Source organism: Lathamus discolor, chromosome 5 (assembly GCF_037157495.1).
Source record: "Lathamus discolor isolate bLatDis1 chromosome 5, bLatDis1.hap1, whole genome shotgun sequence".
NCBI classification, from domain to species: domain Eukaryota; kingdom Metazoa; phylum Chordata; class Aves; order Psittaciformes; family Psittacidae; genus Lathamus; species Lathamus discolor.
In genome coordinates, this window is record NC_088888.1 from 86,627,263 (window position 1) to 86,771,441 (window position 144,179).

The 144,179-nt window shown below is 38.3% G+C and overlaps 1 protein-coding gene across 1 annotated transcript; it reads right to left on the reverse strand.

Annotated features, from left to right (window-relative positions):
• Positions 1–10,687: 10,687 nt before the first annotated feature.
• Positions 10,688–61,066, reverse strand: FAM83B (family with sequence similarity 83 member B). The gene is made up of 5 exons (XM_065679167.1): positions 60,971–61,066; positions 55,942–56,445; positions 23,387–23,551; positions 15,916–16,040; positions 10,688–13,762 (listed from the first exon to the last, which is right to left on the reverse strand). The coding sequence occupies exons 2-5, from the start codon at positions 56,383–56,385 to the stop codon at positions 11,404–11,406; spliced, it is 3,093 nt and encodes a 1,030-aa protein (XP_065535239.1). The 5' UTR covers positions 56,386–56,445; positions 60,971–61,066; the 3' UTR covers positions 10,688–11,403.
• Positions 61,067–144,179: the final 83,113 nt, after the last annotated feature.

The window sequence follows — 144,179 nt, forward strand, 5'->3', positions numbered from 1 at the left end:
GGCTGGTGTTGAGGTGTTGTATTCTTTCCTCTTGTTATTTCCTTTACCATTATTATTATTGGTGGTAGCAGTAGTGGTTTGTGTTATACCTTAGTTACTAAACTGTTCTTATCTCAACCCATGGGAGTTGCATTCTTTCGATTCTCCTCTCCATCCCTCCAGGAGTAGAGGGAGGGCAAGAAGGGGGAGAGTGAGTGAACGAGTTTTGTGGTTGGGTTTAAACCATGATGCCAACCTAACCCAAAAAATCCTGTCAGTGATTTTGAAAATGGGGCTTCAATTTCCAGATCCCTCCCATGATTTTTAATGTTTTACTTCAAAACTGAGCATGACAGATTTATAATATCTGGTATTGTTTATTTCTTTTTGTTGCTACCAGGTCAGTACAAACAGGTATGTGTCAGACCTTATGCAAGTATATATCCCAGTGTAATGCTCACTCTTTTTGATGAGGTTTAATAGCGCTTGCTCAAGGAAATGCAAATGAAGTAAATGTTGATTGAATTCAAACTGTCAACTGTCAGCTTCCTTTACCATTAATCTCTCAAGGTCATGAGATTAACATTGTTATAAATAATTGATCTGAAAATAATTCAAACAGATTATTGGCTTGTGAACTGAATAAAATATTGCCTGTCAGCCCAAAGATTATAGAGTGTAAAGTTATATCTACTGAGAAAGTTGTCTCTTTTGAATTGTAGATCATTGTTGAATATATTTGGTGTCTTTTCAGCTGATCAAGCTGGAAAATAACTGTGTGGGTACGTATATATGTGTATATATATATATAACCTTCAAAATCACAACTCTGTAACAAGTGACACTACTCAGGAAAAGTGTATTTCAGTATAGATTATGCTTTACAAATCCCACAGAGTGGTGAATGAAATAATGTGATAAATGGGGGTTTAAACCTAAGTCTGTGAAAAGTGGGTTTGAAAACCAGCGTAAGAGGTGCAGGTTGAGCTCACAGGTTTTCAGTGGAGAGCTAAAACCAATATGTAGTGCAGAAGCCCTGCTAATAAAAAAAGTATGAACACATGAGATGCAAAGGTCCTCTGGCTTACTCTCATTTTCATTGCTTTTTGCTCTCTGGCCACGTCGGTGGTGTGGGTGGAAAAAAAAAAAAGGGCCGAGATGCTCCAGGCAAAACTTTCATTCTCTTTATAATCTCCTGAAGGTTTAATATGTTATTGTTCAGGCAGTTTTATTACTTTAGGTCTGCACAGTGTGTGCGAGAAAACCATACGGAAATTAAGTTTTAAAAAAGCTAGTTTGTGGAACATCCATTCTTGAAATCTGCAGAGAGAGGCACGGCTTATGAATTCCCAGCAAGTGAGAACACTCTTTTAGATCCATGATTTGTGACCCTGTCTTTCCCCGAACACTTTAAGTATCAAAGGAAGATGGCACAGTCCCTTGGTCAATAGCAGAGAGGCTCTGCTATGTTACTTGGCTGGGAAGAAATTGTGTGCAGTAATGTTTCTTCAGGATATTCCCACCACTACTAAGAGTTTGCAGTGCAAGGACCATGTAAGCCAGAGATGGATGTCAGTGAAATAACTAAAACCCAGCAGTTTATCTATTTAAGTGTCAAGTAACCAGTGACAGGTGCTGTCTTCCTAAAGCTTCTTTATTTGTGACATGAGAATAAAATCTGCTGACAACCAAGCTTCTGATCTTCCCAGATCTTTTTTCCTCCAGCTCTTGTGTGCTCTTCCTCAAACCCATGCTCTGTTCAGCAGAGGAACAGAGGATATGAATCTTAAGGTGTGCACAACACCTTCACAGCACTTCTCTGTCTGACAGACTTATCAGTGTGAGAATTAGTATATGACAATTGCCTGCTTCCCTATGGCCTATATTGATCACTCTAACGCTTTTAATTAGGGAAACCATCATGAAGAGTTTTTAAGAGCATTCCGACCCAAAGTCCTCGCTGCCTCATTGACTTGTCTGCTTACAGGCTGAGTCTTCTGCATCACTTGGATAAAAACACCCATAAACTTCAACAAGCTGTAAGGGCCAGCTCTCTGTCCCACCTTAGAAAGAACTGAGATATATTTATTTTCAGGAGCAAGTAGAACAGAATAATTGTGAAGACTTTGTTCTGGTGGGTTTGATACCGGCCATTTCACACAAAGAGTAATGGTTAACTTTTTTAAGTGTTGACTACTTAGGGCATATGTGTACTTTCCTGTCAGAAATCCTGAACTCATGCAATCATGTCTTGCCCTCTTTTGGCTATAGGTGTAGCTGCTTACTCAAGCCAATTGATATGTCCATAAAATGAAAAGGTTCACATTTTTTTAATACTGACCCAGTGATGCTGAAATGATGCAGGCAGTTACTGGCAGGGTAAGTTTAGATTTGACCTAAGTGAGGAAAAGAGGAAAAAAGGAAAAGAGAGAGGAATTACAATGACTTCTGTGTGTGAGAACTGAAAAAAGGCTTTAGCTCAATTAAACAAGATGAATTTTACTTATATTACTATGTAAGTAGAAGTTCCTGTAGAAGTAGGAGCCTTGGTATTATGCCTACAGGTATGTGCACGTACCTGTATGCATACAAAACCCCAGCCATAAAAGTGTTCATATGTGGCAACTGTGCAACCACCCCACTGTTCTATAACCTTTGTCTTTTGCACTTTCCACTTCCCCTCTTAATTTCCTCCCTCCAGTGAGTTTAAATATAGACTATGAGCTCTTCAGGAAGGCTACTATGTTTCCTACTGTTTTTTCAAAGGCACTGAGCAAATATTCAGGGCTCAAAATCAATTTCACATGAGCCATTTAGTAGTAGCATGCACTCATGCATGGAATTGTCTGAAGTAAATTCTCGCAAGCAAATGATGGATGTGAGTTGTTCAATAGTGTTTCCAAGGCAAGAGGCAGGTAAACATTTCTGAAGGATGTTTCATGTAAATAGGAAAGGAAATTAAGGTGGATATGGAAGGAGGAAACAACTTTGTTAGCAAGGCAGAATTAACAGGAAGGCAAACAAATCCAGTATGTCAGAGCAAGGAAGTGATGTAAAGCTCTGAAAGTAAACATTGGATGCTAACAAAGTGGATCTTACCCTGATTAATTTCTCATCCAGCTTATTGTTACCTATATGTTATTCCATAAATTTTACATTTAAGTGCTGTTGGCTTTGGTCCTTTCTCTCTTTGTGTGAACTCCTGGTCCTGTAGAAGGTGCAGCACTTCTGCAAACAGTGATGCTCCCACAAAGCAGCTTTGAGACTTCAGTTTACTACATTTCACTCAAGATTTCTGATGTCAGTGTTTTGTACAAAGGTGGTTTTGAAATGAGAAATATTAGTAACAGTACGAACACAAGAACACAGAAATAAACTAAGCTTTAACTAAAACATTTTTATTGGTAAAAAAACCCCAAAAGTAATAAATTATTTCAAGACACTTTTTTGGTTTGTATCTCTGCGTACACGGTATATCCATAACATAGCCGCTATGTAATCCAGGAATTCCATCTTTTAAAAAAGGATTTACATACCAAGTAACAATTTTAAATTAAAACAACGCAGTCTTTTACATCTGAAAGTTCTGAAACCAACTTGATGGAATTCCCCTTTTTTCCCCCTCCTGAAATTTCCCAGTAATACCCATTCTGGGTCTTGTGTGTTTTTATCACTCCTCACGCTTGTTTTGCGTCATCTAGATCGGTTTCATCAAAGAGCACCTGATTATCACTATTATTCCTGCAGTGTTGGTGTACCAGATTTCAACTGACAAAAAGTACATTATGAATGTTCACTTACAACTTTATCTTTTGATTTTACTCGCTCACTTTTCTGTACGTGGAAATATATGCAAATGCCATTTTGTTTTGTCTGGTTTTTTTTAGTAATTCAAACTCAGTTCCATCTCCGCTTTTGAAATCTTAGGGATTACCAAGGATCCAGAGACCCTGCACTAAGGAAGACTGGTCTTCTATTATTATTCTGAAACCAGAATAAAGATATTTTAACACCTGCATATGCAGCATTTGGAAGAAACATACCAGACATGATGTCAAAATGTGATGTTGCCATGGGTCAAAATTAGACATGACCCAAAGAAAACAATGAATTTATATAGTCATCAGTTTTCCAAAATACATCAGCAAGGACTACACCGAGACATTTTTTACATCAAAATCTAACAAAACATGTATGCTTGTTCTTATGCTTTACCCTGTGACAGTTTATTTTAAAAAGCTAAGCGTGTGTTTAATGTTATTGGATCAGTCCTTCAGAGCTTGGAAAGCTGTAGACATTCAGTCTGAATTTTGAGCACGTTGACTGCTACATGAAGCAGGAATAGACAATGTACAATGGACATGTAAGAGTCCTGTGTTTGAATGTTAGTGAGTTGCACTCATTCCCCAAAACCAGTAAAATGTTGCCACTGGTGCTTAGTCTTTAAAATATGTCTACTTCAGCTGTCATAAATTTTTTCTGGTTTGGAAAGAAGCTTTTTTTTTTTTCCCCAACTGTATTTACATATGGAAGCAATACTATAAAAATAAACATGTATCATGGTCTTTGCATCAGAAATTATTTTTCTCTCTACCTTCTGCACTTATTCATTGTATTTTTAGTTAGTGTAACAACACATGGTGGGAGAAAGACGCAGAGTCTTCATAGCGGCTTCTTCTGAAGGGATGCCCAATGATTTTTAGTAAACCAGATTCTTTTCCAGAAAGACATACAGATATTTTGAAAAAATATGCAAAAAAGAGAGTGTATGGCTTTTGGAAGAAGGGGCAGGCAACTCAGGAGAACTACAAGGATTTCATGAGCTTATGAAGGAAGAAAATTAGAAGGGCTAAAGCCCAACTAGAACTTAATTTGGATACTACCATAACAGACAATAAAAAATGTTTCTGTAAATACATCAGCAACAAAAGGGGGGCTAAGGAGAATCACCATCGTTCATTGAATGCAGAAGGAAACATATTGACAAACAATGACGAAAAGACTGAGGTACTTAATGCCTTTGATGCCTCAGGATTTAGTAGCAAGACCAGTCGTTCTCTGTGTACCAGCCCCCTGAACTGCATGCCCAGAACAGGAAGCAGAATGAACCCCCAATCCAAGGGGAAACAGTCAGCAATCTGCTACCACTTAGACACACACACAAGTGTCTGTGGCCAGATGGGATCCATCCAAGGGTACTGAGGGAGCTGGTGGAAGGGCTCACTGAGCCACTTTCAAACATTTACCAGCAGTCCTGGCTAACTGGGGATGTTACAGCTGACTGGAGATTAACAGATGTGATGCCCATCTACAACAAGGGCCAGAAAGAGCATCTAGGGAACTACAGGCCTGTCAGCCTGACCTTGGTGCTATGGAAGGTTATGGAGCAAATCACCTTGAGTGCCATCACATACAGGACAACCAGGGGTCAGGCCCAGTCAGCATGGGTTTATGAAAGGCGGGTCCTGCTTGACAAACCTAATCTCCTTCTGTGACAAGATGGCCCACTTAGTTGATGAGGGAAAGGCTGTGCAAGTTGTCTACCTAGACTTTAGTAAAGTCTTTGGCACAATTTCCTACAACATTGCTCTGTACAAGCTGGCTTGGATGGGTGTACTCTTTGCTGGCCAAGGCCTAAGAGTGAATGGAGTTAAATCCAGTTGGCAACTGGTCACAAATGGTGTTCCCTAAGACTCAGTATTGGTGAAAGTTCTGTTCAATATCTTTATCAAAGATCTGGATGAGGGGATTGAGTGCACCGTCAGTAAGTTTGCAGATGACAGTTGGCTGGAAGTGTTGACCTGCTTGAGGGTAGGAAGGCTCTACAGAGGGATCTGGACAGGCTGGATCAATGGGCTGAGGCCAGTTGTATGAGTTTCAACAAGAAGAAGTGCCAGGTCCTGCATTTGGGTGACAACAACCTCATGCAATACTACAAGCTTGAGACAGAGTGGCTGTAAAGCTGCATGGCAGAAAAGGACCTGGAGGTGTTGGTGGACAGTGGGTTTATAATAAGCCAGCTTGTGTCCAGGGAGCCCAGAAAGCCAGTACCATCCTGGCTTGTATCAGGAATAGTGTGGCCAGCAGGGCCAGGGAAGTGATCATCTTGTACTTTGCACTGGTGAGACCGCACCTCAAATCCTTTGTTTGGTTCTGGGCCCCTCTGTAAGAAAGACATTGAGGTGCTGGTGAGTGTCCAAAGAAAAGTGCAACAAAGCTGGTGAAGGTTCTGGAGCACAAGTCTGATGAAGAACAGCTGATGGACCTGGGGTTGCTTAGTCTGGAGAAGGCTTGGGAGAGACCTTATCACTCTCTACAGCTACCTGAAAGGAGGTTGTAGTGAGGCGGGCATCGGTCTCTTCTCCCAAGTGACAGGACAAGGGGTAACGGCCTCAAGCTGTGCCAAGTGAGGTTTAGATTGGGTATTAGGAAAAATTTCTTCACGAAGAGGGTGATCAGGCATTGGAACAGGCTGACCAGAGCAGTGGTGGAATCACATCCCTGGAAGTATTAAAAAACCATGTAGATGGGGCCCTCAGTGACATGCTTTAGTGGACTTGACAGTGCTAGGTCTACAGTTGGACTTGATCATAAAGGTCTTTTTCAACCTAGTTGATTGTATGATTCTATGATTTGCAAGATATGAAAAGAATTGATCTGGGAATCCAGCTCCCTATATCCCCTAGCTTTTCAGAAATCGGACTTGACCACATTTTAAAATGTTACATATATAAAAACTGTTTGAAATACTGACCGGGGCGGAATGTGTGTGGGTCGGTTGGGGATGGGACCATTCTAAACTAGAACGAAGCTAAAGGGATTAAATCTTCACTAGTCAGTGTTACTAAAGCAGAAATCTGTACTGCTAGCTTTGCCTAACAGCAAATCAGCTCTGTTCTGAGCTGTCCAAGAGCAAATGTTTTTTTCCATCCTGTTTCTCAACAGAGAAAAGACTACTCAGAACATCCAAAATGTATTTGGCACCTTGTCAAAATGTGAAAAAATGGAGATCTAACTGTAACTCTTAGTTTTGAATTGAAAATGACGAAAAATTTCAGAACTTACAGAAAGGTACCAAGATATCTTTAGCACCTGTATGAAATAAAGAATGAAATGGCAAGATGGCTTTTTGAGCATTGCAGTCTCCTCTCTTGTCACCGCAGTGCTAATGCAATATGTACTTATGCAAGTGAAGACAAAACTGGAGTAACACGTTTCAGTTACCCCTGAACTACTGCACCTTTATATTGCTCAAAATCTCCTGACCTAAAGAAACCAAACTATAAATCCTGAGTACTGTACTGTGCAGTACAATATTGATACAGGGGATCAATTACAAAAAGTACCACAGTAACCTTACTGATCTCTCTGTCCTACACACCTGCAAAGCTACTTGTTGGTTGCACAGCTTATCCCACGTAATGCTACAAATGAAAAAAAAAAAAGGTATAATTATCGTACAGCTTAGTGGAGCCATTTTAAATTTTATTTTTACATTGTCTTGCAACAGATTTTAGTATTCTTTTTCTTGTGTCTTCTTTTATAAACACATTTCCTAATACATTTCAAAAAGCTGAAAAATGATCAAACTTTTTTTCTCTGAACAGTAATTTTTCACCTATTGATGCACAAACATCTATTGCCTGGTTAGCTTTTTGTTTGTCACAAATTCTACCACCCTCATGTATTAGGCAGCTGAAAATTAAATATAATTTTTTTAATTCTTAGCCTTTTTTTACATCTACTTCATGTTTGTTAGCATGAATAAAAAGTGCAGTGCAAGCTCATTAAGAAGAGAACAACTGACATTTTGCAATCTGAGACTGCTTATTACAAGGCTAAAGAAATGAAGCAATTTATTCACTGGGTATTAAGATCATAAGTAGGAGTAGTTTATTTATAATGTGAATTGAATGGGTGCTGTATGTATCACCTGTCTGCTCTGCACTCCACTGCCAGTGGTGCAGTACTGCATAACTCTGATCAGACTTTGCATGACCACCCTCCTAGAGCTATTATGGTCCTAATGGAGTTTTATTTAATGTGGAAATGACATGTCATTTTTTACAGGTTTCACAACTGCCAAGACATTTGGCCAAATGACCGTCATGCATGGCAACAGCTGTTACTCCACAGCCTTACAAAACTGGGAGTGCATTGGGTGTGTGCGGGGTGTAACAAACCTTCAATGCACACAGCACATTTAGGACACATTGAATGAAATGCATTCCCTTGGAAAAGCAGAAACATCAAGGCAAGCTTTGGGAAAAAGAAGTTCAAAAATATAAACTCTATTTTTCCCTCCAGAAATGTGCATATCTTTTTTCATTGCTGATGCAGGTATCTTCCCTCTGCCTCATACTTTTCTACTTTGTGAACAGCTGGGTTCCCACAGAAACATGAGGCAAATCAGAGAGGGCTGGATGAGCACTGATTTCCCACCTTTAACACACAAATCTGGAGGGAGCAAACTAGCACTTGGTCCTTGTACCACCTGTGGAGCTCCCCAGTATTCTCCCCACCCCCAGAACTACATCTGCAGTCAGGGCACTAGGCTGCTCTTCCCATGGTGTCAGAGTCTCTTGCTCCCCAGGCAGCACTGGGTCTTAGAACATTGCTAAAATAGTGGCGTCAGTACATTAAGTGCCTGATCCTGTTTCTACTGAGCTCCGTGCTGGCCTTTTGCATTCATTTAAATTAACCTTGGATCAGGCCTTAATGTAGCAACATTCCTATGTGGGATCTCTAGGAGAGATCTGAAAATAAAAATAAATAAAAAAAACCCCAACCTATTTCTACTGTGATTTTTTTTTCATTATTAAGTCTATGAGCAGGCTCTTCACTGAAGGCCCTTAATCTCCTGGGTACAAAATAGGTACAAAATAGCAGTATATACCTATAAACCTAGATGACTTGGTAAATTTAAATACCTGACTTCTCAAGTCTCTTTAATTAGCAATCTACTTGAAAAATAGAGTACGATATTTCCAAATTGTATTACAACAGGTTTCCCAAAGTTTATTACAAAACAGAAAGCATTATCTCTTCAAAACTTTCCTCAAGACCATTGTTCTTCTCTTTCATTTCCTTCCCAAATATAGCAGTGCCTACAAGCGTATGCCAGAGCTTGTGAGAGTTATGAGGGAAAACTAAAGATCCTCCTAAAACCTACCCCCACCATTTTTAGCACCACCTGCGTCTTGATTACGTCCCTTTGCTGCACTGTTAATTTAGGCACTATCCTGGATAACTGTTTGCCATGTTAAAAAATATTAAAGAGTTACAAAAAGTACTGTACTGCATTGCTGTTGGCTGTGGAAGCATGTTGTGCCTATATTGAAACTTTGTCTGGAGTACTAAGAAGACACTCCTTGCTTTGGGTCTGAAAAAGCTCCCTTTGTTGGGACAGAATATTTCAGTATAAATGTTCATTTGGGAAAAATGCCAACTACAGCATTTCAGCAAGGAGTGAACAAAGTCACCAGTGTTCAAGAAATTCGTAACATCTCTTCTGTGGTCACAGGTAAAGGGGAGATACAAACTTTCAGCAGAAGATTGAGATGCAAGACTGTTACTCTCATAAATAAAAATCATCCCTACAGTGAAACAGTTACTGCTATGATGCATCAGCCTAATAAGGTTGCCTGAGAAACAGTTTGACTAAAAAGCTGGCACTGCTTCACTGAAATCACTGACAGTTAACTAAGGCAAGCTCACAGGAGCCAGGACAGACTCTCAGTGAAATTTCCATATAAAATCTCTTCCCAGGGCCACAGGCAGAAGAGACAAATGAGCTAGCTGGTGCATGAAATGCATTTTTGTTTCTAAAGGATAAAGCCAAGACCTTCCTAGTGGGACTTCTCCATAGAGGAGGATCTTTCATATCTAAAGGTGAAGGGGTCTCCTAAAACATGCTCCTTCAACACAAAGACCCTGTATAAGAATTATAAACTTTCAACAACGAATTTTCCAAAATCTCTGAATTTGGAACAAAACTGTCACAGAACATCTTGCAGCTAAATCATTATGGTATTCTAAGAGGCAAACTCCACAGTCAGGAGGGTGTGATCCAGCTGGATGTTCTAGCTGCACACTGCAGATGAGAAGTGGATGTCATGCTGCTGCCCAAACACATCACCCTGCTGGTGTTTCCTGGAAGCACTAACCTGGCATAGTCACTTAATATCATATTTTATGATTGAGAGGCTCGGATGAATAAAAATGTGTCCCTTAGACTGCAGCTGGGTGCTAAATACCTCCACTGAGGTTAACACTTGCTACTATGACCCTTTACTACTTTCTTTGGCTTAGGAGAGGTGCTTTATTGTTTGATGTGGTGACTTTTCCTAAACTCATTTTTATATGCTTAACTGCTCCTGGCCTTGTAATATTCATCATGACATAAGGCAGCATTGTAGAATTAAGCTTGCAATCTCCCTCATATGCCTAATCTAAGTACTTGCAACATTGTTAGAAAAACAGGTTATTAAAGCCAAAGTTGCAAATATATCTGGCAACTTGTGAGATTGTTGCATGTGAAACTCAAAAACTTACCTGAGAAATGGAAGTCCATAGACATTTTTTTTGAAACACCAAACAGACATATGTAACAAAAAGCTATTTTTAGAATACATTACAGAATACTGGCATGTTATAAAAATGTAATTAACCCACTGAAATTGAAACTAAGTTACATTCAAGGCACCTGATTTATAAATAGGTTTTTTAATGTTCATTCTACATTCACAGTAGTTTAACCATGTAAACAAGTCTGTGAAAGCTCAGATTAAGGTCACTTTCAGATCTATGTGCCAAATAGTTCAGAAAAATATCATATTACATTGCAAAACTCAATAAAATAAGACAGGTTCATCTGCCGCCCAAACGATTCAATAGATGTTAAGGGGTACATTTTTAACCAGATGAAGCCTAAAAGAGGTTTTAAAAAAATTAAAGATAAGTAACATGCAATGCATTAACATTTGACTATCACTTGAAAGTCTACGTACATGCTGAAAAAATGCAAGCCACTATTCCTAGTGCGATTCTAATTTTAAAGGGCAAATCTTTGGAAACAGTGTTACTGGAAGTTTAAAAATATCCTCCATCTTTTTTTCCCCCACACTTGATCTTACAATACTCTAGTATATACTTTCTCCACAAGGAAAATGTATAAAATTAATCTTACAATATAAACACTATAAACAACTCCCTTGAGACATCTTCTGGAGTCAGAATTCCTGTAAAGATTTAAGTATAACAATTCTAGGATAATTATGTGAAAATATGTACATTCATTCCAATGTCCTAGACCCAAGAAGAAACCCAAGTAAGCTCTACAAAAGTTGCCCATCAGTCTTGTCCAGTTAAGATTATATACAGCTTTGCTACTCTTGCTGTATTTCAACATAATCAACAAAAGTTTTACTTGTTTTTGTGTAGGAAATTCCCAAACTTTTGCATAAATCCTCTCAGCTTATTTTCATTAGGCTGCAACGGATGATAAGCAGTTGAGTTGTAGCTGACCATGTGATTACTCCTGCCGTAATTATTCCCTAAGGTCTTGCTTTTGATATCTGAGAGATGTAAACTACTGTTGGGTACATTTCCTGCAGGCTGGCTAGAATTTTCCAACTTACAGAATGGCTCAAAGCGACTATAAACACGCCTTTCACTCAAACGAGATCTTAGCTCCTCTTGGCATTTTGAGCTTGCCAGCTGTGGTGTCACTGAACTTGCTCTTTGAAGAGCAGAAACAGGGGCACTTTCAGGAGTAGTATTTGTGGTGATTTCTTTTACATCTTGATACTGAATCTGTTCTGTATTAAATCTTGGGGTAGATGGATCTCCTGCAGTTTCTATGAACTTACTTTCAAGGGGGCACAAGAGAGGACACTTTTTATTGCTTTCATCAGATGGAGGTTTTTGAGGTTTTGGTGACTTTGGAGACTTTGGAGACTTTGTTGGGCTCCCGGTAACATCTTCTTTACTTCTGTTCAAGCTACCTTGAGAATTTGATGATGTGTTTCTCTTTCTCCTTGGGGAAGAATCTGTCTTATTCTCAGACATCTTTGGTTTTTGATTCTCTTCTTCAGAAACCAATGTATCAGAACTACTACACATTCTATAAAATGCAGGACCTTTGTTTTTTGACAAGTTTTCTTTCTTGTCTGGTGTGAGATTAAGAAGTGACCGCAATTTCTGGGATCCTTTCTTTAGAAAACTTGGGGAACTCTTGCTTTCTTTCTTTGATGTGCAGTCCTTACTAGACTCCTCTTTGCTAGGTTCAGTGAGAGCAGCCATAGAGATTGCCTTGCTAGCAGTTGGGGTCTTTAGCTCTTCTTTGAGGTTCTTTTCCTCCTGTGGCAAGTGGTTTGTCACACTGTGCAAACTTTTAGCACTCTTCAGCATGTCTTCTGGAAGCTTTGGACTAACTGGCTGCTTAAGTCTATGTCTAGTTAATGTGCTGTAAACATAATTGGATGCATGTTTGTTTGCACCAGGGTCTAACATGGACTTTGAATTAAACATGGGAAAACTTCTCCGTTTCAGAATATTTTCATTTTGAAGGTTCTTCAAGTTTTCTGCATGTTTGTCTGCACCCAGTGCAGTGTACAAGTAGACAGATGAGTCACCTGTTGCATTTGAATTTACACTAGGTTTCATATTCTCTGCAATATGAATTCTGGGGGGTGTTGGTGTATCTGATTTAGGTGGGATGTTTGTGCTAGGCTCTTCTAAAATATTATCTGTTCCATTTTCCACACTTGAAGCATGATTAGATGTCCCTTTAGGTGTTGCACTTCCCTCTGATCCAATTATAGTTGAATTTGAAGAACTTGCACAGCTGCTTACTTCCTGCTGCTCAGGTAAAGTTGGCTGAAATACCAATGATGATCGTAAGCGAGAATGAGAATACAGTGCATGAGCTTTAATATTTTCAGGTGTGTCATAGCTATCATATCTGTCACCCAAGGCCGACCCATTAGACTCTACTGGATAATCTGACTGATCATTCAAATATGACTTAATTCGCCAGTTACGTAGGAATGATTTTGTTGTGTGTTCGAGGGTTGGCATCCTTTGCTGCAGATGGCGGATATGGTTATCTGTCCCATTAAAAGACCTCCGTACAATTGAGTTTCTTTCTGCAAGATTTACCTTTGGTCGTGAAAACTGATCAGCAAAACTTTGCTGGGGTGTATTGTAGTTATTTGTATACCCTCCTCGTAATGAAGAAACAATACTAAGGCTATCAGATGCCATTTTCCAAGTATTTGATGGATTGTTGGCTCTATTAATAGCTCTGTTGAGCAATAGGTAAGGTGTTCTTTCTGGTTTCTCCCCAGCATAACTGTGTCTCTTCCAGTGCTCATTTTTTTCACTAGGTTGATATTGCTGGATTGGATTTTGCATATTGAAACCTGGATGGAATGGCTGTTTATTATAGGATTGATTTCTCAAACCATATTTATCTATTTCATTTACTGCATATCTTCCACGAGTTTTCCAACAAACAGGATCTATCTTGTGAACTTTGTCTTGCCTACCAAAAAGGTTTCTTTGGCTAGAAACTGAAGCCAATGAAGACACTGAGTGTTGGTATGTATCATTATCCCAAAGTGTCCTGCGACTGTTTACCCGCACTAATTCTGGGGCAAATGAACTAGGAACAGAAGAACGGGCGTATAGTGTTCTGAATTCTTCATCAAAGGATTCAACCAGCTGTCCTGTGATAACCTGAACCATACTGAGGTTGGTTTTTTCAAATGACCACATAAAGCTGAAAGAAGAACAAATGATCATTAGAAACAGTTCTCTTGAACTAAAGTGTTACGCTGGTCCTTCTTGAGAAGAAAGCTTTCACTTCAGTGGAGGTATTCAGGCACCTAACTTTCACAAGACGTGGTTTTGTTCAAATAATTTCTAAATACATAAATAAATTGTGGTCATGATTCATGTCATTTGGACTTGGAAGGTCTAATTGAATACCAGTCAAATTCAGCTGGAGACTTTCCACTGCTTTCTGTGAGAGCGAAAATGAGTCTCTAACTACTTAATTGCCCTTAAAAAAGTGGATATTGCAAAAATGTATTCACAAATGTAGAACAGTGGAGTACAAATACCTAATGGAGCAAAATTACGTCTGCAAAAACTAAGCCCACTAGACCCACTGTGTTTACTCCTGAGTCAGAAAATGCTACTGTGTGATTTTGTTGTGAAAAAAACCCATTTGAAATTGAAATAATATCCAGAACTGCTTCAATAGCTCTGAATGTACTTCACTCTAAACACATTTTCAATAAGATGCACCTCAGAATTGTTAAGAAGTTTACATTTTTTACTATGCACACCAGATTGGCTATGACCATTTCTTTTAATTGCAATGATGATATTCTGATGAAGGAAATTTTCGTATTTTCTATTGTACTTAGAAAGGCTGAACACTCAAAGCTAAGTAGCTATAGCTACTTTACAGCTACAAAATGAGATAAAATAGACTAACATGTATATAAATGGTGTTTCAACAAGCCTAATATCATGGTGACAAAACCATAAAATTTTTATATTACAATGAAAAAATCCACCCTATTTTGCAATACTCTATGAAAAAAAAAGTGAAAAAAATTAAATCAATGATCTTGTTTTATTTGCATCTATCTTCTGGATGTTAGAAAATAGGTTTGTTGTATTCATGTAAATAGCTTGCTAAATTTATTTTGTTTTGTTAGTTTTGTATTTTTCAGGAAATAACGGTGTCCTGAGATCGAATCATGTTGCATAAGTTTTTTTATATTAATTTACACAATTAAGAATAATATACTTTGTAATATTTGAAAAAATCCCTAAACTTTAAACTGAGAGAGCAAGATTTCAGAAAGAGTCATCCTTCTTGTTATAATCACTATATTCTTTCAGAAAGCAAGTTTAATTGCTACAGAAACTGATGATTCCAGTCCCTGGGGTGGAGGTCTTAGCGTGATGTTATTTTTCAAAATGGAATGAGAAAAACTATCACATTTTCTACCACTGTGTGTGGATGTCAAAACAGGCAGACTCTCCCTGGACTCTTTTATACTCGTTCATTTATGAACTCGTCACTTAGCTCACTATCATTTATATACATCAGTTGGAATTTGGGGCTGGCTGAATCTCAGAGGAAATAAAAAGCCAGATTTTCAAAAGCTTACAGTAGTGGAAAACTGTGAAAGTCAGTGGCTGTGGATCTGGCACCAAGGCACTGCGCTAGCAGAAACTATTTCAGTAGGCCAGAGGAGAAAAGTGTAGCATGAAAAGAACGAAAATATTTAAGAACGTGTGAGATAAAACTGTCCCTGCTTTAACTTAGTTTTTTTTTCCAGCTCTGCAAAGCTGTAAGTTCTTCCAGCCTATGCTTTGCACACATACACTGGAAATAAAATGGAAAGTAGAATAAAGAAACTTAGCAAAATATAAAGAGAAACTATGTCAACTTAACTTTGGCAGTTCTGAATTTGACCATGATATACTACAGAGTGCCACAGAATAGGTCTATGTAAGCTTCAGAATATTATTATGAGGAGGAACTATCCAAGAAAGCTTATGAAATAATTTTGGCATCCATTTCCGCAGTGAATGTTAAACAAGAATAATTCAAACAATACAAGACAAAACAGGATTTTTCCCTCTTTTTAGCAAATCTCCAGCTATGGCAAAAGCTGTATCTTTCATTTCTTATTTGTGAAAAACTAACAGAGGATCTCAGAATTTGGCTCTGTGTTAGGCTAGTTAGTAATAAGTATCTATGATATCTTGTTAAATTGCAGAAAAGATAATTAAATTTGCCCACTGAGTTCTCTGGAAGAATATTCATAAATATTAGAAAAAAAAGAATTTGCAGTAGGAGAGGTACTGAGACAACAGATTTTCTGCGGACACCACAGTGACTGATCTTACCTGTAAGAACCATATATGACTTTCTTACAGTCAACAAGAATAAATTTTTGTTCCATTTTTCCATGGAATTTTGCTCCTGTTTTAGAATAGTAGTCTTGTCCTTTTACTGTCCGCACCCTCATGTTCTGAAAAAAGACAATTGAAATGCTTTAGTTGGTATTTATAGAAAAAAAAATCAAATTTATATTCAATGCAAAACAACCTACAGCATATATCTCATTTGGCTCTGGGATACAAAATGCTTCATAAGACATAAAAATAGTTTGGAATACAGCTGTGAATAATCACAGTATTTACTTCAGTTTCTAGCCTTGCAATACTTGTTCTAGCAATGTTAATATGTGGTAACTTACAAGTATTGCAGTGGGAGTGAAATCTGTAGTTTAGTACTGGCAGAGAGAGAACAGAATCTGTATGATTATTACATAGATTGTATATATGGAAATAGTGCAATATAAGGCTTGTGAATAGAGAGGCATGTTTTGCTTCATGGGACTGCTACAGTGACAGTTTGAAAATCACAGCAGGCACGTGCTCTGTAAAGGTCAAGGTAGATGGATTAGGGCTGTTCATGAAGCAAAATGGATTAGATTGTGTACAAGGTAAATTCAGCAAAAACCAGGAGAATAAATAAGGGAAAGGAAGAGAAGGGAAGGGAAAGGAATGGAAGGGATGGGGGAAGGGAAGGGGGAAGGGGAAAAGGGAGAGAAGGGAAGGGGATGGGGGAAGGGGAAGGGAAGGGGGAAGGGGGAGGAGGGAAGGGGAAAGGGGAAGGAAGGGAAGGGAGGGGAAAAGGGAGAGAAGGGAAGGGGATGGGGGAAGGGGAAGGGAAGGAGGAAGGGGGAGGAGGGAAGGGGGAAGGGGAGGGAAGGGATGGGAAGGGGGAAGGGAAGGGAAGGAAAGGAAAGGGAAGTGGGAAGGGGAAGTGGGAAGGGGAAAGGGGAAGGGGAGGGAAGGGGGAAGGGAAGGGAAGTGGGAAGGGGAAGGTGGAAGGGGAAAGAATGGAAGGGGAGGGAAGGGGGAAGGGGAAGTGGGAAGAGGAAAGAAGGGAAGGGGAAAGGGGAGGGAAAGGGGAAGGGTGAAGAGGGAAGGGGGAAGGGGAGGGAAGGGGGAAGAGGGAAGGGGAAAGGGGAGGGAAGGGGAAGGGTAAGGGAAAGGAAAAGAGGAAAAGGAAAAGGAAGGAGGAAGGAAAGGGGAAAGGGAAGGGGAAAGAGGAAGGAAAGGGGAAAAAGAAAGGATGAGTCTATTTCAGTCGGAAGGGATCCACAATGATAATGTAGTCCAACTGCCTGACCACTTCAGGGCTGACCAGAAGTTAAAGCATGTTATTCAGGGCATTGTCCAAACGCTTCTTAAACACTGACAGGCCTGGGGCATCTACCACCTCTCTAGGTAGGCCGTTCCAGCATGTGACCATGCTCTCAGTAAAGAAATGTTTCCTAATGTCCAGTCTAAACCTCCCACTGGCACAGATTTGAACCATTCCCACATGTCCTACCACTGGGTATCAAGGAGAAGGGCTCATAATCTCCCTTTCCACTTCCCCTTCTCAGGAGGCTGTGGAGACATTTAAGCTTACAAAAGTATTTAAGATTCCAGTCTGTAAAGTATGACTAAGTTTGCAATACAGTTAGATAAACCTTTAACATCTATGGGGGCATTTATGCATTTACCAAAAACATATGAAGTTCTAATAGACAGAGGTTGTGGAAATTTTAATCATAGTTGTCTACTAAGATCCAATGAACTGTATCTTTCCAAACAGAAAATTCCAAAAAATAGGAGAAAATCTCCAAGAGATGAAAGCATATTTCCGAATAACTCATGCTTTCTAAATCAGTATATATTTTCACTGTTGGTTTCTTAAAAACTTTTATGAAAAGAAAAATAAAATCAAAGAAGCAAGAGTTACACTTAAAAGCTGCTGACCTGGTGAATTACGGTTTAACTGAAGCTATCCAAGTTATTTAGATTTTATTTATTAGCTGAGTTTTTACACAGCATTTTTGTCAAACTGTGTTCAAACAAAAATGCAACTCACCTAAAAGGTACAAAGACAGTATTAAAAAATCAGTTTTGTGGACTCTTGTAAATATGGTAGAAACATGAAATTTCTCTCTTAAATAAATAAAAGAAGTAGTGTCTAAAAGTGCTCTAAAATTTTAAAAGGTAAAAATTTTAAAGTGAAAATACAAGTTGATGCTCATGTCTATTTTCAAAACAGCTAAAAACAAATCAGTGATAATAAGAACCCAGTTTCCATTACTGAATGGGAGCTTGACATAATTTTGCATCTCTACCTCCTAAGCACTTTTGACAATCTAGCACTGTCTTTCAAGTTTTCTGTACTTCAACTAGAAGTTTTCTTATCAATGAAAGTCAATTTTCCCACTCTTCCAGTCTGATTTTGTTGAACTTTGAATAAGCCAACCCCACTGAAGAAAAGTATTCTTTCTCCAGCAGCTACTGAAGCTTTAAGTAAAAGTAATCACGTAAAAAGCTTTTAGTTGTGTGGAGAACAGTGTGGAAAAAAGTAATTCCTGGAAAAGAAAAAAAGAAAAAACTGGAATTTACCCATTCTAAAGATTATCACAATAGTAAACCTTATGTACTATAAAATAAAATGTTGTGACTTAGTAATGAAATTTGCATTTACCTAATGACCGTTTTACTCAATTTTATATCCCATGTAATTATATTTGTATGTCAGATTTATATTTTACTATACTAAATTATATTTATGTCATTATAATTTGAAAAGGGTAACTTGAGAGGCAGCTCATACATTTTCAAATAACCATAACAAGCAATGCTGGCCTAAAGACATGACAGTTGAACACATCAAATCTTACTGAGATAAGGTCTGATAGGTATTGGACAGGATATCTCCTGGGAATCTGGAATGCTGGAGGCACAAACAAGGCTAATGGCTTGCAAATTACTATACTATATAAAAAAAAAGCTTTGCCTTAGGTACTCATAAGTTGAAATATAATTTCAAGTAGGCATATCTAAAAAATGCATAAAATTTACATTATATTCCTGGTTTTTAGAAAAATCATAGTCACTGCTTCCTCTTGTTCTCTTTTTTCTTTTCCTTCTCTTCAGTATTATTCCTCCCGCAGCTTTTTGTTCTTGCTTCCTTAATCCTATACTCATTCCCTGTCTTGGTAGGTCATCCACTAACAGACAGGAAAATTGCATTACAAAGGCATGTTCCAGTGATCATATTCCCTTTTTTTCACATCACACTTTCTTTTCCTCCACAGTTAATCCGGCATTCTTCACCTACTTCAAACCCTCTAATAAGGTGCTGGGGATGCATACCTTGAATCATTGCCCAAAATACAGACAACATCTAAGAATATATGGTAACAATGTGTTCCTTTTAGAATCATAAAATGGTTTGGGTTGGAAGGGACCTTTAAAGATTATCTAGTCCCACTCACCTTGCAATGAGCTCTGACACCTTCCACTAGACTAGGTTGCTACTACCTCCCTGGGTAACCTTTTGCAGTGCCTCACCACCCTCACAGTGAAGAATTTCTTCCAAATAGCAGATCTAAATCTCCCTTCTGTCAATTTAAAGCCATTCCCTCTTGTCCTGTCACTAGATGCCCTTGTAAAAAGCCTCTCCTCCAGCTTTCTTTTAGGCCCCCTTTAGGTATTAGAAGGCTGCTATAAGGTCTCCCCAGGACTTTCTCTACTTCAGGCTGAACACCACCAACTCTCTCAGCCTGTCTCTATAGGGGAGGTGCTCCAGCCCTCTGGACTCACTCCAACAGGTCCACTTCCTTCTTGAGTCAGGGGCTCACATGGAGGTTCTCATAAACCAACAGAAGCAGTTTGGTTAGAAGCAGTAAATATATACATACTGAACTGCAAGCCTCATTTAGTATGAAATGCTGTGTTTCATCCTGAGGCTATAGGACTACCCTGCTAATGGTAGCATGTCACTGATCATTGCATCATTGTGGGTAAAGCAGTAGCTCATTTATGAATCCTGAGAGGAAAACCCTGGCCAAACCAGAAACCAACAAACCCATGCATCATGAAGGAACCAAAGTAGTACAGAAGGTGTTGAATCAGAAAAGCTTTACAGAATCTCCTTATGAGTGCATGGCATGAGGAACATCTGCCATACTCCTGCAAGACTGAACCAAATCATGCCAGAGAAAAACAAGACCAATGCTGCTGGTGCTACATCTTGAGGAAAAGAAATAGATCCATGTATCTCTGTTCTTCTTTTGCTTTCACTAAACAGAAGGGAAAGACTGAAAGCCAAGAGCACAAAAAGTTGAAGATGTTTCTTTGTTTTTTGTGAACCTTGGGCTGACGGGGAAAAGGGAAAGGGGGAAATATTCTCCAGAGTACTGACTATTCCCTGATAGTCACCTGCAGTTTCTCTTCATCCTCAGTAAAGGCACAAAAGACTTACTGTGGTAGCAGTAAACTCAGATACAGGGAGCACGTGGATAAAAAGACCATCAATTTTAAGAGACTTATTACAAATTAACTGGAAACCCACCACACAACAGGCATACTGTTTAGCTCTTTGGGATATATTTTTCATGTTCTGATAAAACTTGTAGTATTCTAAGCAAACCTTGCAGAGTATTTTACACACCTTGCATTTTATTTCTCCTACCGTTACTAAACAGAAACATACAAAACATAATGTCACTGAAGAGGCCAAGTCCAAACTTCTCCAATCCACACTAATCCATATAAAATCTACTCGTATATATGTTAATTCTTTCAACCATAGTATAAACGCCTGTAGGTCTATAAAAGCATATTAAAAAGGCAACCTCAAATCCATCCAAAAGAAGTTAACCTTTTGAAACAGCTATAGACCCACATAATTGCACTGAAAAAGGCATTTTTTGAGCTATCCTTTAAAATGCATAGAATCATAGCATAGTTAGGGTTGGAAAGGACCTTAAGATCATCTAGTTCCAACCCCCTTGCCATAGGCAGGGACACCTCACACTAAGCCACGTCACCCAAGGCTCTGCTCAACCTGGCCTTGAACGCTGCCAGGGATGGAGCATTCACAACTTCCCTGGGCAACCATTCCAGTGCCTCACCACCCTCACAGTAAAGAACTTCCTCCTTATATCCAATCTGAACTTCCCCTGTTTAAGTTTTAACCCGTTACCCCTTGTCCTGTCACTACAGTCCCTGATGAAGAGTCCCTCCCCAGCATCCCTATAGGCCCCCTTCAGGTACCGGAAGGCTGCTAAGAGGTCTCCACGCAGCCTTCTCTTCTCAAGCCTGAACAGCCCCAACTTTCTCAGCCTATCTTCATACAGGAGGTGTTCCAGCCCCCTGATCACCCTCGTGGCCCTCCTCTGGACTTGTTCCAAGAGTTCCATGTCCTTTTTATGTTGAGGACACCAGAACTGCACACAATACTCCAAGTGAGGTCTCACGAGAGCAGAGTAGAGGGGCAGGATCACCTCCTTGGACCTGCTGGTCACGCTCCTTTTGATGCAGCCCAGGATACAGTTGGCTTTCTGGGCTGCGAGCGCACACTGAAGCTGCCTCATGTTCAGCTTCTCATTGACCAACACCCCCAAGTCCTTCTCCGCAGGGCTGCTCTTAATCTCTTCTTTGCCCAGTCTGTAGCTGTGCCTGGGATTGCTCCAACCCAGGTGTAGGACTTTGCACTTGTCATGGTTAAACTTCGTAAGGTTGGCATCAGCCCACCTCACAAGCGTGTCAAGGTCCCTCTGGATGGCATTCCTTCCCTCCAGCGTATCAACCAAACCACACAGCTTGGTGTCATTGGGAAACTTGCTGAGGGCGCACTCAATCCCACTGTCCATGTCACTGACAAAGATGTTGAACAAGACCGGTCCCAACACCGATCCCTGAGGGACGCCACTCATTACTGGTCTCCAGCTGGACACTGAGCCATTGACCACAACTCTTTGCATGTGGCCATCCAGCCAGTTCTTTATCCGTCAAGTGGTCCACCTATCAAATTGATATCTCTCCAATTTAGAGACAAGGATATCGTGTGGGACAGTGTCGAATGCTTTGCACAAGTCCAGGTAGATGATGTCAACTGCTCTACCCCTGTCCATGTTTCTAATTTCTTTTGGTTTAGGAGGGTAAAACTCCTGCCATAAAAAGGCATACAATTTTTGGCAATCTCTACAGCATAGCAGACTCAAGTATTCAGCACATGGTGGTATCTCATGTTCCAGAGTATGGAAATACTGCCAAATACTCACTTCACTAAGGCAATCTTGACCATCTGTTTACAGATCCACAACACGGTTTTAGTATTTTCTTTCAGAAAGTCCCCATAGCTCTGTGTATTAGGCTACCAGAGGGCAATCCCACACACATACACAAGAAACAAGAATGGAAATTGGTATGGGAATACTTTTAGGGACCTAAGTCAACATTCCAGAGCAAAAATTGGCATAAAATACAGGTTTGCTCAAAAATACTATCAAAACCCCTTCTTTATCTTCACTAATACACCACATCTCTCTCTGGTTTTTAGACCCGGCTCTTAAACTGGATGCTGCTAAGAGCTTTTATAACGTTTTTTTTCCTTTGTGTGAACATGACCTAACTAGCTACAAGAAACTGCAAACAGAACTATACAGAAATTCAGCCAAGGCGGCACTCATTGTTTTGCAAAACTCTGGCAGCATCTCTGGAATTTCTTCAGTGCTATCTATGGTACTGTAAATCTAGAAGTATTTATGAAGCATTTACTTTGGGTCAGTGCAGCTCATGGCTTGTATTCTAATCCCTGTTAAATATTACAGCAGTACAGGACATCTTGTGAAAAATGTAAGCGTTTAGTCTTCTCATTCTTAGAGGATAAAATGACATATTTCATGTATAAATGTAATACTCTCTAGTAACATGGTTTAGTGGTGGTCTTGGCAGTCCTGGGGTAATGGCTGGACTTGGTGACTTAAAGGTCATTTCCAACCTCGCTGATTCCATGATTCTACGATGTAGACAGACATGATATTATGGATTTTCAGGAAAACATAAATAAAATAGAATTGTTGGCCTTTTAAAGTACTTTAATACATAACAACTTAGAAGAAAAATATCATGAAGTCTGCAATTTATTAATTTACATAAGCTTTATGCCTCTATTTGCAATATACTTTAAGAGAAAGCAAAAAAAGCAGCTAGTTGTTCAAGCACAGTGTTCCTAAATACATAATTGAAAATTGCTTTATAAATAAGAAAAATAATGTAATTTGATCAAATATTTGTTTTGACTCATAAAAAAGACAAAAATCTTTCTAAAAACATTTGTAAAGAGAGTTCTTCTGAGAGCTTACCTAGTTATACCTTATCGTTAATTTGAAAAAGCCTATATTTGATAATCAGTTTTTGAATAACAGTCCCTGTTTAGTGGGTTGTATAGGAATAAGTAGTGAATATTCATGTACAGGAACATCATGTACAGGAACACAGGAAGCCTTACCCTGAGCCTCTGAACTTGACAGCCTTGTTTCTCCGTCATTTTCAGAAAGTGACTGAAGTTTGACTCATCAAGCAGGAGATACACCGCAATCCCTCTAGCAGATGCCTCCACAATTTCTCTAAAAATATCCACATCGGTAAACATATCCATAACAATGGCAATGACCTGAATAAAACAGAAATGACAGAAATTATTATATACGCACATACATAAAACTCTTCACTGAAGCTTGCATTGGGAAGCTAACACTAATATTTTTTACTCATCCAAAAAGTTGTAATATTTTCCATGTGGTGCCACTTAACCTAGGATGCTTTTCTAGACCATTGGATATTCTTTTTGAGAAGTCAGATGATGACGTGTGTGCCATTTGTCGCATGTACCAAAGCTGGGCAAAAAGTTACCTTGTGGGTATGTATAGCAATTGATTATATGAAGAAAATTCCTGAACCACAGCTCTCAGTGCAGCAGTGGAGACTGCAGCGTCAGTAAAATCACGAGTCTGTGCCATAAGTGAAATCACACCACTGATGTAGTCTGGTTGGTTTTAAAGGCAGGATGCAACAGGGATTGGTAGTGTCCAGTTCCATACCATCTCAGTGATACATATAACACCATGTCCCCCAAAAACTTGCACTGGCAAAGCAGTGGGAGTTCTGGAAGTCTCTTCAGCTATCTTTTGAAATTGTGGTGGTAGCTGTTAGTTTTTATCATTGGGATCATTGTTTATGTAATAATTTTCTTCCAATATACTGTATGACAGAATTGAAAAGCATACTTTGATAAATACATATAAAATAACTTTGGTTTTATAATGCTTCCAATTTAAATATCTGCCTTCAGTTAGTGTGCATTATACCTAGCAAGAATGTATGGAGTAATTCTAAAAGGAAAGCCAGTGGAAGAGAAAGGAAGGGGAAACAGCCATGTAAACACATAGTTAAAAAATAAACTATCAAAATATAACTGCACTGTTTGGTGTGAAAATGTTTTCAGATAACATTTTTGTTCAAGGGGCTTTTTCATCTTTCATCATCTTCTCTAAAGCTAGTGGCTCAAAGGCTTGAAGGAGTCAGTAAGCAGACATTGAAGAGCTGGAGGAGTTGACATCAGGACTCATACTCATTCAGCACTCTTACTGGGATGAAATTTTCTCAGCTGGTGAGAGCTTGAAGATTAGAGTGCTGAACACCAGCTACTGATACCTTTAAACCTGTGGGGATAAGGTATGTATTTCTGATTGGGAAAAACAATGTCTTGCTAATGGTATCTTGGAGATAATATACTGTTGACATTTTGGGGAAGCAATTTGGGAAGAACTAGTTTGAAGCATTAGAGGTGATAACAGAGGGAGAACAGGTATCTGTGTAACTTAAAAATAATATTCTTATCCACTACAGTGTCCACAAAAAGTTTCAATGAGATGTCTCAGTTGCAAATTCAAATCAGAGGATCATAGAACAGTTAGGGTTGGAAAGGCCTTAAGATCATCTAGTTCCAACCCCCTGCCATGGGCAAGGACACCACACACTAAACCATGTCACGAAAGACTCTGTTCAACCTGGCCTTGAACACTGTCAGGGATGGAGCATTTACAACATCCCTGGGCAGCTCATTCCAGTGCCTCACCACCCTCACAGTAAAGAACTTCCTCCTTGTATCTAATCTAAACTTCCGCTGTTTAAGTTTAAACCCATTACCCCTTGTCCTGTCACTACAGTCCCTGATGAAGAGTCCCTCCCCAGCATTCTTATAGGCCCCCTTTAGGTACTGGAAGGCTTCTATGAAGTCTCCATGCAGCGTCTCTTCTCCAGGCTGAACAGCCAAAATAAAGTCCTTAACAAATGTCAGAGCACACTTGATAGTGAGCTTTATCATTGCCAATAATCTTTAAACTATCTGTACCTTAATCATAATGGAGAAATTGTTAAGTTACAGTCACTCATCTTATTTCGGAATTGAAATATTTACCTCACTCATAAAATTTGTTAAATGCTGTTGTGTTGCACTCACCCAAGTAAAAGTTATGTCTCCTGTCAGAAGTTGGAATAGTTCAGTTGTTTTTGAATCCTACCTGCTTAGAACTAAAAAATCTCACTTGTGCCAAGCAGTAGAAATATTAATGAAAGCTGACATACATGAAATAAAAGTAAAATAACAATGTCATTAGGAAAGGTAAAAAGCTCCTGAAGTAGCATAAATGAAAGGATTAGGCCATATTGTAACAAGTCACCTGGCAAGAAAAAGGCTCTTTACAAATCCACAAGTCAGCGAATAACAGAATAGCATGAAATAATTGAGTTCTTGCAAAAATCTTAGGTAATATGCTCATGAAGCATGCCATTCATTTCATTGACTTTTTGAAAATAAAACCTAAATGTGATTTTTAACAGTGCAAATTATATTTCTTTATCTAAATTGGAAAGGAAAGACTGAAACCCTGTTGTGGTTTAAGCCCAACTGGTAACTCGGAACCACGCTGCCACTCACTCACTCCTCCCCGCTTCTTCCTCCCCCTGCTCCCCCAGGGATGGGGAGGAGAATCGAAAGAATGTAACTCCCACAGGTTGAGATAGGAACAGCCCAGTAACTATAACACAAATCACTACTGCTACCACCAATAATAGTAATGATAAGGGAAATAACAAGGGAAGAGAATACAACCTCTCACCACCCGCCGACCAACACCCAGCCCAACCTGAGCAGTGATCTAGCCCATCCAAGTAATTCTGCACAGTTTATACACTGGGCATGACGTGCTGTGGTATGGAATACCTCTTTGGCTAGTTTGGGTCAGGTGTCCTGTCTCTGCTTCCTCCCAGCTTCCCCTCCTCCCTGGCAGAGCATGAGACTCAAAAAGTCCTTGGTTAGAGTAAACATTACTGAGCAGCAACTAAAACCATCGGTGTTATCAGTGCTGTTCCCAGGCTGAAAGTCAAAAACACAGCATTGCACCAGCTACTAAGAAGGAGAAAAATGACTGCTACTGTTGAACCCACGACAAACCCACAAAAGTTTTATCCTGACTCTAAGGACACCATCACTTTCAGACTGCACCTTCTGCTTGGTCTTGTATCTGAAACACACAACATTAACTGAAGATGGCAATCCTATTTATTCATCTGTCTTGTTTCACTTATGTCTTAGCAGAAATCTGCCAAGACATATCAAGTGTTTTAGGTAAAAAGACCAAAGAAGCAAGTTTGTTCTCAAATACTTCTGTTTCATTACCAATGTCTCCCTCCTTCTGAACTCCCTAATTTCTTTTTAACCTTTCCTTTAGTTCATATCTCTTAGAAATATGTGCTCATTACAGTCCAGGGTCTATTTAAACACGAGAGAAATCTTGAATGGATTCATTAGCATTTGCTGGCATGAATACATGAAATATTCAGAATCAACAGTACAGCCTTCAAAAATCATTCTAGCATTTTCCTAGGGCAGATATCTAAAATGCTAACTTGTTTGCAGCATCTGTGGTTAGAAAAGACTAGAATACTGGAAATCCAAAGAAAAGGAAAAAACATGAATTAGTAACAAAACCTAAAAACCAACTAGACTGGCCATATCTATCTTTATGAAGAGTGAAGGAGAGAAATAAGTAAGAAAGCAGGCCAGTAAACTGGTGGCATAAGAAGGATGCATGAGCACTACTATGTAAATACCTTGCAACTTGCGAATGAACAGGAAGACTCTTCTGTCTTCACTAGCAGAATTCTTCTTAAATCATTTACCTCATTAATTTTGGAGTTAATTCTGCAAAGCATCAAAGTAGTCTTGCAAGAAATAGTAGGTTTCACTTCCAGAGTTGGAATAGGGATTATGTTTTGAAACCTAAGGCCTCCACTAGCTGAAAAATCCTCACCAAATTTAAGAACATGTACACAAAGCCACAGTTGTATCTGACAACCAACTGGACATCCATTTTTTCATTCCCTGGAAACCAAAGATGACTCTCGTTGTACTTCCTCATTAGCTTGCCCATTCATTCTTAGCAACAATCTATTAATCTAGTCAACATAAGTGTAATTAGACTCAATTGCTGGAGGAAGAAGAGTGCCAAATTTGAACCATTCATATGATATACATTCATTAGTAAAAAGTTATTTATAGTGATAAGATCACTTGTGTGTACTAATTTCTACAAATTAGTTTGATCACACACTATAGATTTTGATGCAGAGAGTGGATTCCATTAATGTCACAGAATATTCTGGCTTTTAAATGTATTAAACTTCCTTCAATATTTTTTTTCTTTTTTCTTGGGGGGAAGATGTGGGGTTGTGCAGAAAGGGTACATTTCCCCATGCATTTGACTACTTTGCAGAAGGGAGTATTGAGCTTGGGGAAGGAAAAAGCCAATATGATATTCAGGGTCGCAAGTTTTGATTACTTAAGGAAACCAAGACTAGGAAGTTACCTCAAAAGAGGTATTCTATAGTGTGTATCTACCTTTAATTAAAGATGTAGCAACAGCTGCAGGATTAGTTACTTGCTGCATCACTTTGGAAGAAAAGATTTCACTATTATGTTTTTTACATTTGTTTTTGCAATTGCAGACCTGATTTCTACCCTGATACTTACAAGAAGCCACATAACAGTGAAATCCAGGAGGAAAAAAAAATTATACAATTCAAATTTCAAAAAATAGGTCAGAAAAATACCCATTCCACAAATTCTGTTTCTTACGGCCATATGTCAAGACTATCTCCCAAGGTAGAATGCTCCAGTGTCATACAGTATAAACAGTATAAACTGCCATTTCCTTTCTGAAGCATATTTGTTTTTCAAAATGCAGAGGTCTTTTCAAAAGCAAGCACTAATGCTTCTACAGGGAATACAAAGCTCATCCAAACATGCAGGGGACACTGGACAGGTTTATCAGTTTTCTGCTGAAAGCAACCCGAACTCTGGAAGAACTTTCAAAACCTTGAGAAACTGATTATTACCCTGATCAAAATGACCCTCAGTTGGGAATAATTAAGCATTTTACACTTTCAGGGATGTGAAAACAGTTCATAAAGCAGATACTTGCTGTGTATAATATCATATAACACTGATAATTATGCACAGCAAGAGTTAACTACCACCACCAAATTTGGCATTAGATAGAACAGCACATTTCAGTGATCAACTGAAAGCAAAAACAGTGCAGAATTTCTTTTTTTATATATATACTAGTCTTCTTTCCCCAAAACTAAATTTAAATAACCTTAGATTGTCCCTACTAATCTTTTCATCTTATCTACCAATTCTTTTTTCAAAGCAATGAATGCTTTTTAAAGTTAAAATTTGGTTTCAAAGGCAGCCTTACAGAAGAAGAGAATCTGCTGAAGTCAATAAGCACAAAATTACTCCTAATAGAGCTGACAGACTTATCAATTTACATGAAGGCACCAGTAGAGCCATATTCTATTACTCTTACTACTATCCTGATACGAAGACTACAGTTTGCAATAGAAAAGTAAAGCGTCACACATTACTTTAACATTTTAAGTACAGGTAGAAAAAGTATAATTGTGTTGAATAGCACTACTTTTATGCAAATATTTTAAAACACTTATTTTTTCCAGTAAGTGGAGTTATTTAATTTGCACAGTATTAAGTGACCTAACATTTTAAAAATCGTTATCTCTAAACTATCAGATCATCATAATTTGAAGTTCTTTTCATTCTTTAAAAGTTTTTAATAATCTCCAAATTCAGGATGACTCATTCCTACCTAAAATACTAGTGACAAGATTCATGAAAGACAGACACACATATCTTGAAAGTTAAAATAAACAGCTATAGCTGAGATATCCTGCAAAACATGAAGATTCTTGCAAAACAGGAGCTTAAGTACACAGTAACATGACACCAGACTGGATACTATGAGACTGTAAATGGAGGCTGATGCTCAGTTCTGTTCATCTATCATATTACAGGGCCAATCATTGCTCACTAGTTTGGGCCCATTCACAGGCATTACATTTGTTTAAATGTTTCTCACCTTTAGAAATTAACTCTATTCAAAGGCTTATATAGAAGGAAGTTGCCAATCCCAACAGTACAAATGCATCTATCACTAAACATCTCCTGAGCATATCCAGAGGAGTGTGACCAAGATGCTCAGAGCTGGAGCACTTGCCCTGTGTAAAGTATGTGCAGGAGCTGAGTTAGTTCAGTCCAGAGCAGAGATAGGTTCAGGGAATCTTACAGCAGTACCCAGTGCTTTACAGGGAAGGTCTTGAGGAGACAAAGCCACTTTCTCATAGTGGTGGCAGGACAAGAGACAACAGTTAAACTGAAACAACAGCAGTTCTGACTGGATATAGGGAAAAACCCCTTATTCCCTCAAGAACAGCCCCGCAGTAGAGCAGGTTGTCCAGTCTCTATCCTTGGAGGTTTTCAAAACCCAACTGGATAAAGTCCTGAGCAACCTAGTCAGATACTATCAGTCACCCTGCTTTAAGCAGGAGGTTGGACTGGAGACCTCCTGAAGTCGCTTCCAACTGACCAAGTCTGCAATTCAGTGATTCAGACATCTTCACTCCCATTATTGTCAAAATCCAAGCAAATTTTGACATGTTTGGAAGTAATTATAAATTTTGCTCTGGGACTTAAAGAAAACAAAACAAAACAAAAAAGACTATAAATAAACAATACTAAGAAGGAAAGTTTTTCTTCTTTACTTCTTCCATTTTGGGTAAGAATTCTGGTAAGAAAAATCAATAGATTGTAACCTTCATAGCTCAGTTTTAGAACGTCAAAATCAACCCTTTCAATGGGTGTGTTCTGAAATTACGGCATAGAGGTAATGAAAGTACTTTATTGCTAGTGCTCTGTAAATCTATCTTGTGAATTACTGACAGTTTCATTAATCCCAATATCTTCACTTCTTTCACAGGACTAATTACAATTCTTTAAGGTATATCTTGCAGAATGTGTCATTTAACACCTCCTGTGTTATAAACAGTAAAAAGGAATTCTCTAATGCAGCTGCTTTCCTAGGTCACGCTTTACTAAAAAGACACGTACCATTATATCAATAACCTAGTAGGAAATAATGCTAAAGACCTATCCTACACTGCAAGAGTACTGATTTCTTGTAACCTATGTGAGGCTTACTTCGGGCATGCTGTGACAAATTTCCATATCACTGTGCAGTGCTTTTGAAAGCCACTACGCTTCCTCAACCTAAGATCGAAGCAGCACATTTCAGATAGAAATGTTAACTCTATTTTCGTTGACCTTCTCCCTGGCACTCCAGTCAAATTCCTTTCCACAGATATCTATTTTGCAGAGAATCTCCTTATGGCACATGCTTGGTGTTATCTGAATCTGGCCTTTCTCAGACAGCAGACATATCACAATGCTTGCAACAGCGCAGAAAGAAGACAGAGTACTGCATACCTTGCCGTTAGCAACAGGACACAGGCAGAAATTTGGCTGCGTGGGTTTAAGGCACCATAAAAGAAAGTGAGACAAATTTTGTGATCAATGCAGAGAGCCTTCCCACTAGTAAGCTACATTATACATCCCACAAATTATTATGGGTTTTTTTTTAATTATGTTATGCTTTTGTTTATGGTTCAGGGTCTTGATTCAGTTTATGCTTGCTGCAATTCCTATTAGCAGAATCCTAATAAATCATCTGATATCCTCACTGTTGCTAACATCAGAGTGCTTCTAAAATGGTAGTACAGTAATTTCATATTAATATTCAAAATTGAACACAGCCCTGAAATGCTTTGCATAACATATCCTTCCACTGCAAAACATACTTTGAAACCATTGTGATTTGCACCTGAATATCTCAGGTCACCTTTGGGTTGGCTGTTATTGCTGAGGTGTCCCATAGCAAATGTAGCAGATCTGAAGTCTTGAAACAAAGGACCAAAGAACAGTATAATGGCAGGAGGCCTCATCTGAAAAGAGAGCCTAGATACAGTAATAAAAATAATAATAAAACATTTGAGTGTGACCCATTCTTCTACAATTTCAGTGGCAATGTAATGGAACAAATACTGAGATGATTTATATCTATGCAACTGCCATGAAGTTAATGTCACTGCTTGTAGTATATTATCACCAAAATTCGCTCCCTGAGATCATATTTAATTTATTTAACAGGCTTCTAGATTCAGGGAGCAGTAGACCATAAGTATACAATGTACTCTGAAACACTGTCCCCACTATAGCACTCTTTAAAAGCAATTTAATTAAGTAAAGGGTGAAGTCTGGCACTTAACTATAACAGGCAGCTACCCTACCTCAGAACCACTGAGGTAGGGTTAGGATTAGGGTAACCCTAAGGTTTTTAGGTAAACTAAAATCCTAGAAATCTCCTGCAATACAATACGGGAAAAAACAAAGCAAACTATTCTCAGAAAATAATGAATGGAGGCAACCACATAAAGCACTATATAAATAGTTTAGCCATGTAGCGCACATGGCAAGGCCTTATCTGTCAAAAACATGCAAGAAAGATGTGTGGTAGGAGCTATCTGCAATAAAGAAAAATGTTCTGATATTAGCAGCAAAGAATGATATGGCAGTAAAAATAGGAGCTCTGAAGAAGGACATGATTTAACTTTGAAATACTAGGAAGATCAATTTTTTACAATGTACCATCTTCTAACAACTACCTCATGATTTTGCCTTTTGCTCAATTTGGCAGCTTTGGTGCAGTTTACCATGTTTCTGAAAAAGCAGATTAGAATATCAGGATTACCTCTTCTACAAACAAAACTAAAACCAACACAAAATAAAAGTTCTCTGAAGTGCAGATAAGATAAAAAGGATGTGGACCTGCTGAAGTGAGTCTAGAGGAGGGCCACAAAGATGCTCAGAGGGCTGGAGCACCTCTGCTATGAAGACAGGCTGAGAGAGTTGGGCTTGTTCAGTTTGGGAAAGAGAAGGCTCAGGGGAGACCATACAGCAGCCCTCCAGTGACTAAACGGGGCCTACAAGAATGCTGGTGAGGGACATTTTACAAGGGCATGGAGTGACAGGACAAGAGGGCATGGCTTTAAACTGGCAGAGGGGAGATTTAGATTAGATATTTGGAGGAAATTCTTCACTGCGAGGGTGGCGAGACATTGGAACAGGTTGCCCAGAAAAGTTGCGGATGCCCCATCCCTGGAAGTGTTCAAGGCCAGGCTGGATGGGGTTTTGAGCAACCTGGTCTACTGAAGGTGTCCCTATGGCAGAGAGATTGGAACTAAAGGATCTTTAAAGTACCTTTCAACCCAAACCATACTATGATTCTATGATTCTGTGATTACCTTTCAGAAAGCTACTGCACGCTGAGTTATCAAGTCATACATGAACCACCTTAAAATGATACCTTCCGTATTACATCTTCAAATTCACACAACTAAGAATTTTACAGGTGGCCATCTTGCAAAACATATGGGAGTGAGCTACATTAATTCTATAAATGTGATCTGTATCTACAGGTTTTGTAGTTGTTATTCTGGCTGAAGGATTAGTGAGAACTCATCTCAAACTGACTGAATTGCAGGAGACACCATCTCACTGTGGCTGGTAGCAGAAGCAATAATTCCTCTGAAGCTTACTTTTGCACATGCAGAATGAAGTTTAAGCATGTCATGGAGATGAGAGGAGTGAAGGGGATATTCTGGGGATTCTTTGTGGGGACTTTTCAAGAAGTGTTTATAAACCTAACCCTTGGAAGAAAGGATCTGCAAATAGACAGTTGCTGCCCAGCGACTGGCATATCACAAACAAGAAAAGATTTATCTAAATCTGCAAAGAACTGTCATGCAGGGTTAAAGCAACAAGCTTTCGGTGTTTAACACTTTGCTTTCTGCTTGTAATGCTCCCATCAATGACTACACCAGATCTGGTATTTAACAAGAAAGCTGTGTTCGGTCATTGCGAACAGAAACGAGCAGAAAATCCTTGGCATGATTGAGGGAACATTCTTGGGAGCTTATTCTGCCCTTTCTTCTCTTGCCACTGATGTCGTCGCTCTATTCTCAGTGCCATGTGGACTGCAGCTGGTTGGGTAGCAGGATTTTAATATTTGTATTTAGCTCTTCAGAATGCTCTTACTTAGCTGTTATTTTGGGAAGCTGCCAAGCTTTTCCTGAGAAAAGCAAATAGAAAGGAAATGCCAGGATTTCTGACAGCCTACGAATCAGCTATACCAAAATGGAAATTCATGGCAAAAATAAAAGGTACTTCTGTAGCCTCTGGCTTTCTGTATGATGAATTTCAAAGACTTGCTGCTTCACAAATGAATTTAAGTGTATTAACATCTTTAATATGTGGGTTCTCACTGGATCCCTTAATATTTAGCAAATATTCAGGCTACTTGACTTACTATTATGATGTTATACTTTCTATTTTAAATTTGTTTGTAAGTAGAAGTACTTATTTATTCATGTGTGCATTACTTAGTGACAGCCCAAAACCAAACAATGTACAACCATGTGATAAGCCTTAATTAGAATAGTAATTAGAAATAGTAATAGAAATAGTAATTAGAACTAAACTCTTAATAAACTTTTCTTCTTGATCGGCCATGCAGAACTGAAAACCTCATACAGCAACCTCAGAGACCAGTCTCAGTTTTGAGACTTCCTCCAAATAATTGGAGCACTAGCAAGAGGAGTAGATGCTGTTGGCTAGCTTCTACCTGGTCAAGGGAAGTATGAGTTGACCACTGTACAGTTAAGAACTCTCTCAATATTTGAAACTATGAAGGGCTGCCATAAATTGCCATACACTGTTAACGACATGGGAAAAGGCCACCTCAAACTATCAGGAGGGGGTAAGATGATGGGGTGGAAGAATGCAAAGGAATGAAGACATTACAAAAAATGTGCTAAAATTGTCCATTCCAATTGCTCCTGCTTACAAATATTCTTCATGCCAAGGTAAACTAGACTGGATGCCAACATTTTTGAGGGCTCTTTCCAAGATTTTCTTCAATAATTCTTAAAATAATTTGCTGCTTATTGAAGAATCAAAGTAAACATCCGACATTCTGACATTTCAGCTAACCTGGATAGCAATTCTTGAAAAAATTTTGGGGTTTTGCCACCTTTAAGAGTACATTTTTGGTGAGCTTTCTAAGACTGTGAATGGAATAAAGTTACACACTTCCTGAGAGTTTAGCTTACACATTGAAAAACACTAGGCAAGGTATAGAAACCCACAACATTAATGAACACTTACAAGCTGTAGCCTTTAAACTATAAAAACAAGCAACATTTCTTTAAAGTAGACAATTTTGTCAGCATTTGTTAATTAGACACTTGGAAACAATGAAAGATTCTCTTAGTCGAAGGCTGATTTATAGGAACATGAGATGATTCAGACCCCCTTTTCTAGACTGGGAAGAATCACTTTGCTTTTAAGTTTGCTTAGGCAAGAGCTGTGCACTGTCTGTCACCTTTGAGATCTTCATGGTAAACATGTTTCTGAACTGAAATGAAATGGGAAAAGCTGAATAGCTAATATTCATATTTTACAAATAAACAACATTTTTAAAATATCCTGCACATATTTCAATGTTGCTGCTAGTATATATCGTTCAGACACACACACAAAAAAATCCAATGAAACATAACTATATTGTTCAATTGTATAATACTGCCAGAAATCCCTTGCAGTTACTTACACAAATGGATATGTAGTACAGATACATTGAGCATGTAAGAAAAGAATCAAAAAAGAAAGGCAGGGACTTAAGAAAAAGGTGGAAACAGTGCTTCTGTAATACACCTTGTAATGGACGTAGATGAAAACAACTGTTTCAAAAGCGTGAAACATTTACTTTCTGCATTTCTAAGCACATGAAGATTTTGGTGGATCCAAGTCAGCACTCAAATCTGATGTGTTTGAGTTGCTTATGATTCAGAAAAATGGACTTTTGAATGCCTGTGTGCAGTATGTTGACCATAGTCCACAGGGATGACCTATCAATCATTTTTTGTATGTGGAAAAATAAAAACATGCTTTTGTGAAAGACTTGTAAGCCATGTACTGTTAAGTCCATGAGACTTATACCAGGGTGACCTTGCAGCTCGTAACAGAACTTAATTAGAAGATTATTGTTTTCTAACATAAATGACATTACATCCAAGAGAAAACAAATCTATTTTGGATGGCAAGGCCCAATTAAAAAAAAAAATAAATTAAATTGTCAGATTTCAAATTAGTGGAAGCCTACAGACCAATCTGCGTGACCTGATTATAAATACTGAGATGAGCCCTAATTATATGATTAATTGTTGGAGGTTACTTGTCAGCAAACACTCAAAACAACTTCATCTAAAAGCTAGATTTCATAATCCTAAGGAACGCCGCTAATGGAAGTGTCTCAGAGATAAATGTAGAAAAGAAGGAGAAATAAAAAAAAAATTGAAGTCCTTGCAGAAGACACTGTTAGATGTCCACAGAACCTCAACTGAGACTAGAACTGATTCTGGTTAAAAACCTCCCCTAGCTCAAAGTATTGTGAAACTAATACCAAAGTAGAAAAAGCAGATCTCAACAGAGGCTCCTGTTACCCTTTGGAAAGAAGTGGAATAAAGTCCTTGTCTTACAAGGTTAAGAAGGAACACTACACTCCATTGCAACAGAGTAATTTTTTTTACCCCAATTGCCATTAACAGACCTGGATCGTTTACACCCGAGACAGGAAAGGAATTCATTGCTTTGCTGTTGGTCATTTGTAATCAAACTTTCGAGTATCAGGGAAGTAACACGCCCAATATTAAAAAAAAAACATCTTGATGATCAAACTGGTTGGTCAGCTTTACTTCTGAAAAGAAAACCAACACGGACAATGAATACAGACATAAAGATTAATCATATATTCAGGGAAGGCAAGGAGGAAAAAAAAATCTTTTCAAATAAGGCTTATTTCATCCTTTTTTCATGATGAAAGCTTTTGTATTCAGCTTCATAGATGTGACGAAGAGTCGGTAATAGACACATGAAGTATACACATTTCAGGACTTGTTAACAGCTGTATGTTTAAAGCAATAATCCCGTGAAAACCTTCTGGTTGTGTGTGAGTATTTCTAGCAGCTTGTAGGACTCAACGATACTAAAGATTTTCATATTGCTGTTACAAAAGTGCAAGTAAAACCACTACAATTTACAGATTATTATGCCCTACTTGTGTTACCCTCCTCCCTCAATTCTCTTACTGCCTTCCATTCCTACTCCCTTCACTTTCTCCCTTCGTCACCTTAATTTTACTTCTCCCTTCCTGTCCCTCCCTCCCTATTTACATCAAGCTGTGTGGTTTGGTTGATATGCTAGAGGGAAGGAATGCCATCCAGAGGGACCTTGACACGCTTGTGAAGTGGGCTGATGCCAACCTTATGAAGTTCAACCATGTCAAATAGAAGGTCTTACACCTGGGTCGGAGCAATCCCAGGCACAGCTACAGGCTGGGCAAAGAGATTCAGAGCAGCGCTGCAGAGAAGGACTTGGGGGTGCTGGTCAGTGAGAAAATGAACATGAGCTGGCTTCAGTGTGCGCTCGCAGCCCAGAAAGCCAACCGTATCCGGGACTGCATCAAAAGGAGCGTGACCAGCAGGTCCAAGGAGGTGATCCTGCCCCTCTACTCTGCTCTCATGAGACCTCACTTGGAGTATTGTGTGCAGTTCTGGTGTCCTCAACATAAAAAGGACATGGAACTGTTGGAACAAGTCCAGAGGAGGGCCATGAGGATGATCAGGGGACTGGAACACCTCTCGTATGAAGACAGGCTTAGAAAGTTGGGGCTGTTCAGGCTTGAGAAGAGAAGGCTGCGCGGAGACCTCTTAGCAGCCTTCCAGTATCTGAAGGGGGCCTATAGGGATGCTGGAAGAAAGGACTCTTCACTAGGGATTGTAGTGATAGGACAAAGGGTAACAGGTTAAAACTTAAACAAGGGAAGTTCAGATTGGATATAAGGAGGAAGTTCTTTACTGTGAGGGTGGTGAGGCACTGGAATGGGTTGCCCAGGGAAGTTGTGAATTCTCCATCCCTGGCAGCGTTCAAGGCCAGGTTGAACAGAGCCTTGGGTGACGTGGCTTAGTGTGAGGTGTCCCTGCCTATGGCAGGGGGGTTGGAAATAGATGATCTTAAAGTCCTTTCCAACCCTAACTATTCTATGATTCTATGATTCTATTTCAAGTACTTCAAGCCAGTAAATTTGAGATTGGAAAAAAAAAACTGATTTTTGGATACTGAAAGTGGTCCTAAAATAGATTCCTACACATTTTATACAAACTTTATGTCACTTTTATTGCACATTTTGTGACTATATCATTACGATATTGACAATAAAGCTTTTGCTTCCTGCTACAAATGCTATTTACTTCACTGACACTAATTTCAAACCCTACAGATGCACTTATTCTGTTTAAGGAGCTCATTTCAAGCATCAATATGGTTAGGGTAAACCAGAAAAATACAGAATCCAGGCTGTTCAAATTTGTTGGTCACAGGTCAGTGACAGGTCAGTATGAAGGAAAGCCAACAATCTTCCTGCATAAATGAGAAGTTACCTCAGGGTTTAACTCTGAAAAATTCTCTGTTCTCCTTATATATATATCTTTAGCAATTTCCATTTTCAGCTACGTGACATAGTAAAATGCATTTGTAAGTAAAAAAACAGTGCCTAGACAAATACCACTAGAAACATCTAAATTGCTAAAAAAAGCATCAGCAATTATGTTAGATCAATACAATATATATTACAGACGTAGTCTGTACGGTACATAATTACATCTGCATGTCAGGTAAGCAACACAGCCAGATGATTTTAACTATTCTTTTTAACATGGTGCCACTTGAGCAGGAGCCTTCTCTGATGCTCAGGAGAAATGGATTGCATCACTTGCTTACAGAGCAGTTACAGTAAATGGTGCAACATGTTGCTAATGACTGTGTGCTGGCAGGCTGCATTTCAATTTCACCTATTTCAAAGACAGGTTGTGAAACTAATTAATTATTGTCTGCAAATCATGTTGAGAACCTCAGGTGAAATCCATTACCCTGGCATGCTAGATTATTTATGCAGATTAGATGAAAAAGGCAAAAAATAATTGTGGACTAGTCTGAAAGCATCAGCAGAATGTCCTAAAGATAAGAAAAGATTAATCTTGTTAATAAGTAATTATGTGCAGCTTTTCAGGAAGAAAGCAAATTCAAACTTTTCAAAATGCACATTACCATATGGAAGAAGATGTTTGAAATGGTAGGAAAGCAACTAAAAAAACCCTGCTCAAACCTCCTGTGAAGCAAACTGAAATGAAGCAGATAAGTAATTCCACAATTCCTGCAGACCCCCGAGAAGTGGATAGTGAATTGGAACTAAATAAGGTATTAAACAAAATTTAATTCCTGGATTAAGTGAAATATTTCAAATTTGAAAACATCTAAAAGCTTTCTAAGGGAAACTTGACAGTTCTTGTTCAAAGGTGAATCTTCCACAGATAGTGAGACATTTGAGGGAGTAGCAAGTCAATGCATAAGAAAGGAAATTAATAAAAACAAATTTTAAAAATGAAAGAAATATTTCCTTCCGATTTCTTTCTGCCAGACTTTTTGCAAAACTGATCTTTCAGTCTTTATGTAAGCTGAATTTTGAATAAACATTTTTGTCAGACAACAGCAAGCCATACAGCTTATGATCTTGGTGACATGTACTTTATTTTTTTTGTACGTGCAGTCAGCATCAACTTTCAGTGATCTGCTCATAGCTCCTCAATAAGGCCACAGGAGAAGTATTAATTCACCAGTTTAAATTTGATAACTGCAATTATGCAAAATCACAGGAAAGATTATTTGGTCTCTGTGATAAAGTCAGATCAAATAATTAAAATGCTTTATCTTTGATATCGACTAGTCTTTCCATTTAAATGTAAGCTTACTTTTACGGTTAAAAATTTAGTCAGTGTACTCATAGTATTTTCTTAAGTCCAAGTCCTAGGCCACTTCCAGGATGTATTTGGGAAGGAGGAGACAGCCGGGCTGCAGGATAGAGTTCTGCAATCCAGACTCCATTGTTTCAGTCATCAACAGGCACTGTCATCCCACACTCATGGTCTGTTCCTCTTATTTTTCTCATCCTCACAAGGATAATGTGAAGCACTCTTTCATGAATGAGTAAAATTAAGAGTTAGTCAAATAATGAGTTACTGGTGCGCAAGGAACTGAATTCTTTATACTCAATGGAGTTTTTGACAAATATGGCAAGTTAATACGGTTTTACTATCGGGTAGAAGAGAAACATGTTATCACAAGTCTTCCACTGTACAAATTCGTGTTTGTGAGATCATTCCCCTTCTACAAAATATTCCTCCTGACGTGCATTGCTTGCTGGTTCAAACACACCCCCACCACCCCCCCCCCCCCCCCCCCAGTTGGGTAATGATAATCAGAGATCTAATCATGAAGCATGCTGAACACCTGCAAGAAATGCAAACCTCCTGCTAGAGCAAGGGGGTTTCTTCCAAACCATCACAGCAGGCATCTGGACTTAAGAATGGGGGAAGAAGAAAATCAGTCTCAGAGCACCCATTGCAGCACTTCAGTAGCTTTCTTTGAGAAATTCACTGCCTGTTTGTGCCAGTGAGGTCCCTGAAGCCACAAAACATTTCCAGTGATGAACAGGTGTATACCTCGGGGGGTATATATGCTAGCAAATGTAAGGGATAAAGAGGATAATTCACTTGTTTTGCCATCGAAAACGTCTGTCTAATCAGAACGAACAAAAGGCAGAAACACCACTGACCAACCCACCCACGCATTAAGACACATTCTGTTGGAAAATATGCTCTTCTAAAATGTACCATGCATGCCAATAACTTAATATATCAGATGACTTGAGTTGCTTAAAATAAGGATGGAGATGAAAACCTGCAATACCTCTGTGGAGGAGAGGTGAACATTTTATTCCAAGAGCACTTTGGAAAATAACTGCTTTTTAATGCAAACTAGTGCCTTTCAAATAAGCATTTGTTCTTATGAAGTGCCTCTCTGATCTCAGGAAATATCTTCCCTTGAGTAACCTACATACTCCAAATTCAAGCCAATAAGGCTCTCTGTACCAGACTGCTATGGATCCTGTGCATGTGTGCATACATAGAAACCTTTACATTGTAGAAGACTGCACCACATGGAAACACACTGACTAAAAAGGAAATACTCTAATATTTGCCTCTTCATATAAAAAATTTCAAACCAGATTTGTATTGACAAAACTGTGGAAAAACCAGAACTTGTTTCAGATGTAATAACAGAACAGTTTTAGACCTTTTTTTTCTTCCTCACTTAAAAATGCATATATCTGTATCTTTTCTTCAGAATCTTCCCTTGTAATTCTGAACCTGCTCTCAGATGTCAGTACAGTCCGCACTCAGGAGAGAGATGAGGTGCAGCTGTCAGGAAGGAATTTTTCAGGGAATTTATAATTTTTGGTCATCTGTGACCAGTAGTTGTTAATTAAAAGATACTCCAGTCTCTTATCAATCACAAAACCCACAATATGCATCATCCTAATTGACACAGGAGCAATTTTTGCAATGAAACAAGAGTCAGGTATGCAACAGGTAAGACTTCCATGATAGTTATGTGGGTCACTGAGCATTCACTGAAACACATCCTAAATCAGAAACACTACTTTGAGTGAACAACAAAAAATACATCTCTTTTCTTGTTTCTCACAGCTGTATAGAGGAATACTGTGGAAAAAAGTAACAGTAGAACAATGGTAGATAATGGATAAGTGAACAACTCTGCTTTGTATTTGGATATGACTGAAACATTTCTGCTTGAACACTCTGAAGCAAGCAATCTCATGGAGAAGAACAAATACACAAAAGACTGATGTAAAATACAAAGTTTTAAACCTGAAAAGTTATATTCCAGCTTAAGCTCTCGAAACTGTGTTCACTACTTCTAGTACATGAGTACCCCAAACTTGTCTTCAGAAATCACTCAAAGCTAATATTCACATCTGTAGATGAGGAGCCTGTGTTCTACAATTTCCTACAATTTTCTGCAATTTCTATACAAGTCTTCCAAGTCCTAGACCAATACACCAATGCTTTTGATCACAAGACTTATATTGAGCAAAAATAAAAAGGTACAAATAATAGGGTTTTGTTTTTTTTTTTTGGGGGGGGGGGGATATAAAAGGTCTTTGAATCTACACAAAAGCATGGACCTAGAAAAACATATGAATCACTCTAAAACAGGATTTTAGCTAGTTCTAGAATATATTAGCATAGAAATATATTTTAAATAGACTAATGTTATTAATGGCCTTCCAAATCATCCATGGCATAAGTTAAAAATTCAAATCTATTGAAGTCTGCTACTTCTCTCTCATAAAAGACTCAGAAAAATTACCAGGAAAAAAAAGAAGACACTTTTAAAATTCATCTTAAATTACTTACAATAACACTTAAGTGCATAGAGAAAGCTTTTCATATGTAAAGCACAAGCCATTTCATAAATGTGGGAGTAACATTAATGCATCTATTTTTATCTGGGAAGCTGAAAATATATAGGGTGTGTGCATGCGTGTCACACCACTGTCCTGCGCAGGGACATCTGAGTCAGCCCATCACTAATTAGGTTTGTTACTGGAAACAGCCTGGTCACGCTAACGCAATGCTGTGGGAAGGTGAAAACGCCCTGATCCTTGTGAATGTCCTCACTGCACTTCACCATGCCATGCGAACAGATCCTCAGAGGCTAATGTCCTGCATTTACAGAGATGCTGAGTGTCCCAAAGTCCCTCTGAAAGCAATGCCCACAGCTACACAGCAGCCTGGGCCTCACCTCGCCCTCCAGTCCTGCATTTAAAATTCTCTGCACCTTCTATTTTGGCTGACTGTCATGTTGAGTGATGAGACAGACAAGCAGAAAGCTCAGGCGGGCTTGGTCCAGGCTTGCAAAATGGGTTTCTTCAAGCAAATTCCATCATTTAGAGAAAAGTGACTGTACAAAAAATATATCTGATCTCCTGAGCAATTATGAATTAGCTACCCAGGAGTGCTGACTGTAAGGCTACCACCCAAGTGGTTTAAGGACAGATTTATTCTTAGTATCAGCTCTTTGAAGATGCAACACTGTCAGGCTTGTGTCGGGCAGGGAGTCAGATTTCATTATCATAATGGTCCCTTCTGTGAAATCCATGAATCTCTGAGTCTTATCGATCCCTGCTGATATTGCAGTCTGGAAATGGCTGCAAAGAGAATAGGGAAGGCCTCAAAAATGGGTAACAAACTACAAGTTTTTAAAGCATACAAACATTGATTAGGGGTTCATGTTTACCCATCTCTTTTTCAAAACAAATTCCAATAAAATCAATAAGAAAATCATATCTGAAAAGAAAGCAATGGAAAGGACATGTGAACCTAGTACAAGAAGCAGCATATAATCAAGGAGAATACTGACTTATACAAAAATATCATATTCACTAAAATACCGCAATCACTACTAATCTTGGAGGAGATGATCGTGTCTCTATGAACAAGCTCAAAACTGAAGTTTTGCCACTCAGATTTTGAGGGCATAGGAAGTCTCACTGGACGCAGTGCAGAAGACTCATTCACTTTCAAAGCCCCAGGCATAAAGTACCCAAAAGCATGTGAAAGCATAACTCAGTGTACTTTTGTTGTAACTCTGCACTATAGGATTTAGAATCAATGGAAGACACTAATTCAGGGACAAAAAAGAAAAAGAAGTACTGGATTATTTTTAGTTTGTATGTTACAATGCTTCATATATTTTTTAAATTCTCCTCACTAGAGAAATACCTCAAAGACTGGTCAAAACAATTTCTTGCATAATTTCCACATTTCCAAACAGGAGAATACTTAGCGTAATAATCGGTAACACCCCCACTGTCAAGACAGTGATGTCTCCAATAGGCATCAATACAAATTTTTGCAGTTCTGTCACATATCAGGGATTTCTTCCTATACTTTGTGACACACTCAGACAAGACTGATGAAAGAATCTGTGCAAATTTGGATCTACTGAGCAAGAAAAAACTATGCTTAAATCTATGTCCATTTCTTTTTGCACACATTAATACTACAGATCCCCATACAAACTGTAAGAAAACAAGCAGCTTCAAGTAAATTCCATTTGGGTTTTTAAAGCTAGAAACTCTACTTGACCATCAAGGTGAACTGAAATGCAGTCATCGATATTACCATTGCTTCCTTAAAACAAGCAGAGAGATTTTTGTATCTGGATTTCAAATGCTACAGTGTTTTGTTTCTCATTCAGTACAGTATTTCCACAACAGATAACACTATATAGCTGTGCTGCTAGAAAGTTTGAGTCAATGGACTTTGCTGGAAATCCCCCAAATTCTTTAAACACCTAGCTTTTTGTGTTCTTTTTAAAATAAATACATTCTATGGAAAAAAAGTCTGTCAAAGATCACCTTCTAATGATGATTTTGAATACACTACTTATCTTAGTAATTTCAATGCCTTCACTTAAGTACTATTATTATATATTTCAGAAAGTAAATCTTTTCCCTTTTATATCTGTACTGTTGTCATGTGTAGTCTACTATCTTAAAAATACACAGCTGTGTTAAGAACTAAAGAGTAACATATTAAACTGAAACACTTTCTTCTTTTATTTATATCTCAAGAGGGACTACTTTACATAATTAAATGTAAAGAGTCATCTCCTCAGAAAGTATAAGCAATGTCTCTCCATAAAATTTAGCAGATTATGAAATTCTGATCTTTAGGATGTTTTGAAACACCACTAACAAAACTCAAAAAAAAGTATATGTACCAGTGTGCACACAATTTTGTATCAGCATAGTGCCACAACTGTCCATAAAAATATTTCTCAAGGTGCTTGCTTGTTTATTTCTTTGTTTAACTTAAGAATAGGCAGCACCTTACTTAAAACACAAAATCAGTGAACTATTTTGGACAGCTCTACCACAATAACTAAATTCCAGATGTTCACTTCTTAGTGTTTTTAAATTCATTGTGCTCTGTTGCTAACTTGCATAAAAAAGTGCACTTGCACTTTTAATATATACTTTGCAATAATTTCTAAAGCCGTAGAGTACAAACTGAGAAACTTCTCTTTGGAATTTTCCTTGCACTATATGTGAGCTCAATAAGCATGTGTAATGTGGCACAAGATAATGGAGCCTCTATCCCCAGTACACACTCTTATGGTTCGCTAGCGGAGGACTCAAGTCATTTTGGCTGAGGCCATTTATATTAAGTTAGAGGAAAAAAAGTTCTTTGACAGACATTCTATGCTGGCAAAAACTACTGCTATTTATCAGCGACACAATAAATTAGTCTGGCTCTTGAATTTCTTTCTAAGGGACCAGTCTGTCTTTTATAACATTTACAGGTGCGTCCATTCCTTTGGTTTGACGTCTGTGGGACCTGGGCCTGCTTGTGCATGCTGGGATGATTCCATCACCAGCATCAGGGGAAGGGAAAACCTTCCACCAGTTTCAATGCCCTGTTTGGGCTTCAGATACTCAAGTTATTCAACACATTTTCTACTTAGAATTAAAAAAAATTACATCAGTCTGCTTTGGACACATGCTTCCTTTTTTAGTTGCTGTCAGTGGATGCAATCAACTGAAGATAAATGCTCATTGTGTACTACAAGTGTACTGCGGCACAATTTAAGAGAGAGCAATTAAATATTTAAAATCAGATTCTTAATGATATGTGGTCATATACCTAGGCATCAATTCTGCATACACGTATGCTTGTTAAGCTAATGGAACCTCTTGTGTACACAAATTAAACTATTTAATTTCTGTTGGGATTAGGCATCTGATTTTGTCTGAAGAAGAAAAAAAGTATCTTCTTTGAGTGGGTATTGTATTTTTGTCTCTCTCTGACCTTTACTAAATACCTGAAAAAAATCTTTCCAAGTTTTATTAGATGTATTGTTTAACAAAATGAGATGAAACTCAATTGTGTATACAAGTCAATTTTGTTATTAAATAGCAGATTGTGATTTTTTATATGCAAACGGTCTATCCCTGGACTCCATCCTTGTTGCCAAAAACTTCAATTGAAAAATAAAACAGTGCAAATAAGACACTCTTATTCAGAAAATATATCCCCCTAATATTTAATCTGTGATATCTACAACTGATAATAAATGTCAGAAATCTGTCAATAAAATTGAGTGATTTAACTAGCAATTCAAAAGCTTTGCTGTACTTCTAACATCATGATGGTGTTTTACTACTTATAGGGAGAGACAGAGAATGGCAAAAGACTCAAACTCCTTACTGCAAGCACTCACTTCAGGTGTGCTGACTGGCATCCATCAAAGCACCCATGTTTCTCCACTGAACAAAGGAGGGTGCTCACATTCCCAGATGTCATGACTGGAACTGCATTCAGGAAAGATGCCCAACGTACCCAGAGCAAGTAGGATATGCTCACCTCTGGCTGAGTTGCACAATGAAATGAGAAAAGGCAGAGGAGCAGGGGTTATCAAAGGGGAAGAGCTGGAGTGGGGCTGAAGAGGGAGGTGAAGGAAAGAGGAATTGCAACCAAAAATGTATAGGTTTCCTATTGTACTGTAAGTATGATCACTTCAGAGGGTGAGAGCAGAAATGCTTGCATATTACAGACACTACACAGAGCTTCCACGTCTTCCTTCCTTCCATCTGATACCAGTCCTCATGGAGTTACTTCTGATCAGTGTACGACAGCACAGAACAGAACTCAGCTGAATCAAACATTCGTCCATCTCCGTTTGTCTTAAACTGTCCTTTTCTACATAATGTTCTAAGACTTAAGTAATACAAAGCTCCCAGCATTTTCACACTGGGTGCAGCCTCCAGACTGTTATGGTCCCCCAGGAGGTCTAAACAGCATTTAGTTGCTGCACTAGTTCCTAATAGGATGCCTTTCATCAACTGAAATGACTAACAGAGATCCCTGCTCCTCTGACATGCCTCTTCCCAAGCATGCCTCTTCCCAGCTCCCAAGAACAGCATATCTTTTCCATCCTTTTTATTCCTCCAAAAAGCACTCAGAGCCCTGGCTTCGCAAGGCTCTGACACTTACCCAGAAGAGCTTCCTGGGCTCTCAAGAGCTCATTGCAAAGACATTGTTTAACTACTCTGAACTTCAAGACAAAGTACTGAGCCTTTACTCGAGACAGAAATCCTGCAACAGGAGATTGCAATCCTGTATTGCAGCACTTCAGATCTGGACTGCACTTTTATCATTAAATTTCACTTATGCATAAAAAATCGCATCATCTGAATAATCAGATTTCTGGTACAAGTGGCTTATTGTCATTCAATAAGCCTAGAATTCATAAACAAAATAGATTATGGTATTACTGCAGTCATATAGCGCATCATAAAATCTACCACAAAATATAATAATATTATTGGTGATCATGTAGTATTAAAACATGAAATAAGGTAGTATCAAATAAATAAGCAAATAGAAGAATCAGTCAGAATTCCCAGTTTCATCTCTTCACTTAGTTTTGCTTTCAAAAGTATCTCCTTTGAGTAAAATAATATAGTTTTTGTTACATTTTAAAGCATCTTTCCATAGACTTATAATGCTACATACTATTGTAAGAACTGGATCCTTTGACGGTTGGTATTTTCAGGCCCATCCTCAGCAAAGTCAGATTACAGATCTCCATCAAACAGCTACTGTGCATATACCTGTCTATTATTTAAAAGAAACCTGCACCCCTGACAGTGACTTTTCAGGCAATTATTCTGTGCCTGTGTTAATCCACCATTAGGCAGTACCAAGAAATTATCAGAACAAGCAGATAGCTTCAGATATTTTCATGCTCTGTCATGCTGGATGGAGACCTTGTTGCTTTGACAAGCAGTATCCCCCTGGCATTTGAGCAAAATCAGATTTGCTGGCTGACACTGTCACCTCTGTTCGCTGCCTCTGATGTCTCTGATCAGGAGGTTACAGCTCATTGGCAGTGGATTCTGCACAGCTTAGAAATGGCTGCTGCTTGGTGGGCATTTCTTGAGAAAGGTCCCACAGAGAATCTGCAGGTGCTTGCTCTTCTGTGCTGGCTATTTCATCTCATTTTCATTATTATTCCTGGCTTACTGAACATCAAAAGCCTAGCAAGAAAATACTAACTACAGTACCTTCTGTGGGCTGATGCCACTCAGATTCACTTGAATTAGAAGGTGATGTCTAGTGCTTTCCCTAGTGCTTAAACCATAAAGGGAGTGCATTGAGCTGAAGTGCAGCCGGCTTGGCAAAGACTGCCTGCAGCTCCAGGAAACAGCATGAAAATAAGGCTGAGATGTTGAATCTGCTGTTTGAACTAAAGGCACGCCCATTTGGCTACTTGAATACACAATCCTGTGCTACTGTTCAAGCCCGATCGCTAGCGGATAAAGCAGATATCAAAGTTTTCTTTTCATCTCTAAGAGATATGGTGCATAACTTCTCATATTAACCTATCGCCCAGCTTCATCTCTTATAGCAGGCAGAAGTGAAAAGGCCTGAGGAGATTTGGTGCTGCAGTTAGCAAAAGCCCCTGGATAAAAGATGCGCCACAGTAGTTTTCTGAAAGCAGCTTTGTGCCCACGTGCCTTGCTGGCGAGAGGAGGGGCCACCACAGATCCTGGTTTTGAGGAATCTGTTCTGGTTCTCCTATGTCTTACATCTTCTGGACAGTCAGTACAAGCACTCCAGACCAAGAGATAACTGGTTAAGATAATCTGCTCTTAGCTAAGGTACGAGAACACTCTGTGTATGTCTTGAAGATACACCCTCTTTATCTGAAGATATGAAAGGACTTTATGGTCTTACAAATATTTTTGAAAAGTAAGCACTACAAAGCCACAGTTATATACTAACACAAACTTTTTTTGAAGTACTGATGTTCCTCAGAAATTAATTTTCCTAAGTGTACAACTACAATGTGTTTGGTTTTTTTTTCAGCAACTAAAACCACAGAGACAAGAAAATGAAAACTTGCTGTCTGGCCCCCACTTGCTCTGAGTACTCTTTGCTAACATAATACTCTCAGGCTTTAGGTTTATAATCTCTTTTTGAGTTGTCATACATATTCATTTAATGCTTTTGTGGCTCAGTATTCTCGTCTGTAAAACTGTACACACTTTGGTCATGTTCTTTGATGGCTAAGGATAAAGCAGAGCATATGAATTCTGAATCTACTGTTTATACTACAATAGTGGTTTGTCTGTACTGGCTGGCACCAATCAAGAAGATGAAGGCGCCAGTAAACTTTATAATATACAGTCATGCAGCAAAACATAATGATGTTTACAACTTTAAAAAACAAACATGCTGGATATGGCGAAAGTTATCAAGCAAAGGCAAGGAAGGCAGAGATGTCTAGTTTAGTTGCTTCCACTTCTATCTGTATAATGCAAATACTACTGTAAATTCAACTGGCTTACTGATCAGCGGACTGTTCACTGAACAATTATTACCTTTGTTGATCAAGCAAGTCATACCAGATCTTGCAATTACTTATTTTGAGCAGCTCTATTGATGTGAGTCATTTTATGGATGTCTGCAGATCACAGTATGAAATAGCAAGCTCAGTGCCAGTTACACCCTGTTACTGTTGTGATGGCCATTCTTTCCTCTTTAAAGAGTTAAAGTCCACTGAGGTCTTAGCCATGCTGACAGCATTTCTGAAAATGTGGATTTTTATTGTATAATATAGTATCTCTTTATTAGAAAATGGTTATAGACATACCTTATCACCAGTCTAAAAGGAAAGGCATGAAAAGTACCAATGACAAGGTCTGCACTTCTTTCAGAGAAGTAAATACCAAAATGTACTTTGACTCCTCTATCACCTGCACTGGAATAGCTGCAGTACTCCTTAGGGAAAACAGCACAGTGTTAAGCAAATTGTTTGAAATAATTACAAGTGAAGCAGATACTTGAAATCAGATCTGATATATGAGGAAACTTAATACACATAACTCAGTGGCATTCAGTCCTGCTTCTTCCAAACAGGAGAATGGGGAATTCTGAACTGTCAGCTCTCCTTGGATTTTTGTGCTTTTTGGTTTTGCTCCATGTCATCAGTTCTCCACTTTCCATGTAGTTTCTGCTGTACTGTATTACACAAATACTGCTGCAGCATTGCAAGTATCTGTATACCAAGCTATGCTCACTTAAAATTCTACTGCAGACAGTATAATACTTTAGTTTCCAAATTATGACACATAACAAATAAATTTAAAGTTTAAGATCCCCCAAAATGTGTCCCAACATCCCTCAAGGCATTGCTGGCTATGGTGCAAAGCTATTAGAGATCAAAAGTTATGCTAAATCTGCAAAAAATGAAAAAAGGCCTATGGCAATATGAATGTGAATTAAATCTATAGTTCTTCAGGCAAGATTGTTCCCTGGCTGAAAAAAAACTAGCAAAACTCAGATCTCTTGAGGATGGGTAATTCAGAAGAACAAAAACAGCACTTCAACATTATCAGGATTTTTGACAAGTGAGAAAAGGAGAGGGACAAAACCTAAATACACTGGACTGGGCACTGAAAGAAGAATTCTGCCTAGGAAAAAGTATTTTAAATTAACACTTTTGTATTTGTATCATATTTTGGCCTAGAATTGCTTCAGCATATTGTAGTACAAACTTGCTGTTTAATATGATAAAGAACATTTTAATCTACTGAATATGCAAAAAGCATAAATGACTTTTTAGCAGTTGTTTTGACTGACAGATTTATGTCAATGGTTTTAACGAAAAAATCTTGCTACAAAACATGCATGCTTACTTCTTACATATACTTGAATGAGACAGACACTTATAAATACAGCTGTCTGTAAGATCTAGTTTTTAATTTTCCCTATTCCACATTAAGGAGGCATGATATTTTGATAACACATTAGCACAGCTGTGAGATAACGGCCATACCTACAGATTAGTTAGTTATATATTCTAATACGAGTATGAAAGATGTCAAAATAGTTTTGCAAATATTTGACCTGATAGACCACCTGGTGGATACCACCACAAGTGATTAACAATTATTTTATCAGATTTCCACTCCCCAGGCTGGCCCTAGCCTCTGCTTGCTTTTCAGTTTTGGATCCTTCCTACCTAATGGAAGGGCTACCAGGAAAAATTGAAGGTTTCTGGTTTAGAGCAACTGCATGTAAAAAATGTATTTCACAGAAGTACCAGGCTTTCCAGACTATAAAACTGCTTATAGACATGTCCCATCAATGGCAGTCCTCTCTGTCTGCATTGTAAGTGCTCTGCGGTGACTGCTCTGGGACTACACTTACACAGAGGATGGCAGTGGGGAGAAGGGGACAGGCAAGTAAAATAGTGTGAAGACTCTGAAGGCAAATCCAAGCAGATGAATTACCTGAAATAATTACCTGTTGTGAGCAGATGACAGAATTGATACTGGGTCACACAATAATAGCATCAAGAGCAAGACACGTGTCCTCTTCCAATGCATGGCATGTGCCCTGCACAATTAGAAAAGCTGCAACATGACCTCACTGTAATAAATCTACTAAAAGCTAAAAATCCTGTTTCACCTGGAAACCATGTGGATGACTACTATGATGGTTTTCAATGAAGAGGAAGTCATTTAACAAAAGGTGAGTGGAAGTGAACGATGAATGGTGAACGATGAATGCACCCTTCAGCGGAGCAGCTGAACCAAAAAGCACTTCCTGAAATCCTCGTGAGGCAGAATATTTTGGCAGGGAAAATGTTGCCTATGTGGCTTCAGCTGGGAACTGAGTCTTTCTATACTTTATTCTCAGCTTAAAAAAGATATCCACTGTTTATCAGACACTCTACAGACAATGTAGAAAGCTTTTGAGTGGGATGACTATTGTATTTATCTATTCTCTCTCCCTGAATTCAGCAGATTGCTCTAGCTTTCACGAACAAACAAACAAAAAAATGTAGCCTCTCTCTCTCATCTGCTTGGACTGCTTCAATTAATGAGCTAAGACAAGCATTGCCACAACTATTATTGTTTCAGTCTGTGTTCAAATTATATTTAAAATAGTTGGCAAAGTATTGTTGGGAGAGTAAAAAAAGATTGCTCAACACACCCACGTTCTACAGATTTCCTTCTGTATAGAAACATCACTTTTCATATAGGCATGTAAAGAATTTTACCTTCTTTCACACTAGACTGCAGCTGGTGCTAATCATTATTATTACTGTATTAGATACATGAGCAATCAAGATCACTAGTGAATAATAATTCTTTTCTGAAATAACCTCTCACTTTTGCCTGAAACAAAACAAAATGGAAACAAGAAAAGCCCAATCTGTAATAAAATATTTTCATTTTTATATGACTGTAAAATTAGTCAACAAGTTATGTTTATTTGGCTAGGTCCACTGCTCTAGAAGACAACACAGGCATCAGATTTTGTACGTAACTCTCACAAGAATTCAAAGGAATGGTGGTGTGGGTCTAGCAAAACTTACTTTACAGTGTAAATTAATTCCATCCCAAGGGTCTAAGTTTCGCAGCCCTTTCTCATATTAAAAAGCCAACCATGAGTAATTCAGCAAAAACTGGTGGTTTGTTGGGTTTTTTTTTAATTATTATTTTTATTTATTTAATTTTCCAAAACAATAACATACTAACCATCTAAATTTCTACTTAGGCTTCTGAACAACTACTTTTTTAAGTCTTACAACTATTACAAATTTTATAAATACAGCTTTTAGACTGTTAGTCTATTTGAGTAAAATAAAATCAGTGGAAAGTATTGCATATTTATTGAATAGTATGCAGCTTCATACATTCCATCAGAAATCCCAAAAGTATGTCAGGGAAGTCTTTCAGTGATTTCTGGTTTGTGCTGAAAATCAGCAGTCCTTGGGTTGTCCAAACAACATGGTTCTTTAAAAAAAAGCTGTTTTAAATTCTCTCCAGGAAGAGATGATCCTTATTTGGATATCAATGTAAAAGACTCAGAGCTATGCATTCTCTCTAAAACTGTGTAGGAATGTCTCAGTGGTGGAGAGAGGAATGCAGTTAATGAAGTAAGAGAAAAACAGACTGCCAGAAGAACCCTTCAGTGCTCTGTCCTGTCTTTCCCTGTTGCCTCAACCTGTCAATCATGTCTGAGAAGACAGCACGAGCTGTTTCTTGCACACATGTACAAGCCTCATAACTAATGGTTTTGAGGCAACTCTTATGGAAAGTCACAGAGGAAGAGGACACTTCATTACTGAAGTCTCTTGTGTTACTTTATAGTAAGAGAAAGAAGTTCTGTGTTAACCTGACACAGATGAGTAATCATCTTGATACCATTTCCCAGATGAATAATCTTCTCAGAAAAAAAATGCTAAACATTATCAGCTGTGGTTCGGACAGCCCAGTCAGGATGAGTCAGTCTGTAGGAGCACCTCAAGCTTCAGAGAAGCCGGAAATCTGCCACTGATTAAAGGTAGAAGCCTCCTCCAAAACACACTAGAAATAAAGCTACCACCTTGTTTGCAAAAGCCTGTCCATCATTAAGGTCAGACAGCCCTTGCAGTGCTTTTTACCCACATGGTTATATCAGCACCTGAAAAAGACTCGTGTCTCGTTGACACAGTCATGCCAAACATCCTCCTTGTACGAACACAGGTTATATTGACAGAGGAGGGTGGCTGGCAAGCTGTATCATTTGGAGATGAGGTCTAGTTACACTGACAGTAAACCCATTTTGTTGACATGTTAGGTTTGACCTAAGGCACGCACTCTGCTACCACCACACCAATCCCACAGAAGTGCTGTAGTATATAGACTGCAATATAATGCCATCCTGTGTACAATACAGTTCTCCTGCTTTAATACAAGTTCAGAAACAAGTATGGACTCATCTTCTTAAAATGGTTAGCTCATTTTTCTAGGATTTAATAATACTGATCCTTTTCTGTGGAAACTCCTTATTATGTTGCCTGTACTTACCATGAAGGTGATCTGCATAATTTTTATGCAGATTATGTATTTAAGAAAAACGTAAGTGACAAGATTTTCTCATTACGCTTTTTCATAGTCACTGGTTTTAGTCTAGTATAGCATAGCCTTACAAATTATTTTCCTCTTTAGTCAGGAAAAAATCACTGTCAGCAAGTTGCTTAATGTTGTTTACAGCATCTCTTCTTAAGGTCAAAATTAACATATGTAATAATCATTTTAAGGAGTGACACTGTGATGCATCAAGCATGAAAGAGGTCAAGAGTAAGTCCACTAATCCTTATCCTTTTATATCTCCAAATACTCATATAGCATCTAGGTTTCAACTGGCTCAGCCTCCATGAATTTCTGGGCTAGTATATACAAAGAAATATATATATATCAAATGGGTTCCTTTATCGGGTGAACGAGTGCAGAAACACTTCGGAGGACCTTGTAGGAGCTGGTTTCCTACTGCACTGAGTGCTCAGGTAGCCCAGGGAAATCAGTGCCTGAACTTAAGCACTGAAGTTTGGTGCTTAGTTAGGTGGTAAGAATACACCCACCTCCAATAGTTTGTTTGTTTTCCCACAGAAGTTTGCTGAAATTCCCACAGATTTTGCTTAGAGATGTACTGGTTTAATGTGATTTGCTGAAAAACTTGTTTATTCTTTACAGGTTTCTGGTTTTCATGTGTAACCTTTTCCTGTGTCCTTTGAATATTCTCATAAGACCACACATCTCCACTACTACATAACAAAGAGGACTGTTTAATATGACTGTATTTTTATAAGTTGTTTAGCAAAGTATGTTAGCCTGTTTACAAAGTGTTTGCCTACTGTAAGCATGTTTTAAATACCTTACTTTACCTTAGAAGTCCTTTAAACTTTTCTATGCATCTGCAGACAGAACACTGTCTTTTAGATTTAATTGCTGTTTCCTGAAGCAACCAACACATACCACTGTATCAAAAGTGTTATGGTTGTTGCTGTTGAGGTTGTGCTGATCAACTAAACAAACTTTTCAGCTGCCAAATTTGACATTGACACATCCATAACATCCTCTTTATAACATACAAGCACTATAAACACACCAGAGAGTCAATATGCTATGTGCTCAACCTTTTTCCAAAGTTGGGAAAGAATCACACATAATTTTCCTCCACAGCTGCATTCAAAGGAGTCATGCTCCTTAAAATGGCATTTTACAAGGCAGCACCACCAGCTAAGACAGGTGTTGGAAAGGGAATGGATTGCATGCAGCTAGACAGCTAGGCACAAAAAGGAGGGCAACTAGTGGGAAACAGCCTTTCTTCATGGCATTTCAAGACCTTGTAGTAAATCTGAGCTAGTCTTCACAATAGAGCTAACCCTGTTTTTGTGGTTTCCCTTAAACTGGATACATTGGTAGCCAAGGAGCTGCAGTTCAAAAAGACCAGGGAGTGTCTTAGGCAAGTCAGGCTCCAGCCCTGCTATGTACAAAAGCAGAAAACATGGAATCTTCCTCTGAAAGGGACAAAGAGAGAGAGAAGTAACTAATTCTCCTCTTCCTTGAGCACACAGTCATTCTAGACTGTAAACTGCAGGATGAAAGGCCTAGTGATAACTCTATTATGGCAACAAATTATATGCTTTATCTAAATAGACAAGAGACATTGTAAAAAGACATTGTCCTTCCCTTCCCCACCCTTTTCAGTCCACTTCTATCGCGCACGTTTACACGTACGTTTCAGCCACTGAAGTGTTTATGGATGCACTCAAGCTAGAGCCTGTCCTACTGATTTAAAGCCCATAGAGTCACGCAGAACCCAATTTATTTCAGGGGAAAAAAAGGAGAGGGTCGGTACTTCCTATTAATACTTCTGAAACATTGTCACATCTGTTTAAAGAGCTAACATGGCCCAGAGACAAACAGATATACATGCTAATATATTTTTGCGTGTTTGGTTTCGGGTTTTTTTGCCTTTTAAATTGACACTGGAAAGCAAAAGGTGGTTTGTACATACCGCACCTTATTGCTAAGGTGTATGCTTAGAAACTCAAGGTTTCTAAGGTTAAGAAACTCAAGATGCAGTGACCCTAAATGTAGACAAGTACATTTGGAAAAGTGTCCACATTTCTTATAATTAGTCATTAGTCAGAAATGAAGGTAAGGTACACAAGCAGAATCTATTTCCTTGTTGCTTTTTTTTTTTTTTTTTTTTTCTGAGCCCTCTTTAATACCTTCTGACTGATTTCTGCAAGGAAAGTTCCCTATGATGCAAGAGAAACCTTAGGATATATCCTGAAGTTGGACAGAATTGTATCACTTGAGGTATATTCAACTAACATCAAAGAAAAACTGCGCTAATTATCTATGAATTTCTCATGGACTGGTCAGCATTACAGTAAAATAGAAATTATGCTTCATTAATCCCTCCCATTAATCCTTCATCCTTGAAAATTAGGTTAAAAACACTTGTGCATCTGGTATCAACAGACCCATCTCAGTATGCAAAAAACATTGTGTTTGAACTGTTAACAGTCAGATTGTTTTTTCTGAGGGAAAAAAAAAAAAAGCCTGTTGTAAAACACAACTAGATTATTATTGACACTTCCCTCCCTCCCCCAATAACATTTTTCATGTTTACCTTTCTTGCATCTCGTATCATCTTCCGAATAGTTTCCTTTATGGTGTAAGGCTGTGCTCGTGGTGGATGGAAAAGCAGATCAATATTTGTGCCACCAGAAATTCCAGGCATTAGGTAGGGCCAACCTAAGTCAAGATTTGGAGCTTCCACATCTGATTCAATGGGCCAGTAGGTTCCCGAGGAGGAGGTGTCATCAATAGCATGGTTAGAGGAATAAACTGTGTTTTGGGGAAGTTTGTGAACATTATTCAAAATATAATCGATTTCCTCATCTGCTAGGAACTCTGAGCATCTCTCTTTGGAAAGAAATTCTTTGTAGGCTTCCAAACCTCCTTCAATCAGAGCATCAATAGCTACCCGGTACCATTCCTTGTAATGAGGTTCAATATAGTTGTCTGCTCTGCATTCATCATGTAAGGATGACAGCAAAGATGAAGTTTCCATTTTCACATATATTTTGTATGAAGTCTCTTAAATATCCATTCATGAGCTGATTAAATATATCTGTAAAGAGAAAAAAGTAAGAAAACAGTCAGAATATTTGTAGAGATGTATGATGCACAGAGATACTATTCAAAACACTTTTCTGGTAATGTTGCTCCAAGTATTTCTAGCACCTTCCAAGAAATTTAAAATGTTTTGAAAAGGCTCAGGGATTAATATTGTCAAATGAATATTAAAGAGCTAGATAGATAAAGAGCTGCTTCTGCATAAGGCAAAACAAAACATAATTAAAAGTGATTTGACATTCTTACATTAAAAGCTACAGCAGAGCTCATAACACACTGAAGATCTGTACCACTAACACCAATACATACCTAATGCATGGTCCAATATGCTACCATAGGTTATGCTTCAAAACTCTTTATAACAACTGACAGAGTAGTGTTCATATAAACACTTCAGAAACCAATTACATTTCCTACTTTTTGGTGCATTACTTTTTTTCTGCAATGCATTCCTGTTTTCTGTTGTCCTTGAAACCACAGTCATTCAGGTCCTTCTCCTTATCATCTGTTCTCCCATGCTGATCTAATCCATTTGTTCCTCCCAAGCAGAACCAGCCTACCTCATTTCAGTGAGTTATGAGGAACTCCAGAAAGATTTATCCTCCCACATCTGGGATCAACCTCTGAATCAGCAATCTTATGTCTAGTTTCCACCCTGCTTATTCCTTCTGACAAAAGGAGCGGCTGCTTTAATCTTACCTTATTTCTTTTTTTCCAGAACATTAATAATAAGTAAATTGTCTACTGATGAACTTATAAATCCATTCTTACCATTTTTTTTTATTTCATTTAACAAGGGCTGATAGGGTCGGTTCTTGCTGCAACAATTTGTGAGTTAAGATACAGAGAGGACAAATGGCCAGCTTTTCTTCCTTCATGTTTGTGCAACCTCATGGGACTCATCTAACACCTAAACTACAATGAATTTCTGCACTGGACAGGTAAGCCACAAAAGAGCCCCACAAAGGCATGGGGGAGGAGGGGAGGCTTCATAAGCGTGGCATGTGCCTGGCCATGTACAATATAGAAAGATGATACACAGTAGTAGTGTTTAATCTTTCAGGACTAAAGCATGAAGTTTAGGAGATTGCAGAAGTAGGAAGGAAGTCCAACAAAGATAGAATAGTTACAAAAAGCATACATGACTTATGGCTTGAAAGTTAACACTGGGTTCCCCTACAAGCCTAGTTATTGGAATAGCAGTGTAATGGCAAGCAATAACCATTCAGAGTTCTGATTTAGTTTACTGGCATGTAAACACAACACAATTCTCTCTTCACATCAAGAACTTTCAGAAATTTTGTGAACAGTGCATTTGCTTTCCACTGTCTGCTAGGAACAGTTTAAATCTTCTTGAAAGGAAACACAAATTAGACACATTAACCTAAAGGAATGAAAATCAAAATCTCCATACACTACTGATAATTCAAAATTCAATTACATGTTCAATTAAACCAAGATTTCTGAGGAACTTGGAAACTCTGAGGTTAAAAAAAGACCAAGAAAGAAAAATCCAGATCTGAGGCTGGCATCAGCATGTCATATGAAATAAGTCCATTTGAATCCTGTCTCTCAGCCAAGTAGCAGGGTAGATCTTCCCAGATAGGACTGCTTTCGAGCCTGAGGGAAAGGAGTGTTTCTGGCTGCTTCCAGAGTACCTCTTTTGGCAAACTGGAAAGCAGAGAGCAAAACGGATCCAACTGCTCTCCCCTGGTTGAGAATTACATGTATTCCTGTGACAGATATTCAGGGCTTCATTCTACACTGCTCTCACAGGTAGATATAGAACATTATAAAATAAGGGTGATACCATTTTACTTTGGCCAGATGCAGATACAGCCTGTGGTGTAATACGACAGAGAACTGAGCACACAGTACAGACAAGACAGGCTGATGCAAAGGTCAAAGTCTCATAATGTTGTAAAATTAAAGCATTCATCAGTGTCCCAAAGAAGCCAATCATTTGGAACAGGTTTTCAAGACATTTTAGACAAAGAATGAAAGCCATCAAGACTAAAAATTCAGCTACTCAGGTGAGTTGTTCTGAAGAATCTGAACACTAACACAGGTGACTTTACTGAGAACCTAACAGACCCCTCTTATAGGGCCCTCCACGACAAGTAAGTCTCAAAACACTGTAGTAAAACAATCAATCTTACTGTGACATTTAAGACTAAATCTGATTTTACACAGGCAAATGGAAGATATTTCTAAAATTCTTACTACTTTGGAATTATGTTTCTAAAATAAGAATTCTGACACTGATCATATATATACAGTTGAGTAAGACTTAAGTGTTTACTTCAAAAACTTGTCTAAATTCCCTTTTTCTTCTCCTCACTCTCTCCTTTGAAAATAATATAAGGGAACAAGACTATACGTAATATGTAAAGTTGTGCAATATGAAGTATTGAATGTTATGAACAAATAAAAGGCAAAAAAAACCCCAAACAACTGCATGTGGCTCACATGTGGTTTTTGGTTGGTTTGGTTCTTTTGACTGTTTTTGTGCATTAGTATAGTATATTATTTGACATTTCATTGAAAACAATGAATTAATTAAATGTGGCACAGGTCGAATACAGTAACTTATGCTCAGGCTTATGCCGAAAGCAGGGTATAAATATACTGTAATCTTCAAAAGGTGAGACTTCTAGTGTAGTGTTCCAAACAAGAACAGTTATTTTGAAGTGAACATCTTTGATGTTGATCTTTGGATTTGTAAGTGCAGTTTACAAAAGAAGCTTCAAGCAGTGCACATTTATTTAAGAAAGTAAATGTAAAATCTTGTCAGCACAGAAATAAATCACAGAACAGATGAGATTCTAAGTCTGGTTTTTGTCATTAAGGACATCGGCATGCCATACATTCATAAGAAGAAACAAAAGAAAACTCCCAAATAAAAATGATGGCTTCAGGTATATTTAACAAAAGTTCTAGATGTCTTGACACAGGTATTTTCCTTCTTAGAAGGTAAGAGCTATTTTGTAGGAAATGTACCTATGGAACCAATACAATTTTGAACAGAGTGGCAGGGGTTTAGACAAAATTCTGAAATAAACATTTTGGTGTTTTCTTCAGCTTTGTATAATGATTCTGCATAATGAACTTGATTCTACTCCTGAGGTCAACAATTCTATAAGCAGAATGAGGTACATCTCTGGAGACTTCCAGAGCTTTATCAGGCTTCATATACACGATTACAAATTTTACCAGCATCAGGAAAGCTGCTGCTCATCCTCTGAGAAATAACTTTGGCCGTTAATCCCAGCCCAGAGTATCAATTATATTCTCTGCTTGGACTTAAAACTTTTTTACTGAGTGCTATTAAAGGGTTTAAATAGAATTTAAACTCCAGTGCAGCTGCTAAAACTGAATCTTCTGCTGCAGAACACAAATCCTGAATCCTGCACTGATGTGATCATCTTGTCTATTAACAATACCCTCAGACCTTTCCAGGGCGATTAGCAAGAACCCAGCAAGAAGAGAGCTTTTCTTTGAAAGAAAGGTCAATGTGCCTTTCTACAGCAAGATCCCAGCTTTCACAAAAGCAGCAGATGACAACTGCCCATGGAAGAAAATGATGCAACATTCTGTGGTGGTTCCAGGAGCACAGTCCTCCAGCCTAGAGCTAGAGACATGCAACTTCCCTGCCTTACTAATATTCACAGGATTTGAAAAATTTCCCATTCAGCAACTTTGGGCTCTAACCTCAGGCTCACACAGCCAGTCCTTGGCAAGGCCCTGGCCATGGTGCTCTCCTTGGGATATCCTAACTTTTCCAAAGGAAGCGTGATTCCTTTGACAGTTTCTGCATAAAGTTTCAAGTGGAAAGTTAAACCATGGGGACGTCTTGTCACAGTCCCTTTTCTCAGGCATGGCTTTCGGGGATATCCACCTGAGGAGCTCTGACCTGTGGCTCTGCTGAGGAGCCTTCCCACCGCTCAAGGGCCTCGTGTGACCGAACGAACAGGCGTTTTATGACAGCCGCCTACCACCAACCTTCGCATGAAGGAATTGTATCAAGAATAAATAATAATTACCTACAGTAAGCAGTGACGGGCAATTACTTCATTATAAACGGAATTACACTATTTTCCGTGGATGCAAAGGGCATCAGATTCAAGTGAAAAACAACGCCCCAAGCGCTCCTGCTTCTTTACTGTCCAGAAAGTTAACTTTCCGAGCACAGCGGCGGCAGCCGGCCCCGCGCTGCCTCCGCCGCACGCACGCCTCCCCCTCAGGACCGCCCGCCCGTGGTACCCCCGCCGGGCCCTTCCCCTTCCCCCGCCACCGCCCCACGCCGCTCGGCGCCGGCTCGCCTCAGGTGCCCGCGGCCGGAGCCGCGCCGCCGCCGCCGCCGCCTCGACTCCGCGATCCCCGCGCCCCTGCTTCAAAAGCCCCGCGGCGTGGAGCAGGCCCCCGGAGGGGCGGGGAGGAGGCGGGGGGGCGGCCGCCCCACAGCCCGCCTGCAGCCTGGTGAGCCCGTGCAGGGGGAGCCGGGGGGCAGGCCCACTTACCGCGCCGGTGCCCCGCCGTGGGGTCTCGCCTCCGGAACGCCGGGGCGGTTCGAGCCGGCTGCTGCGATCGCGGCGGCGGCGGCGAGTCAAGGCGGCGCTGGGCTCATCGCAGGTACTTCCCGTCGCTCTCAGGCGCGGTGGGTGTGGAAACCAGTTACAACATGTCAGGACGGTGTCGCACCAAACCCGCCGCCGCGGGAGCGGGGCAAGGGCTTGTCTGAACTGGGGAAGCCCGGCCCTCGCGCGGAGCGAAGGGCAGCGCCTTCCCAGCGCCGCGGCGGCACCCCCACCTCCCCCCCGCCCCATTCCACCCCATCCCATCCCATCCCATCCCATCCCATCCCATCCCATCCCATCCCATCCCGGCCCGTCCCATCCCGGCCCGTCCCTGCCCGCCGGGCCGGACGCGGGCGCCCGCGGTGCCGCGGGGCAGGGTCCGTCCCGGGCCGCGCACACGGGTAGCCCCGGAGGGACGCTGGGAGCGGGGTGCTTGTGTGCGTGGGGGGTAAAACTGAAACAAACGCTGGCTTGGATTACAAAATAAACCCGTCAGCCTGGAGTCACGGTTTCCAGGTTGACTCCCTGGGAGCAAGTCCCGGCAAGGGAGCGGTGCACATCTGAGACCTTTAAATCGGGTTATGTGGGTGAGCCCCCTTCCCACAGCGCAGTTGCTTTAAAATGGTCTTTTGCTCGTTTTTTCTCAGGTTGGAGAAACGAACCTGAAGGCAGAGCCCCCCATCCAGTCTGCGGTGCCAGCATCTTCTTCCTCAGCTGCCCAAAGGCTGGACATGCCAATTTGGCAATCATACATTGGGAAACCCTTGAGAGCCTTTCTGAAGCCGCTTCAAGAACACGGTCATCTTTGTAGTAGGATCATGCAAGTGCCGACACATCAGCATGTCACTTATATGCATGACTTAAGCACACCGAGGTGTAAGAACATGAGTTTTCTTTGTCATTTTAAATTAATGGCGACAGATGGAAACTTTTTATGGGTTTTGTCCATAACCTGTAGTGTTTTGTCACCCTGTAGTGAATAACTGCAGGCAGCTTTTTCACAAGCCATTTAAGAGAGTGCAGTGTAACCCTGACAATTACACTTTATTGGCAATAGTTCATCTGGTCTAGGTTTAAGCACAAACATTTTTTTCTAACCTTTTCTGCCCCATAGCAAGTGCAGCTTATATCGTATTCTGAAGGTAATAATGGTTCTACTGTGACTTTTTGAAGAGAATTCTTTGAGGGAAAAAAAAAGGATATCTATACAACAATATACTTATATAAATGTATAAACCTGGTAGCCACCAGGCAACACTTTTCCTGTACAGTTAATTCAGGTAGTGGAGTGCAAAAGAGGAAATAGTTGATGTCAGTATACTCACAGACTACCCTTTGCAGACCTAGGATCACCTGGTTTAAATGGTTAGACTCTTCTCACACCCAAAAAAGAATTTCCCTGGGTTTGATGAAACATGAAGAGGAAAAACTGCTGTAAAAACAAACACACTGTAAAAGTTTACTTAGTATTTTACGGTTGGCTAGAATGCAGCACTTTTTATTCCATAAAATGTGTGGTCCAAAAGGAGAATTGTGTTTCTGTGGAAACTTTGTCCATCAAGAGGTGGGGCCATGTAAATTTTTAGAAGAACAGATCTATTTTCTGTAATTATTTTTGAAAGGGCAGGAAGGTAGATGAATGATCACAAAAGCACTTTTAGCCGTGACTGAATCTGTTGGCCTTTCATTACATAAAATTTGCAAGTACTACTGCGTCTTTCTTTTAGAGAAGTCAGTGGTTGAGTACCAGCTTAGCACAAACAAAAAGCTATAATGAGATCAGTAATAGCTATCTAAATAAGGAAATCTTCATGGAAAAGGGACCTAGGGTTTTTTTGCTGCATTAGGATCTGTACAATAAGTTTTTTGATCTGTGCTTTTACAGTGCTCAGCTCAGTGGGAAACCAATCTAATGCTGAGATCTTCAGCAACACACATGCACACATGCAATAAAAATGAACAATACAGTATAAAACACCAACAATAATATTGATAGTAATAAGGCCCTATTATTGCTGTTGTTACTGAAGAGAACAATGCACTCTCTAAATAGCCAGTACACCATACCAACTTTAAAATTAATGGGTAAACAGAACGATGAGAAGAGATGTAGAAAACTTAAAAACAGATCTTTTTAAATACTGGAAAAGCACTTGCATAAAACATATAAAGAGGGGATGGCAAATGATGCTGGAGATTCTTCCACACAGTTGAGGGTTGCCTGAGTTTATCAACTGAAGCCCGCCAGTAGCTATACCAGACCAGACATTTCATAAAACCTAGCTTGGATAACTTGTGTTGGAAACCAGCTATCCGCAGCCATCTGCCAAAATAAAGAACATTTTTATTCAGCAGGTAATAAACTTCCAGGTCATAAACTTCCAGATCTTACAGCCACAGGAGGCAATGGAGGCAGATGGTATAAGCAAGCTCAACAAGCTGTAAAACAAAGTCTTAAACAATACATATAAAACTGGATTATAAAAGATTGAGGCAGGGATATGCTTTTCAGTATCCTTACTCCTAGAGTTGTGGAGCTGCAGCAGTTTGAGGGGAATGGACTGCAGAAACTGGCCAGGCTCTCATTTGCCTTAACAGCCTGTCCTTTTGCCATTGGAAGTGTAGCAGTGGGCAAGCCCAGCTGAAGCATCATATTGATTGGAATAGTTTTACTGGAATCCCACCGATTCATGAAGCCTCAAAACTACAGAAAAGAAAAAAAGAAGAAAGTTCTTATTCTAGACACAGCTTGTTCATGGGAAAGAAAGAATTAACTCTGTATGTTTGATACCACCATGTTGAGAATGTAATCAGGAAGAGCACTTACTGTCTTAAGTGACCTGAGTACTCAGATTATGGTGCTGTTGGATTGTCATCTCTGTGACTTCTATCAGCTCCCAGTTGTCAGTTCTGAGACTTTTTTTAGTATTGACTTTGCCATGTACAGGTCTAGCTGAATGCAAGCAGAACATGAAAGATTGTTATCACATATACAATGACACCAGTCCAGAAGTTTATGATATGAATAATTACTAAGGATAAATATTTATATGAATGATACTTATGTTCCTGCTACATGCTTACCAAGATTTAATTTAGATTCACTAAAGGGGACATTGATTTGGAAGAAGTGGCTGTTCATACAATTCATGACATCTATGAGTTGAGCTTTGTTAAATTTTGAACAGATGAAGAAAGAGTACAGTCCTGAAGATTCATACTATTTACAAATCAAAGGCCATCTCATCTAAAGTATTACTATAGAGATATCGCACAATGGTCAAAATTAGAGGAAATGTGCTATTTGCATTAATGGACATAAAAGAGCTGCACTGCATTTATATAAAGCTTAATGAGTACTGATTCAAAACCCCCACCTTTCATAAAGTAGCATAGAGAAAAATGACACAGACAAGTACAAATTAGTATGGAAAATCAGATGTCCTACTCCCCAGCTTTTCAAATTAAATAATCATAACCTTTTCTTTTCAGGGTATCATATTCTTAAATCAGGGATACATTAATTTGGTCATAATGACATAATCGAAACACTTGACAGTGTCCAAACACCAATTAGCTTACTGAGTACCCCACAGCTTCTATCCAGAAATGGCTAGTAGTTAAAATACGAAGAGTTAAAGTCAAGTTCTTTAACTGAGATAGGCTTCCTAACCCATATATGGTGGCCTGGGTATATATGCTATATACCGTATGGTAGATTTTTGTCCTAGGTCTGGTCCTGTCAAGGCCTTGTGCAGACCTACTGAAATGATTTCAGGAACTTCAGTTGTGAAGAGAATCTGAGTGTTGCCTTTAAGTAATTTATGGTAAGATATTAACAAAATTATGCGAAACATTTTTATTTTGCCACACAAGTAAATAAATAAAAATCCGCTGGTCTTTATCTTCTGCCATCAATATATATAGGTGAGAGTGTATCTCTGCTGTAAAACAGGTTTGAATACAGAGAAGGGAACTCCTCTGAGGTCTGCTGTAATATGAAGACAATACCTCTGGCTCAGAAGGCTCTGAGACAAGAAGTTCCTAACTGAAGAAGAGGGACAAAATATTTTCTGCCCTGTTCCTCTTCTTCTTTACCTCATGTCTTTATGCGCCGCTAGTCATTCGAGGGCTGATCAGGCACTACATAGACCTTTGTTCTGACTTCATGTAGCTGTTCTTGTATTCCTTCAGAGCATGCTAATGTATAAGAAAGGGGGAGGAGTAAGTTTTCTTGCTGCAGATTAACTTCCCTCTCTATGAGGCAGACAAGTAGCTCCCCTTGATCTTCTTACAGGCTTCCAGTCCTCTGTGCATGCCCTTTAACATGGTTCCACCTGTGCCCCTGGGGAAGGATGGCTGCACAGGTAGCAGCAAGCAGCCCAGTTTCTCTGTTTTCTTCATGGTTTGTCAAGTTTTTTAGTCACACAGTTAGGTAGCTTCTTCAGGGTTACCTAAATACTCATATACTCTAAGGTCTTTGGAGATTTTACATGTCCTTGTGATTCACGCTCTGTCTTAGAAATCTTTTTGCCCAGATGATATTCATGTAGTTGTTGTAATTTCCAAAATACTCTTGTCATACTCTTGGCTGACTCTTGTCATTATTTTTTCCTTTGTCACTTGCCTTTGCTTGAACATCCACTTTTGCCTCAGTTTGGAAATGGTAGTCATTGTACTACTACAAGCAGGTAGTAATAAAAAATTGATCAGAAAAGAAAAGAAAAAAAGCCCCGATAACATCCTTCTCTCCCCTTCCCCCCCTTTAGTTGGAAACCTCACATTTTGCTCTCTACCTGCTCGCTTTCCCAGAAAATGAAACTTTCTGAAGTATCTTTCTTACTGGGCTTAGCCTGTCCTTATCATCACATCTTCCCAAGAGCTGTTGCATTGCTGGGGTTTGAATGACAAAATCTTAACCATATATTTTGTGATCCAGATTTGGGGCTTAAGGCTTTAGAGATTAGGGATGAATACTCTTATCTCTAGAAGACAGGCATACTTTGGGGTAATGCAGAGATCAATACTGAAAATTTTATACTAATAGTATAAATTTATATTTACTTTTATTAATTATCTAATTATTTAATTTTTAGAAAAAAATACTATCTTTCTATATAAATTTTGTACTAAACCTACTTAGGTTTTTTATAGTATACATTTTTAATATTAGAGGAACTATTATATACAACTATGCATTGTGTATAAGCAAGAAATTATTAAAATCTAGCCTTAAACCTGGGTTGCCCAGTTGGACCAAAATCTTGAATAAATCAAAGTCCAGTCAGCTGTTGATATAGGAGTAATAGAAAGCACTTCTTCCTGTTTAAGCTGTTTGTACTCAGTGGAATGGCAAGCTGTCTACTGTTGTTTGACCTTAATGTTTTAATGAACTGTAGATCCAATTCCTGCCTTAGGCTATGGCCAGGAACCTGGAACAAGTACATGGAGTTTGTGCAGACTCTCACAACATAGCCATAAGGATCTTCTAGTCAAAAGGAGAATTCACAGCTCCCAGGTTGTTTCTCACTGAGAAAAAAGGTGAGACCTGTAAATAAATGCATCGAAAGAGAAAAATGAAACAGGGCTAGAGGGAACAAATTGTTGCTCAGTTCGCACATGGTTTATTTTCAAAGCTATAACCACTTTGAAAGGCCTGTGTTAGCACTGACAAGGACCCACTTTTGTCCTAATATTCAGCTTTCTGCTTGGAGGTGAGGTTGGCAAAAGGATGAAAGGTCCTTGTCTCCTTCCAGTCCCAGAAGTGCCTGAAGATAGTTTTCTTCCCAGGGCTGGTTACAGTGGATGCTTCAGTGGATCATTGGAGCCGTCAGTGTTACCCTAGTGGTCACTTGGGTACTTGTGGTCCTAATGAGCTTTATAAGCCCAAGCCCGTCTTTCTTTTAACCTTTTTCTAATGCTAAAATCTGGGAAGAATTAAAGGTTTCACAATGCTTTTGGGAGGTCTCTGGCCATCAGTAGTAATACTGGCAGAAGCAGAAGGGAAAATAAACCAGGGAATAGAGCAGCCTATATGAAATCGTAAAATCACATAAAAGTCTCAACAGCATAGAAAGTTGGTTATGTTAATGTTCCAAAGTATCAACATCATAAGTCTGAATGCAGCTGCTAGAAATGGCAGAATATTGTTTTCTGGGTAAATTCATAAACTGTCAATGAAGTTATAGCCAAGGAAGTTCTTATCAATGGTATAAGCAGCAAACAAGTTCTGAAAATATTCCATCCTCAGACAAGGTTTTCTTAACTGCCCACATACCTGTCCAGAAAACACAAATTCCCTATGATTAGGGACTGTTTATTGGCTGAATGATCCAAAGCAAATGCTGGAGTTCACACATGCTCTCAGCAAATAATATATGTGTAATATATGTGATAGTAAATTCCCATGAATTTATTGCTTTACGATCAGTGTGAAGTTGCTAATTTATATGTAAAATTAATGAAATAAACTTAATTAACTTTACATTCATAAAGTTGTCTTCAGAATTAATGCAGAAATAGTGTTAGTGTGACCATGATAAACTAAAGATATCGAGGATACAGATTTTTAAGTAATGTCTTTCATCATATTGGGTAATGCTGTGGTAAAAAGTAGACAATCTTATGGACACTGAAGCTTCTCCAACTGCTTCTGAAACAGATGGAGCAAACTTCAAAGCCAAGTACAAATTGTGAACAACTGCTCTGAGTTGAATTAGAGATGTTTAGATTGGATATAAGGAGGAAGTTCTTTACTGTAAGGGTGGTGAGGCACTGTAATGGATTGCCCAAGGAAGTTGTGAATTCTCCATCCCTGACAGTGTTCAAGGCCAGGTTGGATAGAGCCTTGGGTGAGATAGTTTACTGTGAGATGTCCCTGCCCATGGCAGGGGGGTTGGAACTAGATGATTTTAGCGTCTTTTCCAACCCTAACTGTTCTATGATTCTATGTTTCAAGTACAGAAGAGAAAGGACTAACAAATACAGAAGTTGCTACGCTAGGTCCATCTAATTCTGCATCATGTCTCTGATGGTAAGTGGTTAGAACTCAATATGTGGCCAGTTTTTTAGTCACCATCTTCAGCTGCCAGCTTTTTCAGAGAGGAATATATGAGTTGGGGATGATGGACAAAGTGCGCCGAAATCCCAAATGCAATTGAAATCCCAAGTGGAGAAATGTTTCAATATGCTTCAAGTTCGCTTGTTTCAATATGCTTCTAAAAACTCTTGCTGTGAAGTTGCAGGAGGAAGGAAATGCATTGTGATGGCACTTAGGCAGTGCTGTCCGTGACAATGAGACAACAGGGTGCAACAATCACAAATTGCAGCAAGGAAAATTCTGATTGGGCACCGGAAGAATTCCTCTCTGTGAGGGTGGTTAAGCACTGGGATGTGCTTCCCGGACAGCCTGTGGGATCCGCCTCCGTGGAGATTTTCAAAACATGACTGCGCAAGGCCTCAGCCATCCTCTTAAGTTTTCAGCTGGGCGCTCTTGAAGGAGGAGGTCGGAGTAGATGGCTTCCAGAAGCCATTTCCAACCTAATTTTTCCATGATATTGTGATTCTGTATTTATTCTCCTTCCTCTAACAGATGTAATTCTTACAGATTTGCTCCATACCTAGAATGGTAAAGTCCTAACCAGAGTTTTGCTAAAAGGCAGTTTTCTTTTATGATTCTGTGTTGTGTATTATAGTCCCAAGTCTTGAACTAAAATTACATGGTGATAATCAAAATTTTGTTTTCACAAGCTTTAGTGTTTTATATTATCAGCACGTAAGAACACTGTAGAAGTTACCTCTAGGAAACTAGGGGGTTTGCTAGTTCATAACAGAAGCAACTAAGAAATTGTGAGAAGTAATAGCTTGAGATTATGAAATAACATTATTACCTGATGGCGTCTACTAACATTATCAGCAATGGAATGGTGAAATTCTCTGATACTGAAATTGGCACTGGAGTTAAAACAGAAAGAGTAATGGAAACCATTCACTCCCAATGCTGGAGTCTTCAACTAGCTGTTAATATCCTTAAGGTCTGTCATGAAATCTGTGCAGAAATAGGTGTAATTTTTAAACATAAGCTTAGATCTGAAACCGTAATTCCATGATGCTATGTGGATTTCTTACGTACAGAGTATACACAATTATTGCTTATGAAACTGCAAGTCAAGCAAAATATACACTGTGAGATTTTAATGGTTGCTATTGGACCATCTCATGTCAGAGAGCCATTTTATGTCAGGTATTTGCAAACAAAACAGCTGAAAAATTTGTGTACTTTATCAATAACAGTTATATGGCTGCAAGAGATTATGTTGTGCATCAAACCTTGAAATAAAATTTGTGTACTTTATCAATAACAGTTATATGGCTGCAAGAGATTATGTTGTGCATCAAACCTTGAAATAATTCAACACTTTGAGTCCTCTGTGATATTTCCTGGTTAATCTGAAGCAGTCAAGTTCCTGAACAGTATCTTGGGCTTCATAAATTCAAGCGTTTATGGATTCTTTCCATTCCCTTCAGCTATCTAAAATGGAAAATTATTAATGTGTGTGACAAAGGCCCAAGAAGTGGATTTGAGCTATCATCTTACATTTACCAGTTATGAAACATCATGTGCTTCCAATTCATTTTGATCAGACAGATACATTAACATTTAAGTGGCAGTCCTAATCTGACTTGTACTTAATTAGTAAATGAATAAGGATGGTTCAACTGAATACAAAAAACTACATAGACTAAGGAGTAATTCAGTAAAAATAGCTGGCTGATGAATGTGGAAATTGGGAGTTTCACTTGCCAAGAATTAAACTTCTTTTAAAATAGAATAATTTATCTGGGGGAGAGAAAAATGTGTTTTGAAGCTAGAAAATATCGAAAGTTCAGTCATGCTGAACTATAAATGTACAGTGCTCTAGAATGAGTGAGACAATTATAAAAATATAGGACAGCATAAACACCTTCTCCAAATGAAGTAGATGCTATTCTTTAATTTTTTATTAAAGTGTAAGCAACTTCTGGATGAAGAAGCCAAAATTATTTCAACTTTAATAAGGGAGTTTGATGACTAACACAGGACCTGAGGCACCTGTTGAAAATTGCTCATCAAATAAGCCCTTCTCAACTGTTATTTAAAGTGACTCCACAGGGTCTTACTTTCCTATTTTAAAGCTTCAGGGTGCCGTGCGTGTCACCCAGTGCCTGTGTGTACACAGATTTTGGCCCCTTTGGGCACTTTTATACCTAACTCATGAGCCTGATCAACATCCAGAAGCTTTGAATTTCTTGTCTTGCATTCCATGTGATGATCAGATGAAAAGGTTTTAGGTACTTGGGCTCTTTGTTGGCTTTAGTCCTCTAAGCTATAGTTCAGGCTTTATTTACGGTGATTTACAGTGATTTGCAATGAAATGAAAGAAAATGCTCCCATTTTAATTTCCTTCAATCAGCTTTAGTTCAGGACCTTAAAAAAGAGCGCAAATCTCAGTAGAGATTTGCAGAGTGCATCAGAGAAGACAGGTACATAGACTGCAGTGAGTAAGGAAGGCTTCCGGTGACCTCAGAAACATGCACTACTGGTGACCTTCTGCATCATGAACCAATATGAAACATGTCCACACCCACAGGAAGAACAACAAATACAAGTTTATGTCCAGTTGTTATGTGTATCTTAGTAGTAAGAAGCAATAACAGAACAGTGGAATTGGAAGACAGGTAAACAACACTGCTTGGATTTGCTTAATAGCCTAAAAAAATTGCCATAATATGAAGCATTTAATTGCTATATTAGTCATAGCAGAAACAGGGTGGGTTTTTTTTGTGAAGGATGGTCAAAACAAATCATAGTCTGAATTTGGGACACTACTGCCTATGTGAAATCTAACACAAAGCGAGAGACAAAAGAATAAGAAATATCAATACAAGTAGCTGCAGATGTGATAAGAACAAAAGTGTTCCTTGAGGGCTGTTTTATAGGTAAATGACTTAATAGCCTCCAGTGTAATCTCCCTTATCCCCTAACTTGTACATTCATACTGTTGTAATATACCTTCTTAACAAAGTAGTTTTCACTGTCAGAATTTTGCTCTTTGTCATCAAATTCCTGATAAAGTCTGCTGTTCCTGGAAGAATGACATTTTAATTCTCTGTTCCCGATGTCCATTGTTTGTCCATTATTGTAGCATGACATTCCTCCACAGCCTAATAAAGTGTGAAAATGTACATAGCACTGAGGCTTCATACCTTGTCTGTAAGTTTTCATTTAATTTAGTTTCAGATTGGGCATTGCAGAAAGCCAGGTACAACATTGGTAATGTTTATGGTAAGAAGTGCTCGAGTGACTGTGTTTAACTGAATTCTTACTCTGTTGCCAGATAGATAGCAAATAGCACAGAGATTAGCATGTTGTCAACTGACACAGGAGCCACACTATCCCCAGAAGAAACCTTGAAAGATTTCTGAAAATAGCTGGTTGTAAGGGTGATCTTGGGGTTTGAGGCGGAAATGTGGAGATATGGAGAAGGTTGATTCGTACAATCCTGTATTAATTTAATCCTGTGTAGTGTAAAATTAAAGTTCAAAATCTGTGTTATAATTCATACGGCTATTGCCATCCATTTTATTAGCAAGTACATTCTGGACATTCATTAATTAAAATGCTGAGAAGTGCGTAGGAGTGACAGGCAACTTTGAGGACAGATGTCATAGTGGAACTGAGTAGGTTACTCCAGTAAATTACTGGCATCATAGTAAATGGAAGTAGAAATAATCCCTGCAGAGTTTAAAACATTCAGGATGGAGCTTAAAATACCCAGTTCAGCAAATTTAAGACAAAAATGGGGCGCATAGCATGTGTATTGAAAAGGAAGGAAAAAAACAGAAATCATATGACCATGGTGGTTTATTCCATAAGAAAAATTAATTCATTTATTCATTGAAATAAATGAGCACATATGTCCAGAAAATGCTGGTGCTCTTACTTGGAATGTAGTTATTTTTCAAGTTAAATTTAGTTATTGAGAGGAGAAACTAAGATTGTAATGCAAGAAAGATTGTACTGAATTAAGGTCAATATTTCTGTCTGTTTATACTGGAGAGCTTTATATTTCTGGTATTGTAACCTGATTGTAATGGAATTTCTGTGATAGTAAATGACATTTAGTGACAGTAAACACATTTAAGTCTTAATGCATATGTACTACAGTCTGCATTAAATACTCTTAAATACAGTGAAAACCATATTCTAATCAATACACATCTTATTTCTTATTCTTTACCATTTTATCTACCACCCCTCCAAGTTTTAGCTAAACCTTGCTGTTGATATATGAAGGAGCACATACAGTTGCTGTTGTTCCTTTTCCCTCAGAAGGAAAGGTGTTTACATTTTATACTACTTGATTTTGCAGGATTTTTCCCAGGAAGAGTTGGGGTAGTTACTGTTTTTACTATAAAATTGGAGGCTGAAGAGACATGCTTTGCATCTGAAATGCACATTGCTAAGCATGAAGTGGTTATTATTTTCTGTTCAAAATGATTTTACACTTCTTGGAATGACCTACAAAAAATTCATTCTCTTGTAGGCGCACTTTACCCTTAGGCGGAAAGCTGGACTGTTGAGCACATAAATTCGTAAGAGCATGGTACTGAAAAACAAATCTCATTTACAACTTTTTTATACCAATTGGATCTTTTGTGAGTGAAAGGTGTTACTGTAATAAAATGAGAGAATTCTGTTTTTCCATTAATTTAATTGATTCCACCTACTTCATTAATTATGTAATTTAATGAAATGTTAAATTTACGGATAAGGTTTCAGTAACAACAATGATAACAATAGATTATTTAATCATAATATAAAAATACTTACAAAGGGATCAGAAGCACACAGTAAAGATAAAAAGGACAATCAAATGAATTTTAATAACATTCTGTTTGAAAAACAGAACTTCAAAATTTTTAAGCTGCTTAACTAGTTTATGCAACAAACTCTAATATAATTAAAATAAAGTTGCCTACAGGGAGAAACCATACAAAAAGAGTGATAAGAATTGCAAAGTCAGGTCCTTAAAATGTGAGGAATGTAAAAATAAGGGTTTCCTGTGTGAATTTCATTCTGCCCTTTTTGTGTATACACATTATCAGACAGTTTTTAATTACATGATTGTATAGATTTGGGTTTTTTCCCTTTGGGGGAAATCCTTCAATAAAAGGGTAGTTACTCCATTTTTCTTCCTCCTTCAGTATTTGATATCAGATCATACTCAATTTCCAACAGGCAGATCCTGCATCAAATGTAAAATTATCAAATATCTTTGTGGAACATTGTGCTGTGCTCTTCAAAAAATTAGCTAATCTATGGTTCCCTACAAAATTAAATACCACTATTTTTCTTATTTTTTAATTGAGAAATTGAGACATGCAAAGATCAATGTCAGAATTGTCAAAAGCATTCCCTAATTCTGGATGCCAAACACGAGATGTCTCATGCTTCATTTTCAAAGCACATAATACTTTATCACACTTTTTTATCTTCAAAGCACAGCTTTAATCAACCTGAAGTTGATAAACTTTAGGAATAGTATTGTATCTGGTCTCAGTCTGGAGAGACCAAGATTGGATCTTTAGCAAATGGATTTATGGCTCTGTATGTGAGAGATGAGGTACACTGAGTGTCGTAAATACACCTTGCCAGAAGAGGAAAATGGTGCTTCAGTTCTATTCTGGGCTTTGGAAAGGAATGTGTGATCATTTAGAGCACACATTTGTTTGTATGGAGTGGATTATAGAGATGCTAAACTAATACCACTTCAGCTGAAATGTATGTCCACATGATGCTATACATATTAGGAAGTGCAAGTACAGTTCCCATACTATCAGATAAGTGGTATTTTTATATCAGCATGGTGACACACCTCTCATAAAAGCCTCAATTTTCACATGGATGGATTAGCTCACACACAGTAACTTAATTGCAATGGTTGCCTTGTTTTGGAGCCAGCTCATTTGTCTCACTCCGCTAACAGGGTAGGCTGCCCATAGAAATATCTGTGCCTGCTTTCCCTAGTGGTGACTGATGCCACTCTTGCTCCTCTTTTCTCCCAGCAGTGTGTCTGTAGTCCTGCCTCCTAGTTTTCCATCAGTCCCAGAACTGATGCCCATCTCTACCATGACAGGTGATCAGAGTCTCATCAACTTTATTTTCTTTCTGTGTGACTCATTCTGTTTCTGGTCTCAATTTTCTACTAGCGCTCAGTGGCACTTCTTGATCCACTCATGTGGAGCAATCAAGTCCACCCCTGTGTCCTCTCCACCTTCTCCCTCTTTCATCCTTTCCTGCCCATTTCTTCTGGCTGTAAACCAGTTCCTTCCCGCTGGTGTTCTGAAAGAACCCATGTACTTTTACTCACAACTTCCATTTGACCTTCCAGCTGGCCAGCTCTGTTTCCTTGCCTGAGCAGCCTGGACAGTGAGTCAGAAGCATGTGCTGATCTTGTCCTGACAATGTGCCCTATGTGGTAGAAAAACTTAAAGCATGAGTCCTTGAGAAGGAAGATAAGGTTATTGCATAAGGTGGAGTCCCACATAGGACATATGTAAGGAGCCTTACATGGGATGCATTTTCCATGATATTTTAGCATGTCTGCTGTCACTGAAATCTGTGAAATAAACTCTCCGACCAGAATGACAAAAGTTAGAAAGTCAACATTACTTTATTGCAGTACTGGGTGCACAGGGTATTGCTCGGCCTACCATGAACACTGAGAAGAGACAGTTTACAGCTTATATACCTTTATTATATATATATTCAGAACAATTTCACAAAATGCCCACCCAATTCTCATTACTCATTGCATATGATAACTTGGGAAGATGAGGCCATGGCGCAGGCTCTCTTTAGTCTTGCCAATTAAATACGTGCTTTTGCTTAAGTTTATGACCCTGAGAGGCTCCTTTAGCTGTTTTCTTTGCAACTGTTTCCCTGTGTCTTAGGCCTTATCTACAGAAGGAAGGCCCACATCAATTTGAAAGATGACATCTGGTCCTTTTGTTCCATGCCTTCCTTATCTTGAGAATCCTTGTAGCCTTGTCTATGACTATGGCTCTATACACAATAAAATCTTTGTTTAATTTAGTATCAATGCCATTGGCTTAAATTTTTCTTAAAATTTTTCATTCTTTCTATCCTTGAATGACAGCATTATGTTCTTACACAAAAGAATCTTCCTTTTATTTGTTTCTTCTCCATAATACCATTGACTACATGGTCCTATTGACTACTTTCCAGGACAGGGACTATACTGAAGCATGCCGCCTCAGGAAAAGAATTACAAAGAGCTTTGCTGCCCTCTTTTCAAAGATTGCTCTTCTCTGAGCCCATCCCTACATCCTTTTTTGGAATGTAGGTTGGTTTTCTTTGTGTGAAAAGCTGTCACTACTGCATGATGGTTGGGAAAGATTAAACCAAACTTTTCTTCACCGCTTTCCACATCTCAATTTAAGTTCTGTGCTCCTAAATTGGATCAATAATAGAGTAGTTCCGGGTATCTTAAAGTTAACTGCTGTGTTTGTTTGACCTAGTGTAGGCCACGTAAAGTTGGTTCCTGTCCCTAGCTCGCTGTCCTCTGTATGCAGATGTGCAGAAGGGAAGGGAGGAAAATCCACAAGGAAGGTGGGAGTGGTGCTTTTCCCCCAAACATCCTGTGGTATCTGTCCTTTTATATGTTTCCAAATAATGAGTTGCTAAACCTATGTGATAATATGCAATCAGCTTTCAGTGCACTCCTCCATAGAGTCTTATGGGATCACTTTAAATCATTACTATTATTCAGCGTGAAGGCAAACCCACTCTTAGAACTGGTAAGAAACAGTGATATTATTAGCATGCTCATATGTGAGCTGTTGCACAATAGGAAGGGTGGGTTTTTTTCTCTGCCACTGTTAAGGATTTGGCCAAGCTTGGTCCCAGCTCTAGTTCAGTGTCCAGTGCAGGGAGGGCTAATAAAAGGAAATGTCATACTACATGCTATAGACTTATTTCTTGTATCTTGTGTATAATACCTGCAGAATTTTGTGTGTTTAGTGACTGCTGCCCACTTAATCTTTTACAGCAATCAGAGCTACCTTCATGCTTTGCCAGGGTCGGAAACAGTACTTGTGTCCAGGATCTTGACAGGCAGGACATGCTGGCACTTGGAGTTCATTTCTGGAATACCAGATTGTTGGAACTTAGCAGTGGTCTGTTCTTAATCATTTTGCCAAACAATGTTAATTTGTAAACAAATTGGAATTGGGAAAATATTTAGAGCCACTGGAACCACTGCTGGAGATCTGGGTTGACTATTGCAATCCAAGCCTTTTGACAGGGCTAGTAAAATGATGAGGATTTAATTTCCATGTGAATGAATCCTTTTCCATGTCAGCTACTTTAAATCCCTGTACTTGTGTCTCATTTCTGAGATATACTGCGTCATGGGTTTATGTAATTAAAATAAGACTGTAGAGATTTGTAGATGTACAATTCCATTGCATTCTTAATGTGGTACCAGAAGGCTTATTTTGCCTCCCAACTGCCAAGCACAGGCTTGTAGAAGCATTTGATGTTGCCAACAGGTTGTGTCATTCCTCCATGTATTCCAGCTTTCTGCTTGGCTGCTTCAAGTAACATAATTCATCAATAGTAACTGATTATCTCCATCAATGAGTAAACTACTCTAAGCCTGTATGTAAGTGTCAGCAGATAACAGGGTACTATGTTCAGTCACAGACTTTGCCCATTGTCTGCACAGCCTTTTTCCTATTGTCAAGTGAACTCTTTGGGAATTCAGGAGTTTAGGAAAATTATTCAAAATCTCAGTGCACACAAAAAGGAGAGTGACCTTTTATCCCACTTCAGGCAGATACTTTGATTTACATCAAAACTGGCAAAAGCTAAAATAGGACTGCTATTAAAAAGAACTTCAAATATCATAGAAATGTTTTACATTTATTCAAAGACCTTTTGTGATGATTTAATAGTGTTGAGATGGTGATTAGTTAACAACTAATTTTGAAAATCTAAAATTTTGAGATCAAGTGATTGCTGTGACCTTTTTGTTTTCTCAGTTCTTACAAGATCACGAGGAAAGGAAAACATTATTAGCTGGCCAAGCAAGATGAACATTCTTACTACCTTCAAGTGAAGTCAACACGAATAAGGGCTGTTCTTAACAGTAGAGATTTGTGAAATTTTGTTCTTACTAACTGTGGTGGCATACTAATGAACGGATGCTAGTATTTGATAAATAGATCAAATCCTGTATGGAATTTAATGTAGATATTCACCATATGTCATCATCTGTCTTCTTGTAGCTGGCATTAAGACAAACTTCAAAACATTAATCTGACCAAATCAGTGCATTGTGTCCTGTGGCTGCCTGCCCATTTATCCTCTGCGGTGTGATTGTGTACCCCTGTGTGACCCAGGACGAGTCTGTCTTGTTCAGTATGTGGGAATGCACGTCTGATATTAAGAATGGTGAAATCACAACCTCACTTGTTCCCTGGGTTGTGGTCTCTTGTGTAAATACTGAGTAGGCTTAAAGTTTCCTTTGCTAATACTACAAACTAAGAAACAAGCTTAATTTAAACTGGAAGAAACATTTTCAAAGTAGCAGCATGTCTAAGCTCAAGGATATTTATCAAAGCTTTAAAGTATTTGAAGGGCAAATTGTACAAAGGTTGTTAGATTTTTGGGAAAGTTTTAGAACCATTTTTATAAGTTGTAATCAAAGTGATAAAAAGTGCCATTTTCTCACTCTCTGTACATCTCTTCCATCTAAAACATTTTTACTTCTCAGATCATATCAAAGTCAAATAGGTGACATGTCCAATGACAGTGAGAAGCTAGAAGACATTGTGTTTCAGTTTTAAATTAGCAGTAGTTTACGCAGTTTTCACTCTGTTGTATTAGGCTGAAAAAGTTGTTTGGATGTTGCTAATCCATTAAGAAATAAGCGTATTCTGCAAGTGAAATTTGTATGAAGTAAAGGGCAGGGAAACAATACTTCTGGCAGAAAAAGTTTTTCCCAGTTTACATTGCTGTTTGATAGAACTATGTAAAGTCGGCAGAAACAGCTGTTAGCATGGCTTTTCTCCGAAATCAGAAAACAGCTACCTACCATTTTTCTTGTGCTCTGAAGTGACCGTTCATGCTTACCAAGTTTGGTGCTTTCAGTAGTATGAAATAAGCTAGAAGAAAAATCTCTATGAAATAATTTTTAGCCAAAAAATGTAATTCACCAGAAACCCTATTTTTTAATAACTGACTTGGAATATTAGCAGAGGCCACTTGAGAACTTAGTCTGAGCATCATGGATCTCCCAATGCTGGCATATAAACAAGAATATTTTAACAGCATGTAAAAGTGAACATTGTTGTGCTGTGGACAATGTAATTTTATTTATTAGAATTTTCTGCAGCTTTTAATCCACATGTTGTTCCACATACTAACCCAGCAACATGATAGTACTTGAGCAATATGATGCAATATTAGCCAAGTCTTCTGACAGCACAGAGAAGCTATGGGTTATACACAAAGTACTACTTAAAGAAACCTATAAGCTTCCCTCCTCAAGCATTTACATGAAACCTGTTGGACATGCAGGATAGCAGTGCAAGTTGCAATGCCAATGGTTTTCAGTTGTATTTGTAATTTTTAGTGGTGTAACCACTACCACTGAAAAGATACCACAAAGCCTCTAAGAAATTATTTCCTCAAAGATGAGCAGCTGCCTGACTCTTAAATTGTCCAGACTCACTTTTGAACTTATAATAAGGAAATTTTAAGGGATGTTATGATAGAAGCACTGCCTTCCTACAGTCTACTACCAAGCTCTTCGCTGTGGTGTCATTAGACATTTCAAGATTCTGCATTTTTTTACGTGCTTGGAGATAAGGTTATCTGCCACATATTTCTTCTTGATCTCTTGGATCTATTCAAAACGTCCAAACAAGCAGTGAGGCTGTCCATGGGAGCCAATATCTGTCAGGCATTCAAGTAAGGGCCCCTTTGCTCCTGCAGTTCTACCTCCTAATGTCTACTGCTGCAGTTCTTACTCAGACCTGTTAAACAGAATTTACCCAACCATCACCTCTAAGCATGCCAAACAGCTTGCAAATATCTGGGATGGGGCGATAGGGGAGAGAACAAGTATGTGATATTATCTCCTTTGCCACTGGTGTTGGGTTAAGAGCATACACGCATAATGAAGGGAAGTGGCAAACTTGACAGTGCCTGTAATCAACGTGATAAGCACTTCTCTATAATTGGTAGAAAAGCCCTAAAATTGGGAAAGACATAGGAGCAGTACATAACATTGACACCTGTAACATACTTGTTTTCAGCGCATGAAAGATGTAGAGCAGACTGATAACATTTTAAGTCATCTCTGTGGCAAAAAGACTGGAAAGAAACCAAGTGTCAGTAAAGCTGGAAAGAACTAACCATCTACCCTCACGTGATCTGTGCAGAGGACTGAAGCCTCCATGACCGCTTTCCTCCAAAGTTTCCCAATGTAACTTTTTCCTCCCTTCCCCACAGCACAGGAAAGCAGTGCAACCAGCCATCCTAACCAGGCTGTGGCAAAGGCTTCAATAAATGTTCAACAAACATTCAGGGCTTCAGCCAAAGGGCAGGAGTTGCCATACTGAAAGAGAGAAAGACCACCCCTGTGTTCTCCCCATTGCATTTCACCGTAAGTGTTCTTCTCATCTTCCTTGTCCACTACAGAGCTGGCCCACTGGTGGCCTAAGGGTCAGGCTTATCCAGCAAGACAGTTTTATTTGGTAGTGAGTCAGCAGCCCAGTTACACTGAGAATCCTGCTGCATTTGTATGGCTAGGAGAGAAGTGCAAACCCAGGTTGAGTTTGACAGGATTTGTTAGATTAATGGAATATGACTGGCCCTGAGAAGTTTGCCGTCTCCATAGTTCATTTTTCTTATTCAGGAGACAGAAAATAGGTATTCTAAATGAGGCAGGAATCTATTACTTCTTCATACAATTACATTCTGTATTAAACAGATGCATGGATACAGTAGATCAGGATAAACTTTTCCACTGCAAGACCATCCTGCTGCAAACAATACATGCACTAGCAATAGAAATGGAGGTCTCAGAGCTATAAGCATCCAATTAAATGATCCTAGGATTAGAATGTGGAGATACTTGGTCATGCCTATCACTCCCCTTTTAAACTATTACATCTGTATGTATGTTTGTCTCTCTACTTAGAAAACTGTATACGGCCATGAACATGTGTGTGTTAACATTCACCACACTAATTTATATAAGCTTTCAAATCCCTTCTCAGATTTTACTGCACGTCCAGACAGTCAGAATGATGGATTCTTGCTCAAGGCATTTTCTTCTAGTAGTTGACTTTCCCCACACTCAAACTCTGAAACGGTTTGTTATGTTGGCTCCCAAATATGATCTCAAAGCCCATTGTCATAATTTCTTTCCTATTGGTATCCTGCACCAGCTGGCCCTTGAAGCATGATGGGTTTGACCACCAAACCAAATGAAACAAAAAGACAACCCTTACTCAAACATTAAGATCTACAGCCTTAAGTATACAAGAAAGCAGCACCTACCAAACACCAGCTCCCTGATTTTATCATTGCACTTCTTTCACCTCCCAAAGGTCTCACATGATGACACTTCGTGTGCTGTGTCACACTGGCTACCACCAGTGCACTTTTATGGTTTTTAAAGGTAGCTAGGTTCTTAGTAATTAGCATAGGACTAGACTGGAAATAAAGTACACGTAGAGGTCTCAACCTGTAGCTATTTGCATAGCAAGCTTCAGGACAGTGTATAGCCCTAGTAATAATCAATGTAATGTCTCATGATAATAAGTTCAATGTCTATATAAATCACTGCTCAGTTGAGCATTGTATCTGATTTAGACTGGAAGTTAGTTGGCTGTGGATTTTATATGCCTTTATTATTAGTGAAATGGAGTACATATCTATGAGACTATCAGGTAGCATTACAGTGATCCGCGTGTGAAAAGAAGGTGTGGGTAAGTTTTGTACACACCAGGGTGCGTTTTTAATTTTAAAAGTGTCTGTGTAGAATTTTGCATATCTCATCACATCACCCTGCTTTTATCTTCCTTCCCTTGTTCTTTTTGTTCTTCCCAATCCTTTAATTTTCCTGCTGCTTTTATCTGTTTTGCTTCCTTCCTTCTACCCTGCTAGAACACCTTTTCTGCTTTCATCTGCATTTCAGACTCTCTTCTCTCTTACTCTGCAGTCTTTCCCTGAACATGTATCTCCAAGATAACTCTCTTCTTTACAATTCACAGTAGTAATCTCACACCCTTACTTATTTTTGCCTTTATGTTTTGACATGCTATGTTAAGGCTGTAGGTTCGAGACAAGGAAAACACCTTACCTGTTAGTGCAGTATTGTACACAATTTACTACTTTGTAAATGATACAATAATGTGTACATTGATCTTTTACCTTTTTTTGTTTTAATCTAGTCCTTGTCTGTTCTGTTTTATCACATCATATACCCTGAACTCAGATAATGATTTTTAGAACCGACTTACTGAAGAAACTACTCAGATGTTAGCTGGTGAGGAAGACAGCTCTTCTTAATATCTGACAAAAATACTGTATTGCTGTTAAAAATAATTATGAGCTTGCTTCTTCCCAAAATCATCTCCTAATGACGTTCACAGGGAAAAAATGAGTGTGCCTATCATGAACAGAGGGTATCAGTCTCACATGTGGGAAGTAATTAGAGACAGTTTACCCTGACTTGTGGTTAGATCGTGCCTTGTATAGTGACAATGGCTCAAAACAAATGGTTGAAAAACAATAACCTTTTCTTCATGTTAATTTGGCAGCCTCTGGACTACAGTAATCTTCAAAATGTAATAATAATGAATATTTATAGTTAATTTTTACTATTTCAATCCTTTTTAATATGCTCTGGTGCTTAACAAGTAAACCAGTTAGCATATTTTAACATTTCAGATAGGTTATACCTATCAACTTGAATATTAGCCAAATATTACTTCAACTCATTTTCTGACTAGTTCTGAAAGATAGGATCATTTGTCTGGACATGTATGTTTTACTGTCTTAACAAAGATTCTTTCTATCCATCTCATCTTAAAAATAGAAAAGAAATAAGAAGTTACAGAACTCCTCCAATGGCCTAAATGTTTAGTTATAAGGCAGTACATATGGAATTGATTATACATGAAGATATTACAAGTTGTTATCAGTAATAACTCTTTCTCCTCCAAGAAAAGAAAATCAAATCCTGACATTTACTGGATACCTCCTTGAGAGACCTCAGTTGAATTTTGAACTTTTTTTTTTTCCTTCAAAAAAGCAATATTATTTGCCCTAAGGTCACTGTTTCAGTGTTTTACTCAGAACATGAAAATATTCAGCTGAAATCTGACTTCCCTCCCTTCCAATTTTGGGCTTTAATCTTTAAAATTCTTGCAACAAATTTCAAACAAAAGTGTTCTTCCAATTTTTGCCTGCATTTTTAAACATTTTTTTAGATTTTATTTCTGCTCAGCTGTCATGAACAGAAGCAAAGAAAATGGAGAATGTCAGGAAAATCATGGTACAATACAGGCAGGTGACATAGTTGTGGATATAATTGCTGTCAGCTCAATCTGATCTTGAAATTTCTTTCCTGAACACTTTTCCGTGGTATCTCTGAGATCAGACTCAACTGGTAAATGAAGCTTCCTTATCTCTTGTGCCAATATGAAAATAAAACTGAATTCTCCTGTGTTCTAATATATGATCTGGTTGACAGATGGTGTGTCCTTTTCTGGGAAAGACTGCAGTGGCACTAAATCTTTATGTGCTTTTAGATTACAGAAGAGTCCTTTTCAGGCAGTAGCCACGTGCTGGTTTTGCATATTCTGTACTACTTTTCTTATTCACACAGGAGGAAATTGCATCATAGGTCAGCAACCTCTCAATCTCCAGGTTTGAATGTGGAATTCATATCTTCTTTCTCACTTCTGGCCTCAAGGAGGAAGTTTCCAGAGACCAGAGAAATCCTTAAAATGGCTGAAGAGTCCTCATATCTGAGGGAAGCCCTAAGCAATTTATGTATTTGAGGTAGGAATGCAAATGCAGAAGAAACGAAGCATGAGGGAAAAAAACTTTTCAATTTGCCATGTGTTATAATGTTAGGATGTCACAAAACTTTGGGCGGGATCTAATACTTTTTCATTTTTCTCATTTTTCATTTGTGCTGTATATGCAATATTATATTCATTTAAGACAATTTAATGTAAATACTGGTATTTTCTTAGCATACGTAGGTAGCACATGAAATTATCTCTATTTCAGAGATAGAAAAACAATCAGGAAGAATCTGCATGACACAAACAGATTTATTTGGCACCACCCATTGGCTGCTGCGGTGAGAGCAGACTCCTCCTAAAATCAAGAACTGAAAAATGGTCCACTAGTGCTGACTTCCGCTTGCCATTCATCTGAGATTGTCTGATTCATACACTCCTACACTGCCCCTTCAAACAGCAGACTGAGCTTTGTTAGGGCAGATATCATCTGTCAATTACACAGTATCCTCAGGGTAAGAAGCTGCCTAAAGAGAGTGGGATATGAGGACAGTAGAAGTTATTACTTTCTTTACCATATTTTTACTTGACTCTTGAAGCCCCTTATGGACCTCATTCATACAGGGCATGGAAATGCATGTGCAGCTGAGTTTCCTAGACATTTACCAACAACATTAACATTTTCTTTTTTTGTGTGTGTGATAAATGTTGGGTTTTGATGTAGTGATATGAGCTGCTCACTCTTAGCAGCCATTGTAGCTTTTAAAAAGAAGCACCATCTGTCCAGAAAGTAAGCAATTGGAAAATCACACATTTAACTCCGTATTAGCAAATGCTTACCAGAGGGTCAGGTTGTTCAGTTCTGCTCTCACTTGCACTCTCAGAATGAGCAACAGATTTTCTTGATATCTAAAATTGATGTGAAGTAGCACAAATTAGTGCCAAAGAATGTGCAAGTGGAAAGAAATTACTGGGACATCTTGTCACCTTCCAGCAGCGTAGGACTGCTCCTTAAAAGAGGTTTTACCAGTTAAACCAGCATGGCTGATTTTAAACATGCTAAACAGTGTAATTTTTCTGCTTTACCATAATATTTTCCCATATTTACTTTTGGCTGTATTTTTCTAGCAGAATGTCGAAATTTCCTTTTCTACCATTTCCTCCCACCTTTTTTTCTAGGAAGAGCTCAATTTTCTTTTTTCCATTTGACTTTTGTATGTGAAAGAAGTTCATCTGTGGACCATGAGGCTGATACCGTCCCCCTTACATGCACCTGGGCTACATCTCCCAGGTGGCTCATGCAGACTGAAACTGGAGAGCAGCACTGTGTGGGGAAGGACAGAGACATTTTCACACAGTAATTGTGTAAGGATCCAGTTGCTTGCCTAAAGGTGCAGCTTCTCTTTGTCCTCAGTGCTACCAGCATGTCAGCAGAGAAATAGGAAGCAAAAGCTTAGGAGACTTGGTCTCTCGGGACATCTAACACCATACAGATAAATATGTTGTCTATAACTTCTGAGTATTTTCAGGCTCTTATGTCCTTTATTCTTTCTCTATAACTTGTTCTTTCTCAGTAGAAATAAGTTCTTTGCCATTTCTCTGAACTGTTCCTTGCTAAGAAATCTCTTTTTCAAGAGGATATGAACTTCGGGTTGGCATAACATTACCATTGTCACTTCCACTGCAAACAGACTCACTGAGCCAGGCATTATTCTCTGACACTCCCAGTCCCTAGGAAGCTCAGCTGATGCTAACAGGACTATTCACAGGACAAACACATGTATATTTATGAAGGCTTCAGCTGATTTATATGTACAAATTTTGCATGTCACCTGCAGCATTGCTGATGGTTTACACTGAATGTTGATGATGCTTCAAGGGCCTGTAGAAAAAGTTCCTGTGTAAGTATGGTTCATTGAAGGGTGTTTATGTTTTTCTTGGGGAAAAAAAATTACTTTTTGGAAATCTAAGGAGCCACTGGCAGACTGCTGCTTTGAACAAAATCACAACAGGCATCTAAATAGCAAAAGGAAAATTTTTTTTTCCTTTTTTTTTTATTCTTTGTCCCTCTTTCATCATTCACCTTTGTTTTATCTCTCCAGACTCATTTCCCAAGGGGATTTCCCATTCTAGCAATGTCTCTGGTGAAGGTTGTGTGATGTGTGTGACACAAGGAAGAAAGTTTACTTTCTTGATACACACCTCATGGCTTTGATGAAGACCTTTAATGAAATATGCATACAGCTATTACTAATACTTAATAAAAACCACCTTGACACTCAGCTCTCCAAAGACGTATATGAACAGACACAAATACTTTGTATCCCAGTGCATCCATGGCCAAAATTTGGTTTAAGTAATTAAAAAACATAAGACCTTAAGACTTTGTGTATGCTGATCAAAATAATGGCTTATAGTGGTTTCCAATGGCTTCTGAGAATCCCTCTGCGCAGAGTCTTGTGTCCATAGGTACCTTGGCAACCCTTCTAAGATTACATCAGTGAACACAAATAAAGGAGCTGTAAGCTATAGATGTTCCTTCTGGAACATGAGCTGGCATAGAAATCTCCCCAAGAACAGTGAAAATAAAACTTTCTTCTGTTCTAACTTACAGGGGTTTGGTTTCTACCAGTGTGTACTCTGATCCCTACTATATAGGGACCATATAGAGGGCTTGCCTCTCACAGGTTAAAATCACACTGTTCACCCTGTGTGCCTTCTGATACACAGCAAACTGTGTCAGGCATTTATAAAAGCATGTGTAGAGAGACATGGCCACACAGCCTAGGCACAGATTTGGCCATTCAATACTAATCTACTTTGGTAGTTTAAACTAGAGATACCTAAAAAAATCTATCCATTATTAATTATCCAACATGTATGTAGGATCTGTTTTACCTCTAATTGTAGAATATTTGGTTACCAGGAGGAAAAATGGAAAGCAACACAGTTGCAGCTGGTTTTACTGCCAGTGCAAAGTTCAATGGATGAGATTAGGCTACCAGGACTCCTGACACATTCCAAAGTTTAACACTGTTGTGTCCAGGCAACACTGGCCAGAAGGCAGGCAGAGGTAGAGCACTAGGTCATCACACTACAGAGAAACTGAGAAGGGTTTTGATTATCACGCATGCCTTTTTATCAGCATCCCATCACTCCCTGGGTAAACACAGTACTTGTTTGAAGGAGCCACAAATAAGAGGGATAACAAAGAACAGGAACAATACTAAGGACAGCAACTTAAAGCAAGTACATATACTTTCACAACCAGAGCCAATAAAGGTGTCAAATGTGAGGCAGGTCTTCCTTGTAGTAGCATAAAAACATAAAAATATACTTGTGTCACACAGTTTTATTCAAAGATCTTTTGCCTTTTTTCTTCCTTTTAACTGCTCAGGAGAAATCTCTACATTAGAGCATCCCGTTCTTGTCAGTGGTCAAGGTGGGAAGCAGGTAAAAACTGTTTTAAACTGCTAAAACTGTGTTTTAGCTTTCAGGTGCAGCATTTGGCTCCCTGGATGCAGGAACAAGAGTTAGATCTGTCTGCAAGAAGATGTATGCTATGGCAAACTACCTGTCATCACTATCTGGGCAGTATATGGAGGCTTGTTATCGTGGGGTTCCTCTATGAGCTGTGGCTGCTGGCTGTTTATCTGAGCCTTCTGGGAAACAAGAGACCATGGTTTGCATTTCTTCCAGTGCTTCCTCAACAGCTTCAGAGAGTTCCAGAATAGGGCTGCAGGGGCGATATATTTGCCTTCAGGTACTACAAAGAATGTGCCATGTCCTTGCTTTGAGATTCAGATAATCCCCTTGATCATAAAGTTTTGCTCACATCTAGATGATTCTGTCATTATGCTAGTTTACACAGAAGTAAGAGTTAAATCTAGACATATTTAAAGTTGCTGTCTTCTTGTGGGTGGAAAAGGAACAAATGTACTAATTTACGAATTTATTTCCAGGGATTGACAGTGAAATTTTCGGAAAGGGGAGAGAAGAAGAAGAATGGATTGTTATGCAAATGTCAGATTGATTCTGAGGTGAATCACTTGAAATAATAACCATTTTAAGACTCAGCCTTTTCATTTTTGGGTTCCCCAAGTTTGCAATTCCCTGTAACTAATTAAAGGGCTTTGGAACCAGATTAGTGTTAAAGCTATCCTTAGCCAAATAATTATATCAGTAAATTACATTCAGCACTGATTTTTTTGTTTAGCTGACCTAATGACAGCAAAAGCAGATAGATGTTAGCAGCGGAGTCAGCTCAGGATAAGTGATAGAGGTTTAAGCAGTAGAGTATGCAATTTTCTCATACAAGAAATACATAGGCACAACAAAAGGAAAAACAGAAGCTTTAGCTTAGCTGCAGCCTTGTATTTCAGTCACTACTATTGTCAATTAATCCCCCTTTATACCAGTATTAATAGCTTTCTGGAATACCCAAAGGACAAAAGAAAAAAAAAACAAGGTAAACACATGAAGATGTTTAGTTTTGCATTTAAGTTGTTGTGTCTTATCTTACACATAAAAATATTCAGAACCAACAGAGTACTGTCAGTCCTGACTGGAACTGCACAGGATTATTCTGTGATCTGATTATGTGGAAAGTCACACGGTTGCACTGAGCAGAAGTGAGAAGATACCTGCTAAATCCTAGATTCGGTAACAAGCCACTCTTTTCATCATGGCTTGTAGCAAAGGCTTTCATTGTGTCACAAAAATATCTGGCAGTTTATGGTTTGTGGATCAGCTGTGTCTGAATCATCAGATGTCAGATTTGAACTAGTAGAGTTCACCTTTGCTTATGTGTGGCATCATGAGATGTATCTTTGAAGAGGACTCCACAGATGGCTTTTGGAACGTGAAGCCTGAGCAATATGAAATTAATACTAACAGAAATGCACAGGTTCAAACCCTTTTCTACCAGCTACAGACTTCTGGGGGGAGGGATTCTCTCTGATAATGGACTTTGCTGTTAGAAACAGCTTTGTACTGAGTGAGAATGAAGTTAATTTCTGTCAGAAAAAAAAACAACCCATGTTATCCTTGAAGCATCAGTTCAGCCTACCCATGAGGATGTTGCCATACCTTTCTACGTATTAATTGTGTTGCTTCAATTAAAAAAAATGGTGACAGCAAAATTATTAGAAATTATGTGTCCTCCAACACAGTTGAGCATTTATAGAAACATACATTACCAATACTGCACCCATAATTATGTGGGGCAATCCCTAGTGTATTTTGTAACTGAATGTTACTGAGCTCGGCTGACACAGTCAGTAAGCTTGTTTTTTACTGTAGTTTCAACAAAAGGTGTTTTTCTAAAGCAGAGACCCAACAGCTGTACTAAGTGGCATGAGGCATACCTCTAAAATGTCACTAACGGATGAGTAAATGAATGATTTCCCTGTGGAGAAGGACTTAGGGGTGTTGGTCAATGAGAAAATGAACATGAGCCGGCTTCAGTGTGCGCTCGCAGCCCAGAAAGCCAACCGTATCCTGGGCTGCATCAAAAGGAGTGTGACCAGCAGGTCGAGGGAGGTGATCCTGCCCCTCTACTCTGCTCTTGTGACACCTCACCTGGAGTATTGTGTGCAGTTCTGGTGTCCTCAACATAAAAAGGACATGGAACTGCTGGAACAAGTCCAGAGGAGGGCCACGAGGATGATCAGGGGACTGGAGCACCTCCTGTATGAAGATAGGCTGAGAAAGTTGGGGCTGTTCAGCCTTGAGAAGAGAAGGCTGCGTGGAGACCTCATAACAGCCTTCCAGTATCTGAAGGGGGCCTATAGGGATGCTGGGGAGGGACTCTTCATTGGGGACTGTAGTGACAGGACAAGGGGTAACGGGTTAAAACTTAAACAGGGAAAGCTTAGATTAGATATAAGGAGAAATTTCTTTACTGTGAGGGTGGTGAGGCACTGGAATGGGTTGCCCAGGGAGGTTGTGAATGCTCCATCCCTGGCAGTGTTCAAGGCCAGGTTGGACAGAGCCTTGGGTGAGATTGTTTAGTGTGAGGTGTCCCTGCCTATGGCAGTGGGGTTGGAACTAGATGATCTTGAGGTCCTTTCCAACGTTAACTATTCTATGACTCTGTGATTCTATTATTTAACTTATTGTTTATTAGAAACATTAGGTTAATGTTAATTATGCATATTTCTAATACTATTGGAAAACATCAATTTTCTTGAACAATATTTACAGATACTAATTCACATTTTTAAGCTCATATTTTCATTTCAATTAGACTGAAAGTGTGAAAACCTGTTCAAGAATACTGTACAAAACATAGATGTGTTCTATGACTGAGCTTTCTAGTGTTGTTGCCAGTACAAAATGTTCACATAGGTATAAACAGTCACAGCCAATGTAATAGGATCACAGGATAGTTCAGGTATGAAGGGACCTCAGGAGGTCTCTAGTCAGGCCTCCTGCTTGAATAAGGGTCAGCTGTGGGATCAGAAAAGGTTGTTCAGGGCTTTACTCAGATGGGTTTGAAAGCCTCCAAGGAAGGAGACTGCATAACCTCTTTCTGGGCAATCTGCTCTACTGCCGGGCTATCCTTATGATGAAAAAAAATCTTATATCCACTCCAAACTTCATATTTAGCTTACAGTCTGCTCTTATCCTATGATACAACACTGTGAAGATCCTGACTATCTCCTCAAAAACCTCCCCATAGGTCTCCCCAGGAGCTGTGTCTTTGACAGGTTGAACAAGGCCAGCTTGCTCAGTCTATCTTCACAGGGGAAGTGCTCCAGCCCTGACCATCTTGGCGGCCTCTCCTAAAATAACTCCTATTTACCAACGTTTGTCTCTGGGGTGTGGGGTGTGCACAATAGTGAATGCCATATTGTCGATGTGGACTAATATGTGCTAAACAAAGGCGCTAAACCTTTCCCTGATTCACTGGCTGTGCTGTTAACACAGCCCCCGTTGGTCATCCCTGCTGCCAGGTCTCAGGCACTGCACACTAGGAGCTCCCAGACCTCTTGAGCAGACCTGCCCTCAGGCAGCCAGGCCCCAGCCTGGTTTGCTGACAGGTTGTTTGCCCTCATCTGTCCTTGCTGAATTTCATAATTTGACATTAAGGTGTAAGTTAAAGGAGTTATGCTTTAGAGTTCCATTCCAACCCATACACACAGCTGTGAATCAGACTCGCCTGAAACAGGAAACCAAGAACCATTCCTCGTTCTTTTGGCCTTTTATCTCCATTATGAAAAACATGTAATCTCTATGTTTTGATTTTGTCATTTGCAAAGACATTTATTGGTATGTCTATTTCCCTTTTCAGAGCACTTCTGGTCAGGTTTATCAGCAGTATTTGGTTTCTTTCCTTGAAACCAAGGTGATGAGGGCAGTCAGGGATTGAACCCAGGTTTTCATATGCACATGTGTTTATGAACAGCTGATCCACAAATAGATAGACTCAGGATATAAATGTATAAATGTCCCACAGCGTATCAAATTAAAAAAAGAATTTTGCTTTAAACCTATTTCTCAAAATATCTAAATTTGAACAATAACACAAACTAAATTTTAATGGCAAACATCCCAGCAGATCTCTAAGTGTAGAGCTTACAGGCTAACTCTAGAGTGGCTAAAGTAGGATTCTGTGTGATTTATAATTAATTTTATCTATGTAATTTTTTTTTCATTTAATATTTCATCTTTTTTGCTCATTTCCCCATCGCCTGCTGTAGATGGTCAGCCATCTGTTGTTGATACTTTTCCCTTGATAGAGTGCTTGCTAGGCACTTCGTGATGTTTGAAACTTTGTCTTGGGATTTACTAATTTTAAGAGTAACATCCCAAAGGCAATGTTTCCTGATAAGGTGAACATTACAGAAGCAAGGAAATGTCCTCCTTGGGTTGTTCTCAACCAAAGTTTCCACGTAATTTCTTCAACTGCTGTGGGATGTCTGCACTCTGAAAAGAAAACAGGCCAAACTTTCAAACTGTGCTTCCGTCTCTGATTCATGCTGTAAACCCTATGCAGCAGGGTGTGACTCTGCTTGTGAACATGTTCATACAGATCCTTACTGAATACCTTTAAAACACAACACTTACGTCTGACAGAGGAAAGAACTTGCTCAGTAAGTAAAAATGCTCCTCAGCTATCAGTTCTCATGCTAAGTTTTTTTGTTTCAGAAAGTCCAGCACTCGCAGGCATCTGCAGACAATACTTTGGAGGTGTCCATTGAAGACCAAGTGTTTATTTTAAGAGAAATACACCAGAAAGTATTGATTCTTTTCACAGTTTCATCTGTCAGGTGGTTAGTAGTAAGAAGCTGCTATCCCCTAGAAATTGTTTGGAAGGTTATCTGAAGTGACACTGCAGTTCTACCTGAACTCATGGCAGTCTGTTATTCATACCACAAAATGGACTTGCACAAGTAGCTCTACTAGAATTTTTAAACTGTAGACTTAGAAGACACAATGTGTCTTCATTATGTGATACCCACTTTTGACATCACTGGGATCTCATGCCAAGACCACATTCCCTCCTGAAAGCTTGTCAGCACTAGTGTCTGAGAAAGAGGATTCGAATGGAATAGTAAGGCCTAAATACCCACAGATTTTCCCTGTGCACAGTAAAAGCCATCTAGATGGAAGCAGTCCAATTTTGGCTTATCCACAAGCACTGTAACTTCTTTCATATATAGAAATACGTAAAGGAAGAAAGACTTGGAATCCTTCCACAAAATTCCTCTGGAGGAGTTGTACACAGCAGCAGGTTTGAAATGTCATTAGCATGGTAATTCTGATCTGAAAAAAAAAAAAGGAGCATTCAAAGCCAGTGAAAATATAGAGCAGACATCAAGCCTGGAAAAGAAGAGCTCTTAAAGGAAACACTGCTTGGCTTTATTTTTCTCTCCCACACCAAAATGTGCTGTACTGACGTTTTATAAATGCTGTAGGTGTGGTCAGCAGTAAATTATGACTCTCTGGGGAGTTCACTTCTCTGCACCTTCAGCTGTACTATGCCTCCAGGGCAGCTGCCTCACAGTGTACTTGTGCGTAACTCAGTACTTAGGTAAAGAATCTTCAAAATCATGTTACAACATGGAAAAAATATTTCTGTAACATTGGTACTTTTCCAGTTGTATTTTCTCATACTTAATGTTCATCCTTATATTAAGGATCTTGAAAAGAAATGTCTTAGCTATGTACACAGCTAAAGCTGTGTTTTGGCATTTTTCAGGAAAATTACATTTAACATTTTGACAGAGTGCCAAGCATTAAAAAAAGAAAATAAGCTTCCTGCAGTACTACAGTTAAGGAAGGCAGGTTTAAAGGGCGGGGGGGGGCAGGTGTGTGTGCAGAATCAAAGCTAACCACACAACCTACCCTTATCCATTATCACAGTTTGCAAGCTTGAATAAGACATGACAGAAAATTGCCAAAATAAAAGGTGACAGATTATTCATTTTGGTGTTTCAGTTGACAGAAAGAAGTATTTGGGTACCTAATCTTAGTGGTGTCTGTATGATACTACAGCTGTTAGGTCTGACCCAGCAAAAAGTCATTACTGAAGTGTAATTGTATGGCTAACACAGATGAAGTCTGTTTAACTCTTTTTAATGTGCTTTGCTCTGTTAAAGATTAGTGTGCTCTTCTGATTGCCTTTTTTTCTTCAACTAGACATGCTGCATCATGCAGTGTTGAGCTTAGTTTTAGGAACATAGATTTGAAAGTTGATACACGTGGAAAGTCTCAGGAATTCATCCAGTAATGAAAACACAACAAGCCACAATGGCTGTTCACCCAGAAACTGTGAGGAATAAATCTGTATTAAATACTTGTGTTTAAGATACAGCTCTACCTTCAGTCCTGACTATTAATCAATGTTTTTTAAAAACTGGTATCCTGGTTTCAACTGGGATAGAGTTAATTTTCTTCCCAGTAGCTGGTGCAGTGCTGTGTTTTGGCTTTAGTCTGAGAACAATGCTGATAACACACAGATGTTTTGGTTGTTGCTCAGTAGTATTTACCCTGATCAAGGACTTCTCAGTCTCATGCCCTGCCAGTAAGGAAGGACACAGGAAGCCGGGAGGGAACAGAGACAGGACACCTGACTTAAACTAGCTAAAGGGGTATTCCATACCACAGCATGTCATGCCCAGTATATAAACTGGGGGAGTCAGCCAGAAGGGCAGATCGGTGCTTGGGTCGGGCTGTGTATCAGTCAGTGGGTGGTGAGCAATTGTGTTGTACATCACTTGTCTCTCTTGGGTTTTATTCCTCTCTCTCACATACTTCTTTTTCTATTTAGGATTTTTTTAAGGTACACAGTAAAATTAATTTCCAAATTATTAGAAAAAATTGAATCATCGAACCATAGAATGGTTTGGGTTGGAAGGGACTTGAAGATCACCTAGTTCCACCCCCCCTGCCATGGCCAGGGACACCTCACCCTCACCATGTCACCCAAGGCTCTGTCCAACCTGGCCTTGAACACAACCAGGGATGGAGCATTCACAACTTCCTTGGGCAACCCATTCCAGTGCCTCACCACCCTCACAGTAAAGATTTTCTTCCTTATATCTAACCTGAACTTCCCCTGTTTAAGTTTAAACCCATTATCTCTTGTCCTATCACTACAGTCCCTAATGAAGAGTCCCTCTCTAGCATCCCTATAGGCCCCTTTCAGATACTGTAAGGCTGCTATGGAGGTCTCCACACAGCCTTCTCTTCTCCAGGCTGAACAGCCCCAGCTTTCTTAGCCTGTCGTCATACAGGAGGTGCCCCAGCCGTTTGGTTCCACTGACCAAAGAGAAAGCTAAATATGAGTTTAGGATACAATTTTGATATTATTTTAATGTACAAATACAAGTAATGGAATAGGATATTTATAGTTTCTTTAATTTTTGGTTAATATCAGTCTGTACCACATCAACCTTGAATATATGGGTGCTTTTTTGTTATCGTCATTCTGATCCTTTTTGTTTCAATAAACAGATAAAAAAGGAGTGAGAACTGCTTGTTATACAAAGTCTTGTGTCTGTTCCAGATCTAGAGTGAGGGTTTGGAAATTGTGCAGGTTTCTGCAGTACTCTTCTGAATTAGATGGCTGTCCTTGTTTGCTCCTTGTTCATTTTCTTTTCAACTTATATATCATGAAAGCCCCAAGAGCTTCACCAGCAGGCTAGTAAATCTCATTACCAAATTCAAGCATAATCCTGCAGTTCTGTCACAAAAAAAAAAAAAAAAAAAAAAGAAAAGAAAAAAAAAGAGAGAAATCTTGAAAAGCTAAGCTCAGAAAGTCAAGTTTTCTCCCCTCCACTTTCTGTTTCCAGTGAGGTAAGGAAAAGCAAAAGTGTAAGACATTCCACCTCCTGGGATTTGCCTTAATGTGATGAGAAAGAAAGACTTCTTCAAAGTCAACGACAGAACATAAAATTTGAAAGTGCTCAGGACTTTAAAAAGTGTTACTTAAAAAGACAAAGACACTGACTGTGCAATATTTATTATATGTAATCCTCCACATCCCTCTGATTGAATTTAAAAATAACATGTTCTTGTTATGAGGCTATGAGGACAAAAGTCAGTTGTAATTATGCTCCTGTAGAGTTATGTTTTTGCAGATGGGGAAATACATTTTCTCAAATTTGTGCTCTTCCTACCTTAGTAGTATAATCATATTTTTGTTATGGTGAAAATAGTAAATAGTAGAATCCAAGAAAAACAGGGTTTCCCTTTGTAGGTTTTTTTTTATTATTATTCATTCAAATTTTTTGTGCCAGCAAAATGAGAATCAATAGTTTGCATTTGATGTTGCAAATGATATTGACATATTAGTTTGCATAAGAACGAGATTTCACCTTAGATCAGAACATTTTTATTCAGTCAGAGTTGTAGTACCCTGAATGTTCAACAAAGGTTAATACTTTCATTATTTTCAAGTTACATATGGATTAGTCCTAATGTGGTAGACACAACACCTAACATATATCACATTGATTCTTATTAGGACCCCGATAACCTCAGATTTCATGTACTCTTCATAGGGGAACCAAGAATAGACTTATTTCAGACTTCTAAAATTGTCTAAGACAAATGACTTATTTCAGACTTCTAAAATTGTCTAAGACAATCATGAATTTTCTTTTATAGAATTAATGGAAGACAATTTGCACTCCCCACAGGCTGTACAGCTTATTTAAATTTGTTTGGGACAGGTTAAATAGACTTCTTTGTAGGAGCTCCCACTGACCAAAAGGAGAGCCAAGGATGGCTGTACATAGGTAAGTAACTCTTAAATGTATTGTACTGTATTGTATTGCATTGTATTCCAAAAAATGGTAAACAATTATTTCCCAGTCATCCTATATAGGCTATTCATGCCAGTGTTCTCAGAAGGCATCTTTGCAGTAACCAACCTTATCAACATTGTTGGGAAATCCTGTTGGAGTAGCTAGACATATTTGTGCAATGGTTTGGTTAGGTTTCTTTTCTACAAAAACACATGGCATATTTTTTCTTCTCTCTGCATTTTATGGTACCGTCTAGGAATCTCAGTGTATAAAGTTAATATCTTCCTGGAAATGCATGACAAAGCAGCTGTGAAATTGTTCCAGGAGTAGCTCAGCTGTCTGGCTGGTGCAGACCCAGCACAGTTTGATGCTGAGGGTTGAGGCAAAAGAGAGAATTGCTCTTTTCATCCAGTAGTACTATCTGATATGGGGAACTTCCAATATAAAAGTGTGGAAGGTCATGGTATCATGCAGCCCTCTCCTTACTTTCATCATCAACTTTATTTCACCTTCAATCTATATGGCAATGAATATTCTGAATCATAGCTTTTCACTAAAGTCCCAAGGAGCATTTCTGTTATCTCTAGGTCATTTTTAGTGGGCTCTAATTTAAATCTTTTGTGCTACCAGGAGAAAGATTTAATAAATTGCCAATAGAATTAAGTATTTCAGCAACAGTAGGACTGCTTTTTTGGTTTTCTGGAGAAATCGAAGCAAAAACCAAAATACAACTTATATTTCTTGCATTTCTGTTTAAGCATTTATGACTTGGGTCAAGAAACTGAACTGTAGCACAGAAAATAAAGTGGTCTTACAATGTAAGGCTTCCACTATTAAAAAGACTGTTCCATTGCTCCTTCAACCTTTAATAGAAAAAAAACCCCTCATATCTTTCTGTTTGCTTTCCGCTAGAAACATCAGTGTCTCTTTGATAAAGCATTGCAGTCAGATCATTACAGAATTCATCTGAGCTATCATGTTGCAGTTGTCATCCCTCAAAGAGATGGGTGTAAGGGAGGATGAAGGTGAAATAATACTGATCCTTATGCTGCAATTCTGGTATCCCAAGTGTAAAGAAAAAAGTAGGAGAAAGGACAGAAAGTTTTATTAAAGTTTTTAGTGATTTTTTTATTCCTCACTATGAAGTATTAAACAGTAGGTTAAAAAAAACGGTTTTGCTTTGCAGATAATCCTTCCAAATAGCCTTGGTTATTAGACATAGGGAGTGACTGACTGTTGCTCCCCATAGAAATAGAAATGTTCACTATTTGTCATAGGAATTGAAGAGTAAAAACCAAATGATAAAAGGATATCTGTTTTCATGTCTAAAATACCTTTCTGAAAACTTAAATTCTATACATTCTGAAAGTGCTATATTGATGACTGATAAGAGAAAGATAGTGTTGGAGGTAGGTAATCATTTCATCCAGGGAGAAAACACCATTTCAAAAAGAGAGGATGGGGGAATTCATACTGTTTGGATTCTGGTGGATCTGGAACAGCAAGTAACAAGGAGATCTCCATGGCACAGTGCCTTTTTTGGAAGAAGTCTGGGCAGATATCTTTCTTACAGTGTATTCTGATTCACATTTATAAAGACATATTTTGCAGTATACTGTGGGCTAAAGGGCTTCTTCCCAAAGCGTAAGAAGCTGTGTATTCCTTTTCTTCAGAAGTCCTACCTCAGCTGGTTCATATCAGTAAAATTTTTGCTAGAGGTCTCAGCTGAAGCAAGTCATGCCCCCTGCTACCGCGGAAATAGCTTATAATTTATTCCAATGAAAGCTCTGCAGAAGCTGCAGCTTCTTATGGTTGTTTGGTGTCCTGGGTTCAGCAGTAGCAGTCATTTTTCTCCTTCTTAGTAGCTGGTGCTACACCGATGGTTTTAGTTGCTGCTTAGTAATATTTAGTCTGACCAAGGACTCTCTGAGCCTCATGCTCTGCCATGGAGGAGGTGAAGCTGGGATGAAGCAGAGACAGGACACCTGACCCAAACTAACCAAAGAGATATTCCATACCACAGCACGTCATGCCTAGAATGTAGAACTGGGGGCAGTTACCCGGAAGAGGGAGATCACTGCTGGGTCGGGCTGGGTGGTGAGCAGTTGTATTCTTTCCCCTCGTTATTTCCCTTATCATCATTATTATTGGTGGCAGCAGCAGTGGTTTGTGTTATACCTTAGTTACTGGGCTGTTCCTATCTCAACCTGTGGGAGTCACATTCTTTCGATTCTCCTCCCCATCCCTCTGGGAGCTGGGGGAGGAAGGAGGCAGAGTGAGGGAACAGCTGTGTGGTTTCTGAGTGACAGGCTGGGCTTAAACCACGACTTTTGGTGATCCAGCAGCCACCATGGATGGAAGAAAACAGGCTGTACCATAATTTGCTGCAAAGTGCCTACTTATGCAATAGTGGATTCAATGCAATACCCAAAAATACTTGCTTGCCTATATAGCTGTATGGTTCAGCTTCCCCACCTTGCTCCCTTACACTGGTCTCCTCCTGCAGCTGTTGCATTTGATGATGACACTGGAGTTCATGAAAGCTTCAACTCTGATGAGGTGAAGGCAGAACGTTCTTAATGAAGGGTTTCTCCATATGGAATATGCTGCTGCCAGAGATAAACTTGTCCTCAAAGCTAAAGGAGCATTCAAAACCATACCACTTTCTGTGGGTGCCTTACTATTGACAGAGTTGCTCCTGGGAGCATGCTGTGGGATACACTGTGCTGTGGATTATCACCTCTTGAGGAAGAGATGAAAGTAAGCAAGTTCCTCTATAATGAAGAATTGGCTGTTTGTACTTCATGCTGTGTTGCTTAGATACTGTAATGATTTATGTCTTTAAAAAACAAATAATCTTACACACAAAAGAACATTATTAAGGTTGCAGAGTCAAGTACTCTAAAGATAGGAAATGCCAGAATTAAGATTGCACAGGAAACTTTAATTCAGCCATCTTTTGCTGAATATGCTACTGACCCTGTAATTACATAGGACCCCTGCTTCATTAAGCACAAAGAATAGTGAGTATTCCAGCAGTGAGCAGTTGTATATTATATTTGCTTCTCGCTGTTCACTGTATACCCCATGGCCTTATTTGCCTCACATTATTCAAACACTGCTGTAAAGTAGAATTATTCATTTCCTCTAGGGTGTTGGAGTGTTTTACAAACATTAATCCTTTCAGTCTCACAAAACTTAAATTAACTGCCTGTTGGTTGGGTTTTTTTTCAGTAAGAAACCAGCGCAGAAATTGTTTACTGTCAAAGGTTTCCAACAGTTTGGGGTGTCAGTCTGGGTGATCTAAACCGGAAGCTTTCATGGTACTTTTAACTACATGTTCAGGAGCACTATCTGTTGACTGTAACTGCAACTTTTATTTATTTTATATGTAGTAAAAATGTGTCTCTAAATATATACATTTTTGCACATACACATAAATATCATGGACCTAATTCTTGATATTGCAATAATGTATATCTGGTCTGTTGAGTTCTAAAAGATATTTTTAGCTCATTTTCTGGGTGAGAGTTCATCATGTGCCTTTGTCATTGGAGACTGCAAACTGACATCATCGATACCAGATATGCCTTCAAAATGCCTCAAGGACTGTCTATAATGTGATACTCTGAAGGAGTGGTTCACAAGAAGCTATCTTTGGATACTGAGTTTAATTGTGGTTATCTGTTTATTCATTTATTTTTATGAATTAAGGTAAAAAGATTTCCTTTACTTGCTAGTGAGCTTGACAAAAATGTATGTTCCTCAAGTTGTTGTAAGGAGACGATCCTGGTAGTTACACATTTATTAAATACAAGATGTGAAAGAAATCTGTAAAAAGGGCTTCCCTACCAGAAGACATTATAATACTTTAAAATTTCTTAAAAAAATAGTTTTTTCCTCTTGCTGAATAACTTCATCGTGACATTTTTCATTATCCAAATGAAGTGAGTTTTACCTTTTCAGAACCTTCATGTAAATTAAATGTTCATTAAATACATATACAGCAATGGAATTGTTTCTGTGGAAAAATGTATTCTTATGCTTACTGTATTTTAAGAAGATTGTATCCCCTATTTATACTGATAGAGCATAATGTGCTTTATTACATGAAATCACCTATACTACAAATAAAGTTTGGCTCTCAATTTTAGAACAAGAGGAGTTTCTTGGCACTTACAAAACCCACTCTAATGTTCAATTGGCTGTTCTGATAATCTTATATTTTGGGTGTTTTTCTCTCTGTTTTTTTCGTCATATATTCCAGCATATCTGTGTCCATGTCACAAAAAATCTAAAAAAAACAATAGAGGAGTGCAAAGCCACCTTTACACAACTGCACAGGTCACACTGCACATAAAATATATTCTTATGGTATCCTGCCATAAAAATATATTTGCCCTTCAAAGACATTGTGAAAGGGCTTTTGATGCTTGCTGAGCACTACAACAGCCTAACCATAATTGTGACAGGGCTACTGTAAAGACAAAGACATTTTGCAACAAAGAGCTCTGAAGTACTCATGCTAATAACAAAGTTCTATGTTTGGATCAGACACTAAACTGAGAGCTGGCCAGTTGAGAAAGGACCCTACCAACACTTTAGTCAATGTTGAAACTGATTTGGGTTTTTTCTGTGATGAATGACCTATTGAAATAGCTGTGTGGAAATATCTCCAGGATGAATTTAATTCTTAACAAGGAAAGAAAATGAAACTACAGCCCTCGGAGTCATATGAGAATATAAAAGTAAATCTTAGCTCTTTCCAGTCTGCATATTGGTAAAGTTAATTTAAAAAAATTATTAAGTGAAATATAGGGACCTAATTTGAATTAATATTTTATTTTAATGGAAGTTGATCCAGGCACTTGATTAATAAATCTACCAATGATGTATAAGCTAGGATAGAGCTTTATTTGCTGCTTAAGAATAAAAACTTTCTCCTGTTTTGTTTTTTTTTCTCAGTTGTGAACGCATGAATTTGATTACACCCATTCAGATGTATGTGGCTAGATTCAAAACTCCCTAATACCATCACGTTTTTGACTATTGCGTAACTTTCTGAAATACTACTCTAATAACTTTTATTTTTTAACCAGTTCCTACAACATCTTTTTCATAACTTCCAGATTTCATTCTGTTCAATTTAGAGGTATTGTATCATTCAGAGTTCATTTCCTGCAACTTTTTTTAGGCAATTCATGTAATTATGCTTTATCTGATATAACCTTCACCTACCTACCCATTGCTTGGTAGGTATATCCTTTTTGGTTTATGCTTCTTTAACAACCAGTTTTTAAAGTGGCAAATGTTTTCTTATTTCTACAACTCAGATCAGTGCCAGGACCGAGCACTGTGAATCGAAGTCAGTGAACTATTGTGTACTTGGAGAAGATTCTGCCTACTTAGAAGCTGCAGAACTGTGGCCAACAAATAATTCATACATCAAAACCATCACGTTTCTATTTCCACTAGCAGAACCCCCCTGGTCACTTCTGTGATGATGTAGCTGCTGGGGTATTAAAATAATCAGCAGGAGATTAAATAACATTTATTTGCTGTGAAATCTTTTTGTCTGGAACTGTACTCCAATAATGGGATTCAAGAGGGTGGTCAAAATTTCTTATGATCCTGATGATCCGCAAATAGCAGCATCTTCACATTTGCTATTATTTCTGTTCATCAAGTGAGAGACCTAGTGCAGTTTAAGAATATCCTAGAACAACACTTACAGGCTGTCTGCTAAAGACAAACATTTATCTGTTCTTTAAATCCAATTATTGTAATCTGCACCTAAGATCAAGGTTGTGTCTTTGTTAACTTTGCAGGGAGTTTCTTTGGGTCAACTGAGAGAGATTACTTAGCGAAACAGGAGGTGTGAATTTCTCCTATCACATTGTCAGTACTGGATTCACTCAGAACCAGGAAGCTGTGAATATCACTTAAAGACACTTGTTACCTGTTCTGAGCTAGATACAAATTTAATACCACTTTGGTAATGTTAATGTGTTAGGAGGGAGAGAGAGAGGAGGTGGGAAGAGGTACTCAATGAAAAATAAAGAATTAATACATGATTGCAGAATAAATATATTCAGCCTCCGGCTTCAGAGTAAAATATTGCAGTATGGTAGGACTAACCACTGCTGTATTCTCCAGGGCTACATCAAATATGTTTACTGCAAAAATGTTTAATTATCCTTGTATTGTATTTAACAAAAGCAATGAAATGAAATGTTAGTCAAGGCCCTAGCTAGAGAAGTCTGAAAGGAAAACTGAAATGGAGTTTTACACCTCTGATATGCAATTCCAAAGAATGTTATCACGCTCAAGAAATATATTTTTTCTTAATACCACTTGTTTCCATCTCTGCATAAAAATAATTTTAATATAAAATGAAATAATTAATTGCTCAGTATAAGAGAGGTTCATTCTTACATTCTGTCTTGATTGTATGTTTCTTTTGACATAATTGACCACAGTTTTAAATCACTTCTTTTAAAAGGTGCTGGGTATTATTTCCTTTTTCATATTCAGGTTTTGTCCCTCCTCCCATTTCTCCCCTGCACCAACCCTCCCCCCCCCCCCCCCCCCATATTTGTAATCTCTCTGATTCAATTCTTTAAAAGTTATTTTTTAATAGCTTGACAGTGTTTATTTTTTCTAGTTTTATATCCTCCAGTTACATTTTGGGTTCTCAAGCTCTCTTGCTGTAAATACTCTTCTCATTTTTATCATGGATAATGCATTTTGTCAAAATACGCTTTCAAATAAATCCTGTGCAATGCTGTACAATGCCTAATTTATTTTTTTACCATAGATACCATCAGACAACTTGTCCTCACAATCTGGTGCTCAGAAGAGTTTATATTATTTGAATTTAAATCATAGGATCATAGAATAGCTAGGGTTGGAAAGGACCTTAAGATCATTCTTACCTTGATGCAGCCCAGGATACAGTTGGCTTTCTGGGCTGCGAGTGCACACTGAAGCTGCCTCATGTTCATTTTCTCATCGACCAGCACCCCCAAGTCCTTCTCTGCAGGGCTGCCCTGAATCTCTTCTTTGCCCAGTCTGTAGCCATGCCTGGGATTGCTCCGACCCAGGTGTAGGACCCTGCACTTGTCGTGGTTGAACTTCATAAGGTTGGCATCAGCCCACCTCACAAGCGTGTCAAGGTCCCTCTGGATGGCATCCCTTCCCTCCAGCATATCAACCAAAACACACAGCTGGGTGTCATCAGCAAATTTGCTGAGGGCGCACTCAATCCCACTGTCCATGTCACTGACAAAGATGTTGAACAAAACCGGTCCCAACACCAATCCCTGAGGGACACCACTTGTTGCTGGTCTCCAGCTGGACATGGAGCCATTGACCACAACTCTTTGCGTGCAGCCATCAAGCCAGTTCTTTATCCACTGAGGGGTCCATCCATCAAATTGATATCAAATCTCTTTAAGTCCATCTCCTTTCTCTCAGGCTGTAGATTGGCTTGAATGTATAGATTTGTGATTTAAGAACAGAACAGAAAAAATACAACCCACCAGGCCTTGACCCTTGATGCATCTTGATAAAATATAGCTGTAAAAAGGACAACAGCACCATCTAAGAAGTCCACACAACTGTCACCTCTAAAATGAGCTGTGAAAAATTAGCTTGAATTTAGTCATTTCTAAGGCAGATGTTTTCAGCCTAAGCTGAGAACATCTGTAGATACTTGATTGTGCTTTGAAGAATAGAGTTCTTTAGTGCCGTCATTCTGTGATTAGCTTACATCAGTCTTTAATGTTTAGCACAAGGATTTATTGATTAAAAAAAGAAAAAAAAAGAAGGAAAGCAAAAAAATGCATAGTGAATTTTGCAATGCCTTTGAACTTCCTTTTAGCCAGTTGGCTTACACATATTTGAATGCACAAATGTAAGTTAGTTAATGATTGCTTATGACACTCCATCCCCTCAAATAGGCTGCCAAAATGTACTTTAAAGGTGCTTATGAAGTCAGGAGAATTAGATCTACTGAAGACCTCTATTGTCAATCATTGTGAATGAATTCAGTAAGGTTTGATTTTGTGGTAGATGTGGTGGAATTTTGGGAGAGTCATTTTCAAAATAGACACAACTTCAAAAGTATGGTTTGAGGAGACAAGGAAAGCATTGCACCTACAAAAAAGTAGTATAAAAGGAACAACTGACACATTTTTCCTCTCCAGAGTTTCACATTCAATGTGTAACATCTTCAGAGGAGTTAGTATGGCCGATGGAGATGGCTGTGATTTTTCTCATCATCTGCCAATGCTAATGGCAATGCAGAGATCCTCTTGGCTGCTTTGTGGGAAAAAAATTGCACAGAATCCTTAGATGGAAATGTTGCTTGAAAGTGACTTCTAGATGACATCTAGTCCAACCTTTTGATTATAATTAATTCTATGGTGTCTAAAATATTCTATTAGCATTGGTTATGTGTTGCTTTAAGCACTATGAAAGAAGTATAAGAATTACGGAATCAATGGTTTGTCAGGCTGTCTGTTTGACACAAGGTTGTAATGGTCATTTCCAAATTAAAAGTTTACCCAAGTTATGGAAAAAGATGTCCAGTCCTGTCCTGTAAAGACCTATAGAGAAAAAGGTGTTAGGACTTAAGAGCCTTAAAAAAGTCACGAAGCAAAGGGGCTAAACTTTTTTAATCCTTTGTCATTTTGTTAATTCCTTTCCTTTGGTCTCCTTACAACTGAGTAAAACTATAACAGCTTATATCAACAGTCCACAGCAGACACCACATTACTATAGGTTAAAGTGTTATTCTGATGAAAAACACATATTGAAATCATCTTCCATTTTTTATCTTTTATTTCAACTGAAATATTTTCAGGGAATTAGATGAAGTAGAAAAGGTGCTTTGCCCTGATAAAGATAATTCTAAGTGCATTTTCTACATGAAAAGGTATGCAACTACAACAGAAAAGTGGTTTCTTTGACTAAGGTACCCTTTTAAAGTTATTTTACATTTGAGAAGTAGATGCCCCAGATTTTTTGTCTTTTAGCTAAAGTAAGATAGGGGTTTGTGCAGTAAAATTTTTCCCTTCAAAGCTGAAAACTGATTAAATGCAAAGTTTTTAAATGGCAAGAACACCTAATATGTAATTAAAAATCTCTGTAACTGTAAGAAATGATAAAACCTGAAACGTACCTTAAATTGTGATAAATGTGCTAGGTTGGCAGCAAGGATAGGAATAGATGGCTAAAATAATTTTTTTTTTTTTTGCCCTTTGAGATTTTTTTTAAAAACAAAGAAACAGTATTATCCATTCCCATAAAACCCAACATCAGGTGCAAACACTACTTCCTGAATATATTTTTCTTCTTCTAAGAGGGCAGAGCTGAGACTTATTTCTAGTAAGTGTAGCTGAAAAAAATGAAAGGGCAGGAATATAAGGACAAGCAATCATTTTGTGTTATGGCTGGAAGAGGAAATACACACTCTTCATAGTTACACTGGCAATCCTCCCAATTCAGCGAGGGAGATGGGGTAATAAATGGGCAGATAGCAATGTGGCAGAGTAAAAAGAGAGAAATAAATGACTAGAGTAAGATTTAGGATGCGGCTAACTGTATAGTTGAATGAAAGACTTATCACCTCTATCAAGAAGACTTAAAGTTCAGACCTGAAGAGTAAGATCTCTCAATAAAAGTGCTGTAAGTACAGGGTGAAGTGGTAGTCTCTTAAATGAAAATTTCCAATTGGTAGGTGGGTAATATATTTAAATATTAATGCTCTCAAACGTATCTTGGAAAATTTGTGTAAAGAAGAGGAAATTGAGTAAGAACTATTTTCCAGAGATATTAAGGGTAATGGATTATACGTGTTCTTTATGTTGTGTGTTATGCATAAATCCATTTTATCTAGTATAGATCAGGTACTATGGCAACTTCGAGACAGGGTACACAATTTGCCATAAAATTTGGAGAAAAAGACATCTCTTGAATAAATTGGGCATTAGGCATGCTGGGGTTTTGTCTCATCACAAAGTCTTTCATCTCCTCCTACAGCATCAATCTTGGACAAAGAAGAGAAACTGGTAAATATATACTGATTGACAGCTTTGGCGCTTTTCAACTCTGACTGGTGAAATTCCCAGGATGCCTCAGTACACACAGCAGGCTTGCCAATTTTCTCACAAATAACCCAGCAAATTCTCTGCACTGGGCTGGGAAAAGAGGCTGTGAGTAGCTGCATGCTCTGTCCTCAATAGAAGATGCTGTGAAAAGAGACAAACAAACAGGTGAATAATGGAATGGCTGTTTCACAACCAGCTACACTTGGGTATTTTTGTTATCCATGTAAAGCTATGTCATAAGTAAATTGGGATGTAGTGCTTAATGATATTAAAAAAAAAAATTACTTGTCTTTCAGCAAACTTTTCTCTTTTTGACTAAAAGTTTCTTCATCAAGGGAACTAATTGGATTGCTACAATCTGGACATTGGGAATGAACTAATATGCATGCTGAGTAGAATGATCATTTGACTTAGCCCTGGAGCAAACATGAAAGCAAACCAATCTAGCTGTATTCAAGACTGACAAAAGGTTACTTACATTTAGTCAAAACTGAGTTTTCCAACAACAGATGACCCATCACTATCTCTAGTAGTGAAAAAGTGGTTTCTATTTTTTAATATATGTTACAAATACTACTTCTCTGATATGCAACATTATAAAATTAATGTAATGAGGACTAACTGTGGCAGTGACAGAAACAGTTATCTAGCTTAGGACATGAGAACAAACACATTTCTAACATGTATAAAATATGTAATAAACTCCAAAGTGTTCTCCTCTGCATGGCCCAGGCGATTGAGCACTGGTCTGGAAACCACTGAATGCAGGTACAGTTCCTACCTTTGCCGGTAATCAGCCACTGGAGACATAACTCATATTCTACGGTTAAAGATGATACATTTTGATAGCACAAGTCCTATTGCCATAGGAAGAAGTAAAATTTTAGAAATTCATCCAGTTTATGCATCGTCTGTAAATTTTGGTTCAAAGGGAGAATACCTTTCTTCTGAAAATAAATGGAAAGATTTTATTTTCTCACTTAATATTTAAAAAAATAATTATATGATTTTTGTTAAAAAATAATTCTAGTTTACATTGACACAGAGATCTTATTCATTCCATTATTCACTTTGTTTCATTATGCAGAGAGGGAAAAATAGATCACTTGGAAGTTTTTTTGATGAAAAGCCTATGCTAATGTCACTGGATGTGCTTAAAAAATAACTTTTAATCTTTGATGAAATTTATTCCAAATAGAATTTTAGCATATTCATCCACACTCTTCTAATTTGTTGAATTTGTAGCCTCAGTAGTTGCACTTTTCTTCTTGATTAACAATCATATTTTATACTTGTTTTCATGGTTATAGGATTATGGGTAGGCAAATCAGATCTCTCCATCTTTCTCTCTTAAAACATCCTGTTGCAGAATGGGTCATATCCTAAGCAAGAGCCTGAAGTGAAGAGTTATGTCCTCTATGTATTTCTTTGAGTGCATCCTAAAATGTTCTAGCAAAGGTTGAGGTATGGTGACATAATATTTAATGTTGCTGTTTGCAGAAAAGCAGAACAAACTGACCAGAATATACAGAGCACTGGGTTAGAGGTTGGGAATAGGTACAGTGTGGTAACACGACTTAAGTAAAGCATATGGCTGACTGAAGGACAGAACAGGCTCCAATGATCCTAATGTAAGCAGTTCATAGTTGACAGGTGGGTGAAGCCCAGATCAGAACCAACAGCACCAAAATGAAAGAAGGTATCATGACTTTCATAAGGGTCACCTCCAGGTCCCAAATTCTCAAGCAGATTACTCAGATGACTCTTAATAAGTTGACTGAAATTTTCCCAGAACATGAGTAAGGTCTTTCCTAATTGCATCTTTGGACCTGGTGACACAATTCTGGATCACATTGCTTCATAACAGTATAATAATCAACATTGTATTTATAAAATATTTGTGGTAAAAGCTATTACCATTATTATCATGACAATCTTTTCCCCCCACCTTTAAATCTGAAAACTCTAAATAGCACGAAACAGGAAATTTCACAATGCGTTGCTCAGGTAGGTGAGATCTATTCAGGGAGGAGTTCACACCACGCTAATTTGTGGTTACCTTTACCATAACTCAGGTGTATCTCAGTTAAATAAAGCATATTTCTTCTTCCTTGCCTCTTTTAAAAGGCAACTCATTGCAACTCATTGCAACTATGTAAAAAAACACAATATAGGACACAACAGCCAATTAAAATTAGACACAAAGAACCTAATTACCTGTATTTGAGATGGCTGACACGTATAGCAGCAGAAGAGAACCACTGAGCTAGGTAGTACATCAGGATGAAAACATTCAAATTTCATAAGTTGACCCCATTACTGTCATATTGCAGAGCTCCAGGAGAATATTTCTGCGAGCTAATAGTGAGCAGGATATTCAATGAATATGCAAAATAAAAAAAAAATATTTCCATAAAAAAAAAGAAAGTTTGAAGTGTGAGACCATAATTACTGGAACATATTGGAAAAGGCCTTTCCAAAGAGAAATTATGTTCACAAATGAGTGGCAGGATACAGCCTAAATGTTGAAGTCATAGAGGCAAAATGCTGATTTATGTGTAGTCGCCGTTTTGTTTTCCGAGTTGTTTTTCTTAAATGCCTTGAAAGTAGTAAACAGTCCTGGAGTTAAAGTAGTCTTGCTATTTCATTCACATCTGTGTACAGAATAATAGTATGATCATATTAATTCGAGTGATGAAAAATAGTGAGAAATCACCATTTTAGCAGAAGGGCTTTTTTAGTTTCACCTTAACAGAAAAGACTAACGGCACGAACATACCTTGTACCCAGTTTCTTTCAGCACGGGTCATCTCCCCAGAAAGACTGCACCCCACTTTGTTCTCATGTATCCTACAAGGATCATCTTAGCTAGCTAGTGAGCCTTCCCCAGGAACTCCAGGCACCCTTGCAGGCGCTCTAGGCCTTCATGCCACAGCTTTAGTGTACTTTTATTTCTGCCCAAACTCTGCCCAAGTTCTGCTGGATGAAGTAGGAGACAGGAGGTGAGCATTCAGACTCCTGCATGCAGAGGAGAGACCTGAGTCCAGATTTAGAACCATAGAATACTTTGGATTGGAAGATATTTTTGAGGGTTGTCCTGTCCAACCCAAGCGCAATTAATAGAGACATCTGCAACTAGATCAAGTTACTCAGAGCCCCATCAACCTGACCCTGAAAGTTTCCAGGGATGGGGCATCTACCAGCTCTCTGGGCAACCTGTCCCAGTGTTTCAACATCCTCATTGTAAGAAAATTCTTCCTTATATCTAGTACAAATCTACCCTCTTTCAGTTTAAAAATATCACACCTTGTCCTGTCCCAGCTGGCCCTGCCAAAAGGTTTGTCCTCAGCTTTCGTATAAGGCCTTTTTAATTACTGAAAGACTGCTATAGACTGTCATGTTTTTCTGGTTATGAGCCTTGAGAAATCTGGTGTCCCAGGGCCATTTTCTCTCTAACCCCATGTTCAGAGATCATTCCACCATTAGTTAGACAGCACATACCAGTCCCAAACTTCTGTTCACCCCGTGTCAGTGTGCAAAGGTTGGCACTGTCAGAGCTGTGTCTGGGATGTGTCCCTTCGCCATTATCTTCTGCCTGTGGGCTGGAGGTAGCCAGAGAGCAGGCCCAACATAACCAGCCCAGAGAAAAGTGGTGTCAGCCCTACATGAGCCACACTGAAACCACCCAAAACTGAGCGTATGCAGGCTTTTAACAAGCTTGATGATATTGCAATCAAGATGTCTGGAAAATGCCCAGAAATCAAGACTTGCCAGGCTAGACCCAGGCTAGCACTGCACTATGAATGCCTACCTCACTCTATCAAATTTGCTTAAACTACCAGTAGAGATGGATAAGAGTTAATATTCAAAAGGTTTTTTTTTTTTTTTGCTGATATTGGCAGAAGCTCTGAGCAGAGAGCTGAACACCAAGCTGTGATTCCAGCAGGCAGGAATTCACCACAGGCTTGGACACTGCCCAGCTCTTCTGCACGTACCTCCCCATACACCAGGTACTCGTGACGCAGGCTTTCGCGGTCATGCTGTGCGAGCCAGGCAGAGCGAAAATAACGGGATTTCCACTGAGTATCAGTAAAACCTGGCAGATGTTGATGTCAGCAATTGAACAGTTTATGAACTGATGGGGAAAGGGAGAAAGTCCTGATAGGATAAAATGTGGTCAGAATAACAACTCGCTGCTGAGCAGCTAAAACATAAGCAATGACTCCTGGGAAGTGAGAGAAAAACTGAAAATACAGCAATTAAGACTTTTATTTAGCAGTCAAGAGGCAAGTACATGCAATACTATGTGCCTTTGCACAATCAAGTTCTAACAAGTTAAGAGATGCCCTTCAAAAAGGCACTGCCATACAGTACTCATTGGGATGCATAGTAGCAGCATGTTGTCTGTTCCTGTTGTTGAACAAAGGCCGATGGAACTGGATCAGTGTAATGGGATGTCGCATGAGAGAAAATGTCACTCAGCTGAAGGAATTTTTATGGTGACACCTAAAAAGCAGACTTTTGTAAGCACAGCATTGCTTTTCACTGTTTAAATTTAATCATTACCATAGCTGATGTTCGTGAAAGAGTGAATTACAGAAGTTACACAAATGTTCTGTTTTTCAGGCTTATTCATTTCACACTTGTCAAAACAGAGGGAGGGCCGAGTATTTGCCTGCAATGCTTTCCAGTAACTGCATTGCTGTTGCAGCACCCATTCTTCCAAAAAAGCAATTTATCCGGTCCCATTATGTCTGACACTTTTCTTGTTTTAGGATACCAAGGACAAGTAGTACTTATAGGTTGCTGACACTGTCTTCTTTTGACACAATGGGATGACATAATTGAAAGAATCTCATTTAATCTCATGAAATTTTCTGGCTTTGCTAATCTCATTCTGTGACACACCGAATGGAGAAACATCAGGGCGCTAAATTAGGTACTGGATGAGTTAAAAACTCTTCAATGTCAAAAGCAAGCAAACAAAATTTAGAGACTATAAATGAAAGCAAGAAAAACAACAAGACTGTATAACAGTTGTTGATGTGGTTAGAAAAAACAATTATTCTATGAGAAACAATTAAATCAAACAATTAAGCAGGAGGTTGGCATAAGGCAGCTAGGTAAAGCCTAGGAGTATGGGAAAGCAAACAAGTTAAGCAGGTTTTGCTGCTGTTTCAATATCCCTGAGGTACCTATGGGTAATACTAGGCTTGCTTTGCTCAAGTTTCATTGCAGTTACATCAGAGATGCCAAAAACTGGTGTTGTATTTAAGGGAACGCTCCCCTTTGCCCCTAACTTCTGTTATTGATGATTACAAAGACAGAGAAGCCTTTAATAAATGTGGGGTTTTTTACTCAGATTATATGAATGAACAATTGCCAAAGAGAATTCAGTGAGAACGCTGATCTGAGGTTCCCCTCCCACATCTGGGAAAGAATCCTGACAACTACCTAATATCTATTTACTTACTCATTTGGTTCAAAATTTTCATCCCTGCTACAATGATTATTATTTCCTGTTTTTCAGAGGGCAATGTAACCGTACATAGGTCAAAACTATTCCACCAGAGTGTAATTGGGATTAGCTAACTTTGTTTAATATGTATGATTTGTGAAACAAAGGCAAAACTTCTTGTGCTCATTTTAAAAGAGAAAAGGTCAATGAAGAAGTTTTAAATAAATATAAACAGAAGATATCTAATAAGAGGAATAAAATAGAGTAGTTTTCAAGTAATTTTTGCATACTGAAGCTATATAGAGTTGAAACTATCCACTGTGTATAGGGGAAAATATGCCTTCTGATTAACTTCAGTAAGTGCTAGATTATCTAAGTATCCACCTCCATTCCTCATTATATGAGAGCAACTTCTTATCTATTTTATATTTTCAAACTCTTCTTGACTCCAATTTGTTGTAAGATAGACCATGCAATGTTTTTATGGGATTTTCTATTCCATTCTTAGTCTATTTTCCTATTTTAAATATTTCTATTACAATTTTAAAGGCCTTATTCAGTGTTTAATTAATATAAACTAGAGTTACTTTACATGTATTTCCCATAGCCATTAAAAAAAAAACAAAACAGCTCTAAAAACAAAATAAGGAAAAATACGCAAAATATGGAATGGGGTAAAACGAGAGCAAAATATGCAAGTTCTAACTAGTGTCCATGTTCTGTAATTTGCCTAAAGCTTTCCTGATGTAAAATTGTTTATGCCATGTTATTAGGGTTCTGTCCATGAACAGAAGATGCATCAGGCAAAAATGTTTATGACAAAATCTTTGTAATATCATGGAAGACAATCCCTGCTACAGCTGATGGTTTTGCTTCATACAGTCATTCATGGTGGACATGCAGAGTCTGGAAAGGCTTAGCAAGGCAGGACAGAATCCCTGCGTGAAATGGCAAGCATTTCAGCTCTTTCCTTTATGTAACTCTCACTTTCCTGGTGTTTGATCATCTGCTTTTATGTTAACCAGCTCTTTTTCACTTTTTGAACTGCCTGGGTGAAAAGAGCTGGGTGACCATCCAATCTGAATGTAACCAGCATCCAAGAGCCAACTGGAAAAAGAAAATATAACTGCAATGTCCCTTTCCTGAAAATAGCATCCATACCCTCCATGGTTTCTCCAGAAGTGTTCACAAAAGGTGATGCTACCCTTTAAATTACATTTTGAAATTAAGATCTTATGAAACAGAATAAAGTGGAGGATGTAATTCTAGGTTGAAATGGAAAGGGCACATCAGAGTCCATATATATAACCTTTAGTTTAACCTCCTGATTGTCTACTCTTCATCTCCAGGTTTCTTCAAACTGTATCTCTGGGTATATATGGCCCCCTCAATAAAAGCTTCATGTTCCAGTTAGATTCCATTTGCCTTTACACATGCATTCATTTTGCACTCAGCAATCCATCTTCACACTAAAAGTTGTAGGAAGAGACAAATAAAGCCTCCTTTTTTTTTTCTTTTTTTTCTTTTTTTCCTTTGAGACTCTCTTGCTCCCTCATAGGATGGGGAAAATTTCTTCCGCTTCAGGAACACAAGGGCTTTATTAACAACTCGACCCCAACTTTCTCCATAATTTTCATGTTCTAGTTGCTCTGTACACCAATTTCCCCATATTTACAGCTAATACTTGCTACAAGACAGTGCTCTAAAAATAATAAATTAGTGCTTATAAAGAACCAAAATTTCCCAGAAGGTTTACATGTAGCAAGCACTTCAGAGATGCCAATTTTCATTTGACATCATAATTGATTGTACAATGTATTTTAGAATAAATTATTTTTTTATGTCAAAGTTACAACGGATTTTAAGATAATGTTTTGTATGATTTGAATTCCTAGAATGAAACTTCATAGATTTTTCAAGTTTCAAGCATACTCTTAAAAACAGCACAACCAATCAAACAGAAAAAGAACTACTTCGGCAAAATAGTTCTTGGATCTTTTCAGAATGAACAGCCTAATTTTAATTTACAGTCCTCACATGATATACTACAACTTTAGTTCAAGGTAAGATTCTGATACCCTTAGCCCAAGGTTGCTTGTACTTAAAAAAAAAGAAAAATAATGAAAATGTAGAATTTTATGGGCCCTCAACATGTTATGTGATTCATACCTTTGTTCTGAGACTAAGACTATAGCTGCCTAGACTCTGCCTGACAAGTTCATGCCTAATCTTTTCTTAAAACTTCCCATTTAGGTTCACTTACTTTTCAAAACTGTCAGAAATTATCATCCCACATTTGGAAAACTTATTCAAATGATGCAATTCAATTATTTAAGAAAATGGCCTAAGGGTTTGGAGGTGTGTGTGTGGAAAATCCAAGCAAATAAAATATATTAAAAGTTTGATATGAAAGTTGATTATATTTTAGATATGAAAGTCATCCCATTTAAAGACTGGCCTGAAATCCTAGAAACTGTAGCATATAATAACAAATCCTGTTATATAAACCTTCAACAAAAGCAAAAAGGAAATATCATATCCATATTATTCCAAAAATGTTATAGAACTAAAACTTTTGGAATCTTAATTTTTGTTTTAGCTTATCTCTTAGATGTGAAATAATTTTAGTGATGAGATTTTATAGAACAGTTGTCTTTTCTGTTAACTAAGTTCTTTATTTTAGAAAGATAACAAGGTCATAACTGGAGGATAAGGATGGGATTTAAATAAGGAATGCTCTTTCCATTCCTTCTTGTATTAATAATTTTTCTATTATTCCATTTTTAGAAACCCAGAAACGATATTACGATAAACCTCAGGAAAAGATAAAATACTGGTACAATTTTTCTGTTGTATTGCTTGCTAAAGGTCTGTGCGGAATTGCTAAGTGAGAGATAATTCACTCCCCTCATAAATTATATAGCTTTCTTTCAACAACTGTTAATCTGAGATGAAGCTCACCAGTACGGGTGGAATGTGCAAACTATAATGTCTCTCCCAGCATCAAGTATGCAGGCGGTGTTTAAGAAAGAGCCAGCTCTAGCAATGTTGGCACATGCTGCCCTGTTCTATTTTTCCTTAATGATACTGTTCAAATTACTTGAAAGTTCATCCCACATATGATCAACCAGCACGTTCAGAACGGTTAGATGAAGAGTTGGCTGCATTACAGTGTCTTGCCCAAAACTGTACTTCCAAATTAACACTTTCTTCTTGAGTAGCACCATGACCTCCAAGACATATATCTACAGTGTCCTCAACATACTGTAAACTTATGCCATGCATATTAATGTGTGAAAGGCACGTTGCTCGCCTACTAGTCTCTCATGCTGTTCAAGGTGTGGCTTGCTAGTTCTAGCTTGCAGAAACAGAGAGTTTTCACTGATATGCTACAGGGTGTTCAACCAGTTCTCACTATCTCTGCAAATAAACAAGCATGAGTGTAGGTATAGATACATATTTTATCCAAGTAGAAGCCAACATATGACATTGGTAATCCTCAAAGTTGACAGTCACAACTTCTCTACATGTTTTTTTTATAGTAATATCCGTGTATTTCACCATAAATAGTATAAGAACATCAGCTTTAATTTCACAGTCAAAACGTGACATAACACCCTTCCAAACCTTTACAGAAATGGAAAGCCTGGACTCCGTGAATTAGTAACTGCTCAGTGAAAATTGTGACTTATTGATACCCCAGGAAAGTTATGATTCTATTCTCTACTCTTTTCCATGCTCTGGCCAACACAACAGCATTGTAGTACACAAATGCATGAGTGACAATCCGAGCCCAAATCTGAGGTGAACCATGGTCTTAAAATCTCTAAGTCAGTTAACAGAGTTGGATTAACTTTCAAAAGTTCACAATGCTTGTGCTGTCTAGGAATGCTGAAAGGAAAAAATGTTGTTTGCTGTAGCTTCCTACAGTTCCACTATGATGCAGAGATGAAGACCAGAAGGGACCACTGCCATGAAATACATGTGCTTGTGTAATGCAACCATTGATCTTCCATGGCTCCTTTTCTGCTCTAGGTCCAACACCTACAAACAAAAATACAGAATCAATATACAAAATTATGTCAATATGTTCCTTTATATAAAACTCCTGCAGTTCCCATCTACTCTCCATTGAGAGATTCTCTATTCCCTTGCAAATTCTCAATTTTTTTTCTTGATTCACTGCTTCTTCATGAGAGCTCTGACTTGACAATAACTTCACATCCATTTAATCCATTATTGGTCTCTTTTTTTCCAATGGTATCATAATTACAGTTTTCCCATTTTCACAAAGGCGTGCATTTAGGTCTTTACACATTCTGTGAAAAGAACTTATCCCATTAAGCAATGAGTTTTAAGTGTACACAGTCATCATTCACTTATCAGGGTAATGGAGAAATGGGAAAAACTAGATAAAGCAAAACATGCAGATAATAGCAAGCACATGAATTACCCTGTGAGAGTTCATTTAGTACATTCTCTTCTCAAAAGCCTGTTTATCCAGTTTTCACTCGTGAGAGGGATACTTTTATGTAGCAACAGGCAGAGTTCAACCTGTTAGTATCAAGCCCTCTTTATTATGCATTTCATGGACAGTTCTGTATGCGGTGTATACATGGAGGAGAAAGGAATGGGCGAAAGTATGGTTAATATACAATTTAAAAATCTGCTTAGAAGAATTAAGTTACCCAAGACCTCTGGTCAGTGTATCTCTTCCTTCAGTACTGGTCCTGCTATTTCTGATACAACATGCATGTACATATGCCCAGTTTAAAACAAATACACACCACTTGATTTCATGGCAACTATTTTCTTCATTGCTTGCAATTATCTTACCCATGAGGAGTGAGGACAATGAAAGCCAACAACATTGTCAACCACTTTGACCATGCTCATGCTCCCAGGGTGCTTCAGCCCTCTCCCGACCTGATGCACATGGTTATAGTGGTCACATTTGGATGCTGTTTTGGACAGAACATGGTGCTCTTCCTAGGGAACTCAGATTTTTATTTGTGACTTTCGATCTGCTTCTGACTTCAGTAGGTTTAGCTCTCGGTGCTGGTCTTGTGTTATAGGGCAAGCTTCAGGCAAGACTGGGAGATTTTCTTTCTCAGCACATTCTAACTCCTTGTTTAAGTGCTAACTGTGGGTTTCCTCAACATATCTATGAGCTTTGGCATGTAATCCAGTCATGATTTATCCTGTTATCACAGACTCTGTTAACCTCAGAAACTTGTAAGACTGGATCTACTGCCTTAGAGTAGGGATTAACTGCTTTATGGGTGTGTTTTTGGGGGTGTCATATTTTTCATAAAAATCTATTTATTTTACATGGAATGTTGTATCCCCTGAACATTTCTCGTTTCCAGTTTCATTGTTAACTCAGGCATAGGTGACTAACTATGCCTTATTAAAAGCAAGACCTTCTGTTGCCAGAAACAAGACCGTATTTTGACTATCTAGCACTCATCACTTATGGTCATGGCATGAATTACTCTTTAAGTGTCCATCAGTCACACATTTTTCCAGAGAGTGTCAATGCTTTTAACTGGTCCAATAAAGGCAATTTTTAGTTCCATTTATTACATTAATGTGATTTGCTTAGAATGTGATCAGCTTAGAAAAGCCAAGAGCATTAGATAGATACAAACATGAGCTCAACCACTGGTGTGTGATTGTCCATACTGCTCAACTGCTGCTGGATTCCCTGACACATGCACAAACTGACTGTGATTGAGGAAGAGTGCTTGACTGTAAGGACATGAGATTTGATATGCCATCTGCTCACAGGACCAGAGAACAGCTTCTTGCATATTATATTTAGTGACACATACATGGTCCGAGAGTCTGAGAGTGATCTGCTTCCTTCAGCCATTAACTGATCACCAACACAAGACACTGAAGGCAACAGCTAATTCTAACCAATGTAGTTTGGTTTGCAGCAGTTCAGTCCCAACATCTATAGCTTATTCCCTTAACTTTAAAAGTGCTTAATTAATTTTTTGTGCACAGAATGGTGCCAGTGCTAGAGGAGGAGAGAGAGAGAGGAGCTCATAAGGAGTTTGCGGGCCAACGCAGTGGGTACCAGGGAAGACCCTGTGGCCAGGACTGAGCTTAGCCTCTGATCTCCTTGTAGTTTGCACTTAGAGGTGTGGGAATACGGGCTCCTCTTCCCCCCACACAGTGATCCGGGTTCCCAAGTGACATGTTCTCCTTATTACTTAATAAAAATTAGGACACATGGTAATTATGATAGTTTAATAGTCAAACAATACAAAGAAACTACATCTGATAATGGTATGTTGAATAAAAGATACTGGACATGAGTCTGGTTATACAAACAGGGAACTGACAATGTTTGTATTCAGTTTGCCAGTAAAAATATTCACTAATCTTTAGCTGAGAAATTATTCTTGGAATACCCTGCAGAAGCATAATTCCCTCAAATTACAATTTAAACATGCAAAGTACCTAATTAACACTTGTCAGCTTCAAACAGGTTTAGACTGTTCATCAAAAAGTCATGCTATGGAATTAAGTTTTTTGTACATCTCCAAGCAAACCAAATCAGCAATATTGCAGTAACATTTGGTTGTTTTGATGGGGCATATTCTCAATAGTAGATCTTTAATATTAGTTTATTGGTATTAATTATATCATCATCTTCTAGCTTTCTACTAATAAAGCTTCAGATCAGCTTTTAGATAATTTTACTCACAGTTAAAAACTAATTTTCGGGCCTGTCATTCTTTGGTGACATAGCTGAGTCTTCCAAATACTGTAGAGCATTGTTTTTAGTTTCATATAAAAAAAAGCAGTCAATAAAATCGCTTGCTTCCATACTAAATTCTCTCTTACTGAAGATTATGAAACAAAATAAAAGCTTCATCATCTAAATAGCTATTCAGTATACATCTATTTTTACTTGTACGGTTGCTAAAATCTTGCCACACAAACCCAATACAATAACTGTGATAAAAATGTAACATTTTTGCTATCAAGCCAGCTATGAGAATTATTAGTGGAGATTTGCTAATGAAATTTCCTTGGTTTATTTTTCTCTGAACAGCGTATAAGAGGTTAGTTGCAAATCAGACTTCATTTGTACACAGGGTATATTTTTCAGCAAAAAGTATATGAACAAGAAGTAGTTTAGGTGGGGCTTCATCCCCCAAGTTCTGATTAAAATAAATGCTGCAGTAATATGAGTTCTGCTGTGCATTTTGAAAGTATGCATACAGAAAGATCCTGAACTGCTCAAATATGAGGAAATCACCTAGTAAGAAAAAGTACAATGGCAAATGAACTTCAAGGTTTGGTTTTGTTGTTTATATCAATTGTTTATATCCATGTGGCTAGAACTCGTGGAAAGACTTGTTTCAGAGAACTATACTCTGAAAGTTATGGTGAATTCAGACTGTCTGCTATTTTTTGTGTCATTTCTGCAACGAGGCTACTGCTCTCAAGGATGTTAACTTATTACCCACTTTTATAATAGAAAAAACACAGTGCTTTACTCATCTGACAGAACCAGAGGATTTTCTATAGCAGTTCTCACCAGGATCTCTCATAGTCCCAGACACTGAAGGGATCAGGAATTATGTCACCAACTTCATGAAGCTAGAGGTGTATCGTAAACTGCAAGACCACCACAGTGAGACCATATTTCAAGCCTTTATGCCTAGTCACTTTTTTTCAGGGGCCAAGACAGTTAAATTACTTTCAGAAAGATTTTTCAATTTCATTTATAAAAGGAACAGTTTAAATTGAATGTGCAATATGTTCTATTTATATTTACTCTGGTTTTGTTGCTTAACAATTCGTTGGTTTGCATTCATCCTAACATAACTTGCCGACCTTCAAACACACTTTGCTGCTGCTATTGCAAAAAACTCAGTTATAAAATCTATACAGTGGTTTTGGATTGTTTTGCATTTGGGGCTTGCATTTAAGTGTTCAGTGACCTGAATTTTGCAAAGGACTCAGAACTGTAAGGCAGGCCACTGCGGCCTCTGAAGCAAAACTCATTGGCCAGGTAGCTCATGAGTGCTTTCACAACTGTATTACAAATAGGTTGCGTAACTGCAGTTGTCGCAGCAGTCCAGTGCTAGAAAGTCAGATTTTATTGTTCAACAGACAAGTAAACCAGAAAACAACTCAAATGGCAACTAAACAGCACTGTATGCAAAGAGACAGCAAGATCTAAAAAATAGTAGCCAAACATGGTCACATACATGAACAGGCTAGCATGATCCACCTGTCTTTTGCAAGTTGAGCTACTAAAGCTGCACATATAGATTCTATTAATTTGACTAACAGTATTCCATGTCATTATTAGAGTTCAAAGTTGACAAGTTTTCCATTTAGAAAGAGGTACCATATATAACATAGTTCATACAACCAGCCTAACTGGTTTTATGTGGGAAGTTTTAGAGAGAGGTTATTTTACATTTCCATAGAAACTGTTGCCTTGTCTAACAAGTGCCTTTCTTTTCTGGGGATCCTTCAGGAACACAGATAATTAGAGAGGACTCCACAGGGGTTTTTACCACATTTTGTGATTTTCCACGGTCATTTTGCACTTCGCAAGGCAGAATTCCATAGGTTACTTTAAAAATCAATGGGTTTTGACTCTTTCAGGAAAAAAAAGAATGGTTCATAAAATGCCAAATAGTAGGGAATAGAGAAGAAATAAAAAAAATGGCTACAGATTACTGATGCATACTGTTATTCTATTGACAAATACATCTGATAGGAAATTCAATTAGAATTATTTTAAACTGACTTTGCGGTTCATTACTGATTCGACACAAAAAATAATATATCACAAAGGTTTTCATCAGTAAGACTGTTTCTTTCGTGAATTTCTTAATTAAGACCATATTTTGTCTTCTTTTTTAGTCACTTTACATTTTTTGAGTCTTTTTTCTGAATGGAGTACAAACCAAGAAGCCTATACCAAAATTTATAAAGCAAAATAGAATCTTTAATGCCATTTAAACATTGTTTGTAAATCATATGAAAGATGGTTAAAGTGTTGCGTATATATCCTACAAAGTTTCTTCCTAGTTTGAAAATGCCTAAATGTACAATTGTTTTAATTTATGTTGAGAAGGCAACAGGCCTGGATGAAGGAAGGGCACTGGAAGGAGCATAATTGTGTGTAGGTGGGCAAAAAGAGGGCTGAAGCAGGTAGAGGATGTCTTGAGCAGCTTGGAGTTTGCCCTCTTAAAAGCAGGATGGCAGAGGAGATGTGTGTGGGATGCAGAGCAAGAAGCAGGAGTCAGAAGGGTCCAGGCATCTCCAGAGGTCTGGATAGGAGAGAGTAGTCTGGATAGTTTCAGAGAGAGACTTCTGTAGCAGACTATGGATACGTTTGGCAGAGAGGCAAAGGCAGCAGATGCTCTATCTTCCCTCCTTTACTCATCTTCCTCCTTTTGTGCCTTTGCTCCCCCTTCCTCTTCCTCCAGCAGTTCTCACTAGAGCAAACTCAAACTATCTTCTTGGTTCTCTGGGACTTCTTGGCAAGGGCAGCGCTGTTTCCTTTAGGAGTAAAGCAACAGGATGCTGCCACTGAGTGTGCCAGGGTGAGTGGCACAGTGGGGCCAGAGGAGCTGGGCTGTTCTGGGACCTGTGCAGGAAGGCTGCAGGGCATATTCTCAGGCAGGGCTGCAGCAGGATCCCTTCCCTGCACCCTGAGCCACTGCTGCCCTCACCTCTCCTCAGGGGCATGCCAAGCCTGCTCTCCAGCAAAATAGCTGGAATGCAAATCTACTGCCTATAGACTCATGACCTGGCTTCCACATTCTTTCTGTATTTCTGGTCTTTCCCCACATATCCTGGGTCTTTGCAGGGAGAAACAAAAGGGCTTCAGCAATAAGCCCTGTCCCCTACAACCAAATGCTCACCCCACAGCAACGGCTGTAAATGGAAATTTGAAAATGTGGGCTTGGATAATTTCAGGCCACAGAGGGAAATCTTCTCACTTCTGGATGATGGTTTTAGATATTAGGCCATTTATATACTACTGTGGAAGAGGGTAACTCTTGAAAAAATTAAAAAAGTCAAAATACAACAGAACCAACATGTTTTAGATTTTCAGGAAAGAGAAGACAATTTTTGCGCTATAAATCCAAAGTGTAGAAGGCACTTTCTATCAGCAGGGGACTGTTCAATAAGTGTCCCAGACAGACTGTTCTTGAAAATTCCTGACTTGTCTAATTCCATTCGTCTCAGTACTCTGGGTTCTGAACTCTGTTCCCGGAGGCTCACAGGGGTGGCTTTTGATCCTGCTACAGCAACCAGATAAATAAGTTCCTTTGGGGAACCTGTGCTGAGGCAAAATGGAAATCTGTTTAATTTAGTCTTTCCATTAGGACATATCTTAAAGGTTTTTAGAAAAGTGATTCCTGAAATAAGGAATTCCGGTCAGATTGCAGCTATTGCATACAAGGACTCTGAACAGGACTAGAAACAAGCAAGACGCTTAATTTTATCTAGATATTTTCACTGCCTTTGAAAATGAAATTTTATTGAAAGAAATACAGTGCTCTGATCTCCGTATCACTGACATACTGAGGAATCAACTTCAAGCTGTGAAGTTCATCTCCTGGAAGCTCCTGGAAGGGAAAGAGTAATAAAGGCCCAGCACAGCAACATCCCCCTGCCTCTATGAAACCCTAATTACTCCAGTCTCAAAGTCACAAATGCTTCTAAGCAAGCTAAGTCAAATCTCCAGCAGATTGATATTGCTGAAAAACATTAAATGGGAGCACTTTTGATTTGAAGAGGTGGTTCGGCAGAAAAGTCTCCACTTAACTGTGCTTCTTAAAGCTACTGCTGCTCACAGCTCCTCATTTCCTCTGTGATATGTTCGTTCTTAAAAAGCATGGGCAGGACCACAGTGTTTTTGCTCACTACCCCTTTGTGCAGCAGGGAAAGGTAAGTGACCTGTATTAATTCACGACTCAAATGAAGCTACTTCATCTGAATTTTGAAATGACTAGCATTAGGAAAGCCTTTTCATCTCTCAAGAGGATCTGTTATGTGAGCAGAGAAGGCCCCAGGAAGACCCTTCAAAAGCTCTCCACCTGCCTGGCTCAGTATATGGGTTGATGAGTTATCACCTAGAATAAGTAAATCATCACCTTTATTATGGTATGAACACAAATATTTCTGACAACTTTGACATCACCTGGACTATATCATTTTAGTTTCCCCAAAGCAAACTCTATCTTTAAAACCATATAGGATGCACACTTTATAATTTAAAAACATAGTTTTAATATAGGCAGATCAAGTGTGATTGAGCATCAGCCTGTTTGGGTTTACCTGCAGTATCTGTCTTCACAATTTAGTTGTTTCAGGCTTCCTCTTATCTATCTGAACTATTACAGTATGTAAGTCAAGCTATAACTGGCATGCTGTATCTGCAAGAGATTGAGTACAACATTCTGCTCATGGGAGTGCTGAAAGTTAAGGAACTGAGCTGCAACCATTAGTATTCGCCCCAAATTCATAATTATCAACTGTGCCATATACCATATCCACCTCAACAGATTTTATTAAAATGAAGAAAATATACAGGTAGGTTTAAGAATAATTGTAACTAAAATATATCCTACTAAATATAATGCAAGGGGCATTTTTCTCCATTGGATATTGTATAGTTCTTCGTAACCATGTGAGAGGAAAAGAAAGCCACCCAAAGCAATTGCTTCAATTTTTGATTCTGCATCCATTGTGAAATCATTTCAGTTCTTGACAGGAAGTCTGATTTACATGTTACAATTTTATACGTCAGAATATAAAAGAAAAAAAAAAGAGAGAAATTAAAAAAAAAGGAAATTTACATACTAAATTTTGATTTATATTATGTGAAGGGCTGGTGTTACAAGAAAATAGATGCAGCTCACTTTGAAAATCATTTGAATCGTCCACTTGAGGACTCAGACAGATAGAAAAGAAGCCAAATAATCTAACCATTTCAAGCAACGTTCAAATGTTACTTCCCAAAACCGTGAAATCTAGGGAGTAAAATCTGGATTTTGTTGTTACCTAAATAGAGTCCTTCAGGACATGATGTGACTATTTCTCAAAGTACTGCAATAAACACAACCTCATCCTGAAGCACTTAACAAATATCACCCTCATGTGAAAAAGAAAAAGTGGTAGGACATTGTTTCGTAACTTGTCTGTGGGAAAATGCAGAACAGAAATAATCAGTGGTTGTATTCTAGAGGTCAAGTGGAGGAAGGTCAAATCTTCAATAAATATAAAAAACAGGTAAGCTGTTTTTTACAGCTATTAAGAACTGAGGACAAAACAGATTCATTATTTTCTGCCAGTTTGTGATGGGTCACACACGTCTGAAAGATTCAGTGCAATCCTGAAAATCTATATCAACAAAATAAATCAAAAGGGTAAGAATAATGCCTGAAGATGTGAGAGAGCTAGAAGAGTTACTAAAAAAATTAAAACTCATTGCCTAAAAGTGACAAGAAGATATGATAAAGATCCAGAAAATACAGACAGCAGAGATTCAGTAGAAGTGAGTAGGGATGGATAGTTCACTATTTGTCACAATATCCTGAGGACAAGTAGTGAGATAATGATCTAGCAGATTTATAGCTAAAAAGAATTACTTTTTTTCTGCACAGCATATAATAAAACATAGAACTCATTGATGGGACATATTAGAGAGTGCAGATTATGATGAAATTCAAGCAAGGAAATAAATGGAAGATAGGTTCATTGCTAAACATTAAAGCCATTGCTATTTGCAACATAAAATATACTTGAATAACTAGAAGTTGGAAGGATTTTCTAAAAGAAAAAAATCTTTTTTATCCATGCACAGTACATCCACACTCTAATAATGAACCTTTGACCAATGGATTGAAGACCAATAAGAAATAAGAAATAAATCTCTTAGTTTGTGAGGAACAACAGGGCTAAACTAAATTATTGATGAGACAACAAATAAGAAAAAAAAGAGAAAAATAGAGGTTTAAAATAGTCATATTATCTGCTCTGCACATATCCTTTCATAAAGACATTGAAGCAGATAATATTATGGGCCAGCCTAGAGGCAAAACAGAGGAAAAGACATGCAGGAGGCAAGTGCAAATTGATAAAGTAACAGAGCCAGGACACCAGCTCAGCACGGTTCCTGTCATCCAAATGTTTTCATTCCAAGTAGACTTACAGGCATGGCAGGGCTAGTTTTAGGGCTGTAGCAACTATCAGACAATGCCCAGGAAAGGTCTGAGGAGTAGCATGAGCCAGGAATTATTTCCAGTGTGTAATCTGGACAGAGCTGGGCTGCCTGGATCAGGGAAGGGAGTTAACTATGGCAAGCTTTGCTATACCCCTTGACCTCAAGGCCACATAGTAGGTCCGATTTTCGGAGATGGATATATCTGATGACAGGATTCCCACTGAGCTTTTTGGTTTTGTGGAGCAGCAGCATGGAGGATGGACATAAATGGAAAAAATATTTTCATGTCTGACAGTAACTGGCAAGTGGATTATTCTGTCTCTTTGAAAAACAAGGTTGTAAGGTCGGGGGTTTTTTTGCTCTTAGGCTGCACTGGGTCCCACATGTGCCCTAAATATTCCCCTAGTAGAGGAATTAAAAGGCCTAGACCACATCCACACTTTCTCCTCTTCTCTTTAAGATCATTCAAAGACATATTTCTTACTATAAACTGTAGAGAACATGTATTTCATTTATCTCAACATTGTCTTTATGCTGGTTGAATATCAGAGAGTTGCTCCACCTTCAGCTATAAAATCTGTAAGTATTTCTTAAATTCAGGGTGCAGCCAAGATGATGTATGAAAAAGATTCATATTAACAGTCATTTCTGCATCAATGTTCCTATTTAAAATTCACAGCCACAAACAATGGAATTACAAGCTTCCCTTTGAGCCTCCGCCCACAAATTGGTGACCTTATACAGATCAACAGGAGAAAATCCTGTTTATAATAGTGTGTAACAGTGGTGTAACAACTTTGACATGGATCTTGGTGTAAAGGATGAAATATTTCTATGCAGCCTGTCAACCACCCGGGTTTGTGCTTGCCCTCTTTACAATTTGGGCCAAAACTATGAACTTGACAATCAGACCACTGCAAAGAGGGTCTACTGGGCTTATGGGATATGTTTTTCATTTCATTTCTCTTTGAAGAGGAAAAGCAATGGTGTCTCGCAAGCATATTCCATTTTTGACATCAGGATAAGCTCACTAAGTAGATTATGTCAATCACGACATGATTTCTCCTTCCCAGCTCAAAGGGCAAAAATGGTTAACAGCTGTCAACTTTTAAGTAGTCCACACTACCAACTGACACATATGGGTTGATGTGAAGCAGACAGAGCTGTTGCACAGTGTGCATGCCAGGGCTGTCTCTGCCTCCCCATGCTCAGTTAACAGCATTCTGTTGTCATCAGAATGGCTACAGCTGAATAAAGCATAATTAAAGCTGAGGATGTGGAAAATCAAACAGCAGAGTCACAGCTACACGTATGGCCAGAAGGCATCAACTGACCATTTCCAGCAGAGATGAGCACAATGGAAAAGGTGCCATTTATGTAAGTAACTGAGAGGATTTTTTAACTAGATATTTATTGCCATCCTTGTGGGCATAGCAGTAGAAATGGACAGTAACAATTTAAACAGCTAACCTGATCACGACCTTGCAATATTGTTAGAGAGAGTAATCTAAACTTATGAAGAACTCCTTTGACCTACTCATTTGGCTTTCTTAGTTCCAATAACTGTATAAAGGGGGAAAGAAAGCTGCATTTTCAATTACATGTTCTTGAAGAGGGTGAATATTGATGGTTTTTTATTGCATTTATTAGGGATGTTACAGACATGCAGAGTCAGATTGTGCACCCCAGAGCTGGAGGAGCTCTTTCTCATAAGCCCACTAATTTCAGTAAGTTTTTTCTGTGAAAAACAACCTACCATCCTGAAAAATAATTGCCTAAACTATCTCAAATTACATCATCCATCCTGAAAAATAATTGCCTAAACTATCTCAAATTACATCATTTTGGCAGCTTTGAACAGCTAAGAAAAGGAAGAAGAAGATAAAAAGGTATGTTACCTGGAGCACCATGTGCAGTTCTGGTGTCCTCAATATAAGAAGGATATGGAGGTGTTGGAGCAAGTCCGAAGGGGGGCCATGAGGATGATCAGGGGACTGGAGCAACTACCCTATGAAGAAAGTCTGAGAAAGTTGGGGCTGTTCAGCCTGGGGGAGACAAGATTGGGTGGAGATCTTGTAGCAGCCTTCCAGTATCTGAAGGGGGCCTACAGGGATGCTGGAGAGGGACCCTTCATCAGGGACTGTAGCAATAGGACAAGGGGTAACTGGTTCAAACTTAAACAGGGGAAGTTTAGATTAGATATGAAGAAGTTCTTTACTGTGAGGGTGGTGAAGCATTGGAATGGGTTGAGCAAAGGAGTGGTAAATGCTCCATCCCTGGCAGTGTTCAAGACCAGGTTGGACAGAGCCTTGGGTGACATGGTTTAATGTGAAGCACCCCTGCCAATGGCAGGAGGGTTGAAACCAGATGATCTTAAGTCCTTTCCAACCCTAACCATTCTATAATCCAATGATTCTACATTCATTTCTACCAATAGGTTTGGGAGAAGCCATCTTCTGAGTACTTTTAATTCTATGGTGACACAAAATAGCAAGTGCCAAATAATAAGTGTACAAACCTGCTGATGAAATAAGCCAGCAGAGTCCCATTTTATTGAAGGGGAGGTAGTGTTAATTACAGACTTCATGGTAACTGAGTTGCCAAGGACTAATATCTTTAATATTCAGATTCAAATGGTGCATTATTTCCTGATTCTTACACATTCAGACAATTTAGTCTAAGGTCAAGATTGACAGCATTTTTCTTTTTACTTTAAAATAACACTTCTTGTTAAAGTCTGCTTTATCTGCAAATACAAGGGACAAAGTTTTATTAGAATTAACTCTAGTAAAATATCTGTAGACCCAAAGGCAAAAGCCAGCTTGAAGCAGACATGCTACATGAAGAGAAACCAGTGCATTTCCAGTCAGTAGTATAAGTTTTCATCAGCCTGCAGGAGCAAGCCCAGCCCTGGTTTAGAAGGGAAGTACTGGTCCCAGGGGCTAGCTTTTGCCCCATGGATCTAAGGCTGAGGTTAAGTGTTTCTTATGCATTCACAGGATTTAGGTGTTAGCCTTTCTTCTGTGGGCTGGAGAAAAGCTGCTTCATTGCCGCAGCAGTTACAGATGCCTATGTTCCTCTCAAACAATGTGCTCAGGTCCCTCACCACTGCTAGTGAGCATCTTCAGGCATGCTTACCCATTGGCTGAATTTTGCCATTGATAAAGGCTTACTCTACCTAAGCCTATTTGGTGTTCAGGTGAGACACCCCTGTGCCCAAATGTCTCTGAGGCCTCAGCGGGGCCTTAGAACAACTTTGATGCTAATTATGATATAACAGCTACATGAAGTTTGGTCTGTATTTGAGTAGACTAAGTCTATATTTGAGCAGACTAAAACTAAGACAAAGTCTTGTTACTGAAACCCCTTAGGATCTCCTGTCGAAAGCTTGTCTAGTTAGTGTGGCATTCATTTCAGCTCATTGCAGCCATGTAAAAATTGAACTGCCAATCTAAGCTGCATCACCCCAAAGACATTTCCAGAAGACTGTTCATTTCACATACTATGAACATCTCTCTGATGTTCTTTTCTCTCTGTTGATCACAGAAGGAGCTGAGGTGCCTCACTTAGGCTATAATCAAGTAATAAAGGAAAAATATAATGTTAAGGCTATTTGATCTTACACTTTAGTTTCTTGTAATTTATTGTGCTTTGTGGATTAATTAGGTTCTGTATAGGAAGGGTTGGTTGCTTTTTTACCAGTGGTCATTAATATTCTTGGACAAGTAATATGCTGTCATAACCTCAATACTAAAAACAGCACCTTCATATATGGAAACTTACAGTGTCTTATTGGTGCTGGTTTTAAATATTACAGCTGGCTAGAAGCAGACTATTTTAAAACACAATTTTCAAAAAGAGCAGATGAAAGCAGCAGGTAAAACCACATGAGAGAGTACAGTGAGTGGGAAGGATGCAGCTTTATGTTGATGATAATTTTATTCTTTCAAGCTCAAGAGACTTGCATTATCCTTTCTATTCTACAATTCCATTGTGTTTATGTTAGTTAATCAAAAAATATGAGTCATTAATTTTCCCCATAGGGAAAGGATTTTTCATGAAAGCATTTAAGGTACAAGCTAAAATTTAAATGCAGTGAATTAGCTGTTGATTTCCCTTGAATAGCTAAGCACACACACAAATTAGCTCAGAAAGTTTTCTATTAGACAATGGTTGCATAAAGTAATTAAAAATTACTTATCAGAACTTCACTTAATAATTTATTTTGTAATTCTTAATAATGATACAGTGTAAGAAGCTTATTAGTACACTAAATTTATTCAATAAATATTGCATACATCATGCAACTGAAATTGGGTCTCAGTTCAGATTTCCAGAGGTACTCAAATTCAAATTTTTCTACCACTTCTGTCCTTATGCTGCTCTTCAGAGTAAAATTTTAACCTACTATTATGGACGCACAAAAAACAAATGATTCAAAATATGCAGATAGAAAGAAGAAGCACGATTCCCACTGTTTTTTAATGAACTTGATACCTAATGGCTATTTATGTTTTTAAAGTATTTCCTGAAGTGATTTAAATCAGAGAAAACAGAATGTTCAAACCCTCGTGAGTAGGCAACTACCAGCAGTGGAGTTTCGCAGGCAGCCAGGGCCAATTTCTGTGGCACATTTGATTCTGAACTGCATTCAGGAGAAATGAAAGTAGTGCGAACAACCACATCTGTTTTGTCAAGTCAAACAGTGCTTTGCCAAGGTCAGTGAGCTGCGGCTTTTTTCTAGCAAGTGGAGCAGAGACTGTATCGCTTTGTCACAATATCAGAAGCATTGGTGTAGTCCATCTTGACCTAACACATACATTAATCTCTCTAGCTATATTTATGCTGTCAGATGTGTGTTTTGGGGTTGCAAGAATGTAATGTATTACCAAGGAGAGCTCAAGGACATTAGGGCTGCAGGCTAGCAAAACACAGAGTCAAGTGCCATTGTTTAGGGAATATGAAAGCAAAAGGTTTATACCTTGTCTGTTTTTTGGTTTTGTTACTGGTATCTTCTTCAATCCAGCTGACATATGGCTTGGGGTATCTATTCTTTCTCCAGATGTCACTCCATGCTGATGTGGCATGAGAGTTTGGTGGTTATAATTTAAGTGCACTTATCATCAGAGGTCCACTTCTGTCCTGCTAAATCCAGATATACCACATGTGAACTCCCCAAAACCTACTCAGAGGGCTCAAATAATATGGGAGATATAACTTATTTTTGTAGTACTTTGTGGTGGAAGTTTTGGGAACCAGTGTAATGCCAGCCCCTAAAGGCTTAGATTTTATCCTGAACGAAAGCACTCCCATTTGCCTAATCAGTCAGAAAGAGCACTGGTTATTAGCAGTCCGTAGTCAACAGGATATGCCCAGTCTCCCACTCCTAGTCTTTTCTGTGGTGCAACATTTCAGATGTAAGAGTTCAGGATGCTAGCAGCTGGCAGAGGCAAAAGATTTTTTTTTTTGATGAATTATCTATATACTCATTCACTGGTTATTTGCATTCTTTAGGATTGATTGCATCCAAATGGAAGTTGATATATCTGAAATAACAGTGTCTCTGGTTTCCTGTAGCTTATATTTTGCTGTCTAGTAAAACCTTGTAAAAGCCGGTTGGTATTAGTCTACTGGTAACTTTATGTGTAAACCCAACCCTTTCTGTGGTCAAGACAGCTGAAATGCATGAGAAAAGAAAGGAAAAAAGAGTGTGAAGAAGAATGGGTTTCTGAAGTCTTCAGCTCCCATAGTAACAAAGGGATTTGTACGAAAAGTTCACAAAGTTTCAAGAGAGAATACAGAACATCATGCACATATCAAAGAAAGTTTGAGATGTCAGAAATGCATTAACAGAAGAAACATGGTAAGGATTAATCAACAGATTATTTTTCTTCTGATGTTCTTAATCAGATTTCAGACATTTCCAACAGAAAGTGAGGCATTCTATTCTGTAGGACCACATTTTCCTAGCAACAGCTTCAGACCCACCTATGCCCAAGTGGCATTCAGAGCCCTCCTCTTCTTTAGAACTAAGTCATTTTCATACATAACAAATTCTTTATTATTTTGTTAGCTCACTTGTAGATGCTACTTTCTCACTAGCTATTCAACATGTACTCATTTCCTGGTTTCTCTGATTCACTCTCTGACAATTACTTATTTCATATTAAATCCTTTCTACCCAAACCCTTCAGTCAATCATCAAACATTTATCCAAAGCCTGTGGTTTTGGTTACACAGTGCTTAATCAAAGAAAGAATGATACTTCATAAGTGGCGTTATTTGAAATTAGTCTACTGAGTAGAGCAAATGGAGGAGCCTGAGAACACAGCAATGAACAGAAAAGGGAGCTGTGACAAGAAATACAAGGAAGTAAAGTCTGTGATGGAAACTGAGGCAGTTACCAAGCAGTGGAAGCAGCCCAAAAATGTAAAGATGTGGTTATTCTTGAGTAGAAGTAAGCTAGTCATACAAAAAATTATCACCTGATTCGTCTTCAATTTCCATGCGTTCTGAAAAAAATAGGGATAGAGCAGAAGAAGAATGAGTATTTGAAGAACAGCAGAGAAGAGATTAAGTTTCAGGGACAATTGAGCCCTTGCAGATACCTGCTGAAAAAAAATGCATAGAAAACTGATATGTGTTCATGAACAAAAGATTTATGAGCAAGGCCAAGGACTGCGGTGGCTGGTGGAGCAAACAAAGAGAGCTGTTGACTGTCAGATTAGATAAGAGGATTAATTCATGTTACTTCTCCTTTGCTACAATCACAATGAGTCACAGAAAGCCACAAAATTCAGCCACAGTCAAGATGGTATAAATGGGTTTTATGCCAAAAATAAGTATTCTAAAGCATAACAATCTTTGTGCTAAGCAATTGTTCTACCATGCCCAAGAAGATGGATAGAGAGGGAAATGTACTGCATGAATAAACATGAAAGTGCCCCTTAAGCATACTTTTATTTTATTTTATGTGTATTTTACATTCCTGTGTGGATATCCCAAATACATTTGAGGCACTTTATTTTTCTGGTTAAACTTCATGCATTGCTTGTAAATCTGTTATATATCTGAAACAGTAAGAATTCTATATTCCTTATAAAAACTATAAGGCATCACAAAGTATCCTGTTAAAATATTTGACATCAAGGAATCCCAGTCTCATACGTTTTTTGTAAGAACACCATAATTACCTTTTAAGCAGCTCTCAATTCAAGAAACCAAACACACCAATTTAAGCAGTTAAGCCTGTTAACACAAGATGTATATCTTCTGACAAAACCAAGTAATTTCTTTCCACTAACTATTCAGTAAGTTTCTATCAAGAGACCAGTTTCTTTTTATACTTTCTTTCATTTCTTTTATATTTTTTTCTTTTACTTCCAAAGCAACTAATAGCACAAAAGGGAAGAGAAGACAACAACCAAAAAATCCCAAACAGGAGTCAGAGGATAGCATAGGTTTCATGTTGGAAGCAAAGGCACTTTGGAAGGTCTGCAGGGAAAAAACAAACTTGAGCAGTAGAATAAGTTTTGCACAACAGTGTGGCCTCTGAAAACAATTTGAGTCAATAGAATTCAACAGGAGCTTCAAAAGGTGTTTTCTGTGATGACCCACTGTCCTGTGAAAGACTAATGTAGCCACCTGGTTAGTTTTGCAGAAGCTATTAGTTGAATTATTCTTGAAAGAAACTAGGACTTTTCAGTCAAAATGCATTTACTGGTTACTGACTCACTGACAAAGAAGTGGAGCACACACTATACCCATCAGCAGACAATTAGGTTTCCTTATGAAACAGGAAAATAAATACCTGAGAAATAATAGAAAAATCAGAGAATTTTCCTACTTTCCATTATAACAAAAGAAAGGAAGCAAATGTTGTTTCTAAATAAAATTGTGATCTACTAGCTACTCAGAACATCATCATGGACTTTACCTGAATTTCCTCCTTCCCTTTTTGTATGAGCTTCTTACCGTCTCCTATGTATCCTTAGATTCTTTCTCTATACATGGAATTTTTGTTCACTAGGTGTCAAAACCCCATGGATTTCTCTGTCCCAGACTGTCTCTTCTGCTATGAGGTATTCTATCAGAGCTTTTAAAATAACACCCTTATTGTTTTTTGAAACAATACCCATAATGCTAAATATTAGCAAATTTCCAGCTGACCACTGCATTTCCAGAGGTATTCTGTGGACTTTCTAAGTGAAAACGAGAGTCTTAATTTCAGGAATATGTAGCATGGGAACACAATATCAAGATAAGGTGGTCTCAAAGGCGCAGCTGCAATATCAGCTTGATTTCTTCAAAAGAAGCAGATATTTGTGTTTCCACTGCTTTTTGGTTCAAAGCCTCATTGTTCTAAAAACGGCTGGTTAAGTTTGGGGAGATAGATGACATATGAGAGTTTTTACATGTTAACATGAAAACTTTGTGCATAATACAATGCGGATTTTGGTTCTGTGAGGAATTTTGTCCAGCTGGGAGAACTCCATTTCTTTAGCACAGGTTTTTAATTATTTCCTCTATTTCCAGTTTTCAAAGTTCTTCTGCATCTGTATCTGACTAATACTAATTAGGGTGCTGTCTTTAAACTGTCATCTGCTCCACCAAGTGTTTTAAAAGGTGCCAAGCACACCATCCAAATTCTGTGTGCTGCTTCTGCCACCTCCTGTATATCTGTTTAATCTCTGACAGGTTTGCTAAATGCAGAAGGGAGGAATAATTTAATATTTATCAGCAAAACCAGTTTGAGAATACCAACAATACAACTTAGTGATTCTTCCTCTAGGAAAAATCAAAACAAAAACAAAACCACAAAACCCCTGTGCATCGTAAACTAATTGTATATATTGATATTAAGATGAAGAAAAATCTCTTCATCTTATACCATGACATTTTTACAAGTGGGAAGTATTTAATGAAAAATGCAAGATGGGAACTGGTTGAAGAATGTCCTGGCTTGGAAGGTCAGCATTTTACTTACTTGGTGCTGGGCACCATGGTAAAGAGATTTCATAGAATTTAATAAAGAATGACAAATTTGCTGGTTACACACTCTTTGAAATGACTGTTTACGGCTACTGTAAATATCTATGTAGAATTTAGTTGTGGTTGGGTTTATGAAACCATTCTGGTTCTATTAAATATGTTAAATACAGACTAAGGACTAACCAAAAGCCCACTGAAATTATTATAAGTTATTTATCTACTGAGGCAAGACATCTAAACCGTCTTTCCTGCCCCAGTTTCGGGTCACCAAAAATGAGCTATTTCTTGCTTTCACAGGAGTTCTCCTGAGCTTACTTAGCAAAATACTCCACTCCCAGTGAAGACAAACTTTCCTCCCATCAACCAGCTTCTATCTGCAGCAGGGGAAAGCTTGTGCACAGCTACTTTCTGAGATTCCCAGAGAGACAAGAAAAATTGTATTAAAAATAAAGGGAGGAGGAGGAATTTGCAGAGACATGGAAGGCCAAGTGAACAAATGCAAAATTGCAGTCTCCTCTTCTGCTGCTGCTTCCTGAGGACAGGCCACGTTGATTGGCACTAGACTGCAGATTGTCCTGCTGCTCAGAGAAAAACAGAGAATAAAACTAAGCAACTAAACAGTAGTTCAAGAAAGAATGGTCAATTGAAGATGCCGCTATTTTTAGATAATAACAAAAGGCAGTCCTAAATGCTTCAGAAGGGTTGTAGGATTACTGATGTTGTACATGCTCCAAGGATACCACAGGAAATCACATTTTCCTACACAGGAATGCAAAACTTCATGGAGGTCATCTTTTAAAAACCAGCTTTTTCAAAAAAGCTGTATACAGAACTGTGACTCACCACCACCTAAGTACTTGAAGAGAAGATGTTTAAAGAAAAAAGCAAAGAAACAAACCCAAGCCTAGTGTCTTGCTCTCTCTTCCACCACCCCTCTGCCTTTCTTCCTCTCTTCCCAGGAAAGATACAGAAGAGTTTATAATGATGCAGCATACCTCTATAAAACTTTAAAGAGGCCAACAGAAAATGTTGCTTTGAATGTCTCCATGTGTGCACTGCCTACTAAAGAGAAAAATGACTGTTACAGCTGAACCCAGGACACCCCCTTAAGGTCTTAATTGCTAGTCACATTAAAACTCTTCGTACAGACTCTAATTGAAAATGAAGTGTAGGAGAAGTGAAATCTAGCCTTATTTAAGTCAGTGGGATTTTTATCTTGAACACTGACAGCAGCAGAATTTCACACAGTATATTTACTGTTGCCATCCTGGTAAATAGCTTAGCAACTATTTTAACACTCAGCTGGAAACTTTACAGAGCACAGTATGACCATATCTTACAGCCTGATTCTTGCTGTGTTGTATAGTCACAGTGAATGTGAGCAAATCTATATAGGCAGAGGTGACAGTAGTTACACATTTGTAAGATTGCTTGGATTTTACAAATGGGAAGTGTTAAATGACTCGTATGAACATTATTACATAGTGCCTTGTGTGTAGGTGGCCTCTAAATTCTTTGCAGACTCCACTTCTATGAAAATCTAAAATTATGTTTTGAAGTGCTCATATTTTTTTACAGCTGTCATCCCTAAGACTAAGCAAGGGTCCCTTTCAAGTCTGAAACACAGTGGAGATAGATGGATAATTTTGCACTTCTTTTGCTGCTGGTTTATATCTACATACTGTAATTCCTATTCCAATAATATTGAAATAAAATGATCCACCTAACTTGAATTGTCAACTTGAATATTTGCAACTTTCAAAAAAGCAAAAACCTTCAAAAATGACTAAGATTCAAGAGCACAAATAAATTATGACAAACATTTTGATCAGAAAGCAGATACTATGAGGTTTTAAAATTAGACACCTGTTTATTAAAGAGAAAATATTCTATCTGAACGAAAATGCACTATTTTCCCTTCCTATACAGCTATGCATGAATGTGCTTAGTCTTCCCCCCAAAACAAGACTGAGAAGGAGCAGTTACAGTATCAGAACTTCAGAACAGTATCGGAGTTAAGAATGAGGTTCTTGGAATCTCAGTTTCTCAATTGCCTTGAAAGCAGATATTGCTGATACAAGGTATTCTATTTTCTGTCAAAATAGACAGTGACATTTCCAGAAAAACAAACAGAACAGCTAATCTATTTTTATTTATCAGATGACTAACGTTTAAGAAACAAAGAAATCTGAACTACGTGTGTGTGGCGGACACTAAACTGTGTTTTATCATGCTTAGTACAGTTTGAACAAACAAATTCATAGTGTTCACCCAGATTGAATTAATTTAATCTATTTAGTTCAATATTTGTCTACAGAATAAAAAAGAAATCCTGTATAAAATAAAAGAAAATGGTACTCGCACTTCAAATTCTTCCTGTGCAGGCTTGGAATATGTTTACTATATAGAATACAGTGCTCTATTGTGTCAAGCCTTCTGTAAATGAGGATAAAAGAAATAAACATCAGTTTCCTGAAAGGTAATTTATAAATGAATATAAAATTTCTTAATTGACATTGTATTAATGAATCTTCATGCATATAACCCATGGTCATATGTTACCTATTTATTTATTGCTCTAAGATAACAACTATTATAAAGAAAGATCTAGGTTTGTGGCAACTTGCTACAAGAGATCACCAATAGGAAACAATTCTGCAAGCAATTTTTGTATTGCATGATTACATAAGCTCAGCTTGTTCTATTTTATTTCTATTCCATAATACAATATAAAATCAGATACTCTTTAAAGTCTTCTACATTGACTGGGGAATTTATACAAAGTATTCTATCTTCAATTTGATTTTCTTAATTTTATGGGACAATAGGATTGTGAATACAGACATCATCTTCCAGTAAGTCTCTACATGACTGGGTCAAAGCAACAAAGGGAAGCAAATTATATTACCCCATTCCCTTTCTGAGCTCATACACAGCAGTTAAGACACAACATATGCCTGATTCCTGTATTAAAGTCAACACATAGTTAAGAAAAACTGAGAGTAGTTTGGTTAAATAAAATAGAATCACAGGAAGAAAGCAATTTTATCATACTGCTGGTCAGCAAAGCTAATAATATGCAAATGTTAATCTTTCTAACTACATATGAGGGAGTTAAACTGCTAAAATGTTAAGAGCTTCTCTCATTTTTAAAACATAGCATTGTTGTGGAACTTCCAGAGTCTGTACATCTTGTGGACGTCCACACAACAGCCCTTCACCCCTCTTATTCCCTTCAAACAGAAAAACTTGGAAAAAATGAGGGCTTCTAAATTTCTCTATGCACTTGCTGGAAAAAACCCAATAAAAGATAGCAATGACAATTAATTTTCAAACCTGGAAGTTAGACATTTAGTTGCTAATTTACTACAGTTACCCATAATCAGACTTATTTTTAAAATCTTTCTGATTAATTTGGGGTTTTTTGTGTCTATTCTAACATTGGTCTCGAGACCATATTTATTCGACAAATGTGATCAGTGCTGGAGCAGAAGAGACAGATATATGCAAAATATGGAAGCTCTGAATTCCTTCTAGCTGAACAACAAATACAAGTATTATTAGTTCTATATACCAACAAAAGAATAGGAATTGGGGCTCATTGGCTGCAGTATTGCAGAAGGATCTCCTTATCAATCGCCGAATGACTAAACCAAGACATTACCAGGTACTGTTGGTGGAGAACTAGCCACTTATAGAAAAGCGGCAGGAGCTACAGATCTGCCTTCTTCCCGAAGGCACAAGTCAAGGTTAGCAAAGGAGAACCCATCTTTTAAAAGGCTTACCTGAATCTCAGCTCAGAAGAGATTTAGTCAGAGAATCATATAATTGTAGAATCATTTGGGTTGGAAAAGACCCGTAAGATCATCAAGTCCAACTTGAGCCTAGCACTGCCAAGTCCACCGCTAACCATGTCCCTAAGAGCCACATCCATAAGTCTTTTAAATACCTCCAGGGATGACGACTCAACCACTGCCCTGGGCAGCCTGTTCCAATGCTTGACAACCTTTCTGGCCTAACTCTGTTTTTCTTACCTGCATTTTTTCCTTTTGAAAGACTAGAGCTATCAAGAGATAATACAGCAGATGAACCATCTTTCTGAAGCACAGCAGAAAAGCTGATAGTGATTACAGCAAGCAAAAGGACATCACTGAAACCAATCACTCGCAACACAAGCACCCACTTTACTAGTCAACAAATTGCATGATTATGCCTGTGGGACCAAAGTATTTCCCTTCTGCTCTTTCAGCTGTGATTGACCACAAGTACCGTTCTAATTCAGGGAGCTGTCAGGGGATACAACCTGTTATTTATATACACACAAGTGCTGCTGGAACAAAGCAGAAATGAGTTGAGCCAGTGCAACTCAATTTCAAAACCTTTTTAAATGTCACCCAAGAAAGACTGATGTTGGAAACCAGGCACACGTATGTATTGTGTTTCAATCACAGGTGTGAGGAGAGTTTGGAAAGCAAAATGTGAAAACTGGGAGCTCAGTAAAGAAACTGCCATGCTTGTTTTTGGCAAAGCACAAGGTACTCTGTGGGTTTCTTTGCAGATTAAGCACAGATGTTTTATTGCCTGCGATTTCCCACATGCACAATTTTGAAACAAAGAAGGGAATTTTGCTTTGTGCTGCTTTCTATCCTCATTAAAAGCAAAGCTAGAGAGTTCAGCGCTGTTTCTCCTCTGGCTTCCTCATTTGTGTTCTGTGTATTACTAGATGGCTTCATATCCCAATTTTACTCTTACGGGAAAACATAACATAGACCCATAGGCATAGCATGGGACCAGTCAGCTTTATATTCTTTTTCAAAGGAGTAGTTGTTCCCACTGCTGCTGCCTGAAAGCCCTTTAATCACAATCAGTTATATATATATATATATATACACACACATATATACATATATATACACATATATACATATATATACACACATATATACATATATATATATATATATACACAGACACACGCATTCTATTCTATTCTGAAGGACAGACCACTACAGACTGTGGTGGAGCACTGGGAGGAGGAGCACCATGGCAGGGAGAGAGGACATATGAGAGTGGTGTGGCAGCAATTTGCCACCCAGCTGTGGGAGCAATACAGCACAAGGCTGACCATGTTACCAAAGAGGACTTGTAGGGGAAAGAGGTGCTGCAGACATGATGGGTCTGGCCATAGTGTCCTGGCAGAGACTCAGCTACCCAGTGACATAATGAGAAAGAGCAACACAAGCAGAGAGGCAGACCCAAAATCTACCTAAGGGGTGCCACTGGGCTCTGTGCCTGTTCTTACTCAGATGAACTGAAACCCTAACAATACCCACACTGTCCAACCTCATTTTATCCTTTTTTTTTCAGATCCTTTCCATCTGCCATGCAGAGCTGTGAGACCTCTGTCTGACAAGGAACTAGCCTTTCCAAAACCAGAGCTTGTTCAACCAAGGTCTGCTGCATTAATCATGAGCAAAGTCCATGGAGGTTCCCTCAGCTTTCATCACCCCCCAAAATACGGCAAATATACACAAAGACTTTGAAGATGGGGTATGGATCTTAAGCCTTGTCCCTAAAGGGGTTGCTACTGATCAGTAATCATATTGCCATGATTATAATGCCCTCCAAAAGAAGTTGTGCTTTAACCAGCAGTTCCAACCAAAATATTATCTTTTCAAGTACGTTTGCTTACTAATTTCTTCTATTTCTATTAAAAGGTGGGGGGAGGGGGAGTCCAAGTGAGTTAGGTTCCACAAACTGCATTTCTCTTCACTGTATTAATGAGACAGATGTGGTACAAATCTTCATACTACTGTTACAGCTCAATCTCCTTGTCAATATCTATTCTTCCATTCACTCTATGCTGAAAGGATTGTTATTCATCATGTTAGAGGAATGTAAAATGGTAATGCACATGGGAAAAAAAGAACAACTATACCTCGTTTAATGAACTGAAAATAAACAAGGAGAAGCTTTATTAATATATAATTTAGTTCAGATCCTCAGAGCCTGTGATTATGTTTTCTTCCAATAGTAGCTAGGAAGAAATTTCATCAAAGTACTTATTTTGCAGGGGCAAAAGCCAGTATCAATGCCAGTATCAAATCATGTTTTTAATAGTCTCTCTCCAAAAGCTTAAAACAAAGTTTCTCAAGAAGCTTAAAGCAAAGTTTCTCAAAATATCTTCTGGCCACATCTCATAGAGTATAAATAGCTGCTGAGTTCAGTTCACATATTCTCCTGCCAACTGATTCACTTACCTAATCACAGTATTGATAATAGACTTCAGTCAAACACAAGCAAAGTCTGATACTGTTTTCCCAGGGTATTATCTGGTTTCCATCTGTACCAATAAAGGCAGAACCATATTATAACCAAATTACTTTATATATATTTGCATCTATATGTAATACAGCCAGGAGATAATGTCTAAGAAATAGCAGCTACCTATATAAAATCTCAGGCCAGGCAGGTGTCCAAAAAAGTGAGTTTTCACTGCTGCACTGGAGCTGTGAACCTGAGAATAAAGGTTGGCCTAATAATGTGATTCTTTGTGTTGATGCTCTCTTTTTTCCCATCACAGTTGTCTTCCATGGTATAAAATAGAGTCTACACCAGACACACCTGAAACTCAGAAGTCTTTCACTTACTAGCTTCTGTCTGAACCCTGACATGAATGCTTGAGCAGCTATTTGTAACCGCAGAAGCTTATAACATGCCTCCCCTTAGATCCTGTTTTGTGAAAACTGATAGTCGCAGACCTGTTCTCAGGATTGCAGTCAGTTGATATTATTTGATAGTGTGCAATTATTCACAGAGCCAGTTTCCCTTGTTACATGCCACCTGATGAGTTTGTACAATAGAGTTATACTTAGGTTGCTGCTGGTAGATGGTATTAGATGTGACACACAGTGATTAAAAGCTTTTAAGATGCATATTTTCTAATGAGATTTATTGAGCTTACCACATTTACGTTAGCTTCTAACCAACTGCTCTTGAATGACCTCACACTTTTTTCCTCTTTATGCATCCACTTAATGGAAATTAAGTAACTGAGTGGTAATACCAGTGCTTTTCTCAAGAATTACATGAGATTTACAAGGCACATTGGTTATTAGTAACTACCCCTGGAGTTTTCTTGTTCATCATAAGCATAATTTACTTAGATTTTTCACAGGTCTCTAACTGTGCATTATACCTCTGCTGCTTCATAGATTTTGGAAGACTCCATAATTATTAATTTTTTTTATTATTATTTTTTTGTCCTTCTATTGACCCTTATTTGCTGTTTGAGCAGATGGACAAATCTAATGGTCACTTAATAAATTTAAAGCATTAGGTCATTATTTTTAAATACTCTTCTAATAGTTTACATCATCACCTACACCATACAGAGCCCGCTTATTTAGATGGTAGAAGTAACCTTCTAAATAAAGAAGGCAGAAAGAGCACTGACGGGTGAGTAACTGTAATGCAAACAATTTAAGCCAAAGTTCCAACAATGCTGGAATAAGAACAGATGAATATAAATTGCCTATGAATATAATCAAATCAAATATTAAAACATTTCTAATCTCTTAATTACTGTGTATTGTAATTCCTACTGGACCCCTTAGCTTCTGCAGATGGTTGTTAGTTTGTACCCATAAGAAAACTGGGATCTGACAGCACCAGCATGCATACCCAGATGTTTTTTGACAGTTATTTCTTGTCTCTATTGGCATTTAATGGTAGAGAACTGTTTACTTGAGGTAACCCTTAACAGCAATATGTGCAAGGAAAATATTAAAATTAAGAAATGTAAGATACAATTTTAACCCATAGGAATCATTCCCAGATGTTTTGGTACCTCTCTCCTAGATATTCTTTGATGTCCACAAACATCTGCTGGAGGTACAGGACTCCTGGATACATACATTATGCTTCCCCAGCAGTTCCCTGTTTCTGCTTACTTCCTCTAGGGTTAGATTTTGGACACCAATAGAGCTTTCTTGACTGGAAGCAGGTTATACGGATGCTTAAGTGCATTTTCTCAAAACTGACTAGCATGTGAATTCAATAAATGCCATTGGATAGTCCTTCCTGGAAAGGAGAATTTCATATTCTTAAGGAGTTTTCCATTTGCTTCTGGTGAAATCTACTTGCCAGAATTCCCCAACCAGTCTGAGCTACTCACTTATCTCACAGGCACACCTGGCATAAGTAATACAATAAATTTTACTAAAATATTAAATCTATACATGGTCAGTTAGTTTTATGTTTACTTCCAGCATGAACTTGCTAGAGAGTGTCTTGTCCTACATCCCTGTCCAGTAACCTATAGCTAAAGCAAAACTATGTATGCCATCAGGCACATTAAAAAAACTAAAAAACCAAACCAATCAGTGCTTTGCATATTTTCTGATCAGGAAAGCTAAGCCTTCTATTCATCATCTACATCACCACTCTTGTTCATATAATAATTGTAGATGCACTATTAGTCTGAGTCATTCAATGCACTCAACTGGTGAAAGAGCAGTTCTCATCTGTATTCCAGCAGAACTAACAAAGTTGCTTCACACAGAGCTCAAGAATGCAGATTCCAAGTCCATACACAACTATTTTTACATTTTGATTTCTATATTTTGGAACAAAGAAAAACATGTTCACTATTAAGGATTACATTATGTTAATGAATAAGCATTCATTCTGTGAGACTATGCTATTGTCATAGACTGAGTTTAAAAAAAAAAAATTGATCCTATTGAGATTGGTGATCTTGGTACACACCAATTGGCTTCAGCTTACTTTTGTGTTTAAAACATAAACTTTTAATACCTTTGAAAGCAAGAAACTGACAATTTAGTTTTAGTTTTAAGATTCTTCTAAAAAAATCTAAAAAGCACTAAAAAAAAAAGAGAGAGAAACACAGGAAATGAGCTGAAAGAAAAGAAAGAAAAAACAAGAAAAAGGAAGAGGTTTTACAGACGCACATTATAATTAATTCACAGTTCTAAAATGCCTATCAAGCTAAGCTTCTGGGCTGCTGTAGTCAGGCACAATGGTACTTGAAAAAGGAAAGATGCAGATAAGAAAAGCTGGTAAAACAAAATGGGGTTGGCAAAATGATGTGGAAAAAAGATTTTACTAAGGAGGAATGAAATTTAACAATGGCATTGTTTATTTGTATTCTATAGAAGAATAAGCATGAATTTTCTTCTTTTTAGTATGGTGGGTTCACTCATTCACTAAGATCTAAGATTTTTTGTGGGCTAACAAGACCACTTGTATTCAATACACTGTCAGTTTATTCCTATGTTTTAAAGAAATAGCCAGTCTGTGTTTGCCCACTGCAGTTCAGAATGAAACAAGTGTAGGACATCAGCAAAGGATAAAGCATCCACAAGCTTAAATTGTCACTCAGGGAAGACACTCTGAACTGTAGTTTTGGTAGTAAAATGAATTAATATGTTTACACTCCTTTTTCCTTTCAGCTCTGGACTTCCTTGAGCACAAAAGTAATAGCACGAAACAAATGTTAAGAAATAACTACCTCTGGTTTTATTAGTAAAGTGATAGAAGTCAATGAAACAGGAACAAGTGGGTGGAGATTCAGATATTTCACATGGTTGCTAATACAGAAGCATTTATACCTTTCATATTCAGTGCCTGAGTTCTGCAGCTGAGTTCATGAGAATCCCACTTGATTAAGGAATATGGAAGTAAAACAATAACATCTCTGCTAGGTAATAACTAGATAAGTAGATTATAATCTAGTTCTATGGTTCTTTTTATAATTCAGTTATCTTCATGATATCTGAGGTCATCATGTTCATGGCATAACACAAACTGCATGACCTTTACGGGAAGGATGGGGTGACAGCTGGGAGTCTGCCATCAAAATTGCTTTTACAAGGCAGGTTTCATTAAGATCAATAGTACGAATCATTATATGACAGCTTGCAAACTGAATGCATGCAAAAAGCGAATTACTTTCATTTGAATGCAGGACCGTGACAGGCACCCAGCTAACACAAAAAAATGTTGACAGTTGCTTATGAGATGATTGGTCTGAATAGAACAGATACAGATGTTGATTCTGTTATGATGTTTACGAAAAACCCATTTCATTTAGCACTGAGTTACTCCACCTCAAACATAAATCACACATCAGGTGCTTCAAGAGGTAAAGATGATAATGAGGCAGATGTGACAGGATCATTTCTGTTGTACCTCTTTGAATGCATATTTTGTTCTAGCCACACTCGCCTACTTCACTCCAAGGATTATCCACCATCAGCAGGTAAAAGCAGAAAAAAATAATAAAATAAATTCCCTGAATGTTTTTTGAAGTCATTCTGTAACTGAGAAAATCTGGATGCATTCTATTTCAATCATAACCCTAACCAAATCTTTATTTAAGGAATTTCCTATGGTAATGCAGTTGGAATTAGTGAGTCAGTAAAAGCTTCTAGTGCTTAGTGCATTTCACAGAAGGATCATGTTTCTTGCAGTCCAAATACAACAATTTTTCAGCTTATAAATGAGTGTGAACACAATCATTGTTCAACATACATTTTGGTAGAGAGAAAAATTTTAAAACTCATTGCTGCCTTTCAAAGCACAAACGTCTGACAGCTTAAGAGGACAGGACAATTTCAAAATCTAAATACGGAAATGGAATAGAATACTTCCATCTTTCATGAAAGTTTTTCTTTTAATTCCTCAAATCCCTTTTTAAAAGGTTAACTAATCAGCCATGACTACTCAATTTTCAGCTGAAAAGACTTCACAAACCTGCCTGTGCATCCCCCTTTCCATTTCACAGGCATTGCTACAAGGAGAAGAGACAGGGAATAAGTGATTCTGACCACTTGCTATATTGCAGGTCCTGAGTGATTCGAATAAACTGAAGAAAGGTATCGTGCAAGAAATACTTTGTGTGAAGAAAGGTATGTCTTTCTGCATTTCATATCTTTGTACTGCATTGTTTTCAAATGCTCTTAATTTCAGAAGTGTTTTC

Coding starts and splice junctions, on each gene's coding strand:
- FAM83B (XM_065679167.1), bottom strand. CDS start 56,385: ATGGAAACTTCATCTTTGCTGTCATCCTTACATGATGAATGCAGAGCA. Junction 23,552..55,941: donor TGATACGAGATGCAAGAAAG/GTAAACATGAAA, acceptor TGTTTTATTCAG/GTCATTGCCATTGTTATGGA. Junction 16,041..23,386: donor GTCAAGTTCAGAGGCTCAGG/GTAAGGCTTCCT, acceptor GTCTTTTTTCAG/AACATGAGGGTGCGGACAGT.